This window comes from Platalea leucorodia, assembly GCF_965183815.1.
Source record: "Platalea leucorodia genome assembly, chromosome: 21".
Taxonomy (NCBI): domain Eukaryota; kingdom Metazoa; phylum Chordata; class Aves; order Pelecaniformes; family Threskiornithidae; genus Platalea; species Platalea leucorodia.
In genome coordinates, this window is record NC_138843.1 from 960,790 (window position 1) to 1,077,815 (window position 117,026).

General features: G+C 56.7%; 6 protein-coding genes across 12 annotated transcripts; 4 read left to right on the forward strand and 2 right to left on the reverse strand.

Annotated features, from left to right (window-relative positions):
- The first annotated feature begins 11,244 nt into the window (after positions 1-11,244).
- FSTL3 (follistatin like 3) lies at positions 11,245-20,934 on the forward strand. 2 transcript variants are annotated; one of them, XM_082331267.1, is made up of 5 exons: positions 11,245-11,334; positions 14,088-14,273; positions 17,184-17,399; positions 19,140-19,367; positions 19,483-20,934. In XM_082331267.1, the coding sequence occupies exons 1-5, from the start codon at positions 11,277-11,279 to the stop codon at positions 19,533-19,535; spliced, it is 741 nt and encodes a 246-aa protein (XP_082187393.1). In that variant the 5' UTR covers positions 11,245-11,276; the 3' UTR covers positions 19,536-20,934. The 2 variants fall into 2 exon arrangements, with proteins under 2 accessions (XP_082187393.1, XP_082187392.1); XM_082331266.1 differs by lacking the exon at positions 11,245-11,334 and having other exon boundaries at positions 11,817-14,273.
- A 3,120-nt stretch (positions 20,935-24,054) lies between these two features.
- Positions 24,055-25,927, reverse strand: PRSS57 (serine protease 57; the record flags this gene model as incomplete). The annotated part of the gene is made up of 5 exons (XM_082331274.1): positions 24,055-24,234; positions 24,319-24,579; positions 25,065-25,209; positions 25,428-25,581; positions 25,858-25,927. The coding sequence occupies 5 exons, from the start codon at positions 25,925-25,927 to the stop codon at positions 24,055-24,057; spliced, it is 810 nt and encodes a 269-aa protein (XP_082187400.1).
- A 1,260-nt stretch (positions 25,928-27,187) lies between these two features.
- On the forward strand, positions 27,188-47,302 carry PALM (paralemmin). Of its 2 annotated transcripts, none has more exons than XM_082331258.1 (9): positions 27,188-27,310; positions 37,006-37,054; positions 38,337-38,417; positions 38,521-38,651; positions 40,280-40,403; positions 40,833-40,854; positions 41,140-41,229; positions 42,282-42,413; positions 43,984-47,302. In XM_082331258.1, exons 1-9 carry the CDS (start codon positions 27,306-27,308, stop codon positions 44,568-44,570), a joined length of 1,221 nt encoding a protein of 406 aa, XP_082187384.1. In that variant the 5' UTR covers positions 27,188-27,305; the 3' UTR covers positions 44,571-47,302. The 2 variants fall into 2 exon arrangements, with proteins under 2 accessions (XP_082187384.1, XP_082187385.1); XM_082331259.1 differs by having other exon boundaries at positions 41,167-41,229.
- Positions 47,303-50,200: 2,898 nt separating this feature from the next.
- Positions 50,201-57,117, forward strand: MISP (mitotic spindle positioning). 2 transcript variants are annotated; one of them, XM_082331224.1, is made up of 6 exons: positions 50,211-50,321; positions 51,901-52,041; positions 52,530-54,698; positions 55,556-55,767; positions 56,194-56,232; positions 56,496-57,117. In XM_082331224.1, exons 3-6 carry the CDS (start codon positions 52,655-52,657, stop codon positions 56,580-56,582), a joined length of 2,382 nt encoding a protein of 793 aa, XP_082187350.1. In that variant the 5' UTR covers positions 50,211-50,321; positions 51,901-52,041; positions 52,530-52,654; the 3' UTR covers positions 56,583-57,117. The 2 variants fall into 2 exon arrangements, with proteins under 2 accessions (XP_082187349.1, XP_082187350.1); XM_082331223.1 differs by lacking the exon at positions 51,901-52,041 and having other exon boundaries at positions 50,201-50,321.
- Positions 57,118-60,489: 3,372 nt separating this feature from the next.
- LOC309599628 (uncharacterized protein KIAA1958-like) lies at positions 60,490-84,437 on the reverse strand. The gene is made up of 5 exons (XM_082331230.1): positions 84,366-84,437; positions 74,053-74,152; positions 66,570-66,658; positions 64,579-65,779; positions 60,490-61,405 (listed from the first exon to the last, which is right to left on the reverse strand). Exons 3-5 carry the CDS (start codon positions 66,570-66,572, stop codon positions 60,558-60,560), a joined length of 2,052 nt encoding a protein of 683 aa, XP_082187356.1. The 5' UTR covers positions 66,573-66,658; positions 74,053-74,152; positions 84,366-84,437; the 3' UTR covers positions 60,490-60,557.
- A 906-nt stretch (positions 84,438-85,343) lies between these two features.
- On the forward strand, positions 85,344-116,715 carry PTBP1 (polypyrimidine tract binding protein 1). Of its 4 annotated transcripts, none has more exons than XM_082331243.1 (15): positions 85,344-85,475; positions 89,619-89,649; positions 101,758-101,833; positions 102,680-102,852; positions 103,887-104,033; positions 105,276-105,446; positions 106,226-106,336; positions 106,720-106,894; positions 107,502-107,588; positions 108,910-109,058; positions 111,748-111,781; positions 112,281-112,373; positions 112,747-112,963; positions 113,214-113,291; positions 113,685-116,714. In XM_082331243.1, exons 1-15 carry the CDS (start codon positions 85,468-85,470, stop codon positions 113,815-113,817), a joined length of 1,683 nt encoding a protein of 560 aa, XP_082187369.1. In that variant the 5' UTR covers positions 85,344-85,467; the 3' UTR covers positions 113,818-116,714. The 4 variants fall into 4 exon arrangements, with proteins under 4 accessions (XP_082187369.1, XP_082187370.1, XP_082187371.1 ...); XM_082331244.1 differs by having other exon boundaries at positions 107,502-107,576; positions 113,685-116,712; XM_082331245.1 differs by lacking the exon at positions 89,619-89,649.
- Positions 116,716-117,026: the final 311 nt, after the last annotated feature.

A 117,026-nucleotide genomic window follows, 5' to 3' on the forward strand; every position in this document is an offset into this window, starting at 1 on the left:
GCCTGGTTAGAGCAGGCCTGTGGGGATGGGGAAGGCCGAGGGAGAAAGAGCGGGAAAGGGCCGCAGCTGCCTGAGTTCCTTGGGGCGGCTCAGAAACGAGGCGCGGGCTCGGGCTCAGGCTCAGCCCTGCTTGCTCGGAATCGTGCCCGAAATCCGCTACGGGGCTCGGCTCCAGCCCGGCCCGTTCCCGAGGCTGCGGCTTTTGGGGGAGCGCGGGGTCTGCGTGGGCCCCGCTGGGGTCCCTGGCGCTGGGGGCCGGCACTGCGGCTCCGCCGAGCTGGGGGCTGCGGGGTTTGGGGTTTTGGGGCTGTGGGGTTTTGGGGCTGTGGGGTTTTGGGGTCTCAGGGCTGCAGGGTTCGGGGTTTTGGGGCTGCGGGGTGCCCGCCGGCCCGTGGCACCAGACCCACTTCCAGCAGGTGGCATCTTCAGCCCAGGTTTTACTGCTCCGGCTTTTTTTTTTTTCGGGTGATGGAGCAGGCTGGGGAGGCGGTTTGTGAAGCAGCTCTGGAGTCCTGGAAAGCAAAGCCTGGGGACGCTCCCCCGAAGGCCTCTCCTGCCTGGATGGGGCGTAGCAGGCAGGGGCAAGATGCTGTAAACTGGGTGCTGGTGGGAAACGGCCGTGTAACGGCTCAGTAACCGGTCGGCAGCTTCTGGAAGGGTTTGGTCATTGTGTGGAAATTGCAACTGTGGGACAAATTTGGAAGGGTTTGGTCATTGTGTGGAAATTGCAACTGTGGGACAAATTTGCAGTCGTTTAGTTGCTGATTGATGATCCCAGCTGTTGATAAGACATGTTAGCAATTATTTACAACTGATGAGGAAACTGCTACTGAGTCCTGCAACTCCTTTATTCAGGAGGTGGGTCTAGACAGCCCGGCGTGGCCCAGCCCTGGAGCCAGACGGAGCCTGGCTGCCCGCAGAGCGGAGCCCGCGGCCCTGGACGGGGCATTTCACACCCCGGAGGGAAGTTCCCTTCCGTGCTGAGGACGTGGATGCATTTCTCCTTGCCCTGTTTCATGGTTGGAGGACAAGTTGCCACTTGATCAAATGGGTGCTGGGTGCCTGTGGGATGGGGAGGGAAGGATCCGTCTCCACTGACTTTGTCCCTCTGGAATTCCCTGACGCAGGAACTGCGGAAGCTGAACGTGGCAACACTCGTCGGGATGCAAATGGCAACAGATATTAATGCACGTGGAGATAAGGGCGGGCAGGGCGGCCCGCAGCCTGCGGCCCCAACGCCTCCAGCACCAGCAGTCGAGAAGAGCCCCCCTCCCCGAGCCCCTCAGCTGATCGGGATGTGTTTGCGCAGGGAGAGCGGCTCAGGGCGAGGACCCTCTGCTGCAGGACCACCTTGTCCCTGGGCTCGGGAGCCCGGGCAGGGGAAGAGCTCTGTGTTAGAGCTGCGGCTCCTCCAGCACTCTGCCCGTGACCTGCAGCCCCCGGGCTCGCGCAGGGTCCCCTGCCCAGACCTCGACCCTCCGCATCCCCGATGCTGAGCGTGGAGAGGGGATCCCACGCAAGAGCCCTTCCCCGGGGCTTGAAGTTCCCGCTGCCCCCGGGCAGCCCCGTGCCCTGCCTTCGGCCCCGGCCCCAGTCCCCCCCGCAGGGGACACGAGGGTGCCCGGGCAGACGCACCCCGTCTCTGCCGTCGCTCTGGCAGGGGCTGCGCACCCCGGGAGTTGGGTGTCTGGACTTGGCTGTCCCCCACCTGCCCTCTGAGGGAGCTGGGTCTGGTCGGGAGCGAATTTGAGTCACCCTGGGAAGCCAGCGGCCAGGAGGATTTTCCCACGGTGGAATAAGCAAACTGCACCCTCTTCCGCGAGGACTGACGAAGAGGTGACACCTCCCGAATTAGTATCGATTCATCGTTAGAGCCTGCTCCCGAAGCAGCCAGGCGGGCAAAGCAGCCATTCCCGCCTGGGGAAAGAGGGAGGGTTTTGGCCGAGGGCAGCGGAAAATATCCCGGGCCCATGGTTGTCCAAGGGGATGGGACGGGCTGGGAGGCTCCTCTGGCAGCTCCGAGTCGCGATCCCACCTGGACTACGCTGTGGAGGGACACATGCCCCTCCGCGATCCCTGCCTGGGCTCACGGGAGCCCACGGGTGCATCGGCCTCCGCCACAAAATCTGCGGGTGTTTGGGAGCAGAGGCGGCGTGGGGCTGCTGGTCCCCGCTGCCAGCCGGGGCTTGGCAAGAAAGGCGAAAAAACCCCGGCGCTGCTCTGGACCGTGCCGGTGTCAGGAGGCGGCGAGCGGCGGGTGCCACGTGGGAGCCACCCGAGGCCGCGGTGCCCTGTGCCATGGTGCCCTGCGCCGCGGTGCCCGCCGGCCCCGGGACAGGGAGCGTTCCCAGCGGCCCGTGCGGACGCTGCGGAGGTTAGTCAGGGCCCGCTCCCGCAGCACCCGGCGCTGCCACTCGCATTGCCCAGGCCGTGGGTGTTGGTGATGAGCTCACGTCCCGAGACATTACTTAATTCAGACAGTGCCACTGTGCCAGGCGCTGGCGGGGGGCGGCCGCGGGCTGCGGTGGTGCAGCCGCCGGCGGGCTCTGGCACAGGCGTGTGCGTGTGCGTGCACGCGCCCCGAGCGCGCAGTCTCGGCGGGAGCCAACGTGCCGTACGGCCAGGCTCGCCCCGTGGCTCCAGCCGGCTGTGTGGGCACCGCGCCAGCTGCGCAGGGTCCGGTTCCCATCGTGCCGCGGTGGTCAGCAGGCGGAGGAGCCCATCGCCGGGGCCGGCCCCACGCCGGCCTGTCCTGCAGGGAGCACCGAGGGCTCCGGGTAAATTCTGCCGGTTTGCTGACGTGGGATCTGCAGCGTTCGGATAAACCCAGACGTGCAGGTGTTGCCGCAGGCAGCCGCGGCATTGCACGGGCGTGTTGCCGATGGCGCTCCCCCTCCGTCGGCACCACGCTCGTCGTGCTCTGCTGAAGCCTGGGGTCTCTGGCTTGTCGTGTCTCCTGTCGACGAGCGTGGAGGGACGGATGGTGATGCTTAAAAAAGGACCTGGCTTCCCTCTCCAGCCCCACGCGCTCCTGCCTCGCGGGGCTGGGGGCAGCCAGCGCTTTCAGCAGATCCCGGCAGCGTTGGGTGCAGCTTCCATCTCTGCTGCCAACTCCCTGGTGACTCGGGCAAGTTGTTTTCTAAAAGGTCTTGGCCTCTGGGCCCCGTGCTTTAAATAAGGCGGTCACTGTGGCTAAAGCCCACTCGCTGCCTGGCCGTCTGGGCCCGGCCGTGCCGGGCGGGGGATCCGGGGGCAGCTCTGAGCACGGGCTCTGTCCCGGGCTCTGCCTCCAGCCCTTGAAAGCACAAGCACCTCCTGGAGCCGGAGCAGCTTTCCAGCACGGTTCCTGCCAAGTGAGAATAACTGGTGCAGCTGGTCTCCCCGCTCCCCTCCACCCCACATTATATATAATTGCCTATTTTAATTAATAAATTGGAGGCCACTCAAAGGAAAGCAGCAAGATTTGTTACAAACACTGCAGGGATTGTCTGCCAGCCCCGAGCCAGTCATGTCACGGCGGATTTGAATCGGTCTCGCTTTGAATTCACACACAGACAGATCAGGAGATTTACATCGCCCACCTCGTCTCCCCGAGCCTTGCACCTCCGGGCTGCAGGTCCGGATCCCGCCCTGGCAGTTATCTGGCAGCTCCTGATAACCCGCGAGCAGCGGGCGCAGGCTGAGCCCGGTCCTCGCCACCGCCGCGCCGACCGGCTGTGAGGTCTAAGGGATGCCGCGGCCTGCGGTCCCCGGCCGGCTGCCTGCACGGCTCTGATCTCCTGGACCCGGGATTTCACCAGCAGGCAGGGGCTGGCAGCCGCTGAGGCAGGGCAGCGGCGTGGCGACGCAGTGCCCGCATCTCGAGCCCACCTGCCTCCGGGAGCAGCGACGGCGCAGAGGCTCGGGGGAAGTTCAGCGTCTCAGGGGACTGCTTTTGGGCTCCACCAAAAATTTCCCTTTTCTTTTTCTTTTTTCTTTTTGGATTCTTTGCTTTTCTTATGCTTGATTTAAACCATTGTTTTTCAAGGGAAATTTTAATGTGAAAAACATGTTTTGTTTTTCTACTAACTGCAAGCCTGGGCTATGTAAGCAATCGAGCTTCTCCTCTGATGAGGGCTGTGGGGCGGATGGGGGTTCCGCGGGGGGACGTGCCCTGCAGCGCCTCTGCCCTTCGCTGGACGAACCTCTGGCTGCCAAGGGCCAGGGACCGGGGTCCTGCAGGGCCGCCAGGCTGGCGGGGCCCGGATGCCCCAGCCCGGCTCGGCTCAGCCTCGGCCCCAGCGGCTTTCGTCATCGCAGCTCGTAGCGGAAATCTCCTTCTCGCGGCGAGGGCCGGTGCTGCGAGGTCAGACTGTGGGAATGGTGTCAGCCCCCCGGCACCCGCGGGACCTGTGCAGGATCAGCCTCTCCAGTGGCTCTGTCGGATGGCTGGGCCCTGGGCAGGAGGGTTTCGATCAGCCCTCGCTCACCACGCAGCCTGCGCCCTGCTGTCCACTTGCCTTTGCTTTCCCAAACGCGCTGCCCTCATCCTGGGCAGTGCTGCCCCAGCCTCCTGCGGGAGCCCTGGGCCCATGCTCTGGTGTCCGTCAGCCCCTGCGCCCTCGTCCGTCGGACTGACAGCGAGATGTGGCTGCAGGGGCTGCATCTGGTGATGGGGTCAATGGGCAGAACGAGGCCGGCATCTCCCACCCCTTCCCGAGCCAAGCTCTGTCCATGATGAGTGCTGGGTTATGCTGGCGTGGGGCTCCAGGAGCACTCTGGAGAAGACCCCCTGGGCAGGAAGGTGGAAGAAATGTGCTTAGGTGCCAGCTGAGTCTGCATCCTCCACCTGGCCGGTATCGGAGGAGGGTGACCAGCAGCCCGGCTCTCCCATCCGGATAACCAGCACGTTGCTCCCGGACCAAAGATCAGCAGGGCAGACGCTGCCCTTCCTGGCGCTGCTCTGCCTCCGCCAGCAGCACCTCCCCACGGCCTCTCCGAGGAGCCAGAGAGGCTGTAATGACCCAGGAGGTTTTACCGACTCCAGCTCCTCTGGACCCAGTTCAGCCCCACACGATTTCATTACGTTTTACAGCGCTGCCAGCTCTTCCCTCGAGGCTCGGTTTGGTCCTTCCTTCCACCGCGGCAGAGGAAGCATTTACACTGGGGAAACCGCACGGCTGGCCCGGCCGCTGACTCACGGCTTGTTTACACGGCGTGCCCGTGAAAGTTACTCAGAGAAGTGTGTCACGCGTGGCGGAGCCCAGCCACGCGAGCCCGGAGACCCGGCAGCCGCTGCGGCTCCTGCAGGGACGGTTACCGAAAGCACGGCTGAGCGGGGGGTGGCCAGCTGCTCCCAGCGAGGCGCCGGGCACAGAGGTGATTCCTGCAGCCGCTTCCCCGCGGACGCTGGAAGCAGCACCGTCCTCTGCCCCGTGGGATGAAGGACCCGATTTGCTCACGGCGTTGTCCTCGCGCCACCTCCGGCTCCTGGAGGATGGAGGTGCACCACCGCTGTTCCCTCTGCATGCGTGTACACGGGTCGCTTTCCTGCATCACCTTCCTCGTGAAGGTGTTCCCGGCTTGGAAGCACTTGGTGCGGCGGGGAGCGGCCCTGGCAGCAGCACGGGGCTGAGCGGGGCTGAGCGGGGCTGAGCGGGGCTGAGCGGCAGCAGGGAAGCCCGCTCTCCCTCCCCGGGCAGAGCCATGGCCTGGGTGCAGCCAGCATCTTCCCGCTCTGCTCGCGGTGCGCCCGGCTCGGGCCGGACCCCGGCAGGTGACCTGTGGCTTGTGCAGGCGTTCGGGGCTGCCGACACGAGCCTCGCCGGCCATGGTGGAGCCCTGCCCACCCCTCACCCCGGCTCCCCCCGCGAGGCTCAGCCAGCCATGTGGGCAACAAGATCGTTCCGTAAGGAACTCATTAAGGCAGCTATAAATCTGTGTGTGCACAGACAGGAGAGATGAAAACCAGAGCCAACTGCAGGCCATAGACAAGAGACATCTGTTCTTTCACTGAGAGGGGAAACGCGCTTTGTCAGACCCGGCTCCTTCTCCTGGGCTGGGCAGCAGGGTCCTGCAGGATGGGACAGGATGGGACGGGACGGGAAGGGACGTCCCTGCGGCCTCCTGGCTCCGGCCGCTGCTTTCCCTCATCCCAGCCTTCCTGATCTCCGCTCCACACTGCTTGCACCTTTTGGCTCCATGCACCAGCATTTGCCCAGCAAAGACAGAGCCCAGAGCATCTTCCATCCAACGTGGGGCAGAGCTGGGGACACCAGAACCGAAGATGCTTGGAAGGGAAGAGGCATCGGGCGAGTGCGGCTCTTGCAGGGGGCAGCCAAAGCCCTGGAGAGCGGGAGGACGGTGCTGAGGAGGGGAGAGGGAGCAAACCCGCCCTGGGATGATGGTTCCTGCAGCTCTGGGCCCTGCAGCGCACAGGGCGATGCCGGGTGCCAGCAGCAGGAAGGGGCCTGGGTCTGTCCCCGGCAGCCCCCGAGGCCCGGCCAGGACCCACCACCCCAAGGGAGAGGCGTGGAGGGGGAGAGGGCCCCGAGCGGCGGCAGCAGCAGCAGCAAGGCCAAAACCAGAGAGCTGAGAGCCGCCCTGATGGACTCGCTGGCTGGGCGTGCGGAGGGGGTGCGGGCAGCAGAAGAGATCTGGGCTTTAATTAAGCCTTTGACACAGTGCCTCGTGAAATCTTACCCGAATAATTATATAATACCCGAATCCAATTGCCGGAGATATGAGGACTTTTACAATACACTGAAAACTGGCACGGGGATAATCAGCAAATGGCAGGGAGTCAGGCTGGGGGGGCTGCAGGGGGGCAGCGGGTGCCGTGTTGTTTAACCTCTTTCCTGCCGGCAGCCTGGAAGCGGAGGTAAGGGGTGTGCTAATTAACTGCCCGGTTGATGCTGCGTGAGGGGCCAAAGCCACGAGGGGAACGGCACGCTGCAAGAAGCCGTCTCGCAAGTCCCGCAGCCCACTCCTCAGTCCGGGCGTTCGCAGGGTGCAGCCGGGGTGGCAGAAAGGCTTTGGTGGGAGGGATCTCAGTTTGATCAGGAGTCAAACAGGCCGGGTGATCAGATTTGGAGGGGCAGGTCTTGGGAAGATATGCAAGCCTCCCGCCCCCCTGCCCTCCCCACACGCAAGCTCTCCCGCCCTGCCCTCCTTCATCTGCAGAAGTGGAAGTGCCCCAGGAACATGAAACGATTACTCGGCGAGGAGAATCCAGCTCAGCACTTCTTGGCATTTGTTCACGGCTTTTCATCTTCAAAGCTCCTTGCAAACATTAGCTAACTAATCCCTGCAACCTTCCTGTGAGATAGTGCAGGATCAAGCAGAGGAGCATTATCTCGCCGCAGCAGATGGGGAAACTGAGGCATGGAGCGGTGACGCTGCCGCCCCAGGGCACGGGGCGAAGCTACGTGTCAGCGCTGGGGGTGGAGTGTGGCTGGCTGGGCCATCGAGGTGCGGATCGTGCCGCTCCGCCACTCTCTCCCCAACGCTGGTGATGCAGCCATGAGCCATAAGCATCTCTCTCATTTACTCGGCTGCAGCCATGCGGGCACGGCGGAGAAAATCCAGCTCCAGGGTCAGAGCCGCCAGCAGCAGCTCCGCATCTCGAGGGGCAGCTCCCCGCCAGGGTGGAGGGGCCATGTGCTGCCAGGCTGCGGAGCCGGTGCTGCCGCAGCACCGGGGCTGTGCCTTCAGCTCACAGCTCGCACCGGCGACTCGCCGCGTGCTCTGAGGGATGCTCGTGGAGGGCGACACTGCGGCTCGGGCTGAGCTTCGCCTGCGCGCTGGGTCCTCGCTGCACTTTGGTGCCAACCCTCAGCAGATAACGAGCTGGCCCCGCTGCACAGAGCGCGGGTCCCATCCCCGGGGGTTTCTGGGTTCCGTGGCCCCATGCTACGCCTGAGCTCGGGCAGTGCCTTGGGCAGTAGGGACCCCCAGCCGGCAGCCCCGCTCCCCACGGGCGCTGCTGGGGCGTTTGGCAGCATCTCCGCTTGCGTGGGAGAAACCTGGGAGTCCCACTGCGACGGGGAGCGTAACAGGGCCAGGATCGCTTTGCTCCGACAGGCAAACAGGGACCTGCCCAGTGCCTGCCAGCAGATCCACGCCATCAATATGAAACCTCTGCTCTTTTGCCTGTGCCTTGACCCTGGGCTCTGAGAAACACTTCTCAATTGAATGTCTTGTTGCAAATTGCAGCTCTAATTGGTTTAGCAGGGTTTAATTAGCCTGAACTGATGAGAGAGGCGAGATTCCCTCCTTAAAGGAGCCCAGCAGTTCAGGAGGAAAAGGGAGCCGCCAGGGTTTGGGGGGGAGGATGCTTGGCTCTTGAACCTCAGCCTGAAATCTTGCTGCAGCCCAAACCATAGGGGGAAGCTGCCCAACCCAGCACAATACCAGCACCCAGACGGAAAGGTCAGATGTGAAGCTGCCATTCACTGTGGCTGCAAAGAGCTCCTTTGTCCCCGCTCCGGCTCCTCCCGCCGCCCCCAGCCCCCTGCCAGGCCCATGGGCTCCTTTGATTCTCCTTGGGTGCCGCTGCCGCGGCAGGGCTGGTTTCTCCGTGGTTCCCAGCCTGGCTCCTCTCCCCGCTGGCTCTGCGGGTGCTGCTGGGGCTCGGTTGCTGCCCGGGCCGTTCGTGGGAGCGGAGGGGAGCGGGGAGGCAGCATCGCCCCACGTGTGGCAGACTGGTCGGTGGAGTTTTGCTCCCAGCGTTGCTTGAGAACCAGCCTCGGCCCCGCCTGAGGCGTGACCGCGGGCAAGTCGCTTCCCTGCCCATGGCAGGACGGCGCTTCCCGGGGCTGCCGAGGCCAAAGGCAGGGCAGGGGGCAAGCGGAGCCCCTGGCACGGCTTTGCTGGGAGCAGGGTGGCCTCGGCGGGGCTCCGAGCCCCTGGGCACCGGCAGGCCTTCTCGAGGCAGCGCCGAGTTACGCCGGCTCAGGGGAAGGAGCCCGACCCGCTTCCCTCCCGGCCTCCAGGCTCCTCCTGCCCCACGTCAGGCGGAGCGGGAGCCCGGCTGCTCCCTTCCAGATGCGGCAGCGCCTGCCGCTCTGGAGCGAGGTCCGACCCCTTCCCTGCCAGAGCCGGCCGGTTGTGCAACGCTGCTCGCAGCCAGGGAAAATCCCTTCCTGGCCTCCGCAAGCTCCTCTTGCATCCTGGAGCATGTGAGTGAGTGCATCACCACCCGCTCGCTCATTGAAATCCAGCTCGGGAATTTGGCTCCCCAGCCCTCTGCCCTTACATGGGCAATTGCTCCGAGGCCGGCAGAGCGAGCCAGGGGTCACGCTGGCCGGGAACGGCGACGGGGACAGGGAAGGGAGCAGCGCTGCCCAGCCCCGGGCCAGCAGCACGCCAGGAGCCTGCGCAGCCGGGGGCTGCTGGCTCCGTCCTTCCTCCCCAGGACAGCCAACCCTTGGCTGTCCCTCGCGGCGGGGCTCCCTGCCCCATACGCTCGCTGTCTGGAGGTACCGTGGCACTGCAGGGCCCGAGGGCTCCTCCACCAAAGCCCTGCAGTTTACACCAATGCCACCTGGGGTAAAATCCCAGCCCTCCCCATTCCCATCCCCTCCCTGGGGGTGCAAGGGGCTGTATGGGGAGAAGAGGGGGAAGATCCGCCTCGGTGGAGGGCCAGCCTGCTGCCCTTCCCTGGGACGAGAGGGACGGGGTCGTGGTGGTGCCAGCGGACACAACCGCTCTGCCTGCGCTGGCTGCTGGCATCGCACCCTGCTCCCCCCCGGTCATGGGACCCGGGCTGCTCCGTGTCTCACCAGACCAAGGCTGCATCCAGCCCCATCCCGCCCCAAACCGAGCTGCTCACGCTGTGCTGGCACCGGCTCGGAGCGAGGAGGCTGCTGCCGGGCCAGAGGGGTGGTGCAAGGTCCCCGGGGCCCTCCGGCCGGGGCCCCTCTCCTGAAAGAGCCCGGCGCAGTTCTGCCGAAAACATGACCTCAGCTGAGGCCAGTGCAAAGGGTAAAACGTTCCTCAGCTGCACAGCCGGGAGACCGACACACAAGTTCACGGGGCTGGAGAAGGGCCCTGGGCTGCAGCAGGAGGAGCGGGGACAGGCAGAGAGCCCTGTGTCTGCCCGGGGAGCGGGGTGGCAGATGGGGGGCCCTGACTGTGCCCCGACCCCCCTTGCAGACGGGTGGGCGATCTCTGTGCGCTGGCACCGAGCAGGGAGCGAGGCCAGGCGATGTCAGGGAGCCAGACCCGCCTCGGCCTGGGCTCCCCGCAGCCCCCCTGCCCGCCCCCGTCCTGACGGGAACCCCCCGAAGCCTGGCAGCGCAGGCAGAGCCGCGGTTCCCCAGCCCAGGCCGGGCTGTGCAGGGTCCGGCACGCGTTCGCGAGCCGGGATGGAGCGGCCCTGGCGGCGATGGGGACCGGTGGGTAGGACGGTGACAGCGTGTGCCATGGGGGTGACGTCCCCCCAGCTCTTCTCCTTTCCCCCCTCCGCTTGCACGGCTTGCCCAGGCGAGGGCTCACAGGGCTCGTGGCAGCGGGACACAGCGATGCCTCAGTTTCCCTACCGGCGCAGTGTGGGTGATGCTGGGCTGCCAGCGGAGCTGCGCTGGGGTTTAGGGAGCGGAGATGAAAGGAGCCACATGACACAGACCTTACCGTAACTCCGCTGCCGGCCGGGGCTGCTGCGGGGAGGAGGAGGAGGGTGGGAGGAGGCAGACAGAGGGTTCATGCGAGGATGGGTTCGTGGGGAAGGAGTGGCGTGCGGGAGGGACAGGGTCGGGCAGGGGGGCTGCTCAGGGCGGCACCCAGGCCCCAGCGGACCCCGCGCCTCGGGGGCTCCCAGGCCGCGTCCCCGCGCCCTCTGCCCCGGCCCTCGCTCCGCTGCGGGGCTCCGCCACCGCACCCCAGCACGGGGGTCACCCCCAGACCTCCCCACCTCCATCCCGGCGCGGCCCGGCCGCGGGGTGCCGGCCCCCCGCTCGGTCTGGAGGACAGACGGACGCATCCCCGCCCCGGCACCCCCCCCTCGCCCACCCGGCACCCGCAGGCGGTGCCGACCAGACCCTCGCTGCCCCCCCCCCCCCGCTCCCACCGACACCCCCGCCCCCCCAATTTCCCCCCTCGCCCCCACCTCTCAGCACCCACCCCCTCGCCCCCCAGCTGCCGCCCCCGCCCGCTGCCCCCGCCCCCGGCCGCGGCCCCCCCGCCGCCGCCCCGCCCGGTGATTCACGCCGCCCCGCCGCTTTATAGCGCCGCCGGCCCCGCCGCCGCCTCACAGGCAACAGGTCGCCGGAGCGTCCCGGCCCCGTCCCGGCCCGGCCATGCCGCTGCGGCTGGCGCTCTGCCTGCTCGCCCTCTGCAGCCCCGCCGCCGCGCACGGTAAGTGCCGCCCGGGGCGGCGGGGGGTCCCGGCGGGGGGGGGGGCGCCGGGGCAGCCGGGGCCGCCCGCCCGCCCGCTCCGTCCGCCGCCCCGGGCCGTCGGTGCCGCCGCTCCCCGCCGGCAGGTGCTTGGGGCCGGGGTCCCGGCGCCGTTACCGGGCTGCGCCCCCCGCCCCGGCTGCCGCTGTCCCCCCCCGCCCCTCCCGGCAGCCGCCGCCCCGGGTGGGTGCGGGCTGCGGGGCTGGGCTCTCGGCGGCAGAACCCCGTGTTACCGGGAGGCGCTGGGGTGCCGGGCGGCGGCGGAGCGGTGCCCGGTGCCCGGCAGTGCCGCTCAGGTGGCCCCGTGCCCCGCTGTCCCTCCCCGCAGGCGGCCGCCTCCGTCGGGCTCGGCCCCGGGGCTGCCGCAGCGGGAGCCGGTGCCCGGGGTCCCGTATCGCGGCAGCGCTGGTGCCCGACCCCGGCATCCCGCGCCCCTGCGTGCCCTGGCACGGTGGCCACCGGGGCAACAGCCTGGCCGGCCCTGCCAGCCGCCCCGCATCGCTCCCGGGGCGGCTGCCTGCGAGGGGGTCCCTCTCCCCAGGCTGGGGCAGGAATGCTGCGCTCCGGCGCGTTGTGACCCGGGTTGGAAGAACGGGGAACGGCGGCCGGTTCGTGGTTTGGGTGTGGAGTTTGGAGCTCGAACCCCTCCCGGTTCGGCTGACGGTGCTGGCAGCGCTCGTGGGCGCTTGGGAGGCATCTGGGCTCTTTGGTAGCTGTTCCCTTGCAGGGAAGCCGTGCCGGCACCCAGGCCGGCCGGGACCCCAGTCTGCGGCTCCAGCAGCCCTTCCCAGCGCTGCGGAGCCGTGGCTGCTACTGCCAGCATCGGCTTTCCTGCAGCGGCACTGGAGTTTCCATCTTCCCCCTCACAGGGTCCCATTTGTCTCCCTGCCAGCGTGGGCAGGCACTGCGCTCCCCGGATAGCGGCGGGTCAGGATGCCCCGAAGGACGGGGGAGGCTCCTGTGAGGCCCCTTGTGCTGCTGCAGCCCCCGGGATCGAGTTTGACATTGTCCCGGCCCACGGGATTTCTGCTTGTTGCTTCGCAGGTCGAGTACAAGCGCTGGAAGGCCCCGGGCAGGGACGCGCTGTGTCCCCCCTGGCCAGAGCCTGGGTCCTCCAGCCACGCTGAGCGTGGGAGTGCTGCACCCTCGCAGCTGAGGCGCCGAGGATGGGGCATCCCGAGAGCCCCGCGCTGGCCGCCTCCGGCCCGCGGCTGCCTGGGTCCGCTCACGGGGCGGGTGGGCTCCGTCCCCTGTGCCTGATGCAGGGTCCCCGCGCCCTGGCGTGGCTCGGGGGGCGGCGGGTGGCCCACTGCCGCTGGCCAGGGGTGCGCCCCAGGCCGGGTGCGTGGATCTGTCCCGTTGCGGGTGGGATCGCTCTGCACGTGGCTGCGCCCATGGGCAGCGGTTGCGGGGCAAGCACGGTCCAAAGCCAGCACATGGCTCCTGGGGAGCTTGGTGCTGTGGGGGAATTGGCGTCACGGGGTGTTGTAAAAGAAAAATGGGCTTGAAAGAGCAATTAGGCAAATCCACGGGGGGATAAACCCACCGACGGCAGAGGTGTGTTGGCCTGGCTGATGCTTTGAGGTGTCCAGGCTGCTGGTTCCCGCAGCCCAAGGGTTTGGTCCGTTCACGGCCGCCCCGTGGAGCTGCTGCTGGCTGCAGCCAAACCAAAATCGGGTGCGGGGGGGGGGGCGATGACACGCATCTGGGGTCCGAGGCAGGTGCAGACTCTGCTTTGGAGCAGGGTGAATCCCTGCTTTGGAGGGGAGCGACTGCAGCCCGGCACTGGCAGGATCCGTCCCTTCCCCCATCCCTCCCTCACATCTTTAGCCGTTTAACAAACCTCAAACGCAGCTAATGAGAGCATAAACCCAAATAAGCGTCAGAAGAGGCTGGTTTGCAGAGGCGGAAATTGCAAAGGAATCACTCACAAAAAAAAAAAAATATAACTGATTCGCTCGTGGGGTTAAGGAACAAACAGGCTTTTGACTCAGAGGGATCCGATGCCGCTGGGCTGGCCCCGTCCCAAGGGCTGTGTCAAGTGCCCTGTTCTCCAGCCGGTGGCTTGGCTGCTCCTCGCAAAGGCCGTGGGCGTCGGGCCCCCGTGCCGCAGGGACGGTCCCCATCCCTCCGCGGGGCTGCTGGCGCACGCTGGGGACCCAGCCCTCGCAGCACGGGCGCCCGTCAGTCCCGCTTTGGGTGTCCCTGTGGGAGGTGGTGGGGGCTGGAGCCTCCCCTCCGTGGGGTCAGGCAAGAGTTAGGCAGCGATGCAGGCAGGGCGGGCAGGGCAAGGGGGTAAGCTGCAAGCCCACATCCTGGCTCGCTGGCTGGGCATCTCCCAGAGCATCAGTTGCGCATGCTGGGATAACTGATGCGCCTCTGCGGTCCCAGTGCTGGGTTTGAAGCCAGTTGCCAGAGGAGCCGGGCTGCTGGAATCCCGGGGCATTGGGACGGCAGCGCGGGCACAGAGCTGCCACACTGTGCCGGGGTCCCACGGGGATGCCTGTGCCGGGACAGCCCTTGTGCCACCGGAGAGGTGGGAGCCAGCGCGGAGCCTCTTTAGGTTCCCCAACTCGTCCCATGCTGACCCTTCCCGGGCACCGGTGCAGTCCCCATGCCTCTGCCCCACGGCGGCCTGGCCACGGCCAGGTTCTCGCTGCCCTTCGCACAGTGGCACAGCACAGCAGGACCCTCACCCTCTGACCTCTCTGCAGGTGGGATCTGCTGGCTGCAGCAGGGGAAGGAGGCCAAGTGCACCATGATCCTGAAGACGGGCGTGACGTGGGAGGAATGCTGTGCCAACGGCAACGTGGACGTGGCTTGGTCTAATTATACCTACCCAGGCAACAAGATCAGTCTGCTGGGCTTCCTGGGGCTGGTGACCTGCCACCCCTGCAAAGGTGAGCGCGGCTGCGGGGCGAGCGGGCTGTGGCAGGGCTGAGCTCTGCTCAGGGAGGATGCCCGGAGCCCACAGCTCCGGGTGAAGCAGCAGCAATGGGACTGGGCTGCCCCTCACCAGGCAGGGCTCTCCTGGGCCGTCTGGGACGGCACAGGGACGCCGGGGACCGCCAACCCCGTGCTGCTGCTGCTCCGGGATGGATGCTGCCATGGGGCCAGGGCTCGTGGGACAGCCTCTGTCCCCTGGCAGCTCTCACTTTGTGTGTATTTTTGTATCCCACTCTGTGGAGCGGGATGTGTGACCTGGGTTGTGGCTGGGCAAGCCTGAGTGCAAGGAGGCAAGCTGAGGCTCCCTGTTCCCAGGTTAACTCGGCTGGGGCTGGGGCCTCCCGCCCCTGCCCTTGGCAGGTCTGCTCAGAGGGAAACTTCTTAAGTTTTTTTTAAGGAAAAAAGATCTATTTCTTCCCCTCTGCTCCCCCTGCCTCCTCCCAGCGTGTGTGTGAAATGGCTTTATGTAACGGGCAGTTCCAGAAGTGGAAACTCTCCAGCTGTGAGTTCCAGCCCCGCCAGATGTTTTGGCGCGCACCAGAGGCGCGGATCCCCCAGTCGCACTTGCGTGGCCGTGTGAGAACATGCTCGAGGACCTGCTGACCGCAGTAGGCAGGAGCAGGTCTTTGGAAGGTCACGTTGTTATTTGCTTAAAGTGGGGGGAAAAGGCTCTTAACAAAAGCGCTTCTTCCAGCCCCTCTGCACCCCCTGGCGCCGCTGCCCTGGCTGCTCCTCAGCCCCATGCTGGCGAGGCTCGGGGTCGCACCCGGTGCCAGCTGAAGCCTGAGTGAGATCCTGGCCCTGGCTTTCTGCCCCATCTCCCACCACGGGCTCGGCCCCGCGGCGGCGGCCCTGCTCGGTGGGTGCTGGGAGCACCGGGACCCTCTCCAGGGGCTGGCCGGGGAGCGTGGCTCCCCTCGTGCCTGGGGCAGAGCACGGTGGGGACGGGCAGCCCTCGTCCCTGGGGTCTACCCTCACCTCTGCAGGGAGGCTGGGGGACACGAGGGGCTGCCGGTGGCCACAGACTGTAGCAGGGGCTGTGGCTCCTGAGGATCATCAGGGTCTGGGAGCAGAACCTTTGCTGAAACCGCCGGAGAGCCCGGCCGGCACGTACACCGCAACTCCCCACCCTTCAGAAAGCCCCTGCCTGTCCCATCCAGATGGAGCTGGTGCTGCTCCCCACCGGGCTCCAGTGAGCTGGAGGCCTTGGAAAAGGGCGGATGAGCTGAGCTGTGCTCCCACTCCCCGGGCTCACGGGGCCAGGAGAGGTTACTCCAGGATAAAGTGGGCTGCAGCCACCAGCCCTGCGCCAGCAGCCGGGGCGGCCGAGCCCCACGGGAAGGTGCTGGCTGGACCCCGGGGGCTCCACAATGGGCCTCCAGTGGGGAGGTGAAATTCCTGGCTCCAGCTGCTGGGGACACGGTGTCCCCTGCCGGGAACCCAGCGCAGGGGAGGAGAGCCAGGCTGTGGGGTCAGGGTCACGGGCGGATGGTCCCGCTGCCTCCCTCTCTTGCTGCGACAGTCCGGATGGCCGGACCCTGCCGTGCTGGTGGCAGCAAGGGTCCCGCTGGCTCCGGCGGCCCCGGGGTGCGGGTCGTGCCTCTCTGTCCCAGGGTCTCATCCCTGTGGCTTTCAGCAGAGATGCTGCCGGGGCTCAGCCTGCCACTCTCCCCTTCCCTTGGACAGGCCCCAGCTATGGAAATCGGGGAGCAAACCGGGAAACTGGCTGTCTCCCACCAGGGAATTTCCCCTGGGGAGAGCCAGGCCAAGCAGCCAGGGAATTTCCCCTTCCTCCTCCTTCCCCCCTGCTGCTGTCTCCCAAAGTGACCCGTCTCCTGCAGGGAAATCCCCCTCTGTACCTCCCAACAGCTCCCAGCACACGCCCTGTCTGCGGGAATCCCTCCTGCTTGGGGGCGAATCCCCGTCTCGGGAAGTTTCTGGGTCCTGCCCAGCCTTCCTCCCGTGGGTGCTGCTGATGGAGCTGCATCCCTGCATCCGGAGGCAGCCCTGCACCCCCAACTCACAGCATCGCCTGCGTCCCGGGGAGCTCAAGGGGCGAAGGGTCCCTTTGGGATGAGAGCTGTGTGTGCGCTTTGGGGGAGCGAGGAGCTTCCAGTCACCCCAGCCAGAAGCCCCCATCCCCGCCACGGGCTGGGCGCTGGCCCCTTTGCCTCTCCTCGCGGAGGCACCGGTGTCCGGGATGGGCCCCTGGTCGGAGCCGGCGGCCCCTCTCCATCCCCGCCAGCGTGGGCACGGCCCCGGGGCGGCGCTGGCAGGACCCTCTGAACCCGGCCCCCGTGCTGGCCGGGAGGCGACCTGGGGGACAAAGCAGCCGCCTGTCTGGGGATCTGCGCTCGCTGCTGCGTCCCGCTCTTGTGTTCAAGTCACGGAGGCCTGGAGCAAAACAGGGCTGGGTATTGTCTGGTGGAAGCAGAGTTCTTGATTGCCCAGACAACTTGCGAAGCCCAGTTCCTTCTGGAGGAGCTGGGGCCTTGCGGAGATAGATTTTCCATTGCACAAGAAAAAGAAATGTCTCCTTCCAAAAAATAAATACATAGAAATGAGTTAGCTGGTGCTGATGGAGGGCTGGGGCTGGATGATCGTGCGGAGCTCCAGCCAACGACCTGCTCCTTGGCGGAGCTGAGCAGATCCAGATGCTGCTCGGGGCAGCGCGGCGTCAGTATGCACGTTGTGACCCCGGGAGGGATTTGGGACCCCGAGGGCTGATGCTGGCCCCGTCCCGGTCGGTGCCACCCGGCGTGGCCGTGGGGCCGGGGTGCTGGCCAGCCCGGGCAGGACGGATCCTTCCCTTGTGGGTGGCAGCCCTTGCCGCTCCCTCACGTGCTGCTCCCCTCTGTCCCCAGAGAGCTGCGAGGGGGTGGTGTGCGGCCCCGACAAGGTCTGCAAGATGAAGCACGGGCGTCCCCAGTGCGCCTGCGCCCCCGACTGCTCCAGCCTGCCCCGCAAGCTGCAGGTCTGCGGCTCCGACGGCTACACCTACCGAGACGAGTGCGACCTGCTGACGGCCAAGTGCAGAGACCACCCTGACCTCGAAGTGATGTACCAGGGCAAATGCAAAAGTAGGTCCGGTCGTGCCCCCACCCTGTTTTGTTCCATCCCCGTCCTGTCCCATCCCTGTCCCCTGTGGCTCTCGTGCTCCCAGCTCTGCGTGGGACTGGTCTGAGCTGCGCCCGCATGGAAAGAGATGAACAGCAACGTGGGTCCCTGGGCCCACGCGCTCGCCGGCGCTCCTGGCACACTGCGAGCCGCTCTGGTGCGGAGAGGAAGGGTCACCCTGCTGTGTCGTGCTAGCAGGTCCGGGCACATCCTCCCCTCTCCCACCCGGGAAGCTGGGTCTCCCCCATTCTCCCCACCCCAGGGGCAGCGTGTCCTGGGGAGGAACCGTCCTGCCCCGAGCGCTGGCTGTTCCCGTTGCCCCCGAGGCCGGCGGCTCCACCAGCACGGCACGGAGGATTTGTAACCAGTGCCTGGCCCTGGCTGTGCCGGGGAGGGAAGGTCTGCCCCGGCGCAGGGCTTTGCCTGCGGCACGCGGGGCTCTGTGCCTGGTGAGGGGGCATCGCTCCGCAGCCAGCCCGGTGCTGATGGGCAGCAGCAGCCCCCAGCTCGCAGGGGAGTCGCGTCCCTCGGCATCACCCTCGCTGCGCTGCCCGCAGCCGGCTGGAGCAGCTCTGAGCTGGCACCCGCTGGCTGCCCAGGGCCCCGGCCCGGCCACCCCGGCGGGGACACGGCAGCAGAGCCGCCTGCAATGCCAACGCAGCCCGTCAGTGCGACGGGGGCTTAGCCTCGCCGCCGGCTGAGGAATAGCAGTCCGTAAAATGTCACTTACAAATATCAAGCCCCTTTTTTTGTTGTTTTGTTAAGAGAGCAGCAATCCTCCTTGCCCTGCCAAGAACTGTCAGAATTATTATGATTACTTTTGCCAGCCCTCCTCTCTGAAATGCTTTGCCTGTCAAGCTCTGGACTGCACAGGGAAATGTGGGGCAAGAAATGCGAGTTGCGAGCTGGGAGTTGCAGATGCCAAATCTCCCTCCAATCCAGCAGGAAAGAGAGGAAGGCGGAGGGACGGCGTTGCGAAGTGTTTACGGTGTCCGGGAGCGCTGCGGGTCCCGCCGTGCCCCCGCGGGGTTGTGCCGGGGCGGGGGTCCGTGGGGCTGGCAGGCTGCGCAGACCCCCGGGGTTTTGCTGCGGGATGGGGGGGTGCACGAGCCCCCCGCTCTGCGCCAGCCCGGCAGGGCCTGATCCTGTCCGCGCAGGCTCCTGCCGCCCCCGCGCGCCCTCGCTCGCAGGGCTGGGCTGGGTCCAGGGTGACCCTGCCCTTCACCTCTCGCCGGGGCGTGCAGCGCGGCGGCTGCCAGCCTGGCCGGAGCGGCTGCTGCTCCTCCTGCCAAGGCACCTGCGTGGGACCGCTTGCCCCAGCCAGGTCCCACTGGCCCAAGCCGGGCTCAGCCCCATGCGCTCAGGCTCTGCAGCCGGATGTCGGCTCTCCCCACGCGGCGAGGCTCCGGCCAGGGCCGTGCCCAAGGGCTGCGGGGCCATGCGGTCCCTTGCACCTGCGACATCGGCCCCTGCCAGCTCCTGTCCTCGGGAGCGGTGGTGATGGGGGAGCTTGGGACCCTCCGGCCCCTGGCTCCGCTCCAGCTCCTGGCAGCTAAAGGCGGGAGGGGGCCCGAGCTGCCTGGGCTTCCCTGGGACGATGCCCGCTGCCCGCCTGGGTTGGAGGAGCTGTGGGAGGAGGACGGCCGTCCCCAGCTCACCCCAGCCAGCGAGGCTCAGCTGCAGCCACGTGTGCTTCCCCGCAGAGTCCTGCTCCAGCGTGGTGTGCCCCGGCACCCACACCTGCGTGGTGGACCAGACAGGCAGCGCCCACTGCGTGATGTGCCGGACGGCTCCCTGCCCTGAGCCCACCAGCCTGGACCACGCTCTCTGTGGCAACAACAACGTCACCTACCCCTCAGCGTGCCACCTCCGGCGGGCCACCTGCCACCGCGGCCGCTCCATCGGCGTGCGCCACTACGGGAGCTGCTCAGGTGAGCGGGGCGTCCCGGGGGCGGGCGGCGGCGGGGAGTGGGCTCGGAGCCCCGGTGCCTGGCCGCCCCTCGCACCCCTCTCACCGCTTCTCCCCCTCTGCTGCTCCGTTTCCAGCTGCGGCCAAATTCTCCCCGGAGACGGACAACGCCGAAGAGAACTACGTGTGAATCCTCCCTCGCTGCGAGGCTGGACCCAGGAGACAGGGGCATTATGTGTATATTGTACAAACCATATACCTGATATTTATTAAGATAAAAAGATCCTTATTTATACCTGTGTATGTTATGCAGTCGCAGGGGGCCTGATTCTCGGTCCTGCTGGCTGGGGAGCAGGAGAGGGGGCTCCCAGCCCACGTGGCCGGCCGGAGCGATGCCGAGCCACCCTGAGGATGCTCCCGCGCCTGCCCGGTGCTGGCAGAGCTCTCCGCCGGCCAGCGCCCGCTCCCGGCGCTCGTACAGCCCTTCCTCGTGGCCGGCACGGCGCTGAGGGGGCGTCCGTGCTGCCGCGCCTTGGGCCCCCCCACGTGTCCTTGGCCGGCAGCCCTGGGCCTATTTATTTTTGGATTGAATTCTTGGTACTGTGCTGACGTTTCTGGCCGGGACCTCGAGGTCTAGAGGGAATCTGTGCTTTCGCCTTCCCCGGAGGGGCTCAGCCCCAGCTGCCAGCGGCAGGAAAGGCAGCACGGCACTGCATCAGATTGGAGACAGATAGATATTTTTATATATATCTCTCTCAATATATATATGTGTGTGTGCGTGTGTTATTTTCTCCTAAAGTTTTAGCATGTGTATGTTAAAACAGATTTTAGTTTAGGTTTTCCTGGGCCCGTTCAGACCAGGCTCCCACGCACCTTCGGAGGTGCCGCCGGCGCCCGGAGGGCTGGCGCAATGGCGGCCGGGCAGCGCTGCCCGCTGCGGGCCATGGCAGCCCCGACCGGGACGTGACCATCGCCCAGGCCTGCGGTGCCCACCGCTGCTGCAGGTGCCCCTGCCCAGAGCCCATCGCCCGGGGGCCAGCCCCCCCAGAGCCCCCTTCATCCCTGCCTTGTGCCAAAACCGCTTTGAAAGCAGCCCAGGCTGCTGGGGGAGAGGGGGCCCGGGGCCCCCGGAGGCGTTCCCAGGGCCGGCGCGGGGAGAAGCAGCCGTGCGGTGCCCCGGGACAGCGCTCGGCTTCCGACGCCGCTGCAGAGCCGCTGTGGGGGCGCGGGGCCGGGGTGGTCGCAGGGAGCGCGGCTGGGTGGAGGGGGGCAGGAGAGGGGCGCCGGCCCTGCCCCCCCGGGGACCCCCAGCCCCGCTCCCCCGGCTGCGCAGCCTGGCCCCCACCCCGACCCCCCGCACCCCCCGCTCTGGCGATGCCATCTGTATTTATTTTACTTCTTCTCTCGTTTTGTGTGTTGTCACCTGTGTAAATACCACCTCATCTCTGACACTGAGAAGCTACTGCCTTTATATAAATATCATATATATATAATATATATATATAAAAATACCCTATTTTCTATTTTTGTATGGTTGCGTTCTGATTCCTGAGGCAGACGCTATGGGAACATATACATTTCCTATTCCGTATTGTTAGGGGCATTTTACGGCTGTGTTACAATTTGGATTATAATTAAAAAAGAATAAACGGTGCTGCGGGTCCAGTTTTGTTCAGCAGGTTCTGGGGCCGCAGCTGCGTCCCCTGGGGCTGTGCTGCCTGCAGCGTGGCTGCTTGCCCCTCACCGGGGGTCCGGGGGTCGAGGCAGGCGTGGGCAGAGGGACGTGGGGGCACCTGGGGCGGGAGAGCCCCCGGCAGCGGGTGAGGAGCTCGGCCCCGCTCCCAGTTTGCATCTGCTTCAGCTTGGTGGTGGGGTTTTTCCAGCCCGGCCGAGGCTGCTCTCTGCAGCGGGAGGAAAGGGGGGAGCGGGAGGAGCAAACACCAGCCAGCAGCGCAGATAAATCTGTTCCCAATATTAGGCCGTGCCATGAGGGTTTGGTATTTCACAAAACAATTCCTGCCATTAATTGGGTCCTGATGCGCGATGCTTCCCCGGCGGCGGGAGCCCAGGCGGCAGCCTGCGGCTTGGCGCTCCCAGCCCAACAGGAGCCGCCGCCGGTTCCCCCTCGGCCACGTCCCCTGTGCCGGGGCAGGCACGGCGCAGCCCCCGGGCCCCTCCGAGCCTCGCGAGGGTCGAGCCCTCCCTGGCCTGTGCCCAGCTCAGGACCTGCCGCGGGGACGGGCTCCGGCACGGCCCTGATGGCAGCGGGGAGCTCCCAGGGCCAGGCTGAGGCTCCCCCGACACCCCCGGACCTGGGTGGGGGGGTTACATGGGGGAAACTGAGGCACCGTAAAGCAGTGATGGGGAACAAGACCTTCGCTCCTGGCCGGCACCCAGCACCCTCACCCCTCCCTGTGGTCTGGGAGGATGCTGAGCATCGCACAGAATCCGGCCCAGGCTGCAGCCTGGCTTGAACCCAGGCGACTCGTGCGCCCCAGAGCTGCGCTGAGCTGGGACGGGCACCGCTGCCGGGCAGCGGCATCTCAGCCTGGGGCGGGGGCTCTCCTGCAGCCCCTCACCACCCACCCAGCTCAGCAGCATCCCCCCCTGCTTTCGGGGATGGGCGTAAAGGAGCTGCCAAAATGCTGCCCAGGACTTTCCCTGGCGCCAACGTTTGCCACACGTGGTGGTGTGTGGCCCGGGTTTCTCTACAGCCCGCCCGCAGCGCCTTCCTCCCCGAGGCAGCTCACCTCCCGCTGCCTGCCCCGGCTGGAGGGTTTGGCCCCCGAAGCGCCTGGCGTGCGGCCCTGCGCCGAGCCCGCGGGCACAGGCTGCGGCGGCGACGTCAGCTCCCGCCGATGAGCGGGAGATTTCAGCTTCCAAAACACGGCCGTGAGTCAGGCACCTCCTTCCCGCTGGTTTTTGGGTGGTCTGGGACAAGCTGGGACAGGCGTTGGCTCTCCAGGCTTCCCGGCAGCACGCAGAAGCACCAAGGCTGGCAGCCCTGCCCCGGCATCCTGGGGGGGTCAGCCCCACGCCGCCGGCACCAGGAGCCCATGGGGATTTGGGGCTTCCTTGGAGGCTGGCAGCCTGGCAGGGGTCTGTCCTCTGCTGCGTGTCCCCCGCTGTCCCCAAGGCCACCAATGCCCATGGCTGTGTCCCCCTGACCCCGTGCAAAGCCCCGGAGGATTGTGACCGGAGGGGATGGGGCCGTGCGCCACAGGGAGGGGCAGCCAAAGCCCCTGGAGTCCCCAGCACAGGGACCATGGGGACCACAGAGGTGAGGGTGCCTTCTGGGGACCTCCTGGCATGCTGACCTAGCCCTGGCCTTCGTCCTCCCTGGCAGAGCCCCCGAGGGCGGCGAGGTGGCCCCGTGCCGGGTGCTGTAGTCGGCTGCAGCCGGCTGCAGCCTCCTGTGGGACCCCCTGGGTGGGGAGGGCGGCTGCGCCCCACGGCCACGGCGTGCCAGCAATTTGCAGATAAAACATGCCACCAGGAGCAGGGACTGTCTGGGTCTGTCCCCTGAGACAGCCACGATGCTGGGCAAAGTCACACGCCGTGTGTGTGTCTCAGCTGAGACCCAGCAGCAGCTCGGCACACGTCCCCCCAGCTGGCGTGGGCAGCTCCCGGCCCCTGCACCCGCAGCCGCCCAGCTCCCTCTGGGGCAAGCGCCCGTCTGCACGCCCGAGCGCGCCGGGGAGGCGGGCGAGGCTCTCGACGGGATCCCCACGGGCTCTGCCAGCGCAGCTGGGCGGCTGGGAGCCCATCTGCCCCCAGGAGGTGTCTGTGGTTCCCCTGTTTGGGGGGTCCCTTGGTGCGGTGGGGAGGGTGCGGTGTGGGATGGGACAAGATGAGACGGGATGGGATGAGACGGGGTGGGACGGGATGGGGTGCCCCACCCCGGCGGGAAGGCATCTCCAGCGCTGCTGGGGATGCTCCGTGGGGTGGCAGCGCCTGGATACGGATCCTGGCTCCTCCAGGGCCCCACCAAGCTGGGGCTCTGGCTGGGGACCAGAGCAGAAACGGGAGTAGCGGGACAGCCAGAGAGGGCTTGCAGTGTGGCAGCAAAAGGACAGGAGAGGGGAAAACTGGGAAAAACCAGCCCCCATTGAGATGGGCAGCAGCTGCCTGGGCAGTGTGGGGTTAAGGATTGGCCCCAATCAGCCCTCCCGGGCTCAGCTGCCCACCAGGAGATTAGAGAGGGCTAAAACCCGGCCCAGGTTGTGCCAGCTCCCAGGTGGGTCTTGGGCTTGGGCTTGGTCTCCCCATCGTGTCCCTGGGGCAGGATCAGGGTGGGCAGGGGCTGGTGGGGGTCACTGTCCCTGGGGCTCCTGCCTGTCCCAGAGCCGGGGGCTGTGGCCCCCCGTAAGGCGGGAGCAGGGTGGGTAGAGGGAAGGTGAATGGACAGAGGTCTGGGAACGAGGTTTTATTGAGGAAGGCAAACGCTGCCGCTGCAAGAGGCCGAGTGAGGTGCTGGGGCTTCTTGTGCAGCCTGGGGGGATGTGTCTCCCCTTGCCAAGAGGCAGAGTCGGCCTCCTGCCCTGCCCTGGGTCAAGGAGCCCTGAGCATCAGCTCCCAAACCCCCCCGGAGCTGGGAGGACCTGGGAGTCCTGGCCCTCTTCTCCCCTCCTGGGCGCTGCCAGACAGCCAAGACGCCCCGGCCCCTCTCCCTGCAGCCCCCCTGCCCCCAGGACCCCTACCAGCCCTGGCTAGGGCTTCGGCTGCCCCTTCTGATGGCCGTGCCCTTGCACGGTGCGATGCACCCAGTCGATGTAGTTGGAGATCTTGGTGTAGATGTCAGGGTACCGGCGGTCCCCACATCTCTCCCCAGAGAATGAGACGATGCCATAAACCTTTCCCTTGAAGGTCAGGGGTCCCCCGGAGTCACCCTGCAAAGCAAAGGGGTGGGAGGGAGATGAGCGGGTCTCCTGGAGGGGGATGGCCGGGGCGCACGGTGCCGGGAGCGCACTCACCGCGCACACGCCCTGCAGCGTGGTGTTGCGGCTGGCCCCGCACAGCATGTTGGCCGAGACCTTGCCCCTCCACAGCGTTCGGCAGATGCCCCGCTTGACGATGGTGGTGACGGTCTCCATCAGCTCGGTGGGCCGGTCGCCGTAGTTGGAGATGTCCCCCCAGCCCATCACGTAGCAGACGGTGCCGGGCTTCAGGTCAATGTACGGTGCGGGCAGGCGGATCCGCTTCACGTACTTGTTCAGCGTGGCCGATCTGTTCAGCTGGGCAGGGAGCCGGGGATGCAGGTGGCTTCGCTGCTGGGGCAGAGCCCCCCCCCCTCCTGCCTGGGGGCCCCGACCCCCCTGCACCCCATCACATGCCTGCCCCAGCTCCCCGCTTACGCTGACCCCCCCCGCCCTGCCCTTCCCTCTTCAGAGGCTGGCCCCCCCCGAAAGCCCCTCTGCACTGGTCCCAGTCTGCTCGAGAGACTGGATGCCCGGAGCGGAGGGACCCTCGACCCGGCCGGGGTTGGCACATCCTCGGCCTCCTCTGTCGCACCCCACGGCGCGGTCCCGCTTCTCCGGAGAAGCACTGACATCTAGTGTCGGCTCGGGCCCGCGTGGGTGCCTCCCTCCGGCGCCCCGCGAGCCGTGGGGCGCCCCGTTTCCCCCCTGCGCCCTGTGGGGCACGGGCACCCCACCGCCCGGCCAGCGGGTGCCCACGACCTCCCAGCGAGCCGTGACGGCCGGCGGCGCGCGGGGCTCACCCTGAGCAGGCGGATGTCGTTGTCCACCAGGCTGGGGTTGTAGCCCGGGTGGGCGATGGACTCCTCGACGCTGAAGACCTGCTGGGACTCCTCGGGCTCCTCCAGCCTGTGGGCGCCCAGCACCACGCGCACCGAGGGGCTGTGCCTGTGGCAGAGGGGCCCTGAGCGGGTGCTGCCGCGGCGGGGGGCGATCGGGGAGGGGGAGAAGGGGGCTGGCGAGGTGGGCTGGAGGGCAGCACGGGTGGGTGCGAGGAGGGGTTCTCCAGGACCGTGTAGCCCCCTGGGATGGGATCTGTTTGAAGGGGGCCGCGCCATGTCCCGGGGGGACGGGCGGTGCGTGCCCCACGCGGGAGCACGGCTCACCTGGGAATGAGGCAGTGGGCTGCTGTCATCACCCACTTGGGCCACACCAGGAAGCCCCCGCAGACGTGCTGCCCGTCCATCTGGATGGAGGCGATGAAGGGCCGGGAGTGGGGTGCCACCACCTTTCCCCCGATGATCCGGCTCCCCTGGGTGCCTGGTGGGTGGGTGGGTGCAGGCGGTCACGGGCTGCTGGGGAGCCTGGGCACGGCTGTCGCCTGTGCCTGTCCCGCTCCTGGCTGCGTGTCCCAAGCACCCCAGCACCACCCACGGGTGCTGGGGAGCGGCTGAACATCGCCTCTGGCCGAGGAGGGCTGAGTGTGGCACGGCAAAGCCTCCCCTGCACCGCGGTGCTCCAGCCCGGGGTCTCCATCTCCCGCCCTGGCCGCGGGGACCAGCCCTGCAGCCCTCTCAGCCCCAGCTCTCCCCTTACCTGCTGGGGCCAGTGCTGGGAGCAGGATGGAGCCTCCCAGGGTGAGGATGAACAGCCCAGCCGTGACCATGCTGGTGCAGAACAGGCCACTGCCACCTCCTCTGGGGCTGCTTGGGGTGGGGGTGCTTAAATAACTCTGAGGGCTGAGCCTCTGCCTGGGTGCCGGTGGGTATCTCCCTCCTGCTTCTTCCTCTCTGGGCGCTGCTGCCTTGTGCAACTGCTGCGGGGCGGGGGGCACCGGCAGCGCAATGCTGCGTCGGGGGGTAGATGCAGCGTTGCAGCTTTCCCCGGAGTGGCTGCTAGCTGTGGGGAGAGCGGATTGGGGAAGGAAGAGAGAAAGAAGAGCAGCTTCCCAACCCCGTCCTGGTTCCTCTTGTGCCTTGAGCTCATCAGGATGACACCCCTCTCCTCTTGGCAGAGCGGTGGGAGCAGCAGGGCCCCACCACATCCCAGGACACCTCCCAGGACGTGGCAGTGTCCCTGGGGCTGGCCGGCAGCCGGGCTGCCGTGGGTCGCGCAAGGACTGTGCTGTGCTCGGACCTGATGCATCTCCCGGCCTGTCCAGAGATCGCCTGGCTCTGGGATGGCGCAGAGGGGCAGTTTGCTCCCCCTGGTCTGCATCCCCCTGGGGTGCAAGAAGGGCTGCAGGGTGTGCCAGGGTGTGGGTGCACCGGCGTGGGGGACGGGAGCCCCGCTGCCGGGGCAACCCTCCCTGCAGAGCCGGGCTTGCTCCCGGATCAAGCACAGAGCTCTCGCCCTGGCAGCGGGCAGATTTCCTAACGGTGTCGCGGTCGGAGGCTGGCTCGGGTCTTCCTGTGTCAGTTTGCCAGCATTTGCCCAACGCGACCATCGCGTTGGGAAACGGAGGAGCGGCGAGGGGGGACGCGCAGCCCGGGCTCCCCCCTTCTCCATCCTCTCCCCGCTCACCCTTTGCACCGTCAGGGCTCCGGGCCGGGGTCGCGGGGGCCCTGGCGCTGCGGGAGGGGTGAGCGTGGCCTTTGGCCGGGGCAGTGCCCGGGGCGGGGACCCTCCTGGGGCGGCCGGAGCGGGGGGCCCCGTCCTGCCCGCGCTGCCCGGGGCCCCTCCAGCCTGCCCCGCTCCGGGTGCCGCGCAGCCGGGGCCCGCTCGGGGCCCCCCCGCACCCCAGGAGCGGCCGCAGCCCCGGGGCCGCCGGCAGCGGCGGGCGGGGAGCGCCGCGCCCCGAGGCCGGGTGAGGGGCGGCGGCAGTGGCGGGCCGCGCCCGGCAGACGGAGCTGTGCGGGCGGCGCGGGAGGCGGGAGCACCGGCGCGGCCCCGACATCCCTGCGCATCCCGCAGCCCCGCCGGGGATGCCGCCGCCCGCCGGGCCCTGAGCGCCGGGACGCCGGCGGCCGCCGGCCCCGCTCCGCCGCGCCTCGCCCCGCCGGACCCCGCCGGAGCCGCCGCCGGCCGCGCAGCCCGCCTGGAAAATGGAGTGAGTACCGGCTCCGGCCGCGCCGCCGCGGGACCCCGGCACCGGGCCGCGGCCCCCCCGTGCCGCCGGCTCAGCACCGCAGTACGGGGGGGTGGCCCCGGCTGCCGGCGCTCGGGACCCCCGCGCCGGGGCTGCGGGAACCCCACACCGCCGGCTCACGGAGCCCATACCGGGGGCTCGTATCCCCCAATGCCGGGGCTTGGGCCCCCAAACCTGGGGGCTCGCATCCCCCTGATCCTGGGGACTCAGGACCCCACTACCGGGGGCTTGCACCCCCCCGGTGCCAAGGCTTGGGCCCCCAAAGCCGGGGGCTCGCATCCCCCCGATGCCAGGGCTCGTGACCCCAAAACTGGGGGCTTGCATCCCCCCAGATGCTGGGGTTCGGGACCCCAATACCGGGGGCTCGCATCCCCCCAGTGCTGGGGCTCGGGACCCCAATACTGGGCTCTCGCGCCCCCCCCAATGCTGCTCAGCAGGTGCTGCCCCTCCCCGGGTCCCTGCCCTGCTGCGGGGTGCCGCGGCGCCGGATCGGGGTGCAGTGCTGGAGGCCCTGGAGCGGGCGCGGGGGCTGCGGGGGGCGAGTCCCTGCTGGCAGCGGTGCGGGAAGCGGGGAGTGGGAAGGGCGTTTATTTTTGTGTTTTGAACCTGTTGTTGCTGCTGCGTGCGGCTGGGGTGAGTGGGTGGCTGTGAGCCGCGGACCCCTCCCTGCGCACGCACCCCCAGCCCTCTGCCGAGGGACCCAGCTGCGACGGGGGACCCTCGGCGCCCGGTCACCGAACGGACGCTCTCCGGCCCCGGCCTTATCCTTTGTGTGCCGCGGCGGGGCCCTGCCCGGTCGGTCGGTGCCTGCAGGCGGGCTCGGAGCCGGGCGTGGGGCTTTGCGGGCGGATGGGGGAAGGAGGGAGCAGGTGGAGGCCGTTGGGAGGCCGGGAGCTGGGGACCATCCTGCCTGCGCACTGGTTTTGCCCCTCAGGGACTCCAGCAGCTCCCGCCTGCAGCGTGCTGGTGCCGGGAGGCCACGGGGCTGGTTGGCTGCTCAACGCGCCGAGCACCAGCAACAGCAGCTGGCTGGGGTGGCCCTGTCTCACCCAGGCCTTTCCTTCCCTCCCGTGGCTCTGGTCCCCACCATGGCAAACAAGGGTCCCCCAGCATCTCCTGGGTTTGGCACTGGGGGCATCCAGCCAGCCTGGGGTTAGCTACCCTCCGCTCCTCGCGGGCACCTCGCCTTGCACCGATTAACTGGCCGCCTGCTAGCGAGATGCTGGGTGCTCAACAGGTCCCGCTCGCCGCTGCCTGCCTCCCACCTGGGGAGCCCCGTGGAGCCGCGGCGCGCTGGCGAGGGACGGGATGGTGGTTTCCTGGGGTGGGGTGGGCTCTGGCTGGCGCAGGGCTGAGAGCAGCGCAGGAGGCACCGGCGGGGGCCTGGGGATGTTTCAGAGGCCGGGGCGCAGCGCCTGCGGGGCTGGGGAAGCAGAGCAGCTCCCCGTGTTGCTGGAGGAGCCGAAGGCTTTGTGGTGCGAGTGCTCGCCAAGGCAGGTCCGCAGCTTTGGGCAGCTCCTCGGTGCGTTGGTCCCTTCAGAAAAGTGCCTCTTTGGGGAGGAAAACGTGTGCATGATTTGCCAAAAGGCAGCGAGGGAAAGGGCAGAATGGAGGGGTGCGATGTGCCCTGGGGAGCGGGTGGAGGAGCTGCAGGGACCGGGTACGGGGTCTCCCGGGATGGAAGCGTTGAGGGCTGGGGTTGAAGTGGGGGACGGTGCCGGGCAGGATGGTGGCTCCTGCCCCCGGGCTCCACACACTGCCTTTCTCTCCACTCGGCTCTCCCCCAAGCTCCTTCGGCAGCCAAGGCTCCGGATGGACCCTCCCGGCGAGGGCCGAGGAGCCTGTGGAGGGGTGCGGGGGCTCCCCTCCTGCCAGCTCCGCACGCTGGAGCTGCCGACGGCTCTTCCTTTTCAGTGAAACCCTGTGAGTGACCCGGGGCGGGGGCTCGCCCCACCGAGCTGTGGGAGCAGTGTCTGCCCCACAGTCCTGTCTGCAGGCACGGGGCACAGCCGGAAAGCAAGACCGGGGTGCATGTGGCTGCTGCGTGGGCAGCACCAGGGCAGCCCCTCCAGCCGCTCAGCCGGCTGCGGCTCTTCGGGAGGAGGCTCCTGAGCTTTCAGGCCGGAATAAATGTGCAGAAGTCATTGGTGGTTAAAATGCCCAAACGTGCTCCGCCAGGTGGGTCCGGGTTTACGGGGGGACCTGCAGCTCTGGCACCCCTGCCTCGGGGCTCACCGGGTCAGTCCTGCTCCCTCAAATCCAGAGCCTGGTCACGGGGCCAGAGGTTTAGGAGAGTCCCAGGGCGGGTGGGGACAAAGCAAGGTGCCCCCCTGACGTTGGCCTGGCTCTGCGGCAGATAATGGGCGCTGGGGAGTGTGCTGCTGGCCTTGCTTTGGCTCCTGCTTTGCCTTGGCACTGGCAGCGGCTGGAGGAGGGTCCTGGCTGCCGCGAGCCGCTGGTGCCCAGGGAGGTTTGGCTGAAAGCTTCCAGCTCTTGTAAAGGCTGTGCTGGTCCCGTCGGGGCTGCTCGTCTGTCCTCTGCTCCCGCCGCCATTGACGCTCTTGAGTGGCTGGAGGTTTTGCATCTCCACGTCGGGCTGCTCCGGGCATTTGTCTCAGCAGGTCGCTGCTCTCCCCTCCGTGTCTGGGGTCTCCTCGGAGCAGGCGCTCTCCTGGTCCTGCCCTCCCCACCCTGCCCATCCCTGACCTGAAGCCAACGGTGGTGCTTGGGGGAAGGAGGGAGATGTCTGCCTGAGGAATAACCTGGGAACCCTTTGGGAAGGGACTCGGGACCCTGCTCTCCGCCTGCCTCCAGGGAGAAGCAAAACCCAGCCGCTGCTCCCCAGGCTGGACCATAGCTGCCTCCTGGCCGGCTGCAGGGAGCCGGAGGGCGTCGGGTCCGTCCCTGTCCCTGTGCGCAGCCGAGGGGATGGCACCATCGCCCTTCCCAGCTCTCCCGGAGGAAGCCATAAAGCTCCACCGCAGACGGCCACACAACGGCACCCCAGCCCTGCTCGGGGCTGGCGGATCTCGGGGTTCAGAGTTCAGCCACCGCCGTGGGACGGGGCCTCTCGGCCGGACCCGCGCAGCTGGGCAGGAACCGGAGCAGGTTTCCTGGGAAGCTGCTGGTGTTGGCGTTCCCGCTTCCTGGCGAGAAAGAGCCCCTTTCCTCACACGGGGCCGGTGGTTCGCGCGGTCTGCGCTGTGCCGGGAGCCGTGCCGGGGCTCAGCCGGGCTGTGGCGTGGGCCCGTCTCCAGCGGTGGAGGTGGTGGCAGCGAGGAAGGGCCGGGAGGAAAGCTGGGAGGCGACGTGCGCTGGGGCAGGGTCGGGCGGAGGCGCAGAGCTCGGGGCTGGAGGCAGAGGTGTGCGCAGGAGCCCAGTTTCCCGAGTCTGTCTTTGCTCCATCCAGAGGCAAGCGAGCCCCCAGGGCCCAGACAGAAGCCGCTCTCGGGGATGAGGATGAGCCCTGCAGCAGCCCGGGAGGAGAGAGAGGAGCCGGGGCGGATCCTGCCCCAGCCAGGTGTTTCCTGGTGGAGCATGGCTGGACGTGGGCTGAGCCCAGCCCCTTGGCTCGGCGCCGAGGACCGAGCTCCCCACGGGCTCACAGGGCTGACCCTGCCAGGGGTCCGGGCAGGAGCCACGCTGCTGCCGGCCCCTTGGAGCCTCGCGTGCGCTGGTGTTCGTGGCATTGGTGTGGGAAAGCTGTGCTGCCTCTTGTGAACGGGAACCCAGGGACTGAGTGACACGGCTGGGGCCACCCCGAGGTGGCGGGGAGCCGGGCGCCGTGTTCCGGGCCGGCGCTGGGGCTGCCCGTCCCAGCCGGTCGGTGCTCCCAGGTGTGGGGAGAGGCCGGCTCCACTCTCATTCATAAATCGTGGGGGAGTTTCCTGGTGGAGCCTTGCTCCTCTAACTGGAAGGGAGCTGGAAACCCAAGTGTTTGGAGGGCACTTGAACCATTGTTTGAAAGATCTGTAATTTTCCAATCAAACTCCCTCCCCAAGCCTCCGTTCATCAAATATTCATGGGATCCATTTTCTCCTGGCACTCCCAGCCCACGTCTCAGCCCGAAGAATCAATCAGGCAGCTCTGCTTGCTCTAATGCATCCTGCGTTTTCGGGAGCCTGGGGCTGCCATCTCCTCCTCCCGCCTCCCCCCATCTCTCCCGGTCCCCGTCTCCTCCCAGGGCAGCAGCGTTGGACGGGGCTGCGCAGGCAGCGGGAGCGTGGGGAAGGCACGGCTCACGGAGAGGGAAGGAGCAGGACTGAGGGCTGGGGCGATGTCGCCGGCTGCGGGGTGCAGGCAGCCAGCACCGTGGGGCAGGGCAGGAGCAGCCCCCACGTCACCAGGATCGGAGCAGGCGGTCGGACCCTGTGCCCAGCTGCCCCGGCACTCGGCTCCTCAGCTTTCTGGCCATCCTCGCCCGAGCTGTTGGCTGCTGATTTATTTGCCTTTGCGGTCGATGAGTGCCAGCCCCTGGCCTGCTGCGGCCCCCTCCCCTCCGCGCCTGCCGCCAACGAGGGCGTTCGATAGCGGCCCCGCTGCTAATGGCTTCGTGACGGAGGCTTTGCAGACTCTCCGCAGGCGCGCTCCCCGTGGCAGCGTCACTCCAGGCCAGGCCAAGGGGCCTGGCTCTCAGCACGGGAACGGTGGTGTAAATCAGCGCCGGTCCCTCGATTGCTGCCGGTGCTGCCGTTTACACAGGCTCTGGGCCCCACACCAGGGCCTGTCACCCCGGGGTTGTGGCTGGCCAGCATCGGTACGGGGGTCCGGGTGGTAGTGCCCCCAGGCAGGGCTCTCTCCCTGCCATCCCCATGGCTCGGAGCTGAGCGGGTGGAAAGGGAGTGGAGGTCAGGGGAGCGGAGGAGCAGCTTGAAGCGGCTCTTCGCACATTTGGATGAGCTAATGGGAAAAAACAGAGGAAGGCAAATAAACATTATTGTTTCATGTCAGGCGGGGAGGAGACAAAAGGTCACAGGCTTCCCTTGTGATGGTAGGAAACGGCAGCATCAGCAGGGCTGGAAAGAGCTGGAGAGCCAAGGGAGAGCGCGGGTGCGTGCACGGGGCGCGTGCGTGCTCACACGTGTGCGTGGATCCGTCCACGAGCCCAGGGACTGCTGCCTTTGTGGGTGGGAGCTCCCGGGGCGTCGTCCCCCGGTGCCTCCTGCGTCCCTGCTCCCGTCGACCTCCTCTCCTGCGCCACGGCCCGTGGCTCTCGCTGCCACGCGGTGCATGCGGAAACGGCTCGAGGAGCTACCCCGGGAGTGGCAGGGCTGGGACACGCACGCAGCGGACAGCGGGCGGAAAAGCATGAGCCTGTTAACCACAGCTCATGAGACCGGGTGAAATGAGGGGGGAGGAAGGGCTCGCTTTGGGTTTCTTTGCTGGGCTCGAGGTTCCTGAGGGGGTCGGTGGCCCTGGGCTTGGCGGCCCTGGGGTCGCCTTTCCGCCCCTCCCCGGCACCCGGGCCCAGGGAGCGGCCGCAGGGAGGGGAGCGGTGCCCCGGCCCGGGGGGGCCCTGGGCCCCTCCGCCCGCGCTGCGCATCCCCCCTCCCGCCGCTCGCCCCGTTGCCATGGCGCCGTTGCCATGGCGCCGTTGCCAGGGAACCGCCTCCCGGCTCGGCGGAGCCATCCCTCCCCGGGGCCGGCGGCTGCGGGGCCCCACCGGCACCGGCCCGGGGCTGCGGCTCCCGCCCCCGCGGCGAACGGCGGCTCGGAGGCCGCTCCGGGCTGGGCCGCGGCGTGGGGGGCGCCTGGGGCAGCTCCGGCCCCGCGGCGCCGCTTTCCTGCCCCAGCTGCGGGGTCCCGTCGAGCGTGCGGACCCCCAGGGACCCGGGGGCTGGCGGGGGGCGCGGGACCCCTCCGCCCGTCCTTCCACCTCGTCGCCCCGTCCCGGTGGGCAGGGACCTGGGGGTACCAGGGTTGTCCCCACTCTGCCCCCCTCTCACCGGGGTCTGAGGGCGATGGATGCGTCCCCCCGGCGGTGGCTCGGGCCGGGCCCCACAGCGGGGCCGGGGTGCGCAGGCTGCTGGGCCGGGGGGGCCGGGGCTGGGAGGGTGCAGCGAGGGGCATCCAGCCTGTTTTGCGTCTCTGCCTGGGCCAGGAAGATTCCTGGCGTTCAACCCGGGAATGTGGAGACTGTAGCAAATAATGGAAAATAAAGAGGATGGAGGAGGGAGGAAAAGCAGAACAGAACATTTCAGGAATGCTGTAAAAGTTTGGATCCATTGAACGGGGCAAGATCCAGGAGAGAAACAGGCCCTGGTCCAAAGCTTTCCGAGCTTGGGGTGCCAAGAGCTGGACTCGGGGGACCCCTGGCCCCAGAGCAGGAGGGTGCCCGTGGCGAAGGGCAGCCCCGGCACCGTGGGGCTGGTGCCAGCCTGGCCCCGCAGCCGCTCGGGCAGCCCCGGCTGAGGGCAGGGCGCGGGGGGGCGGCCGGTTCCTCCCTTCAACTTTTGCACATAAGCTGTCTCTGCAGAGAGCCCTCCCAGCTGCCCCCGGTCCCGGGGGGTTCCTCGCGGCTCTGGAGCTGCTTTGGGGGAGGAAGAGGAGATTTCACCCCTTGGACCGGAGCCCGGGGCAGGGTGTAGGGCCGTGATGCCGTGATGCCGATGCTGCTCCTAGCGCCCACTCCGTGCTCCCCCCGTCAGGGCCCTGCGTCCCCACAGCCCCCACACCCATGTGCTGGGGGTGTCTCGTGGGGGCCTGCCAGCTCCATCGCTGTCCTTGTCACAGCTCCATCTCTGAGTTGTGCAACTGCTTTCGGTCTGTCTTTCCTGAGAGAGAAAATTCCCCTGCGGCCGGGGCGGCGAGGCGAGACCCCGGGCACGGGGCTGGGGAAGGGCAGACCCCGCTCGCGGCCCCGGCGGGTCGGCAGAGGAGGATTCCCTCGGGAAACCTGCTGTCCCTGGCTCCCTGCAAGGGAAGGGCTCCCGCCGTGGCGGGGTTCGCAGGGTGCAGCTGGGATTCGGGACAGTCAGGAAGGGAGCAGGGCCGGCCCCTCATCCCCCTGCTTGTCCCTGTGCTGGGTACTGCGGCTCTCAGACCCCGCACAGCCGGGCAGGGAGCAGCAGCAGAGCGAGCGGCGATGGCAAAGGGATTCACAGACACTCCGACTCTCTTTGGGTTTGTAATTATTTAATTCCCGTCCGGGGCGCAGCGTCGGGCCGCAGGCTGCCAGGCGTGACACATGGGAGGCTGCGAGCGGCGGGTGTGCGCCTGCGTGTGCGAAACAGCCACAGCATCGCCACAAACAGCACAAAAATAACTGCTACAAAAGCGACACCTTCCCCGGTTTGGTTTTCTGGCCTGGATTTCACGCGGCGCCGGGATCCCAGGGTGTGGGGTGAGGGGAGGACGGACGGCTCTGAGCAGCTTTCGGTTAATCGCTGGCTTCGAGGAGGTGGCAGGCAGAGGCAGGGGGTCCTTTCACCCTGGCGGAGCCCATTCGATTTGCTGCAAAGCCCAGCTCTTGCACACGCGTGTGCTGTCCCCTCTGGTGGAGGACTTGTGCGAGGGCACACGCGTGTGCGAGGACACACGTGCTGGCACGTGCAGCCGGAGCCCAGCCCAGGGAGGTACCGTGTGTGGGGCGCAGCAGCCCGTGCCCACCCCGTGCGTAAAACCATCTTTGGAAAAAGCCCTTAATGGGAGCGCGGAGGAGATCTCCCGCCCACGCCGCCTCCAGCCCTGGGCCATCTGCAGAGCCCAGCCTGCATCCCCCCGGGGAGCAGAGGATGCAGCAGTGGGGAGAGGAGGGAGAAACCCGGGGAGCGAGGTCGGTGCCCCCCCGCCGGGGTGCCCGCAGCCTGCGGGTGCTGGGCAGCACCTCGGAGTCCATGTCGTCTTCCAAAATGGGCACCCGGAGCTGGGCTGGGGCTGCCGGGCCTCGGCTCGGCTCCCATTGTGGTTGGTGCCGTAGGAAGCCGGGGCTGGCTGCAGTGGGTCAGCGGGTCTGTGGCCCCCGAGCCGCCGGGTACCCCCAAGCGCAGCTGCGGCGAGGCCGGGTGGGACCGGGCTTCTGGCACTCGCTCCTTGCTAATGGCTTTTCCTGCTGTGCTGGGGACACGGCACTGCCTGTCCCTCCCTGTCCCCCCCTTGCCCCGAGCCACCCTGCGTGGGCTGGGACTGCCGGTGGCCCTGTGGCCGCGCCTCTCCCTCCCTCCCGCCTGCTGGGAAGGGACCGTCTGCCTCTTGCTTTAATTGTGCTTCCAAAGCCCTCGGGCCCAGCCAGGCGTGCGGGGACGGACCCGGGGGGACGCAGGTGCAGGGGCGTCCCACCGGCCCCCGCTCATCAGCCATCCCGGCTCCCCGTGCTCAGCCGGGGCAGGAGCTCCTGGGAGCTGCGAAAATGGATGTGCACTTAACCACCAGCATAAATTAAGTCCAAGAGCTCTCCCCTCCGCCGCCTCGGCCCCGGCATCCGCCAGCCAGGCCCCATTCTGGGCTGGGGAGTGCGGACCCCCCCTGGTTTCTTCCCTCCTGCTCGCCCAGGGCAGCAGCGCAGGCAGCCCCGGGTGCGAGGGAGCAGAAGGAGCAAGGGCTCGGCCGCGGGGACCGGAGCCCAGAGCAGTGTCTCCACGCCGGTGTCTCCTCCGGAGCGGCTGCCTGTGCAGCTGCCCCCTCGCAGGCTCTGCTGTCCCTTGCTCTGGGAAGTAAGTGGCAATGATCCATCGCCTGAGGATACCTCCATGCCTCCCACCCTAATTACTGTCACAGCTAAGCACTTCGTTAGCATCGTCTGGCAAGCAGCCAGCGGGCTCCCTGTGGCGCTGGAGCATCCCCAGTCCCAGCTGGGCCCCGGGCAGACGCCCTCAGCCCCGCTCTGCGGCTCCCGGCTGCTGAACCTGCACCTGGTGCTTTGCGGCGTGGGGGCTCTTGGTGGGCCCCGTGGGGCTGCGCTGCTGGTCGGGCTGGTCCGGGGCACTCGTGCCGCTGGGACACGGGAAGGCGGGCACGTGGCTGCGGGGGTCAAGGCACGCCCTCCTCGCAGCACCCCGGGACCCGGCTGCACCCGGGAGAGCTGCGTCGGGGCCAGCGAGGCGGCTGCTGCCAGCAGCATCCCCCGGCACGGCCGTGGCGGTTTGTGTTGTGGAGGTGGGTGCCGGGCCCAGGAGCACAAACCCCAGCTGGAGCGGAGCCTGTTGCAATGTGTGTGTCTGCGCGTGTCCATGTGTCTGTGCACGTGCGTCTGTGTGTCCCTGTGTGTCCGTGCACGTGTGTGCGCGTGTGCCTGTGTGCGCAGCCCGGAAAGGTCACTGTCTGGGAAAATCGTCAGCAGCCAAGAAAAGGGCTTGGAATGGAAAGTGTGAGCCAGGTTGAACCGCAGGGGTGGCCAGAACCATCCCACTCCAGCCCCTCCGTGGTCACCATTTCCACCTGTGCCGCGGCCACGGGAGGAGCAGGTCTGGCCGTGCTGGGTCACCCCCAGGTGCCTCTCCCGGGGGATTCGGGCAGGGCAGGGGGCCAAGGGGCGCCTGCAGGAGCTGTGCAGGCGAGGGGTGCCTGGCTCCAGGGGGGAAAGGGGAAGGGGAGAAAGCAGCCGGCGGAAGGGAAGAGTCCAGCCTTTGTCCGTGCGCTGTGTCCGGTTCGCTGGTGGCACAATGTCCCCATTCACCCGCCGCCTGTGCTCTTCACTGCTTCTCTCTGCTCTCTCGCAGGGTTGTGGAGGCCAGCACCCTTCAGCAGGAGAGGCTGCAGGCCATCGCGGTGAGTCCCCTGCACGCTGTGAGCGCAAGACGAGTGCACCGGACCTTGAGCCGGTGTCCCCATGTCACCGCGCCATCGCCTGCAGCATGTGGGGCGGACGCCAGTGGGGAGGAGAGTGCGGGCGCAGGGGCCGTGCCGGCGCAGGGGCTGTGCGGGCGCTGTCCCAGCCCCTGCCTCTGGCCCAGAAAGCTGCTCCGAGGCTGCAGGCAGGGGCAGGAGCCAGAGAGCCAGCGTGGGCACCCAGCCCCGGGCAGGGGGCCTCTAGCAGCCAAACAAGGACTCGTGGGAGCCCGTGCCAGGGCATCCTGCCCCGCGGCGGCTCTTCCCAGGGACATGCCGGGGTGCAGGATCCAGCAGGGCTTGGCTCTGCGTTGCTGAAAGAGAGACAGAGCGAGCGATGGGCGGCTGGGAGTTTTGATTAATGAAGCCACGCCTTGACGAGCCCAAATGAGAGGGAAATGAGTGATGATCCTGGTCTAACGAAAGGTGTCTCTGCCCGTGGCAGGGGCGCTGGAACCAGATGATCTTTAAGGTCCCTTCCAACCCAAACGTTCTATGATTCCCCCCTTGTCCTTTCCCAGGAAAGGGCTGAGGATCGTGCAGGATCTGGCCCTGCCTGCTGTGAGCACTGGTAATTATATTAGTTAGGGAGCAGTCGGGGGCCGCGCTGGGCAGCCCCTCCCCAGCCCAGAGCAGGGCACTGGGTTGGTTTTAAGCCCCGTCGCTGTCCCATGGCAGCTCCCTGCCCGCCGCAGGCTGCCAGCTTCCCCGTCCCAGCCCGCCACCAGCCAATCCCCGCTGCACAAAGGGCAAATTGTTCTGGGCCAGAGGAGAAAGAAAGCGGGTGACGCTTCCCAGGCTGGGACTGACTCTGCTGAAATGATCTGGACCAGCCCCAGGACGTGTGGCGAGGGGGGGCCGGGGAGAGGCCGCTGGGGCTGGTTCCCCCCGCGCTGGCCAGCTCGCTCAGCGGGGCCGGGTGAGGGGAAGGTGACGTTTGAGACTGAACAGACTCCAGGCTCTGCCCTGATTTCTCTGCACACTCCGTGCCTCAGTTTCCCCCAGTGAGGGCAGGGATGTGACACAGCTGGGGAGCTCCTGCCGGGCTGTCCCCAAGGCCAGTCTCGCAGCCCCAGGCACAGCTTGTGTCCCCATGTCAGACCCTCCAGGAGCCCCTGGCCCCCGCTCCCTGCTCCCCCCCGCTCCGGGGATGCTGCCCTGGCCGGGCGGGAGGTGCCCCCTCCCCACGCCGACCCCGGCTCTGCCGCTCTCCTCCCTCCAGGAGAAGCGGAAACGTCAGACGGAGATCGAGAACAAAAGGCGGCAGCTCGAGGACGACAGGCGGCAGCTGCAGCATCTCAAGGTGAGGATCCCCCAGGACCCCCGGGCTGCCTCTGCAGCGGGGACACGCCGGGGACCCCCCGGCTCTGGGGGTGGCAGGACCGTGACCCCCTTCTGCTCCCCAGTCCAAGGCTCTGCGGGAGAGATGGCTGCTGGAGGGGGCCCCGGCCTCAGCCTCCGAGGAGGACGAGGCCATGAAGAAGCAGATGCAGGAGGATGAAGTGAAGACCAAGGAGCTGGAGGAAACCATCCAGAGGTAACGGAGATGGCATGGGGGCCGGGGCATCGGGGTGTGCTCGGAGGGCGCCCGAGTCCCTCCAGCGACCTCCCAGCCTTCTCTCCGCCCGGGCAGATGGGAGGCTGAGATGCAGCTCAGTCCCACGTGCGGGGCACGAGGCATGGGGCTCACCGCTGTGCCATCGTGCTCGCTCGGGTTCAGCCGCGGCCACGCTCAGAGGAGAGCGTCTGCTCCGGAGCTCGGAGCTGACGGGAGCAGAGGTGCCTCTGCGGCGCTGCCAGGGCTCAGCCGCTCTTGCCGTGAACTGTCCGGCTGGGTTCTTGCGGGCATTTGTCTCGGGGCTGTGGCTGGTCCAGGAGCCCACCCGGCCCCGTGGCCCCTCTGAGCACGGACACCCCCAGCCACGCTCCTGCCCGGGGCTGTCCCCATGCCTGCCCCCACGGCTGGAGCTGTGCAGGGCGTCAGCGGGAGCCGTGGGGCTGGGGGCCAGGGCTGGGCTGGGGACTGGAGTCGCTGGGGCGGCTGCTCGGTGCCCAGCACCCGTGATCGTGGAGGCAGGGAAACGGGGGGCTGGTTCCCCATGGACGTCCGTCCCATTGTGGTGGCTCAGCCCCTGGGGAAGGGGCAGGGTGGGAGGTTAGGGGGGAGAAGCCTCAGCCCCTGCCCAGCTCCCTGGTGCTTGGGCTGCCGAAGGTGGGAGGTCGGGGGGCCCGGCACGGAGGTGTCCCGGCAGCCCGGCTGCTCTGCAAGAATGCAATCAGTCACGGCTGTGCCATTAATTACCGAGCATCGGTGCAGAGAGGGGTCAGGCACGAAGGGGCCTTTGTGTCCGTCTAATGGCGCGGTGCATTCCTCCGCCGGCGCCTTGCGGGGAGATGGGAGTTAAGGGGGGGGCTCTGGGGGGGGTGCTGCCACCGCACCGACAGAGGGGCCCTAATTTACATGGACACGAATCCATCGGGAATCCCCTGACCTCCACTGCATCCCGGTGGGGCCCTGCTGCCGGCAGAGCTCTTGGCCAGGCTTGGTGGCTGGGAATGGGCTGTTGCCCTCACGGGAAGCTCAAACAGGCTTTGGGCGACACTTGTGGGAGCAGAACGGTGATGGAGCGGCGTTGCTCTGTGCCACCGAGCAAGGGCACTGGCAAGTGTGTGGCAGGCTCGGTTCAGTCACTGCACGGGGACAGCGAGAGCCGGGGGCTACCCCATGGGGTCCATCCCGCTGCCCGCGGGCAGTTTCTTCCATCCGCTTGGGCCGAGCCCGTCGGCTGAGCAGCTGCCCCGGTTGCTCAGCCGCTGTGGGGCCATGGCTGTTGTCCTGAGCACCACTCGCCCCGCGGAGATGAGTGGAGGCACACAGCTGACGGGCACCCGGGTTAAGGGTGATGGCAGCACCCGCTGGGTGAAGCCCCTGGGTTTGTTCCAGCAAACACGTGCTTTTCCTCTGCAAAGAGATGGTGACGGCTGTGCCAGAGGTCTGTCTGTCTGTCTGTCCCTGCGCCTCGCGAGCCCGGGGGCTGATTTGTGCCTCCCCTCTCCCCTGCGCCGTGTCGCTGGCCCACGTTGGCAGGTCTGCTGTGGCTGCCTGCGCCGCGGCTGCCTGCGCCGCGGCTCCCCACGGCCTCTCAGCCCCGACTCTCCCCGCAGGCTGGAGAAGGAGCTGGAGACGCTGGAGAACGGCAGCTCAGCGGCTTCCACCAAGGAGAACCTGGCGGAGGCGGCGGCACCGGCCAAGGAGGAGAAGGCAGAGGCCGTCCCCAACACGCAGAAGGTGGGCATGGCCACGCTCTGCGGGCAGGGCTGCCTGCTGTGGGAGGGGTGAAGGGGGAGAGGGGGTGCCTGGCTGGTCAGCGCTTGCTCAGCCCCCGCCAAACCGGAGCTGGTTCTTGCTGCTGGTGCGGAGCAGGGAGCTGCTGGGGTGACGGCTCGGTGGCGGGCAAGTTGCACTGGCAGAGGGGCCGAGCGTGGGGAGCACCGGGGCACTGGCGTGGCTGCGGTGAGCCCCGGTCCCAGCCGAGCTGGGCGGATTGGCCACCCCACGTGTCCCTGTCGCCCTCGGAGCCCCTGCCCTGCCAATCCTGTGCCAGCGGGTCCGGGGGTCCCTTGCCCTGGCGGAGATGGGTGCATGGGCGGTGGGTGTGCGGGCAGCGGGTGCGCGGCAGCTCCCGGCAGCTCCTAACCTCTCCCTTCTGTTTTGCAGAGTCCCCTGGGCACAGTCAAGGGTAGGTGATCCCCGCCTCGGCTGCGGTTCCTGCTCTCGGGGGGCAGCGCCCGTCACCCCCTCGTGCTGCCCCGGCGCTGGGGCCAGATGGGTGGGGGGAGCCAGGGCAGCCCTGTCCCCACGTCCCCTGTCCCTGTCCCCACGTCCCCTGTCCCTGTCCCCTCCCGGGCAGCGGTGCCCTGCGATGGGGGAGCCCGTCCCAGGTGCCAGCCGTAGGGGGACACGCCACCCTCCCCGGGGCCCGTCCTGCGGGCACGTGGATGACCAGGCGATCGTTTTGGCTCAGGCGGGCGCCTCTCCTCTCCGTCTCCAGCCGAGAAGAAGGTCTTCAGCAGCCCCATGAAGGCGGTGGAAGGCACTGACATGATGAAGGCAGGTAGGTGCCCGCTTCCCCAGGAGGAGCGCTCCTTCCCGGTCGCTTCCCCCTTTCCCTCCCGCGCCGCCCCTCGGCTCATTGCCCGCCCCGCAGCCCCGCCACCGCCGCTCCCCACCGCTCGATGGCTTTCCAAGCCCAAGGCAGAGGACATCAGTTATTTGCAATCAGAGGGTTTGTTTTTGCTTCTACCCCACGGCTGGTTCGTGGTTCAGGGCCCCCCTCACCCCCATTCCATGTCTCTGCTCTGGTTTCATCCTTCACCTCCTGCTCTGTTTGCTGCTTCTCGGAGCACGGAAGAGGGAGCAGAGCATCAGCTGCCGGCATGGCTGACCCTGTGCCAGCGCTCACGGCCCCGTGGCTGGCTGCCGGCAGGGAGCTTGCAGGGGTGCGTGGGGCCAAGCTGCCCGCGCTGGGGGGGCTGCGGCCGGCTCCGCTGCTGGAGGGGTTTGCTCTGTTCTGGGGGATGGCTCAGACCAGGCTGCAGCACCGGCACTGGGCAGAGCCCATCTTGGGGTCCTCGGAGCAAAGCACCACCGGGCCAAGGCAGCCCTGGTGCCGGCAGGGACTGGCCGGGAGCTGAAGAAGAGATGCCGAGGATTGCCCATCCCACGGGGGCAGAGGGGCTGCCCCAGCACCAGCACCCTCATCAGGGGATGCTGCCTCCCGCAAGCATGAGCCTGGCTCCCAGCCCAGGCCCCCACGGCCAGCACCGCTCACCGGCTGGACAGACGGACGCAGCGCTGCCTGCCACGGTGCCTCCAGGGCCTGGCTGGGCCCCAGCCTGGGGGACGCAGAAGCCGTGGAGGTAAGGTGATGCTGGCAGTGCCAGGACGACAACAGCCCCATGGGTCCCAGTAGGAGGGCTGTGCCCGGGATGTCGCACCTGCCTCTGCTGTTCACCCTCCTCGCTGCCCCTGCTGCCTTGCTAACGCCGCTGAGCACCGCACCGCACCGCACCGCTGCCGCCATGTGCCTGCCCGCTGCTGGCCGCTGAGCAGGGGCTGGGGAGGGCCGGGGCCGCCATAACGCGTGCTGTCCTCTTTGTGTCCCAGCCATGTACTCGGTGGAGATTACAGTGGAGAAGGACAGAGTGACTGGGGAGACCAAGGTCCTGTCCAGCACCACCCTGCTCCCCCAGAACCACTGTCTGCAGGGGGTCAAAGTGTACGAGGATGAGCTGAAAGGTACGGCCCATCCCACACCGCTCGGAGGCGTCAGGAGCAAAGGGCAGGGGACGAGGGAGCGGCTGCCCGAGCATCCCAGCGGGCGCTGGGGCTTAGGAAGGGCTGGGGCCGCTCCCGGCCATCCTTGCCAGCTCTGCAGGGGAGATGGCTCAGGGCAACCCCTTGCCGGCCCCAATCCTGCGCCCTGGCCAGCCCGGCGTGGGATCCGTCCCGGCAGCATGGTGTAGACAGTCCTGACGGGCCAGCCCTGGTTTGCACATCGTGACCCTGTGCCGCTGGAGAGCGGAGAAGAGGATCTGCCATGTCCAAGGCTTGGGAGCCCATCCCGCAGGCGGGGAACGTGGCACTGGCACTGCATCAGCCCGATGCGCCCAGGCTGGCAGAGGGGAGCGTGGCCACCACACGCAGAGGAGGTGCAGCAATAGGGACTGGTCCCTGCTTTTGGGAACCTCTGGGAACCTGCTTTGAAGGGCCTGGTGACACCCGAGGGATGGCTGTGTCGGTGGCAAGGACTAGTCTCAGAGCTGGAGTGCGTTACTGGGGACTGTGGTGGCCGAATGGACGGACCGCCTCTCGAAGGAAACCGCGCTGCACCGGCAGCTGGCCCTGTTCAACACCCTCCCTGTGGCCGTGGCCGTGCCGGGCCACGCTGGCCTTCACCTCCACCCGCCGCCTGGCTCAGCCTCTCTGCTGCTCCAGGACCCCCAGCTCCAAGGATGGGCCGAGGAGCCGCCTCGGCAGCGATCGGCCCGGGGCAGCCGTGCGTTGGTCCCGGCCGAGCGGGCCCTGGCTGGGCTGGTTGTCATCCATCACTCCATCGACTGGCTGTTAGGCTGTTGCACTGATCATCGCATGATGCCCCAGGTCAAGTGGAAAATGCAACGAGCCGGAGGCCGCTCTCGCCGTGACGCACGTCTGCTGCCTCCAGTGCTGCAAGCAGCCGTGCAAAGCGTGCCGGTGGTGGAAGAGCCCCGTCCCCTCCTGGGCACGGGGACACCGGCTGCCACAGGCAGCAGGACACGGCGGGATGCGGCAGGAGGTGGTGGGACACGGCGGGGCAGCACCTGCCGAGCACTCACCGGGGTCTTACAGGTGGCAGCAGCGATCTGCCGCAGAGCATCGTGTCGGCCCCAGCCGAGCCCGGCGCCAGCCGGATGCCGTCCCGCCGCGGCGAGCGCGGCCAGCTTGGCAGGCTGTCTGCGACCTGGCAGACGGCCGCGGCTCCTGCAGGGCTTGCCGGGTCTGAGGCTTCGGAGGTGCCAAGGGCTGGGGACGGCTCCTCACGTTGTGCTTTTGTTTCAGCCTCCCCGTCTGCTGTCGGGCAGGGGCCAGGCGATGCTGGGGGGGTCTGGCAGCAGCTCCGGCCGAGGCGGGGGGATCGGGGTGCTGCTGGGGGGGTCCCGCCCTTGGTGCCAGGGCCTTTGGGGAGGGGAAGGTGCCGCTCCCCGGCCACACGGGAGCTGGGTCCGAGCGGGTCGCGCCAGCAGGAGCTTTTCCAGGTTGACTCGTGCCCCCAGCCCGAGCCCCCCGGCCCGAACCCCCCTCACCCTCCCTCCTCTTGTCCCCGCAGTGGTGCACGCAGTGAGCGCCGAGGACGGGGCCCTGCAGAATGGGGCCCACCCCCTCAGCTCCTCCGAGGTCGACGAGCTCCTGCACAAGGCAGATGAGGCCACGCTGAGCGAAGCCGCTGGGCGGGAGGCCCCGGCCAAGACCGGCGAGGAGGCCGGCAGCGCCCCAGCCAGCCAGAAGCCGACGCCACGGCGGGAGATCACGGGGCTGCAGGCCAAGCCACGGGAAAGCACCGTGGTGCTGCCGCCGGGCGAGGGGACGGAGCCGAGCCGGGAGCAGCCCGTCACCATGATCTTCATGGGCTACCAGAATGTGGAGGATGAGGACGAGACCAAGAAGGTGCTGGGGCTGGAGGGCACCATCAAGGCCGAGCTGGTGGTGATCGAGGATGCCGAGAGCAAGCCGGAGCCGGTGCGCAAGGACCACGCACCGCCCAATGGCACCGCGCTGGAGCCGGCGGCCGCCCAGCCGCCAGGGGAGGAGGGCCCAGGCGGGCAGAAGCCGGGCGCCAACGCCACAGACGCCAAGGAGGCTGAGCAGGAGACGGACGTGAAGAAGCAGCGCTGCAAGTGCTGCACGGTGATGTGAGCCCCGCGCCGCTGCCCGAGCAGGCTGCCCCCGCCGAGCCCCCTCCGCCCCGGCCCCCGCTAGCCAGGCCCGCCGCCCCGGCACGCCGGGCTCCCTCCCCCACCGGACACGGACCCTCTTTCTGCAGAGCCGGGGAGATCCAACATGGCACCTGCGAAGCCGCGGCAGGCAGCAGTGAACCGCAGCCGCGGCGCTGCTCGCCCCGTCTGCCCGACGCCCACCCCGCCACGCACCCCACCAGCGCTGCCTGTGATATTTATTAGAGACCCCCTTGCCCCACAGCGCGCCTGCCCCCACCCGTGGCCCAGCCTCGCCCCACGACGGTGCCCTCCCGACGCCAATGCCGGAGCCTTTCCCTCCTCTCACTGGCAACTTCCCACCTGCCGTCGGAGGACGGAGCCGGCCGGGCTGGGGGATTGGAGGCTGCTGCCACGTCTGTAGATGATTCCCGGGGAGTTGGTGGCCAGCGGGACCCATGCTTGGCTCAGCCCATGGAGGACATGGAGCCAGCCCCTCTCTCCGCACCTCCATCATCTGCTTCTCCCATGGGAAGAGGCCCTGGGCTGTCCCCTCCAGCTGCCTGTGGATGTCCCTGCTCCATCCCACGTCCTCATCCCCACGCCCCCGAGCTCCCCGAGCTGTGAGCCCCTCTGGGATGGAGCGTGTCCAGGCAAGGGAAGGGCGTCGAGGGCAGCATCCATCGTGCCAGGAGCTCACAGGGGGCTGTGTCACACGCGCGCAGGAGTCCTGCTCTTCCCCCCTGGGCTCGGCTCCCCGTGCAGGAGCTCCTCACCCTGGTGCTCACGGTGATGGCTGCCACTGTCCGGATGCCAATGCCACAGGCTCCTGCAGGGCCGTTCCTCCATCTCGCCTGCCACGCTGGCGTCACTGGGCTCTACCGGCTGAGGGGGCTGAGCGGTGCCGTGGCCAGGTGCCCGTGTCCTCCTGGGGCGACCTGGGTGGCAATGGCAGCAAGGGAAGGGCAGCTGGGGGGGCCCAGCCCCATGGGGATGGGAATGGGGCAGGAGCTCCCGTGCCTCCTCGCAGCAGCGGGAGGATGGCCCAGCACCATGTCCCCTCCTGCCCCTGCTGCCTGGCGGCGGCAGCTTTGCAGCATCGGCTCCCCCAGGCGCGCCGGGCAGCCCAGCTCACCCCAGGCACCGGGACGGGGAGCTGCCAGGGGTCCGGTGTCCCATGGAGGGCGTCCCCGGGATGCTGTGTCTGCGCCGGGACTGCGAGCAGCCTTCCCTGCTCCCCCCACCCTGCGCCCCAGCCCTTCAGCGGGGATTTCACCACCAGCACCAGCGTTTCCTCCCCACTGAGACCCGCTGGGGCAGGCGGGGAGGGCGGGGGCCCCCACGGCAGCACCCGTGGGTGCTGAGCCCTGCCCAAACCCTAGGCGCTTCTGCCGCAGCAGCTGACACATCTCGCGGGCGTTGGGCGCGTGGCTCCCGCTGAGCCCCTTCACCACCTCGCGGCTCCGGCAGGCCGGGGGCACGGTCCTGCCCTGCCCCGGCACGGGGGCTGCCACCGGGGCGTCCCGTCTCCTGCCAGCACTGTCCCAAACGCTCCATGGTTTGGACCCCTGTGCGCCGGCCCCGGGCTGGGGTTGCTTTCGGTGCCTGGTGCCTCACGTCAGCTGCCCCTGAGCCGGCTGCAGCTCTGCGGCGGGGATGGCGGTGCCCGGCCCCGCACCCCGGAGGCACAGGAGCTTTGGGCAGGGCGCAGGCGGCTGGGAGCGCGGCCCAGCTACCAGCCAGCGCGGCACAGGGGTCCTGGTCCGAGTGCGAGCGGGTCCCTGCTGCCGAGCGCGGCCGGGCGAGTCGCCCCCAGCGAAGCACGTGCAGAGCAGCCCTCGCGCTGCCCAGCCCACCGGGACGCGGGTGGCAGAGCAGCCAGGGATGGGGCTCAGCCCCCCAAGGCCTTCCCTCCCCCCCAGCCCCCTCGTGTGAGCAGTGCCCCCCTCCATGACATCCCAGTTGCCCCCCAGTTACCACCCAGGCTGCACTTTTCCCCTCAGTGGAGTCGGCAGGGATAGGGGAGGGGGCAGGGGCCTAGCTCGGGGGCTGTTGGGGGCTGCGGGGGGCTCACGGTGCTGCCATGCCAGTCCTCCCGCGGGGAGCCCACCCCCGAGCCCCGGCCGGGCACTGACAGCCTCTGGGAGAGGCAGAGCTGGGGAAGGGGGAGCCTCTGCTGCCTCTCCCGCAGACGGGCATCGCTGGAGCCCCGTTGCTGCAGTGATGCAGAGCAGGGTGCTGGGGCTGGCTGCCGTGGGGCATCTGCCCCACCGATCCTGGGGGTGGGTTAGGGCTGGGTCCCCAGCGGGGATGCACGTCACCTCCCGCCAGCCCCTCGCTGGGGACCAGCACCGCTCGCCCCATCCCACCCCGGGTCCCGCAATCCCCCCAACCCCAAGCTGGGGCCCCCTCCCACCCTCGGCACCCCCTGCCCCTCAGTTGGCTTCGGACCCAGCACCGGCCACCGGCCCCATCCTGCCCCTGCGGCGGCAAGGAGCGGGATCGGGCCCCCGGGGGCCGGGGCTGGCAGGGGCTGAGCAGCAGCAGGCGGAGGAGCACGGCCGTGCGCCCCAGCCCCGTCCCGGCCAGCCCCCGCCGTCCCCCGCCTGGCTCCGCTGAAGTGCACTTCCCGCGCTCCCGTGCTTTTCACTTGTGCCGAAGCCGTTTGAAGTTCCCCTCCCCGGCCCTCCCCGTTGTTTGTAAGACACCCGAACCGAGCAAATAAACTGTGTGAACAACCAGCCTGGCGCCTCCGCCCTCTGCATGGGGACCGGGGACGGCACCCAACGCTTGGCACCCGCGCTCGGCACCCCGGCGTGGGCACTGGGCACGGGCGGGTGGGAAGGGGCTGGGCTGGGAATGGGGATGCTGGGGATGAGGATGCTGGAGATGCTAGGGATGAGGATGCTGGCGATGCTGAGGATGAGGATGCTGGGGATGCTGGGGATGAGGATGATGGGGATGGGCCCTGCTGCCCCTGCACTGCCTGGGCTGTGGCTCCTCTCATCCCTGCCCAGAGGCTTCCCACAGCCTCACCGCTCCAACTGTTTCATGGGTGCAAGACCCACGTGCAGGGGCATTTGTGCTATTGCTGGGGGTGATGGAGCCCTTCCTCTGCTCGGCAGCTTTCCCGTGCTGCCCTGGCAGTGCCCCGCTGCCCCTTTGTCCCGACAGGGTTGTGCCCGGTGCTCAGGCCTCAGTGCCATCACCCACCCGTCGCCTGCGAGCCCCAGCAAAGCCGATGCCAGCCCAGCAGCACGGCAGGCAGCACATGGGGGATCTCCACCGCCTCCCTGCACTGCCCACACTCGCCTGCCACTGCCGGCACGGAGCACCCCATTCCCCCCCGGCAGCACCGGAGCCAACCGGCATGGGGCCGAGGCGGGAGCTGCCCAGCTGGCTGGGATCCAGCCCGGACAGGTCTCTCCCAGCAGAATAAATCCCCTCGGTTTCTCCCTCCTGCGGCTACCGGGGCCTGGCCATGGTGACAGCCAGCGGGGCACTGCGCTTTCACACCCCTGTGCGTCTCCGGCCCCTGACGCGGCCTCAGGGGTGTCTGTCCCCAGGCCGGCGGTGACACCAGGCAAGGGAGATGTTCAGGTGCACTGCGCCGTGGCAGGTCCTCTGCGCCAGCCCGGAGCCCAGGGCACAGGTAAGGGCAGCGCGGTTGGGACGCCATCCCAGCACCGCCGTGTTGCCAGCCCCGGCGCTGGGGTGATGGGCACGTGGCCGCGCCAGAGGAGCGGGTAGGAAGAGGCAGGTGGGAACCAGGATGCTGGGAGGAAAGGGATGCGGGCGTGATGCTGGTGGGCGTGCCCAGGTGAGGGGGACGCGGCAGCCCGGTTTCCTGCTTGTCCCGGGGGCAGCACTGGGGTCAGGCCCCCCCCAGGTCCCGTCACCGCGTGGCCGTGGGTCTCTGCCCCCCCCCAGCCTGGCCTGGGTCCCACTTCTGCCCGGGGCCGGGATGCCAGGACTCGTTCCCGGGGCGGTGGGACCCCGACTCTGCCCGGTGCCAGCCCAGCCAGCCGTGCACACACCCTGCCACGGGCGTGGTGTGCTCCCCGGCTCCCCGCCATCGCCTGTGGACTTTGTCTCAACCCTGCGGTAAAACAGGCTCCGCTTTCCCACCCGGAAACGCAGAGCCGCCTGGCAGCCGCACCGAAGCTGCCATCCCCAGGCCAGCCAGTGCCAGAGCCGGCAGCCCGGAGAGCGGGGCCGGGGGCACCAGGGGGCCAGGCAGGGGGTAAGTGGAACCTCCCGGGCACTCTGCAGCCCGGCAGAGGCAGCCGGGGCGAGCGGGGTCAGACCCCATCGCCCTGCTCGGGCCATCGCAGGCAGCAGCGGAGCCGGGAGGGGCTTTCTGGCAGGAGCGGGCTCCAGTGGGGAGCAGAGCTGTTGTGGCGGAGCAGAGAGGACGAGGACAGGGACCTCCTGCCCCAGGCACAGGCGCAGCGAAGGGCTGAGCATCCCGGCATAGCATTGCCCACTTGGCTGCGACACCCTGTGCCAGGAGGGAGGCTGGCTCTGGGTGCTGGGTGCCAGCGATGCCCCCCACTCTGCTGGGGTCCAGCAGCCATGGCCGCAGGCACCGAGGGCATCACAGCCGCCATGCCGCAGTCCTGCCCTTGTCCTGGTGGGCACAGGGTGCCCGAGGTTTCCCAGCCAGGCGCAGGGTCTTGTCCCCGCTGGGAGGGGGCTGCTTTCATCCCCAGGGAAGGAGGGAGCAGCCCCGCTGCGAGGGGCTGGAGGGGAGCAGGGGGCCAGGGAGGGCAGCGCCGGGCGGGCACCCATGGCCGCCGGGGTGGTGGGGCCAGCAGAGCCAGGGCTGCCATGGCAGCGAGGGCACCCGCCCCAGCCCTGCCTGCGCAAACACGGGGTTATCAGGTGGCGGGGCCAGGAGAGGCCCCGTGGTGTAAACAGGAGAGCGCAGGCTCCCGGCGCGGCTGCTCCCAGCATTCGCTCAGGCTCCTCCGCACGCTGCGCAGCAGGCACCACCGCGTCCCCGGGGCCGAGGGGCTGGGGCCCGGCTGTGCCCTGGGCTGCCGGGGTGGGCTCCTGGGGCTGAAGGATGCTGGTGGGAGACTGGCTGTGCACCCCAGGCTGCCTCCCTGCCCCGGCGCTGCCTGTCCTCCCGGAGCAGCGCAAGCTCTTCCCAGGGATGGCCGAGCCCATGTCTGTGCCCCTGCATGGGGAGAACGGGGTGGGGGACAGGCTGCGCCGGGGCGCAGGGTTGGGGAAGAGCCAGACACCCTGGCTGTCTTTGGAGTTTCAGATCTCCTCAGTGCTGTAGTCATGTCTGTGGAGGGGCAGAGCATGCTGCTGCACCGGTGCTCTGATGCACTGGCATGTTGGTGCGCTGGTGCATCGGCACATTGGCGTGTTTGTACATTGGCCCATTGGTGCATTGGCACGTCAGCGTGTTGGTGCGTGCCGCAGGCTGGGGGCCAAGGTCAGCCCTCCCGGCGTGGGAGCCAGCTGCAGCAGGGGTGACGGTGGCGTGGGGGGGTCGGGAACGGGTCATTGAACCGCGGCCAGCACTGAGCCTGGCTCGGTTCTTGGAATTCCCCACGGGCTCGGGCTGAGCTTATCAGGGCCCCGCAGCCCCGCCGGTCCCACCGGCCCCTGCGCCCCACCACCGCCCGCCCCAGCCACTCCCTGGCAGACACGGCTCAGCTGGGTGCCCCGCAGGCCTCCCTGGGGCATGGGGACCCCCGCCCCGAGGCTCCCCCGCACAGTAAGTGCAGCACATTCGGGGTGGGGGCGAGGGCAGCGCTGGGGTGCTCAGAGCGGCCGTCCTCTCCGGCCTCAGGTCGGGTCCTTGTGCAGAGTCCGGCCGCAGCGAGGGGGTGCGTGCACACGCCGGCTCTATCTGCGGTGGGCAGGCGGAGGGGCTGCCGGCGGCACGCCGGCACGCTCGTGCAGGTCTCTCACGTCAGCAGGTCTGGGAGCGCACGCAGCCATTTGCTCCGGGGCGGTGGGCACGCTGCAGGTCCGCAGCGCTCTGCAGGACCTCTGGGGCGGGGGGACCCTAGAAAACTCCTTAGGTGTCTCTTTATGGTGGGGGGCCCAGGCCAGGCTGGCAGGCGCTGCAACGCTGCCTGCTCTGCCCAGCATCTCCCCATGGCACATGGGTGGGCCGGGGGCAGCCTGGTACAGGGGGGACAAGCCCGGGACCCCCATGCTCCCACGTTCCTGCAGCGCCGGGCAGCTGGGGCAAGCCGAGACAGTTGGGTAGGTTTAGACGCTGCTTTGGGAGGGGCTGTGCCGCTCGGCGTGGTGCCGGCCGGGAGCCCCGATAACAGCCCTGCTGCTTCCTTGGCCCCGTTCCCCTCCTGCACTGGCCACCAGCGCTCCCCAGTGAGGAGTCCCCTCCCAGCAGGGACCTCTGACCCCTCCGAACACGATAAGAGGTGGGCAGATGGTTTTCACTATCCGGGTCATCAGGGGCTATAAAAGAGCAATAGTGAATTACAGGCAGGAACGTGAAGAGTTTATGGGAATTCCGCTGGGCACAGTGTCGGGAAGGGCAGTTCCCGGCAGATCCCAGCCCCATCCCTGCTGCAGGCAGCGAGGGTGAACCACCCGGGCTGGGCACGGGGCTGGGCAGCAGCAGCACGGTGCCGGGGCATCGCCCAGCTGCCCCTGACGAGCCCCAGGTGCTCCTGCCCCAGGAAAGGCTTAAATGGCTCCTCAGCTGCAGGGCCACCCCGTTTGCTCCACGGGAGGAAGGGCGCAGGCAGGACAGGCTGGGAGGTGAGCAAAGGAGCTCTGTCACCAGGGTCGCTGCAGGGAAGGAGGCACGTCCAGGGCACAGTGCATCCGTCCTGGGGACGAGCCGGGCTGCTCCGTCCAGGGGAGCCTCGCCCTGAGCTCGGTGCTCGCCGGTACCGCAGCACCCGGGCTTTGGGCTGCGCCTGTCATCGCTGTAGCCTGGCTCCCAGCTTCCCCGCGTGCTCACGGCAAGCTGCGAGCGCCTGGGGAGCGGTGCCCAGCGCTGACGCACCCTGACCCGCTCAGGCTCACGCGAGCCCAGCCAGGAGCAGTGATGGCAGGGTTGCGGCTACGCCTCGGCAAACAGAGGGAGAGGATGTGCTGCTCACCCGGGGCACACGTGTGTCTCGCTGTCTGGCACGGACCCACCCGTGCCGCCCCTCCCTCCCCCGGCACCCGCTGTCCCATCCAGCTCAGTTAGCGCAGGAGGACTGACACCAAGGTTGGGGCAGGTTACTCCCGCTTGGTGTGATACGGGGGTTAAAGTTCCCTCCTTTTTATGAGCCATGAAACTACTTTTATGATCCCCACCGTTTCAATAGCTTGGCTATTTGGAGCCTCCTTCCTGCAAATGCGCAAGGAGAAATTCCAGGCAGAGGTGGACCCAGCACTGCCAACGCCTTTCCCTGCCGAGAACTGATGCTCCCAGTGCCGCCATGGACCCTTCCCGCCCGGTGTGCACAGTAAGGCACGAGGGCGGCCGTGCTGGAGCAGGCAAGAGCTGCCCCAGGGCAGCGGCGGGCGCTGGTGCAGCCAAGTCGGCCGTCGCGTCGCCCAAAGCCCCGTGGCCGCGGCCTCGCGGCACCACTGCCCTCTTGGTGGCGCGGGCGATGCTGGCTGCCTGCGGCAGGTTTGGCTTTGCTCGCTTGCAGCTCGGCTCGGGACGCGGCCAGGCTGGGGGACAGAGGCGGGAGGGGGACATCAGCTTCAGGGCTCTTCCCGTCGGGAGCGGTGCTTCGTGCTCTGGCCGCTTCTGTCCGAGACCTGGCGTTTCTGGGTAAACGGAGCGAATGACTGCTGGGACGTGGCTGGCTTGTGTTAGCGGTGTCTGTCCCCTGGCACAGGTCTCTCTCGGTCACCACCCGAGCAAGGACAGCAGTACCAGGCTGGAGAGGGAGCTGTGCACCCCCGACCTCCGCTCTTAACGGCCGCTCTCCCCTCCTGCTTGCAGGGCCAGCCACGTCCCGCCCCTCATCCCCAAGCGAGCCGGGAGCCCGAGAGCGACCTCGAAGCTGAGCAGCGTCCCCGGCCCAGGGCGAGGCTGGCAGAGGGTTGAACGCTGACTCTTCCCAGGAGATGGACAGAGTCACCAGGCACCTGGTCTTCCAGCACCCGCAGACCTCGCACAAGCACGACTACAACGATGCTCACCAAGCCGGCTCATTTGCAGAGCAGAGGGCCGACAGTGACGACGATGTGTTTGGCTCCACTCAAAACAGCAGCCAGAGGGTGGAAAACGGCTACGGCTGGAAAACGAGGTTGAAGTCACCCTCATATGTCCTGGATGGTGGCAAAGATGCCTGGACCATGTCCCCGGACAGGGAGTCCAAGCTGGAGGTGGTGAGATTGGGAAGCCTGTACGACCTCAGGGCTTACAGAGGCGAGAGGAAACCCTCGAAGCTTTACGATGAGGATGAGCAGGAACAGAACCGTGTCCCTCCACCAAACATCTCACCTGAGAAAGCCAAGGAGCTTGAGGACGAGAGGAGGGAGATCATCCGGAGCCAGGTGGTGAGGAAGAGCTCCACCATGGCCGAGAGGTGGAGCTCCGTGGATGAGCTGAGCTCCATAAACACCGGCACGGGCAGCCAGGGTGAAGGCAGGCACGCGGGCAGCTTCACCACCAGCTTTGCCATTTGCTTTGACAAGCCTTCCTCGGGGAGGGCAGCAACGCCTGTTGACCCCGAAAATATCGACACGGAGCAGATCAACTTCTCTGCTGCTCGGCAACAGTTCCTGATGCTGGAGAAGACCAACCCGGGCTCTTTTTTCAGTCCAGGGCAACAGGCCATGTCTCCAAAGCCAGAGTCGATGACAAAAGTCTCTAGGCAAGAGTGTCATAGTCCTGAGATGGCCACGAAGGCTGCGAGAGGCTACGGTGATGCTGATGCATCCAGCCAGAGCGGGACGGACAAGACCGTTTACCAGGTTTATAGTGTGTCCTACAAGACACCTGTGAAGGAGGAGGTTTGCGTTCCCAGAAGGGCTGATACTGAAAGGTCATATCCCACTGGGAAAACATCCAGCTTGACTAAGGCATCTTCCAGAGACGACCTGGACTCCAGCTTGGGCGAGATGTGTAACGAAGCCAATGCAAGCTACACCAGCGACGGCAGCGCATCCAACGAGGTCTTCAATGGCCTTGTGGATCTGAGGGCCGGCAGCAATGGCCTGGATAAGGAGACAAAGATCAGCAACGAGACGCCCATCGAGCGGGAGATCCGCATGGCGATGGAGAGGGAGGAGAACCTCTGGAAGGAGAGGGGGATCCAGCGGCTGACCTCCAGCAGCGAGCTGGTGGAGATCCAGACCAAGCCTATTCTCTCCATGCACGCCTCTCCCGGCCCAGGCAGGAAAGGGAAGGACAAAGGCCGCGCTTCCCTTTACGTCCAGAGGGAAATCGAGCAGGAAACCAAGCGCGAGGAAGATCTGAAGAAGCAAGGGAGGCTGCTGGGGACGTACGACAGGGGGACGCCGCAGGAGCTGGACGAGCGCAGGAGGGTGTTCGAGCAGGAGGAAGCCCCCCCGCAGAAGCCCACCCCCACGAGGAAAGCAGACGAGCGGAGGAGCTGGGTTAATGAGTTTGCGGCGGAGCAGCCCACGAGCCGTGGCCCCTGCCCTGCAGAAGACACCAGGGGTGAGCGAAGTCTTCCGAGCTCTGCAGTGAGCATCACGCGCTTCCAGGAGTCCCAGCTGCGCTTCGTTGCCAGCGAGAAGAGCCAGGACCAGCCCCTGGCGTCCCAGTGCGTTTCCACCAGCAGCAGCAAATCGGGGAGCAAGGATTCCTGTGAAGGAAGGCTTCCCGGCTCCACCCCGAGCCCTGCCGGCACGGCTGTCCTGCCCAAAGAGTACTTCTCCTTCTGGAAGCCCAAGCTCTCCTTCGTGGACGACATGGGGACGCAGAGCCCGCTGCGGAGGGAGGACAGCCGGGAGGAGCAGTACAAGCTGAGGACCTGGAAGCCCCAGACGTTGGCGCTGATCGAGAAGGAGATCTGGAGCGACTTGCAGAGGGAAGAAGAGCTGCAGGAGCAGCGGCGGCGGCGGCAGCTGATAGATGGCTACTCCCAGATCGGCAGCGACGACTTTCCCCAGGAGGGCTCCCACTCACGGCACAGCTCCGGTAAGGGGAGGGGAGGAACGGATGGGACAGGGCAGGGGTCAAACCCTGGGGCAGAGCTACCATGGGCATCACTCATCACTGCTGCCCTCCCGTCCCCTGTGCTCTGAGCCCCAGCGGGAGCCGTCAGGGCGGGCAGGAGCGGCCCCGTGGGGTGCCCGTCCCAAGGGACCTTCCTGTGCAGGCAGCAAACCCGTACGGCGCCCGCAGCCCGCACGAGACGCCTCTGGCGGGCCGCAGCCAGGGTGACCCGGGGTCTCTGCGAGAGCAAGAGCGGCCGCGGCAGGGACAGAGTTATGGGTGGAAAGCATCAAGTCCCCGCCTGGGAGGGCCTGGCTGTGGGTGAGCGGTCTGAGCTCCCCCCTGCAAGGATTTGCTGCGATGCCCGTAAGGACCCCTGCGTGTTGGCAGCAAGTTGTCCTGGGAGAAATAATTCTCCTTGGACACAGATTCTGTGGCCAGCAAGCAGAAGTGCTTGATGCGAGGCCCCTGGAGCCAGCCGGGCCAGCCCAGCGTGCCGGGGGAGCAGACGTAGGGAACTGCTGCTGCTGCTGAGGGACGGGCTCCACGAGAGCGGCTCGGCTTTTGAGCCTAGAGCTGCTCGGATATTGATGACTCTGTGTCGTACTATCACAGCAAACAGCGCGGGGAGGGCCCAGCAGTGCCCAGCTCGTGCGTTTCCCCTCCCTTGCTCCTGACAATCCCCGGCTGGCACCCAGCCACGGGGTCCCAGCCACGACCAGAGCCGCTGGGCCTGCCGAGGAGGCTGCTCTGGGGCAGGAGCCCCGCTCTCCTGCGGGTACCCCAGCCCCGGCCGTGGTCCTGGTGTCCCTCACCCCCAGCATCTCTTTCTCTTGAAGCTGCCTCAGGTGCCAGCGGCAGCTACTCGGTGTCCGGGTCTCCCGTCTCCGCTCCTGCCTCGCACCAGGTGGGGGTCCTGGGGCTGGCGTCGTCCTTCACCCCGCTGAGAGTGGCCGGTCCCTCCCCGGGCAGCACGGAGACCCTCGCCCCCAACTCGGCTCATTCCAGCCCCTTCGAGGAGCAGAGGAGGAGGGTGAAGGAGGACGGAAAGGTGACTGCGCCGGGCAGCACGCGGCTGGGGGGCTGGAGCCCGGGAGAAGGCTGGTGGCTCTGGGACCGAAGGCGGCCGTGCCCGGCTCCCACCCGGAGCTGGAGGTCCAGCTGCTCGCTGCGGTGGGGGACCCGGCGGTGGTGGCACCGGCAAGGGGCTGTGCCGAGCCCCCGGGGCAGCGCCCCACAGCCCAGGGCTACCAGTGCTGGGGGGGACTGGGGGGGAGCAGCGGCGCTCTCCGGGGGGGTCCTGGCCTGGGCCTGGTCCCCCGGCTCCAGGGAGGGCGCGAGGGCATGGCTGCAGACGCTATCTCACCTCGCCGCTCCCCTGCCCGGCAGCCTGACCCCCATGCCCCGTACCCGGCCGCCTCTGCATATTTCCCTGCGAGGCTGCTGTTCTCTGAACCCTCTTTCCCCCTTTTCACAGTACGCAGGCATTGAACCCGTCGACAAGATCAACACGGAGGTACAATCCTTTACGTACTCGCGGGCTCTGCTTGTGCCGCCCTGGCGTCTCGCTCCCCTCGCCCCCGGCCCTGGGGGCTGACGGGACGGACGGGGGTCTCGGCTCCCGCAGGGCCACGGGCCCCGCGCGGGTGGGCATCGCGCTGGGGGGAACGCGTCGTGGCCGCTGCCGGGGGGGCTTCTGGCTGGGAGGGCAAGTCGTGCAAGAGCGCTTATAAAAATGCCTTCTCTATAAAAAGATAGTGTGCCTTCTGGGTTCTTTAGGTTGTGGAAAGCACCAGAGTGATTCGTCACAAGAGCGCCATGGCCCAGCGCTGGGAGGCAGGGCAGTACGTCCGGGACGACGACTGAGGGAGCCCACGGGGCCACCGGACTTCGCCGTGTACTTGCCCTGCTTGGGATCACCTGATGCACGATTGAAATACCTGATCAGTTCAGCTCCTGGCTATCACGAGAATCAGAGACTTGTACCCTGCAAATCGCGTCCGTTTTTAATATAACAGATGATCCTCCCAATGCGTTAGATGTGCTCGTTCGTTCCCCCTTCCCTTTCAGGCGAGGTAATGCTTTTTTTCTTAAGAGGGGGAAAAATTGGATCACTTTCTTTTAATCACTTCTGCAAGGAGACGGCAAGATGAAATCATACGGTAATTTAACTTCTTTCTCACTGGAAGCTGTGTCTCTGGCTTACAAAAAAGCTATTTTATCTCTCAGTGGGTTTAGGTTTTGAGTACCACAACACCAGGCATCACCGAGGAGGGTGCCGGACTGATGGTACCTTGGGCTCCATATCAGCGTCAAACCGGGAGATCGACGTTTCTGCTTCACTCACGTCATCTGCTGAGATGCGGCAATATAATATAATATAATATATACATAAATGCTGTTTATTTTGCTAATTTATTAAAGAGCCATTGCTCTCCCTCTTTCTTCCCGGCCCCCTCTGTCCGCTCGCCCCGGGGCTTTCGCAGCGGGCGCTCGGAAGGAGGCGGCGGGGCCGGGGCCGGGGCCGGGGCCGGGGCCGGGGCCGGGGCCGGAGCGGGGCCTTCTGCTCCGCCCGCGGGAGCACGGACCGGCCCCGCTGCCCGCCCGCTGCCCGCACCTGGCCGTCGCTAGGTGGCCCCCGGCGAGCGCGCAGGCAGCGCGAGCCCCGAGCGCCCACGGGCGAGCGTGGGGCCGGGCGACCCCGCGGCTGAGGGCGCCCGGGCAAGGAAGGCCGAGCTCGGGGGGGCCGGGGCCGGGGGGAGTCGGAGCTGGGGGGGCCGGGGCCGCGCCGCTGGGCTCCGGCGGAGCCGGTTGCCGCCGCGGTCGCCGGGCGCGGCGCGTTCCCTGCTGCTGCTTCCCCTCCGGTCCCTGAACTGGCGGGGGGGGGCGGGGGGGGGCGAAACCTCCCTGCAAAAAAAGAGGAAAAGAAATTGGTTTTGCAGAAGGCTCCGGGCGTTGCCTTCTCTTGCAAAGCACCGCAGGGCTAGTCCCGCTCTGCTGATGGTAGCCCGGGGGTGCAGACCCCCTGCAGGGCCTGCTCCATCGCGGACCGGCTCCAGCTGCGCAGCGGGAGGAGCGGGGCAAGGTCCGCATCTCCCCTCCACCGAGCCACCGAGCCACCGCGGCCACTGAGCCACCGTGGCCACCGCAGCGCGGCTCCTGCCCGGGGAGCGGGCCGGGAGGGCCGGAGACGGGCCTGGGGTCTCTGCCCTTCGTCTCATCCGCGGCCTCGATCAAATCCCTGTGCGTTGTACCTCGGTCTCCGCCCTAATTAATGGTCTTTCTCCGGATGCGAAGATGAAAAGCGCGTGCGTAACCCTCGCGGTGCCCAGCGCTTCGCCGTGAGCCGCGGAGCGCGGGGACGGGCGAGCCGCGAGGGCTGGAGCGGGATCACGGCAGCCCCCGTCCCCCAGGGAGCCCCTCCGGCCGCCCAGGGCACCCAGGCGCGGGAGCGTCCCGAGGGCGTCCCGCTGGCCAGCCGAGAGCGTTCGGTCTCGCTTCCCGCAGAAAAAGATGTTCCTAGAAATATCCTTTTCCACCACATATATACACAAATGCATTTAATTAAAAAATAAACTTTTACAAGTATTTTCATCCCAACTTCAGGCACAAACATTCAATTCTAAGCTCGCCCATTGAATCTTCCGGCTGGTAAAGCGAGTCTGGTTTAACTGGGCATCGTTAACACGCAGCGGAGACGGAGACTGGGACACCGCCTTCCTCCCGTCCTGTTTGCAGTGTAAAAGCGTGCTCCAAGTCCTCCCACCGCGATCTTTGCAAAGCCTTTTTTGCCGCGGACGCTGTTCCCGGCAGCAGCCTGCTATGGGTAATTTCCTAATCTTCGGAAGCGAGGTTTGTGCTCCGGGCGCTAAGACATGCCCTGGGACAGTTACCCGGAATTTCCCATGCCGCTACGTCCTTGCTCTTACGGAGCGAAGCAGCTCCCGGTGATCTCTGGTGAGCAGCAGTTAAAGCCTCGATGAGGTCTAAGGTAGCGCATTAGAGGATGCTCCGCATTTGTGTGCGGTGCCATTAACTGGAAGTTTAGCTGAAGAGCACTGTAAGACCCAAGTCAGTGGGATCGGCAGATCTCCTCTGCAGAAGGAGGCAGTGACTTCCCCCGGCAGCGGCGGGAGGGCGGCTCTCCCTCCCCGGGCTCTCCTGCACGGCCGGCCGGCGCGCACAGCGCTCCCCAACCCCGTCCCCCTTTCCCGTCCCGGCCGCCGCCGCCCCGCTCGCGGCTCAGCCCTGTAATCCCAGCCCAAGGTCTGGGGCCGGGGATCCCGGTGTCGCCGGGTGATCTGCTCCCGGGTGGCTGGCTTCCCACCGCCGCGGCAGCCGTTCGCTGTCCCCGTGTTCGCTGTTCTCTCCTGCAGCCAGAGAACCCGGAGGTGCCCATGTGCTCGGGACGGGATTAAGCGAACGCTGCTGGCTAATTGTGCCACCTGATTTTTAAGGCAGCAGCCTTTCATTAACGAGCTTTGGGGTGTGACTAAATAGATCAGCTCAGAGGAAAGAAAAGCCTGATCCGGCCGGTGCTTTTCCCCCGCGTGAGCAGAGCCCAGCCCTGCGGGAAGGGGCTGCTCTGGCTGCGGCTGGGCCTGGCCTGGGCGCTGACGGGTCCTGCAGCGGGGGCCGTGCCGTCATCGTGCCGTCATCGTGCCGTCATCGTGCCGTCATCGTGCCGTCATCGTGCCGTCTGTGTTTGGCAGCACGAGGAAAGCTGGGAGACGCCTTCCAAGCATTCGAGTGAGTTTGTCTTTTTTTATGGCTCTTTAAACACCTGTAAGTTATTTGGTGATATTAAACGTTGCTTGAACAGGACCAATTCTGGCAAAGGGTTTGGCCACAAAGACCTCGTTAAGAAACCACGAGCGTGGGCTCTGTGGGATTTCAAAGAGCCCGAATCCTCCTCGGGGTCAGCTCTGTAACGCTGAATAGCGACGGGCTCGGAGCGGGAGAAACCCCAGCAGCAGAAGCCAACGCGCTGGCATCCGGGGAACCGTGACCTGCTAGTTTGGGTTTACTGGCTCCATCTCTGTAGAACAGACAAGCAGAGCAGCCAAACGGGGCTGAGTGAAACCTGCTTTTATTAGGTGATGTCAACAGTTCAACCCAACAACTCAACTGACAATACGCTGACTGAGTGGTACTTGAACAGCTGGAAAAAAGTTGACTACGTGTACCGACGTGTGTTTGTGTAGCTATATTTAGCACTTTGGGGAAAACACCATAAAACCTTTCAACGCTGTCAGCCATTTTAAATAACTTTTTAAAACACAGTCACAACTTCGTAAATCTACAAATCTCTCACTAAGAAAAATGACATAAACCTTGCTGAAAGCATTCCCAGGAGACACGGATTAGCAGTTGGCAAACATGGCATTTCATCCTCCTCCTTCCGCCCCAGAGCTCACGCGCGTTACTGATCTTCCTACAACAGGCTCACACCGCAGGCTGCGCGCTGCTCCCAGGCGTCAGCTCCCCTACGCTCCTAGCCAAGCTACTCGGCTACCGAGCCCTCTCCTTGCTAACGTTAGCGTTTTATCGTGTCATTAATCATACGGTAGAATATTAACTTGTTTTACAAATGTGAAACCTAAGATTCTCGTAGCTATTTAACTTGCTGAATTATCAATTCCATTAATAAAGAGCAACAGAAGTTCTTCGCTTAGCCTGAAGGCTAAGGTGATGCACAGCTGTAGGTGACTCGTGTTGGAAGGTGAAACTGAAGGATGTTCTCCTTGACCTATACTAAATATTACCACTTAAACCTTTCAAAGCCTACTTTGAAACGTGCCCCTATCAAAAAGCGGCACAGCAGAAACTAAATGGATACCTTTATTTCTTGGACTTCTTTACAGTTCCTTTGACTTGCTGGATAATAGCTTTCAAGATCTTTTCCATTTTGCCTTTTGTCAGTGACTTCCTGCAGAACCAGGTTTGGTCCCATATGGAGCAGAGAGGCTTGGGCGCCAGGTAGAGTGGATCGTAGTCGTGAAGCATGTCCGGCGGCCTCCTCTTAGCGTACTCCTTGTAATCTGCGACCGGACAGTTATCTGGGTTGTCGGGCTTGGCAAAGAGACGTGGGCCCAGTTCCCTTGTATCTACCTCTGCGCTCAGATCATCGTTCCACTCCAAGTACTCCAGCTCTCCCTCGTTCCTTTTTAGCACAAGCTGGCCCCAGTACAGATTATGGCTCTGACTGTGTGTACTTGCCCCAAAGCCCCTAATGATATTTGTGAACATGAGGTGCAAAAAGCCCTGAGGGTGCGTCTTACTTAAAAGCCCCTTCTTACGAAGACCGTCCACCTCTTCATCTGTCAGGTTCTCCAAAATACTCCACTCTCCCTCTCTCTCTTTCTGAGATAGGTGCTGGTGCTTTAGTTTCAAGGCTTCCTGAGATGCTCGGAATTCCAGCCCTTTAACCACGCTGTACTTGTAGTTGTGATCCTTGAGGTATCTCTCTATGCTGCTCTGATAGAAGTGCAAAGAACTGGCGGAAAAATCCGTGCCGTTCTGTCTCTTTGCAGAACTGTAGAACGAGGCCAGGTAATTATCGAGGTCTTCGGGTGGCAGCTTATAGATCTCGCGCGTTTCAGAAGGGCAATGTAAAACCAGCCAGTCTTTGAAAATTTTTATATCGCTAGCGTTACGGTTTCTCTTTTTCTCCCAGTTCTTCAACTCATCTGAAAGATAAGACACAGCTTTGAGGACAGCAAGAACTTACAAGGAGATCAGTGAAATATAAGGAGATGCAGAATAATGTTCGCCTTCCTTCTAAAAGTAATTCAGAGATTATGGGACTTTTGCAACCCCCCTCCTTTAACGCTTCGGTTTAGACCTGTCCCCTCAGCGAGCCGGCCAGCACCCCCCGACAGCACCAGCCCAGACGGGGAGAGGATTGCCGCCCGCCTTGTTCTTTCTCACCTGGCTGCTCGATCTGCGCACCACCATGTAGACACACTTAAGACATTCTTTCTTTTTGAATTATGTTTAAACGGGAGAGAATGAGTTCCTAGGGAGATTTAATCGCTGAGCGTCACTGTGGGGTGCGCGTGTGGAAGGCATTGGTGCGAGTTCTATGGGCCTTCTCGGACAGCAATGGGGGACCGGAGCCCGGGCCTGTCGCGGGTGGCTTGGCTTGACATTGAACTTCGCCCTGGCCGATTTTGGAGTTGACGCGGAGCATGCTCGTAGGACCGCGCTCGTGGGACCAGCCACGCAACCAGCGGCCGCAGTCCTGAGCCTGCAGCGCTGGCTACGAAGCCCAAGCAACCCCAAACGGACTTGATATACTTTCATCGATTTGCGGCTGCTCTGGCGTGTATTTCGTGGTGACTGCGGGGGCCAAACTCTGCTCTCTTAAAAGAGATGGGAGCTGGCCTGTACGTGGATCTTGTGAGCTGCCTCAGGACTAAGCAGCACCCATTTCATATGTTCAAAGTGTTGTACAACATAGTTTGCATTATGCAAAATATATTCAAAGCATTCTTCTTTACAAAAATCTCTTTGGGCAGGAGAACTCTCATTGTGAAATAAAAGCATTAACCAAAAGTTAGGGGTAGGTAGTGAGGGAGAACAAAAAGATGAGTAAAAGTATACTATTTTTTTTTAAAAAAGGAGTGCCAGGATTCCAGTTGGGTTCGCTCTCAAGTTGCTATGGCAATCCCACATCTACCTAGTTCGATGTAGCATGAGAAATTAATTCTTTGGATTGCTGAAAAGCTCCATCTGCTCGCCTGTGACTTTTCCAGGGCTGAAGAGGGGTAGGTTGAAAAGGATTCTAGAGCCAACATCTAGAGACTCCCCTTCTTGCACCGAGTTGTTTTATACACGCTTAGTTGTTACCTTAAAATGCTGTGGCTGGACTGAGGTGGATTCTACTGATCCCCGTGCTGCTGGTTTGGGTTTTCTGCTTGTTTTGTTACTGACTGCTCTATGTGAAGAGACGAATGGCTCGTAAATCAATACATGCAGCGGCCTCGCTTGAGCCATAAGCCATTTATCTTGGCAGAAACGGCTACTACACAGACATTCCCAGATGAATTCCCAGTCCCTTCTGCTGATATATGTTGTCAGTTACAAAAAATACTCAAATAATGTTCACAAAAAATAACTGGGCCAGTTTGTACGGTTAGGGCTCCATAAGGAACACGAATGTCTGTGACCCTGAGCCTATTCAGGAATACTAACGGTGCTTTGAGTGTACACCCACTGTGTTACAGATAAACCCCAAAATACTATTTCAGTAATCTCTTCTTTCGAAGGGCACTGTCCAGTCCCCTGCGCTGCAGGAACCTGCAGCAGGCTGCTGCTCGTTAATGTTACGGCCAGCTGAGATGGGTATAAATGTCTGGCGCAGTGGGACAGGCGTTGGGGGTGGGTTGGGGCAGCGTAGGTACAGCCCTGCCCTGCAGCTGGGGAGGAGTCCGGAGATGCGGTCGGTCGGGAGGCATCCTGCGTGGCCGCAGGGCAGTGCCGCAGCAGCTCTGCCAGGCTGGGCGCCCGGCGTGCCGCGGACGAGGCCACGGGGCTGGATGGCAACCGCGGGAAGAGAGCAGGCTTCGGGGAATATGCAACAGGATTCTCATACTGAGCGTGTGGAAGGCAGACGCGCTGTTGGGGGCTGCTTCTCAGTTAGATGGAGCCAAGGCAGTAAGCCTTGGATGGAAAACATACACTCTTACTCTGAAATATATTTTCAAAATCTGCCTCAATGTGTACACCTAGATACTAGCAGACAGAGCCATAAAACTGACTAGCCAGCAGTTTACTTGGTATTGATGTGAAATAGCACCTGCAGGCACCCAAATCATTATAGATGCAAATTTTGTGGCTTTACTATAACATCTTTAAAAACCTGGACATTTGCATTTTATTTGAGGTGTTTAATCATTAGGTTAAATAATATATATGTACCTGGCATTAAGGCCCCAGTATATTATAAACATCTATCCTAAAACATGATCATTTATTAAATGAATTAAAGCGATTTCATTGATGGCTTCCCCACTACCTGCAAAAGACTAGCATAATTCTGATAACGTCCACACGCTGTGTGTCAGCAGTTCCTTCTTGTGTGGACGGTGTCTGTTTTACAGCCGCAAGCTAGGCTTCTAAAATCTGTGTCAAACAGCATATTCTCGTGATATTGAATCATTTAAATACGCTCTGTACGTGGCTTAACCTTGGTGTCAAAAGTTCCCTAGTAAGCAGTGTATCGTGCAAGTTAATGTTTGAGCAATTATAACTCTCCCCACTCCAGCAGGATTCCAAGGACAGTGTGCATGAAAATCTTAAAATTCTTAAAAGTACTAAAACAATTTGTTTAGCTCATATAATTTAATATGCAGAACTGAAACTTTGCTCCTATTGCAATCTCTGGGATTTTTGCCATTGACTTTGGTACAGCCAGAGTTTCAGCCACAATTTCTCTGTTTCACTGCTTTAAAAGTTACTTCCTCTTGTTTTCTTCTCTTGAGACCCGAGTTCCCACCTCCGGCTCCAGTTTCTCACAGGGACTCTCTCTTAAGTACAGCCAACATATAGTATGTGGTGATACGGAGTAAAATCAAAGACCAGAGTATTCAAACTGGGTAGTTAAGGCTGGGCCGCAGCCAAGTACACATCTGGGTACCTCAGCGAACGGCATTATCTATTGAAGTGCCAATTGCTTAAGGTAGGAACCTTTTTCATCCCTTTTAGAAGAAACAGAGTGCCCCAAATCAGAGGCATTTACTTAGATGCTACAATACAGATTTTGGCAGCTATACAAACTGACCCTCCTTTAATATTTTGGGAAAGCAATGAATAGAACGCACCCGTAAACCCCTCAAGGAATAAAACTCCAGACTCTTACTTTTGTGTGAAGGTGCGGGTGGACGGTCTGCGTTCTTGCTCTCTGGGCTCAACGAGGCTGAAAGATGAGGTGCGTGCCCGGATCCTGACGGTTCACCCTCCTCGAGAGGGTTTTCAGTAATGCTCCCGCTTAAGCCTATTCCTGGTATGCCATGCTCGGGAGGGCTCAGCTGGAGCTGCTGCTGGACATCTACAGTGGCTTCAAACTCAAAGAATGTCACAGAGGCGGGTGACTCAAGTTGGGCCTTTGCTTCAATGTTGGAGACAGGAACAGATTTTAAATGTTCTTTTGGTATTGCTGACCCAGAGGAATTTCTTGCTCTAGCAGTTTCAGTTACGGACCTTGCAGGATTAAGAGGACCTAACCTCAAGAAGCTGCTGTCCAGGCTCTCTTGGTTGCTGACGGGGGACTTTAGAATGCAGGCAAGAGTTAGGGGTGGCTTTCCCGTGGGGGCAAAGCCAGACGTTTGGGCAGTTGTCGGCTTGTTAAATGCCATCTTCTGATTGCGATGCATCTGCAGATCTACCTCAGCAGTTATACCTTTGATTGGCGATTCTGACAGAATATTCTGGTTGATTCTGTCTCCGTGGTCGTCTTTGTCCAATATACACTGTTCTTCATCAGAGATGATTTGTAGATCTTCATTGCTTTCTAGCTTCACCTTACGTCTGTCAGTTTTGACCTCGCCACCAGATATTGACAAATGCTGCTCTGCTGCAAAGCACGATTTCATGGATTTGCTATTTTTTTGATTTTCTCTGGGTGATGGTTCATCGTGTATTATGTAGACCGTGTCGTCTTTCTGCTGAGTGACCCCTGGAGATCTGCTACACGGCCCTGTGCTAACAGCATCTGCTTTAGCCCTCTCAAAAGATGGGGTCATCCTGAACCTCTTTTCATCTAAATTAGCTTCCCTTGATGAAGCCTCAGAAGATACTAACCTCTTTCTCTTTTCTGTGGCTTCATTCTCTTCTCTGCCTCTGATGTATAATTTTCCACACTGCCAGTGATACGCATGTCCAACTCCGCATATCCAGAGAACGGAATTGTCCTTGCTAGGATGACCCGTGTTCTGCACAATTTCCAGGGCTGGGATTTGATTGCATATGGTCCCATGAGTGTGTGCCCAGGTCACAAGATTGGAGAGATCCATGCGAAGTGAACTGGCATCGCTGCATCTTCCATCACCGACACTCTCGTTCTGTAAAAATGTGTTGGAGGTAACGTAAGTGAAAGAGGATGTACATAAAATAGCAGTCCTGGGGCCTGTTTCTAGCCCCGTCTAATAGAGCAGTAACTGCAGATCAGGGATTCCTCTAATGATTCTTTTAAAAAAATCAATTTGTTCATTCTTTACAACAAATAAATAAATTTGTCCACTTTGAAGACCTGGGGGGTAGTTCGTGGGCATGGTCCTGGAATGATGACTTTATTATAATTTATGCGTACCTATGGGCTCTGAGTCCTGATCAGGTAGCTCAGCTTAAGAACTTATCACACCTCAGCTGAGACAGAGCGGCTGTTCACATGCGTGTTCTAAATCCACGGCGTAACTGGGATTAACGCTCCCACTGAGCCGCCCCAGCAGCGACCACAGCTCAGCTAACGGAAGGGTAACTTGCTGAAGTGTAGTGCTCTGTTTGCAACTGAGTCCTGTGATCCAAGCAAGCTTGGACCCACGGCCAGTTCTGTACTCGCTATGGAAGATAACAAGGGAGAGCGTCAGGAATCAGCTTCTCAGTCTCCGCCTCCCCGTGGCCAACGGGGCTCCTACTTCTCTCATCTGTCACGACGGTAGGGCTACTTGCATCAAAGGGAAATTGGCTATATGCAGAAGTCGTTTGTGGGATGCTTTTCGGAAACTAAAAAATGGACCTTGCATCCACATATCTAAAACTTGTTTTTTAAAATTCTACAATTTTTAATGCTATAATGGATTCTGTTAGAAACAATCGTCTGTGGTATCATTTATGCTATAAAAGAATACTTACCATGTTGCTGTTTTCTATCTGACTGAGCCTTCTCTCAGGTGGAGATCAGTAAGCGACTGTTTGAATATTCTTTCTTTCTCTCTCAGAACCTAAAATAATCATCATACGCGTGTGTGTACATACATATATATTTAAAAAAAAAATCTGGCTAGCAGATGCAACTAAATTTTTCAATGCTCAGTCCAAAATAAATGCTACTGCAGAACATGTGCCTTCATTAAGGTGAGCTCCCATTGAGCTCGAATGAACTATATATAGAAAGCTTGACTTGTGTAAATATTTGCAGGATTAGCCTCTACAGCGTACCAATCAAAGCTGAAACAAAATATAAATATTGAAAATAGCATTTTAAAAGCCAGACTCTGCGATATGTTCCTTTCAGCCCTGGCACTTTGAACGCAGGCCGTACTTAGCAATCTTTACTTCTCCAAACGGAGCGAACTGCAGAGACAGAAGTACCAGAAATAGCGAAGCTAGTTCTGATTCTGACATTATCTGACTTTTTGAATAGTAAAAAGAAGAGGAAGTTTCCTAACTAAAGATTATTTGCATATGTAACTCGTATTTACTAGAGACTAAATCTGAAATTCTCCCATCTGTTCTGAAACATTCTATGTAGTCGTCTAGAAAGTCGTCATCACTTCTGTGTAACAGGTTAGAGAAGAACAATCGGTCACATAACTTACCGTCATCATACATATTGCAAGAGTCAAGAAGCCTTACGATGCTATGTGACTGATACCGCATGCATTTACAGTTCATAATGGCAGTCTTTGCTCCAGGCATCTTAGTCTATTATTAATTAAAAGCTTTGCATTTAGTGGTGGCAAGAGATGCCAGACTGAAAACACTGGACGCAGGAATCTCGTCTAAACTGGTTCTCTGAGCAGCTCTGGCCTAAATGTGACGTGGCTTCCCGGTGAGAACAGGCCCTTGCTGGCTTTGAAGGTGAGCACGCACGTGCGGACAGCCCAGCACACCGCGAGTGCACGTCCTCACCGGGTGCGTGAGCTCGAGCCTCCGGGTCTCCTGCTCTGCACGCTCCTATTCTCCGGGCAAGCTGCGGAAGACAGAAGCCCATCCCAGCTGACAGATGCAGGGCTGCTCTGTAATCCGTGAATGCGGTGTTTGTCTGCAGGGATTTATTTCATGAGTATGCTAGTTAAACTGTGGGAAAGCCTGCCAGCGCCCAGGCAGGAAACCGCAGCTCTGCAGACGCCCCGTTGTGCAGCAGCAGCCGAGGCAGAGGCTGTGCCCAGCGCCCTTTGCTGCCCTACCTCCACCGGCCGTGCTCAGCGGCTCCGCGCGAGGCGGCAGGGCGAGGAGGGACCCGGGTGAGGCTGAGGAGCCCTGCCTGGAGGAAGGGATGTAAGAGTGTGACTGGCCGGGCCGCCCGGGGCGGCCGCCAGCCCCGTGTGCAGGGCGAGGCGTGGTGGCTGCTGCAGGGCTTGGCCAGCATCAGTGACATGAGGTGGGGATGTGGAAACCATGCGGTGGAAGGCCCTTACCCTCTCCCTCTCCAGCCTGGCCCCAGGACGGGGTCACCCGGGGCTCCCCAAGGCCACCTGCCCTAGCCCAAACCCCCTCACCGCCAGCAGGGCCGGCCTGAGGGGGCCCGGGGCACCCAAAGGCGCCTGGCGGGGGGGGGCAGCTGCCTTCCCCCTTCCCATACCCCCATCCTCCCCAGCCAGCAGCGGGGGCCTCCAGAGCAGGGTTGAGACCAACCAAACCAAACGAAACCCAGTGACGTGCAACTGCCTCTCGGCCACGCTCCCGCACCGCGGAGGAGCCCCCTGGACCGGTGCTCGCAGGGCCCTGCTCCGGCAGTGCCACGCTTGCAGGAATGATGGGCAGCAGAGCAACAGGCTGCCGAGCGCCAAGGCTGCAGCTGGCCGGGCGCTTACCCACCTGCTTAATTTTAAGTGAATGCTTTGATCCACTGGTGCCAAAGCTAAACGTGCTTTGCTGGATGCGACGCCCAAGTGAGTAAGCATGCAAAACCTGCGGGCAAAAGTTTAATTGGCCCAAGCAGGAAAGGGGGGGGGGGGGGAAAGCCATGAAAGTGGCGTGGGCTTCCACGCTGCCCAGCGCGAGGGAGCCTGTCTGCTGCCTGAGCGAGGCCGGGTAACGACTACGATGACAAAACCCATCGAACAATTAACGAGCGTTCAGTAGTTAGGCAAAGCTCAACCCTAAGAGAAAAGGAGACAAACAGAAGCAAAGCATACAAGAGCCCTCTCTAACCTCAGGAGACAGGGCAGGGAACGAAACGTCCCTGTCAAAGAGAAAAGCGCAGGTCAAATCTCTGGCAGAGTGTTGGCTATGCTTCCCGATGGGGGATGAACCGCTCCCGTTCGGGGGTGAAACCGCTGCACGGCAGCGCAGCTCTGGGAGGCCCTTCTGCACTTACGCTAGTATCAATCCATGTGGTCCTTCTTATGGCTTTCTAATTATAGTACAGATAATTTTAGCCTAGAACGCTTTGCCGTTTGCATATGCTAGCTTGTGAAACATGCAGAGCTAGGATTTTCAAAGAATTTTCTAACTGAAATCCGCTGCTTGCTTTAAACAAAAAACAGACCCAAACCCCCTGGTTTAAAGCAGCAAATGCACTTTGAGCTCTCTACCTCTGTTAATCTAGGTGTTGTGTAGGATCTACTGTCACCGTGATCTCACTCCTAATGAATCACAGAAAACAGGGTTGGAAGTCACCTCAAATGGCCATCTCCTCAGAGAAAAGTGAGCTCTGCCCAAACTCCTCCTGAGGGCTGTTCGTCTGACCTGTCTTCAAACCTTCCAAGGACCGGGAATTCCCAGCCTATCCCTGGGCCTCAGAAAGCTGAGCGTAAACTTGTGGGAGAACCGTTTTTCCCCCTCTGAAGCCAAAGAGTTTTATCTTCAAGTTCAACCTGTGTAATTCCTCCGTAAAGGGCGGAGCTGCTTGGACAAACCAAAAGGAACTTTCATGCCAATAAGCTGCTGCTTAGAGTTCGTGTGGGAAAAGGTAACGGGAACGGAAGCTCTGCGTGGTCATAAGGCCGTGATATTACTGATTTGGCAGACGAACATCTTGATTTCTATCACGGGCGTCTTTAAATGGAATGCTTTTATCTGTCCTTATCTCCAAGCACATGTCTTCCTTTTCCTGATCTCTTTGAAAAAAAGCCTTTTTTCTCTTGATATTTAGTTCCAAATAAAGACTCTGGTAATGAACTAAGGATACTTCTTCACCCCACTGCTGCTCTCATATTTACATCAGTTGACAGTACCTCCAAAGAAACTGTCGAGCAGAATGAGTCTGAATTTACAGTTACAACTGAGCGGAAAAAAATTAAATATGTATTTACCCACAAAGGCTGAACTGACACACTTCTCATCTCTTCAATTAATAAAAATTCATCCTGAACACTGCCACGCTTTCTACCTGCTTCCAACAAGGCCAGGATCCCTATGGGGGAGGGTGCTGGGGTCAGGGTTTGGGGGTTGCGTTTTGTTTTGAAACCTTGTGTCTGGTTCCGTATCCGCATGGCTCTGAGCGACACGGCGTTTTAATTATCTTTCCAGGAGAGGCTCCCATCTGATAATGGACACTGTGTATGCGGGACCCACACCTTTGTGCAGAAAAACAGGACATTCCAGAGCTGTACGGTAAATGTTTTCTTCTATTTTTTTTTTAACCCATAGGGAATTTAGCGCACTGATATAACCTATAGTTAAGTGAATTCATGCTCACTAGAGGAAAAAAGTTTAAAAAATGGACAAGGTTTTGCTTTCTCGTGCATCTGATCGACATAGTAAGCTTTCAAGACGTCAGCAGAGTATATGCTTATTTTACCTCTGTATTCAAGAAAATGTGGCCAAGTAATTTCAAAGAAGTCTACAGCAGTTCAGTGGAGCTCTTAAAACTCAAGGCGGACTAAAAGCATTGAAATACTTATTTCCTTTTAAGACTTTTCTGTGTCTAGTTTGAGCCCTGGGGGGGGGGAAACACGTACTCGGCACTTTCTGAAAATGATTCTCTCGTAAGGTCTGTCAAACACAGATACCTGGAATCACCTGAGAACGTAAACATCTGAATCTTGCTGTTTTACGTGGCAGTGGACTCTGCGCAGCATTATGGTATGCTGAAGGTTCTCTGAAACCCTCTCTGACATACGCAGGCTTATGCAAGCAGGATAACTAAATAAAGAAACTAATTGTATAGGCACCGAAAGCCCTTTAACCACTTTGTTCCTGTCCCTCCACCCTGTGAAAGTCCTAGCTATGTTTTTCTTAAGTCCTCTAACATCTATTTCACAGATTAGAAATCCGAGGCACGCACAAAACAAGTAAATATGAGAGCTTTGGCTTTTCAGCTCCAGATAAGACAGTGCAGGAAACTGCAACAATCCCGGTAGGAAAACAACAGGATACAGAGCAGCAGTTCTTAAACTTGACTCCCGCCCCCTTCCCCCGGCACGGATTGCGTGCTCCCGCTCACTTGAGAAACGCTTACTGGAGGTGGAGGGACAGGGGACAGCCGTAAAATACACATATCGGAGGGGGCGTGCTGCCCGAGCGGAGCGAAGGACGCTGGCGGGGGACCTGGTGTCTGGGGCAGGGGTGGGACGAAGCTGTACTTCAACACATCTGGTTGCAAGACGGGAGTTGAGAGCGGAGCAGAAGTAGCTCATGGCTGCCAAAAATCATTGAGCTTGTCCCACCACTTCTTAGCAAGGGCCTTTGGGGTGGATTAATCATTTCCCAGCACATCGTTTTTCCTGTTCTCTGCAATGTTTGTTTCTCTCCTCCCCCTCCCCTGAACAAGAGCCTTCTCAGCACCTCTTCAGCTCTTTTCCTGCTGCACCACGTCCTTCCACCGCTACCTCCTGCCCTACTTGCAGAAATACAATTCCCAAGATACGTTCTGTACTTGCTACAGGGCAGCGTTCCTCCATTTTGAGAGATGCTCCCAGAAAATAACATCCAGTATGTCTGATGGAGGGCAGGGTCTAATTGCATGCACCAGCCCTCAGCGAGGGAAGAGAGACTGCTGTTAAATATTAGCCTACAGCACCACATTCCTTAAACAAGAGCGTTTTTGTTCAGAGAATCGGACACAATTTTTCTCATGAGTCCTAATTATCTCTTCTCTTGAGGGTCTGCGTTACAGAGCTGCTGTCCATGTAACATAACTCTGAGCTCTAAATCAAGTCTTCTTAAAAGAGCTAATAAAAGCCGCAGCCAGCTGGCAAAGGATCACCTGGTCCAACAAACAGTAATCAACCACTAAAACCAGCTGTAGTAAAGGAAAAAATTAATTTAAAACCATGAACTTCTATAAATAGGTCCTAATATTTCATTTCCCCAGGAAGAGGTGGGAAAGCTGAAATTAGTGAAGGGCAAATCTGTGACTTGGGCAGAAAAGGCTACGACATCAATAATGATTGCGCTGGTTACCCTGTTAACGCTGCCGTTTGTGAGCAGCTTCGCGCCTGGGGTTAGTGCCGCCGCGGAGAGCGGTCCGATCTCTTCCCTAACAATTCGACATGCAGGCTGTTGTACTTTTCCTGGGATTTTTTTATTTTCAGTCCTGGGCTGCGGATGAGTAAATTGTATCAGCATAGAACTGACTGTGGGAACTTACTTTGTTCCCCAGCAGCTATTTGTATTAAAATGATCTTCTTTCACTTAATTAATGGAAGATGATGTCTGTTGGCAAGAAGGCGTTCGTAGGAGCGTTTGCTACTCTCTTAATTGCTTCTCTCAGTTTGTGGTATTTTTCATAAAGCACAAGCTTCGCCAGTCACGGGATAACATCACATCTCCCCCTGTTAGCACCACCTTTAATCCTCGCTTTGCTGGCGTTTGACTGCAACAGGCGCAAAACCAAGACGGGAACGGTGCAAAACTGGGATCCTGCTCCGTCTCCTTTCCCGAGGCGGCGGCCCGGGGCTGGAGCTCGGCGCTCGGGCGGTCGGGGCCCGCCGCTCGGCCGCTGCCCGGCAGAGGGTGCTCGGCCGCCGGCCCGGCCCTGCCGCCCCGCCCGGGGCCCGCCGGCCCCGCAGCGCTCGGCCCCGGCCCCGCAGCGCCCGGCCCCGCAGCGCCCGGCCCCGGCCCCGCAGCGCCCGGCCCCGCAGCGCCCGGCCCCGGCCCCGGGCTGCAGGAGCGCCGCGGTTCGCGCCGGGGCCGAGGTCCCCCGGGTCTGTGCGGGGGGCGAAGCGCCCTCCCCGGCAGCGAGCCTCTGCACCCGGGGCTCCGCGGAAAGAAAACAGCGAAAACTGAGGGCTGACCTCTCAGCCTGCCAACTTCATGGGAAACTTGCTATCTTACGGCTAAAAATACGGCATGAAACCGCTGACCGGTAGCGTGGCCCTAGCCAAGCGCTGAACCTTCTCCGTTCGCAGCCCTCGGAGCAGGGATGAGGGTGTCACGGTACCTCGGCTGCTTTCGATTCCTCCTCTGTCGGTGCAATTTCTTTTATATCAAACGGCAAAAATTAACATCCCGTTTGGGACTTTGCTACGGGGAAGTTGCAAATCTTATTCGTTTAATTTTATTGTCAAAGTGTTTATTGCCATTTTAAACTTCGGAGCAGCCTTTTAAAGTTTAACTAAAATCTTAGTGTGGCACACACCATTCTTTATACCACCTGCTCAACTCAACTGAAATAACCCGGGCCGTAAGCTGGAGGACACGGCATCCAAAGTTTCAAACGCTGGGGCCTAACATCCATTCCTCTCTGTTTGATCTTTCCTTCTGTCCCGCATCACGCGTTACCTATCTGCAAACCAGAGGTAATGTGTTCCTTCAGGACGCGCTCTGGATGAAGTACGGTAGAAATTTGTTATTAAATACCATTTGTGGTGAATCTGTGACTTGTAATTAGGCATAATTGTTCACAATGAGATGGAGTAACCTAGTTTTTTACAATACAGAACAATTTTAACAACTACACCTCAACTCTTTCCCAGGCTGAGGATTTCACCTTTTCAGAAGCACTTCAAACCCGTGGTGACTCACTCTGGGGGTGTACGGAGAAGTCAGGCTCGCTAGCAACAGGCAAAGAGCTGGCTCTCATTTTTACATCTCAAGTGTTTATGGAGGTTTGCTGAGGATGTGATGGTAAATGGCTGCTGGAGGTAGAAGAAATAACTTTGTTGGTAAATAAAGAGGAGGGAATGTCCCCTCTGTGTGGGATTGCTTTTTACAGTCTCTGCTGGGGTCTCTCGGGCAGATGCAGATGCCTGCAGCTGGCACGGGGAGAGCACAGGGAAACGCAGGGTGCGATGCCCGTGGAAAGGAAAGGTGCTTGTCCCTCACAAAACACATCTCACCAAGCAGCACCCAAGCTTTCTGGTCGCAGGCAAATTCATTAGTTCATGGTATCTGGCTGTGCTGCTAGGACATGTGGGGGCCTTGCAGGCTTCCCACCTTTGGAGCCTTTGCTCCTATGTAATTTTCTACTACCGTCCTTGTTTTGAAGTGCCGCTCTCTCCCTTACCTCCTCCAAGGTCAGGCCAGACGCTTCGGGAAGCCTCCCATGGAGCACTGCAGTCTGTCGAAGGACAAGAACCTCACTGGTGCCTAGAGGACAGGGAAGCCTAGGAAATAAGGGGGAGAGAAGGTATTAGTTATTTAGAAAAGTGATCTTAAAGCAACCTGAAGATCCTTTGTGTGGGATGGAAGCAATAAGCAAAAGGCTTTGCCCTGAGCGCCGAGTCTGCACTCAATTTTTATAGGTTCTGAATGGCATGCTTGAGGCAGGAGCTGGGGTCGGCAGTATCTGGGGAGGCACCAGTAAGAGGCAGTGGCTCCCAGTTTCAGTCTCCCACTTCAAGTGCTGCATTCAGCAGGAGCTGAGAGCCTCACAGATGAAAAATACCACAGATGGATGGCATCTTGCCTCTTGGAGAGGCAGCAAAACCCAGCATTGGCACACCTAGCTGCTGCTTTGGAAAAGAAAAATACACTCTGGCATAGTATCCGTAAGGGGTTGCCAACCCTAGTCCTACAGGAGCGATAACACACGGTCCAAAGTGTGAGCAAGAGCAAACAATTAGGCCCACTCTACAGATTCAAGCAAAACTTGAGCCAACGGTGGGTTTGGATCTGGAGTTCTCTGCTGAAATTGCCCCGAGTGCACAAAAGGCACTTCTGAAAACACACTTCGGAAACTTTCTCCAAGCCTGCGCCACAAACCCAGCTGTCTCGTACTGGAGCTGCCAGCAGACGCTCTCAGATGACCAAGGCATCAGTGAATGCTTCTTAGAAAATCACCTAGGCTGCTGGATCCCTGAAGCCTAAACGGGTACCTCAAAACAGCTACCGTGCGTGGCCGCGCTCTCTGGAACGCAGGCCCGGCTGTTGGAGGACTGGGCCACAGCCGCAGCCGTGCCGCTCTGTTTACCTAAAATCCTTTTTGTTCCTTTGGTGACCACACGTGTTCTGAAGTCCTCATGACAAAACTTAAGAGGGAAGAATCTTGCCAGCTGACATCTAGTTGTTGCAGAAGCAACTGGTCAACTCGCAGTATGAAATTAAGTATTTTCCCAATAAACGAAGTATCACTTACATATTTTTTTAAGCCCTGACCTTAAAGCAAGAAAATGTAGCTGGAGACGCCCCTCTGAATTAAACTTAGCTCTGTAAGACGACTGTTCCAGTTCATGAAAATCACCCTCTTGGCTTTAGGTGCGTGCAGAACATGAACAGCAGGGAGTGAGTCAGCGACAGATCTCCAGCATTTAAGATGTGCCGCTGGTTCTTCCCTTTCTAACTAGCCCAGTCGTCAGGAGTCTCTTTTGTACAATGTTGATGCTGTGTGTTTAACAAGAACGCATATGAATTAAATTGCATGGCGCTTAGAAAATGCATGGTGTGCTGCAGACCAGGTAGCTGCGCATAAAATCGACAGTTCTGCAAATAAGGAGCCTTTTGTGCCTCGGCGTTTCGGCTGCCCATGAAGGCCCCGAGCACCCCTCGCACGGTGCTCGCTGTCATCGCCCTCTGCAGTCGCTGCCCCAGTATCGGAGCATCTTACCAAATTAAATATTAAACATTCTAAAGGATATTGTGTTTCTTTTGTTCCTTTGGCAACTGAGATCTCGAATGCTCTCAATTCTCCCTGACTTCACATTTTGCAGGTTCATGTCTTAATGTTCTTTTAATGCTTAATTTAATACTCTGGAGTTCTTACTACACGCTCACGTCTGTTACACAGAAAATTCGGTGTCCTAGACAAGGAGATAGCTATTTAATGAGCAGACGTTTCTCATCAGCATCCAGACCCCAGCCTACAGAGATGAGCAGTGCTGTGGGAGGAGGTGGACGGGCTGCACGGTGGTGGCTGGCCAGACAAGGAGCCCCGTTTATCCGTAGCACCAAGGGTCGCACCAAACCCTGCCGCTGATCCCAGTGACAGCTCCTTGCGTTAGCCAAGGGGAGCGCTCGATGGCAGAGGCCAGCTCTAACTATATAAATAATAGTTAAAAGTGGTCAGTCTCCGTATTAAAACACTGGTTCTAGGATACTGGATGCAGGCCGCTGTTTCTTCTCATACACTTCCATCTAGTTTGATCAAATAAGAGCAACTCCATTTTCAAGTCTGAAATCAGAACGTGAGATTTCGTAACGTTTTCACCACCCAAAACGCAAGCAAGTCTTCATACCGCAAAAGCAAAAACCCCTTAGCTCCGGGAGCAAGGCTTGCCTGCGCCGTTTCCATTGCATAACGTCCTTCAGGAACATATGGGCCAGCAAACAGAAGACGTCCGCTGCATAATTATGGCACTGACAAACCAATTGAACCTCAGCAGCTGCCACTGGGGAGATTTCATTCATTCCCACTATTGCCTTTTAAACTTAAGTGGCACTGGAACAAACACATCTTTGATCCAAGTAGGAAATCATTTGGAGCTTTGTGTTTAATAGAGCTGAAGCCCTGGGAAAATGATGTCTTTATTAGCCTGTACGACAATGCGGGCCTCATGGCAGGCACACAGCGGTTTGGTGTGGCAGTCCTCTTACTTTCTCAGATGTATTTGGACATATTTGTTCTTGAATCCATGTGGAAACAAGGGCTTTAATTCAGCTGCACTGCTGAAGCGCCTATAAACTGCATGCATGACACTGAAAAGAAGTATTCGGGAGGGGGAAGAGGGAGCACAATTTTGCCAGTTCCAGAATCGAGCCGGTATGTCTCTGCGTTTCTGTCCTTGTGCTACGTCCTGCCCTTTTTGGGGTCGCTTGTTTCTCCCTTATCTCCAGGGGAATGACTGCACGCATCAGGGCGTTGCATCCTCAAATGCAGAGGGAGGTGCACGGCCAATGCAGTGCTATACACGCCTAAGTACCGGGGTGCGCCTCTGGGTGCGCGTATCCCGTTAGAGAGCAGGACACCTCTTCACGTGTTGCTGAAATTTCTACCAGTACATTCGCTGATATAATTTAATGAAAAACACTAAAAAGCCATCTGAAGAATCTGGTAAGGACACATTTTGGCGTGCTCCAGGCATGCATAGTATAACCTGCAAGATGAGAATAAACCCTGCTCTGAATGGAAGCCCAGGGAGGAGGAGGGGGTGGTATCTTGCCAGCTGCATGGTCCATGTGAGGTTTTTCTCTCCCACTAGGTATTAGTTGTGATGCTGCCGTACGAGGTAATCGGCGCGAGGCCTAATTGTAATCATGCTCCTCTTCCTGAGTAGAGCAATGTCCATTTAGACCCGAGTACATACCAGGCCACGTTACGGGGATAGTCTTAAAAGGACATCAACCCTTCGTTGTGCATCACAGGAAAGAAAAAGATTGATACCTTATACTGAGGCGAAAGTAAATATATCTTTGCAAACTTTGCAACAGCAAGCTTACTAAGAAAGCAGCAAGATCTATAAAATATTCAGTAATGATTCATGGAAAGTAGTCACTAAAAATTCCTAATTCATTCACTTGCAGTAGTTCGTTGACCTTGGTTTGGCAATGTCGTTAAAGAAGCTGTCTGTATTTTCTTCCTAAAAAGATAGTGTTGGGACTGTATTCTAAAATATCACTTTGCTGTTCTTTTTTAAAAAAGCATTCCCCTGGATCCTTCAGAAACAACTTAAATGCTTCATTTCTTAGAAGGTTGCTTTAGAAAGGCAAATAAGAGCGTTCCCAACAAAACCACTTTATCTTATTCGCTGGTGGAGGTAATTGTAAACATTATAAATCTAAATATTACTCTTAGCTACAAACAATTACATGAACTGAGAAATGGAGGCTGGCTCGCACACAGCAAAATCTGACGTGGGTACAGTAAGAGAGCAAGCAGCTTGCAGATACACTCATCGAATGGAGAATTTCTAGATGCTCTGCCAGTGTATCTCTATCTCTCTTAGGGCCCCTTTTTTCATTTAAATGAACTGTGCTCAGACGATGAAATTCCCCTGTCTGGAGTCATCTAGCATCTGTGTAATATCCATTTAAATGGCAGATGCAATGGGAGACAACCTGAGGACAGAGGACATAGGTGAGGAGCTAGCATTTCAGGGAACAATACCTCAGCCTGACAGCTGAGGGATGGAGAAGCTTTAGCAATAATGCATGAGCTTCAGGCTCCCCTCCACATGAGTCTGCTCACCTGGAACCTGCCGTTTCACGTACCTTGATCTCGCCTACCATGTCAGCTGTGCTGCTGGAAGAGTTAGCGTAAGGCAGCAGCCCGAAAACGGACTTGGGAAAACCAGGTTACTGGTGTGCTTTTGGGAGCAAGAGGCACCAGGGCTTTCCGGTTCTGCGAGTTATGCAGAGCCCTCAAGGTGCCAGCGTGAGCCAGACCTCTTTGAAAACCTGCTTGCTGAGCCATCAAGACCCCCTAAGTGGTTCGTCAGGAAACTGGCACCATCATTAGAGGGTAATAAAATAAAATCATTGTAAGGAAATGAAAGAGCATTCCAGTCCATTTCTGAGCAGATTTGAAGCACGGGAAAGCGACTGAACTGCACTAATCTTTCATCGCAAAAAATGCCCCTGAATAAAGAAAAAAGAAATGTAGAAGTGCAGCTCCAGAAGAGAACAGAAATTATGTTTATTTCCCTGCCCTAGGATAGCAGGGGGAGATGTGCTTGCAAGGACGGTTGTTTGTATAAATAAATGTTCATTCTTGGCAGTGGAATGCAAACTATGCTGAAGGGCTGGAAACAGACCACTTTGTAAAGCTGAGGCCAGAGTAAGGGAAAGATGAAGCGAGGTTGTGGGGAGGAAATTCACATTCATTTTTAGCAACTTGGAGAGTTTCTCAAGCATGTTTGACATTTTTAATTATGCTGATGTAGAGCCTATTCCAAGGACAAAAGAAGTCAGGATTACAGGATAAACAATTAGGAAATTTCATACCAGCCGGCTAGGGGTAGTGTTGCCTGTGGGCCTGCAGACTTTGCTGAAACACAGAATCATCCTTCATACTTCCTAGACAGATGGAATTTGAATGCCTTGCAAAATCTTCACCTAGGTCAGGAGACTCAGGTCGTGGTCTTGCAAGCTTTTACCAAAGGCGTATTTTTTGATAGCCCACATTAGACAGGAAAGAGATTAGTCTGAACTGCTGCTATTTGGCCAGGCTTTCCTGCAAGGTTTCCTGAGAGGGCAGGCAGCAATCCTGCTATGTTTGTATCAATTGTCTCGTCTCAGAATCCGTAACTTTACAATGGAAATAAAACTGAAATGCCTCGTGGAGAAGAAGATCAGCTCTACGGTATCAAATCCCAGAGTCATGGCCTGTTTGCCTGTTTTCCATGCTGAGAACATCCTGCATCGTGACCGCAGCATCTCGCTTTACGTGTGTACCAGTGGAGAAGAGCTTAACGTGCTTGCTCGCCCACCTTCCTTTCCGAAGAATTTGCAAAGAAGCGCACCTGCATTGTAGCTTCTGTGTCAAGGGTGACACAGATGGCATTGGAATGGCAGGAGTTTCCCATTTGCTGTTGAGCAGAAATGGTTCGGAAGCATCAGAGGGGAGTGGTTTCTAACGCACGCGGCTCTGTTTGCCTCAGACACCCCGCTTCGCGGGCCCACGCAGGGGCTGCTGCTGGCGCTCCGAAGACGAGCACGGTTGAAGAGGAACTTGCATTCTCTGTGAGATAATGGAAAGTCACAGAGGAGGTATCCAGCTTTTGAGCATGAATAAATCATTAAGGGTATGAATTATTCAGTGATCATCCCTACAACATGTGCTACATTCAGACTCAAGAGGCAGTATCCCTATTGTGCGGGTTTTCTTCCCAAACATTACGGATGTATGACAGGCTAATGAATCTAAATACTCAAATGAAATGATGGGAAATAAGATTAAGAGAATAATTTTTAAAATAGCAGTAAAAAGCTGCTCGAAAGAGTTGCGATACCTCAGGGTGGCATTACAACGCCCAGACAATTTTTAACTCGGCGGCGGCGTTGAAGCAAGCTGTCCGCAACAGTTAGAGTCATAATGTGAAGTATGAATAAAGAGTGGCTCAGGAAATTGGAAACACAGGTTGGAGGCAAGAGCTGGAATTATGGGCACGGAATCAATACAGAAACCGACCCAGTCTTCTAGTAACCTGTGTCTAACAAAAAAACCAGTAGGGGCATTACCTGGATTTCTCAAATGCCAATATGCAATCTTGGTAGCACTTACTAGGTAATTCAGAATTTCTGGGCTTAGATACGTGTTGTGAGCTCAGTATCTTTGCCCTATGGTGCTTTTGGTAACATTCCCTTTATTATGAAAAGAATTGGGTTGCAATGACTGGAAGGATGGCACTGTTAAATCTGTATGGCTGTAATTATTTTAATTCCACACCCCAAAATCACAGAGCCGATGGCCCAGGAAGCGGAGGCAAGCCACGATCCCTAAGCAACACGTGCTGACAGTTTATCGTCTAGAAGGCTGCAGTGAAGAGTTGCAGTTCTGGTGGAAGTTGCAGGGGGGGTATAATCAAACCATAGCTTAATCCGCACCACTCCAACACAGACTGGAAGAAAAAAAAAAAAGTCCTGTGCTGAATAGCCAGGAAATGGCTGGTTCATCCTTCACAGGAAATGAGTCACCCAAAAGCATCCGGGAGGAGCGGCGAAGACAGGGAAGTTCTGAAATAACATGGACTGATAACAACAGAATAACCACACAGATCGGTCTCTCGTTTTGTCACGGATTAGAAAGGAGGGAAGAAACGTAAAATGTGAGCTTCTGTGATTATACTTAGAATTTCAAGTTGATATAACTACTTGCAGCACAAAAAATACCTGTAGATAGTCTGGCAGTCCTGTCAAAAGGTGAAATCAGACCGTGCAATGGCAACGCTAATGAAAGTTCCGCGTGCAGATATACTTGCTTGCAAAGTGTTTTTCAACTTTGTCCCTGGAAGGGAGGCCTCAAATCGCTGTGTCAAAAATCCAGTTCAGGGAACTTGTAAGCTGGTTAGAACCATTTACTTCTATTTAATACTGAAAGTATATTAAGCTCAATTCCAAACCAATTTATTTATCAATTACTGATTGGTACGCTTTTTGATAATACTTCATGCTGCCAAACTCTTAGGATCAGTGGAAAAAATACTCCCCTTGCTAATGATGTGTACTGCTTGAAAAGCCACAGATCCGCAGTTCAGAAATGAACTCCTCCCCAGCACTGGAGCTAACGTAGCCAGCTCGCCAGCGATCCTCCCTGTACCCACACCTCTTCCTCCAACAGCCCCAGCTTTCTGCCTGTGTGGCTTATGACTTCTGCCCGGGATAATTCCGGTCCCTCTCCTTTCCCTTCCCTTGGGTATGAGCTGAGTGAGACGATGCCTGCGCTCTCAGCAGTTTTGAGCCACGTGTGAACTGACTGGCCCATCGGAAGCCCCGTGCCTCTTTTTGTTGGAGCGATCAATGCAGCAGTGAGTTTGCTCCTTCTCTGCTAGCTTTAGACTAACCATTTCCAGAGCTGTGATGTGGCATCGTGAATGATGCACACAAGAATGTTCTGGCATCCTAAGATGTTGCTAAAGCTGCAAATACTCTTTTAAACAAAACAGCTATGTTAATTGAAAGGGGTTTAAAATAAATACAAGCAACAAAAAGAAGCAAAAGTATTTGAAACACCCCCCCGCCCTCCAAGTTTCCTTGGGACTATACTAGTAGCAAAGTTATATATGAAAGAGTTTCCTGGTTTAGGACCTTGCAGGGTGCTGTGAATAATGGGGGAGGAGGGGAACTCGCAGGAAAACAATTGTCATTAAAAACAGTACCTAAGGATATACCACTGTGCACAGTAGTTCGGGTTCCTGAGCAGAGACCGTATTTTAGGTATTTTAGAAGGGTTCTTATTTTCAAGTCACTGATAGAAACGTTGGGTGGAAGAGGAAGGAGAAGGGAAAAAACTTTGCTAGTTTGCAAAGGAACGTGGTTATGCAGAGAAGTGTCCTGTGAATGTAGTACAGCCTTCAGAGCTATTTTAAAAATACAAAGGAAAAAAGGCAGGAAGAGGGTCTTTTTTGTTTCAGAGGGTTTTTCTTCCCTGCATAGTAACTTAAATTCAAAGAGATAACAGAAGCAGGAAGGGCTTAAAAAGAGAAAAACCTGGGTGTGTCGCGCCAAGGCCTCTCTAGCGAGTGAGTAACCGGAGCCCGGGGGAGGGTGGGACCATTTTGCTGGATTGCACAAAAGAAGCTGATGCGTATTTTTCCCTTCTCCCTCCTCTTTTTTTTTCACATGGCCATTTTCATGGGGGTTTCTTTTTCAAAACAAACACAAAGATATACAGAGGCAGGTCTTTCTCCCAGCTGCTTCTGTGTATAAAGTATTATTTTGTTCTTAAATGCATTTTCCTGTTTGGCCCAGAGAAAGACTGTGCATTACACAATAATGCCGTTAGTCAGTTTGCTACCATAGTATCTGAAAAGACGCTGTCTAAAAAATTCTGTTAGTATTACAGGAAAATGTCTGATAAAATGTTGCATAATCAGCATTTCTGCTGGAACTATGGAAAATCTAAGTGAGCTTGCATGAACCTTAAAAGAGTCTCTTAAGTTAGACCACGACTGCACAGGAGAGGTCTTTGAAAAGTAATAATTCTTCAGTGGCATCCACCTGTGTTTGCTTTTCCAAAGATATCTGAAAAGCAGCTGCGTTACCTGCACGTGCAATAAACTAATGTCAACAGCCACTAGAAAATCAGATATTTTTCTTACTAGTGATCAGTATCTAGCATTAATGATTTTTTTCCAAAGTCTTTGTGTCATGTTCAGGCTACCCTTCTTTAGAGTACACTTCTTTACAAGCGGTCTGAAATATCCCATATTAAAAACAAAGGAGTGATTCTGTCTCCATACCGTCCTCTACTATGGAGGGATTTCTTACCTACAGTATATAAAACAGATTATTCTGAAGGGAAGATGAAGTGAAACACCTCCACAGGAAATATAGTTTAAAATAGGCACAGTTCAAGAAAGTGCATTGTGGCTCGTGAGATGGGAGTTAAATTCCTGCTCTGCTTTGATCAAATCACTTTATCTCTCTGGCTCTCAGCTCAGCAACTCTAAAGTGGATCGATCGCATAATCCCATCGTTTTCCCATTCTTTGCCTCATCTAAGTTGTAAATCTCTTATCTGTGGCAGAAGCTGAGCCTTTCATATGCAGTGCCTAGTAAAGTAACTCTGGTTTCAGGTGAGGCCTTTAGGTGAGGCCTGTAGCAATGGGTAAGTACATACTTTTTCTCCACTTTAAAACTTCACTGCTGAAACGAGGGCCGCATGGCCGGGGAGCCCAATACACCAGAGACACGGAAATTAGCGTTACCAGCTCTTGGTAAGATCCAAGCTCAATGGAAGCTCTTGCCTTTCACAAATGGTGACAGGAGCGAGGCAGTAAGTTCATGTCTGGTCCTGGCCACCAAAATATCTGAGCATTGCCTCACTCTTTGAGAAAAGGCGGCATCTGGCCATAGGAACCAACACAGTAATACGTGTTTGGGAGAAAATAATAAGACGGTTTCACTTTTTTTTTTTCTTTCCATATTCATGTGTCTAGCGTACGCTTCAGAAAGAAATGAGAATATAAAATGCATGTCTGTACCTGTCAAAGTTACCTGACATTAAGCAGAAACACTGCCCAAGGATAAGACTCTGAATTTCATTTGCACTATATTTTTTAAATCTTTTTCTGAACCTTCACATAAGTACCACTGACACGGCTGTGTTACAGCTCAGGTGCCTCCATCAGTGGCACCGATCTAGATTAGTGCTTTGCTGTTTACCACCGACAATAGAGGCGGATTGGCAGAATTGTACAAACGTTTTCACAAAAATGTCACAAGTGGGTGTGCTGGTGAGGTACGAAGGATCCTTTCTACAGTAAGACCAGTATTATGTTGCCTAGAAACTCTCCAAACAGGGTTGCAGCTAATGAAGCCAAGATCAATGTGGACTGGACATTTGATATTTGATTCAATGCTACACAAGGGACTTGTAGCGAGGTCTGGGACAATTAATTCTTGCGCTGCAGTCAACGGATAGGATTATGACAAGTGAGGCAAAGAAAATGAGTAATTGCTAGTAGAATTCCCAGTGAGCAAATATTGTCTATATTTAAACAGAGACAGGCAGCATTTCATCTATGGAAGCAAACTGCTTTACAGAACGACGTTAGCGGAGAGGAACCAGCAGTGTCCTGGTGGAAAGGAGGATGATCCTGGAAAGGAGGATGATCCTAAGATGGCTCAGGCTCCATCAGGATCCTGGTCCTCGTGTGCCTGTTCCTGCACGGGGACAAAGTAAAGGCACCGGCACGCCCAGGGCAGGAACCAGACGGACACTCACCTCTCCCTTGGTTTTTTTAGGGGCCTTCATCGTGTGGCACATGAACAAGCTCAACGATCATTTTTAAGGGAGCCACAGAAAGTATCTGACGCAACTAAGTCCGTTGTAGTAGGCTTAAATTTACTATAGACGGCCCAGCACCTGCAAAGGAAATCTTCTAGAGGTTTGAAATCCCCAAAGACAGGAAATCCATGGATTTTACCTGCATCCCTGCAGAAGTAAGACCTACAGGCAATGGCACGCATTAAGAGTGAAACACGCTTATCTAATTAACCACTGAGGTCCACCTCAGACCGGAAAAAGAGCTGTTTTGGTCAGCAAACGGTGTCAGGACTGTAACTTAGGAAAAACATTATCCTGACGCCTGAGCAGAGCAGGTAGGTGTTATGTCTTACCTCACAAGTTCTCTCTCTCTCTCTCTCACCCACTGGGTAATCTTTATCCTTAAGACATTAACTGCAATTCAACAGACTTTATCCTGTATCTTAAATAAAACTCCTAAGTGCTGTCTAGCGCCATGAAAAGTCCCCAGACTGGCAGTGCTAAATAATTAACCTAATTTCGGCGAGGCGCCCGCTCTCCCTTACTCGAGATGGCAACGGACGGGAACGCGCGGCTTCCCTGCCCGTAGCCAACATGGCGGCGGCGGTTGGGCCGCTCCCGCGGGCGACAACACAATGTGCACGTTGGGGCCCTTGCCCGCACTCAAGATGGCGCCCAACGCGGTTATCCCATGCCCTGCCCCCAATCAAGATGGCGGGTTCGTGTGGCGTTTCGGCATCCTTCCCGCTCTCAAGATGGCTCCTCCCAGCCATCTCCCTTCGCCTACCGAATCGCGCCGCGCACCGGCGCTTTGCTCCGCCCCTCGCCCCGCCTGCAGCCAATAGGCTTCGCGAGGGGCGCCAGGGCGCCAACCCTCGGAGGCGGGCGATCCCCGCCCCTGCTATCACGATGACATCTCCGGTAGCCAATGGGGCGTTGGCGCGGGTGAGGCGGGCCGGGCGGCGCCGCCATTTTGTGAGTCTATAACACGGAGCGGTTGGGTCCGTTCCTGCTATTCCGCCGCCTCCACTCCGTTCCCGACGGGTCTCCTCCCTGTGCAATGGACGGGTGAGTCCCCGCCGGCCCGGGCCTCGGCTCGGGCGGTACCGCGCCGGGGGCCGCGGAGCAGCGCTGCCGGACCTTGCCCGGGGTGCGGAGGAGGGGGAGAAGGCGGCCGAGGTTCGGGACCCGCGCCGGGGGCTGGGGCGTTACCTGAGGGGGGGCGCCGCGGGAGCGGCCGGGCCGCCCGGCGGAGGCGAGGCGGGAAGGGGAGGGGGCGGGCGCCGGCGGTGCGGGAGCGGGGGGCGGGGGTGGTCGGGTCTCCTGCGCGGGCCGCCCTCCCGGAGCCCCTCGCCGCGGGGGGGGGGGGGGAGCGGGGGCGGCCCCTGCTCCGCGGCCGCCGCCCCGACGCGGCGCCTCGTGCTCCCGCTCGGTGCCGGGGGTCCCGCCCGGGGGGGGGGGAGGGTCGGGGTCCCGGCGACCCCCGCCAGGGGCCCGGGCGGCGGCGAGCGCCGCGTGGGCGTGCGGCTGCGGGGGCCGGGCCGAGCACGGCGCGACTCGCCCGGGCTGGGCGGCGGGGCGGCCCCGCGGGGGCGGGGGGCGGCGGGAGCGGGCGCACCTGGCGGGGGGGGCGCGCCCGGGGCCGGCAGCTGATTCACGCCGGGGCCTCGCTCCTATTGTCTGGCGGTCTGGCAGGCGGGGCGGGGGGTCTGCCCGGGTGCTCTTTTGTGAGCGGGTTCTCGGTCCGCACAACTTCTGCGTCCGTTCCCGAGGAGCGGTAGCGCTGCGGGGGCCGCATCGCGGCGCGACCCCAGCCCCGCAGGTGGGGCTGCAGCGGCGGCGCGGGGCTGCTCCGCTCGCCCCCGTCCCGCTCCGCTCGCCCCCCAGGTGCAGCTTCCCTCCGCGACGCCGTGGCTCGGGGGGGGCTTTTCTAGAGCGGCGCGGATTTCTCCTCGGTCGCCAACTCGCCCGGCGCCTCGCTTCGGAAGCCTTCGCTTTAAACCTGACCGCTTTTTCACGGCAGCTCTGTCAGACATGAGGTCTCCATGTTTCTCCGGTGTCGTATGGCGTAGCTTTTTAGCGATCCGATCTTTGTTTCTTCTCGAGCGCGGTAGTTAAAACACTTCTGAAGGCCTCCGAGTAAGCGGTTTGTTTTCCCAGAGCCTTAAGTACGGGAAGCCCAAATTAGTGCCTCCTTGCTTCTTGCCTCGGCACACTGGTCTGGTGAGAATTAGGCGTAGTCACATGTCTGGTTTCTTTACACGATGGAAAGGTGGCGTCTCAGTGTTGTTTTCATCTAAAAAAAAAAAAAAAATCGCGTATCTTATTAATTTGTACAGATCAGGGTGCAGTTCAGGTTGCTCTGCTTCTTTTAACAAGTTGCTCATCATGTTGAATGATATTTAAGAAAAATCTTCAGCGTGTGAGATCATACATTCTAATGACAAAAATGGATTTATCAGCTGTCTTCATCGTAGTTCCTAGGAAAGCTGATTTGCTGTGTATGTTAAAATAGTTGTTGTTTTACTGTAGAAATTTTAGTATAAGATACGAGTCTTAATTATCCATTATCTTTCGAAGATCTTGGTGCACGTTGTTTACCCTGTGAAAGCTGTCTCCTGTTGAAACTTCAAGAGCTGCTCTGGAAATGGTTTTACGTTTTTGCCTAGCTGGCAGTGAGCGGCCTCTCTGGCCACAGGCTTCTGTCTGCTTCTCCGGCCTAAACCGATACCTAGCTGTGCTTTTCAAATGATCCCGTTTGAATAAGTTTCTTTGTCAGTACGTGAGGAGTTCATATGGGAAATGATGCTTTGGAAAATTGCCTAGAGGTTATACTGCTGCTGCTTAATTTTTCCCCTTATTGCATAGGAATGATCCCATTCCATGTAAAAAGTAATTTTTATAAAAGGCTTTATTGCCTGTTCTTTCAGAAATGAGAAAAGTTTTAATCCCCTACTTAAGGTTGACATAGGGCAAGCGAATGAAACTTAAGATACGATAATGTATTGAGGGGGTGTGTGTGAGAACTGGAAATATATTGCACATTCCTTGAATAAAAGTTCTTAAATACCGTTGGTGCTTGTTTCATGTGGTATTTGTTATCAAACGAGTTACAACAATATTCCGGGAATCGATAATTCTTGGCAAATAAAGCAGCTCTTCCTCTTGGATAACTTTAAATGCTATCCCCTGTTAAGGCTACTTTATGTAAAACATTTCCTGTGAGTGAGGCCCACGAGAGGAACAGGAAGCCAGAGAAGTTGCTCGGGGGTAAGTTCGAGAGTTTGGGAAACTTGGGAGATTCCCTGTTCTTATTATGCTTTGCTGGAAATAATTTTTTTTAAGGTTATGCAAATCACTGGGTTAATGTATGTATTTTAACTGAAGAAGTGTGTACTCGTAATTAGTAATTCTAATAGAGTGATTAGAATTCTTTGAACTAATATGTGCAGATGGGTTTAATTAGTTCATTACTGCTGGCCCTCGAAGTTCAGCAAAACCCATCTGTCTTCGTTGGTGACCAGACACCGGGGGATTGCGAAGCCCGGCGGTCTCGCACAGAGCGTCCTTTAAGTAGTTCACTTGGAGAAAAGAAACTATCGCGTGGCTTCCTGGCAGCAGCCGTTGGATCAGACTGTAACTCCAGCTGTAAATTGCTGGGTTATGATGACATGGCAGGTTGGTTTTGAAGAGGAAGTATGAGGAGCTGAGCTGGCCTGTGCTTGTGTTACGGCTTATTTGTGAAGCTGGTGAAACGTGAATGACTTAATAAGATCGAGCAGTATTTAATTCCCTGAAAAGCTATGAATTGTTGCAGGAGGGTAGGGAACGAAGAACTAGTAAAGGCAAGTTCTCTGGCATTAAATCCCTGTAGAGTTGTTCTTGAGTACTTCAGGTTTCGTATTGCTGTTTTAAGAACGACTGCCCTGCCTTCTGCTTCTCTGCCATGTTTCCTTAAAGTTGCTGCAGGCCTGGTGGCCACTTTTGGATCCTTTACTCTGAAATGATGGTCAGCTGTTTGAAAGATAGGAGTTGAAACAGGCGGTACTGCATAGCTCTCAATCTAAAATGATCATTTCTGCTCTCAGTTTTACGTTGCTGCTTTACAGTAGTTTGGAGTTCATAAAAAAAGATATAATCTTCAGTGCGAGGGTATAACTGAAATCCTTAGACTGCCTTGAGCACTCCCGCAAGAGAGAGTAACATGTAGGTACTGTAATTCTCTGGAAGGGACCCAGGTAGAATAAGCCAAGTCGTAGACAAGTCGTTCTGATTCCATCAATGAAAGAAGTTGCTGTGAGTAGATGTATGCTGTGATATATAAGGTTTGCTGCTGCTGAGAGCTAGCACGAGTTGCTTGAGGTACAGCTAACACTGTTTTTCATGCTAGTTAATCAGGAAGTCTCATTTTAGGAGGTTTAAGCACATATGGTAGAGTTTAATAACTTTTTTCCTTCAGATCTGTGTTAAGAAAAGAAATAGTATTTTTCCCGAAGTAGAAAAGAATTGCCAGAGGAATCTTGTGTACAGGCATACCCCAGCCGGGGAGCCGCCTGGACCTCTCCACCGCCGTTTCTGATCGCGCTGTCGGCCTGGCGCTGGCCTGGCCGCAGGGGCGTTCGCGTGGCCGGAGGGCTGCCGCAAGCCTGCCGCGGGCTCTCGGCCTGGCCGAGAGCACAGCCCCAGCTCGGCCTGGCATGTGCCTGTCTGTGGCGCCGCTGGAGCTCTAGCGTTAGTCGTCTCCACCAGTGCCTCGATTTCCCTAGAGATAGCCTCTTTACAGCCTACGGGGGTTACTCCTCTGGATAGAAGGTTGCGAAGAATTGCGGAGGTGAATATTGGTGGTGGAGTTGACTCCTGACCCCTTTGCCCTTGGTTTAGGCGGAGGTGGTGGTCTGCTCGCATCGCTTTCCTGTGAAGGTCGCTAGGCCGCGTTAACTGCGGGTTGTGGTCCCAGTCCCCTGCGGTACCCTGGCAGAAGGAGCAAGCTCCGCTGTAGGAAGTGGGAGAGCTGCAGTTTTCTGGCACTGCTGGGTCTTGGGTCTCCACCATCACCATCTAATAATTTTCCTTTGTGTAAACTGTCCTTGGCTCACTTGCAGAGACAACTGTGCACTTTGACTTGCTTTTTTCTTACTACTGTAAACTATGCTGGATATTTGTGGCAAACCTATCTAACTTTTTTAATCCTTTTCTTTCTTTTTTCTACAGCATTGTCCAAGATATAACAGTTGGTACAAAGGTAGGCACTTCTCACTTTTTCTCTCTTTTTACACTGCTCAGCATCTGACCTAGTTTTAGCCTCACCAAATGTAGATCTTCGGCTTTAAAGGGTTATTTCTGGTACCACGTAAATTGGTTTTAACCAGAAGGTAATACAGTTTGATGTGCATTTAAAATTTTTATTATGGCTCAGCATTTAGCTCTTGGCATTTGGACATTGATTATCAACTGTCAGAAAAGAACTTTATTGCATTTAGAAACAGCCCTTTCCCCTGCTAAAATGTCAAGCCATGCTTGTTATTTGTGTGCTAGACAGTGCTTCTCAATGGAGAAATTGGTCCTTTTTCTTTTTAGAACTTTATTTCCTTTGTTCATGTGAATTCCTGTTCAGTTATATGTCAAAGATCCTTCTGCCACAAAAAAATTGAGTGTTTAGCTGTTGATTTTTCTCTTGTGAGTACAGTAAATATGACCTTTACCCTTCTAGTCTCAGGTTTTGAAAGTGCAGACTTAGCCCTGAAACTCAAAGTGCTGACAGGAGCCTCCTTATCTGCCGCGCGTGGTAATAGGCTGTTGTGTTCACAGGATAAAAGCTCATTCCTGTGAAATGTTAAACTGGAATGTGCAGGGTAGACTGGCACTCCTTCATGTATTAAAGGTTTTTTATTTTACTTTGTGAACACTGTAGCTAATGCTTTGGGATCAGGATTACAGTAAGTTCAGCTCTGCGAGTTCTTTTTATTAGATAGTGTGTGTGTGAATGTTGGCCCTCGGTAGTAATCTGACAGCTTTTTTAATGGCCTGAATTGTGTGTTGTTAGCGTCTTCATTATTAACGAAGAAATAGAGTTGCGTGTGGCAACTTGAATAGGCTGGTGAAGTGATGCAGCGTGTGATAGGACTAATTTGAAGTAGAGCTGAGCTTGTGTAGCGTGACCTCTGTTAGGCCTGCATAAGTGAAGTAGGAGCGTTAGAGAGAATTTGGTCCTAGACAGCAAATAGCTTTTTGTATTGGAAGTACAAAATTAGACGTGGCTGCTGTTGACCACAGGCATGTTCGTTAGTGCTTTAGGGTTTCTGAGAAGCATTGAACGTGTGAAGAGGCTCTGTTTAATGGCTGTAGGGCAAAGGTCACTCTAACTTTTCCTCGTATGAGAATCTGAAATTTTAATTAATCGTAGTGCCATGATAGTGTCTGGTTCTGGTTGAGAACGCTGTCTACTTGCAAGGATTTCAGTTTGCCATCAGAGGAGGAGGAAGAGGAAAGGCTTGAGCTGGGACAATAAGGTTGGTTAATGGTTCATAGCCATTATAAAAGGTGGACTAAGTCATCCCTTGACCTCTGTAGAGCAGTTTGATACAGCATCTTCTAGTAAACTGATTAATCTAGGTAAAAGTCCCCTCAGTTGGTTTTAACAATGTGTAATTTGTAGCTTTAGCTTCCTGCAGCTTTAAGAAGTGGTTTTAGATAACTAAACTTGACCAGGAAGCTTCTGAAACTGTAATTGTAGTCCTCGGTGAATCTCGAAAAGCTTCAGGATGTGGTATTGCGTGCCTCATCGCTCCCGTCTGTGGGGGCGATTTCAGCCCCTAGTGCAGTGCAGTCAGAGGTCTGAAACGAGGGCTGGGAGAAAACCCATCCAAGCGCTTTCCCTCCTCGCCCAGGACAGAGCTGTAACCGCGATCGTGCCAGTCGTACAGTGGGGTGGGAGTGGTGAGGCAAAGTGTGCATCAAAAATGAGGTTTCTCGTCAAGTCAGACGAGGCAGGTTTTGAGAAAGTTGAATCAAAATTTAGAGTGTGGCAGAAGCAAAAAGGAAAGTCGAATCATCTTTATAAAGGTAAGTTTTTAAAATTATTTTTGACATAGCTACGTTATCTGATTATGTTTAAATAAGACATTGAATATGCCAGTGTAGATCACGTAATAGAAGTATATTCTTTAATGTTGTTGTGTAACATGTTATACATGTCGTGGATTTGCTTAGGTAAGTTAGAATCCTGTTTGCGCAGGGCTAGGAGCAAAGTGAAGGCTTCTCTTACGGCCGCGTCCTCTACGTGGCTGTGTGCAGGTCAGCTACGTCCAGACAGCGTCCCCATACTCTGCTGCTTCTGTACTGCTTAAGATCCTCTGACTGCAGGACTCCTGCACAGAGAGGGGTGCAGGCATCTCTGTTTGAAAATGCTGTGTAATCAAATCATGTATCAATTGCTTCTTAAAAGTACTTACCTGCGTGGTGAGTGTAAAACCTCGTTGGCTGCGGCTCTTCGGAAATTTTGCTGTTGCTTTTGTGTGTTGCTTCCACTTCAGTCTGCCCTCCTTTGGTTTGCCCATAAGCAGTTTGAAGGGAGTGCAGAAGGTTTCTGTAATATCACAGAAGCATTTCAGTGTTGTCTTTACTGAAATAACTACAATGATAGAGCTCTGTTCATCCATCAGCATTTGTTTGATCCCTGGGGCATCACTGAAATCACTTCAAGGATTAACTGATTTTCCCCCCTTCAGAAGCAGATGTTCTTTATGATTGCTTGATAACTTAAAATAATGCTGCGGAACTGTATTTTTGTGATGTACTGACTTTCATAGAAATGAGATTCAGGTGGAGATAGAACTGCTTTGTTAGTGTCTGTTTTTAGAGCTGTGCTCACAAGACAGCTTGCTGGCTGCGCTTCTAAATTAGACATGAAAATTTGAGCTGGAAAACTGTTTTTAATCTGAGGTGTAAACTTATTAATTCTTGCCATGTATGTACAAAGAAGGTAGCAACAGCACTGCATCCAGTTTGTTAACCTATTGGAAGATTACAGTCCCCAAAAGCTGGCAGCTCTTGTCGTACTTTAGGCAGTGCGTTACTGAGACACCAGTAGACCTTTTCAATGTTCTGTTGTTGACTGGAATGCCCCGAAGTTGGAGAATTCTCAGGCAAGTAGGAAAAGTGCCTCTAACTTAAAACTCTGTTGAGCAAATCGTCAAAGATAACTTAGAGCGGCCTCTTGGTTGTCTTCCCGCTGTAAGTGTTCCTGGTTGCTAAGTCTGACTTTGAAATTGAGGACTTTGTGAAAGTATGTATCAGTTTGCTCTCCGTTATGATTTTAAAAGGCAGGGTGCTGGCACCTTTTTTTTAGGATTTTCTCACATCCTTAATTTACATATTAAGGGTATTCACACCCGCTTCTATTAATTGTTCTGAGGTCTTTGTTATATTTAGGTTCTGTAACTTAAGACTCGTAGAATCATTGAATCATAGAATGGTTTGGGTTGGAAGAAACCTTTAAGATCATCTAGGTCCAACCTCCCTGCCATGGGCAGGGGAAAAAAGAAAAAAGTAGTCCCCAGGTGTTCTCATGGCTTGCTGCTTGAGCACTGTACTGCCTGATGGTCCTGCTTTTGATCAGGACGGTAACTGTAGTAGCCGTTCGGGGCTACGCGTTTACCCAATGCGCAGGCTCTTCGGTTTAAAGTGTGTGAATTTGTTCAGGAAGCTCATTACAGTTCTGGTGTGGGGCTCTTGATGCACAGCCTTCTGGAATGTCCTGCAGATTAGAAACACATGATTTAAGACTTATTTCTTCCCATAATTTCATTGCTGTCTGAAAAGGAAGTATGGCCTTAAGATGGAGGCACTGTGTTTGAACTCTGAGGTACTGGGCCTGACCCCTGCAGTTGCCTCTTCTAAGTAAATTGATCAAGATCACTCTCTGTATCTCCTTTCCCTTTCTTTAATTTGCCTGGATACCACTGTCTCTTCGGGCTGTAATGGTTTCTGAGCAGGACCGACTTATTAGAAAGAGTATGAACTACGATATGTCATTATGCTTTAAGTGAAGTTGCATTTCAGTGATTGAAAAAGTCTCAGAATAGTTTAGGTGTTGAATAATCTCGTAGTTTCTTGGTTAAGTTGGGCTCTTTTTGAAATATGATGCTTCCAGAAAAAAGTACACTTCTGTGGCATTTGAGAAGTTAATTTTTAAAACGGGGTTTGCTAGAGTGTGATACAGGCTGACTGCATAGAAGTGATTTGTGATCAAGCCAGGATCTTTGCCATGGGAACAGTAATTATGGCTTCAGGCAGCAGGCCAAGAATGTTGTGAGGAAATTCCAGTCCCCTCCTATGGCTTTAGTTAGAGGCTGCAACAAGCTGGCTCTTGTGGCCGCTCTAACAGGCATGATCACGCATGTGAGCCACATGTCGGCGGCAAGGTACATGGATGTCTTCTGGCAAGCATCGTGTCAGCCGCATTCGGTAAATAGCTTGGTCTAATCTGTGTTAGTGTTGCACACGGGTTTTATGCACCTGTGTCTTCAATTTACAGATAACCGTCCTTCGCAGGGCAATTGGTAAGCCCTCTGGTTGGGTTATGGAAACTGTTTAAGTCTGTATTAAGTTTAACAGGAATTTAAGCTATTGGTTGAAGCACAGATGCTAATCAAGATAGCTACTGCAGGCTTATCAGCTATTAGATCTGTTTAAAGCAGTTTCTCCATCACATCTAAACCAATTTTTTTTGTGGAAGCTAGCTCAAATTACTTGCACTTGGAAAGGAAACAAGCTGTGGCTCGTGTTCTAGATGAAAATGAAATTGTGTGAGACTTCCTAGAAAATGACCAGTTAATAAAATGGTTGTAGAAAATATTCTTTTTTAACCTCAGGCCTACTTTGCCCTCAATCTGTGCTGATTTTAAAAAAGAGCAAAATATTGAACACATGAATTTATTCAACGTTATCTTTTTAATCCCACAAGCGTAGGGATAGGCTCTGGTCTCTGAGTCACTGCCATCTGTCTCAGGTATTGTCAAACTGGAAAAGGTACATGTGCTGGTGCCATGTTTCTTCTCTCTCACACTAGCAGGAAAAGTAAGCATTATTTAATTTCAAATTCTGTGTGCTTCTGGTATAGCTGTCTTTCAGGCTTCATATGAAAACTTGTTGAACACTGTGCTTAGTTCAGCAAGTGCGTTTTGGTAATCCCAGTGTAATGATTGCTCGGCGTTTGCCAAAGCAGATTGTAGTTATTACACAACTGCAATTTAGGTGAGATTGAATTAGCGTAGAGTTCCTTCTAAACCTGCGTGTTCAATGTGCCATTTTACAGATTGGGTCACAAAATGTTCTCCGTAGGTTCCATTTTCCCAGAGTGACTCATCCAGCAGTATTTCTTTCTGATCGTGTTTGTGTTAAGCTGTACCAAGGACCTGTCTGCCCCACTGCAATGATTTAAAAAGCTCAAGGTTGACTACTAGTTAAGTTTCAACTTGGGAACAGTATATCATAAAGCTTGGGTGTGTGCTACCCTACAAAGCCAGAATGACTGCATTACGGCAGTACTTGGAGTTTAGGAATTTTGGGCTATTTAAAATGGCCCCACCTTTTATTTGCTCAAAGGGCAGGTTTGTTTCGCAGGGTGTCTCCATAGTAGCAAAGACTGAGAAAGTCAGGGAGGGGCTGATGAGATGAGTGGGTTGAGGATCCGGCTTCGCTCTAAAGCCAGCGTGAGCTCGTAATGCATCTTATTGCAAAATATCACGTCGAGTTGTGTGAGCAATTGCTTTAATGCAGTGCTTAAGTTTCTAGTGTCTCTTAGGAACTCAAAAATCTATCTGTATCCTACAGAAATGGCACCAGCTATTGTGGCAGTGTGTATGGTAGGAAAATAATTTTCCAATGCCCTAAATTCTTTGCAATGCTCTGACCAACTAACCTAGTTCCAAAGATGCTGAAAATGTGTGTGTGTATCCAGTATGCTATTGTGAATCTTAGTGGGAAGTTTACTATGCTGGCTCTTTTGTAAAGGTATTAGACTAAACCTTGTCCAGACAAGAGTGAGGTTATAACAACTTAAAAAGCCGTAAGGGATAGGTGACAAGTGGTTGCTGGCCCCAACTGAAGAGAGCGTAGTTTAAAAAAAAAAAGTATGTACTCTAAGCCTGCCAGATAGGCTAATGCCTCCACCACAGGTTCGTTATGTCGGTGTAATATGCTGACTGCTGGGTTGGATTTAATTTGATAAATGATAGAGGGGTGCAGTGAGCAATTGGGCGAACTAAAAGGATTTCTCCCCCACCTCCTGCTCTTGGTTCTGACGGGATTGCGAATTGCCTGTCTCAAACAGGGCGCAGCGGAGGGGCGAGCGACACGGCACTGAGCTGTAGCTGCGGCGTACGGGCCGGTGGGACGGCAGCGTCACGCTGCGCTTAGCAGCCGCCTCGGAGGCTGCAGTCTTCAGCATCTTGAAGTTATTTTGTGTTGCTCTTAACTTTCCGATTTTACCAGGACTGAAGGAGGACGCAGTTGTGTTCTTCAGAGACGTTTTCACAAAAAAAGTCGACTCACACTTTCTGTTTGTGACCCAAGTTGGAATGTTTTTCACACTGCTCTACCTTTAAATGACTAAAGAGTGTTGGAGGCAGGAGGGGGGATAAGAGGGACATGTGGGGGTAACATAAGGGAGCCTTGCTGGAAGTGAGTCTCCTTTGGAAGACAAGGAAAATTGGCATCCTTCTTCCTAGTAGTTTAAATTTAGTTCCATTCCTAGCTCTTGAATCTCTCGGCAAAAAATGCTGGAATGCAATATGAGTGTGAATGATGATGTCATCAGGCTGGATTTCTCTTACTAGTTTCTTCACAAAGCGATCCGAGCTGCAGACCCAAGTATCAAAGTACATTCTTCCATTCCTCTGGGGCTGAACTCGTACGGAGCCCCTGAAGCATACTGCAGAGACGCTCAGTTCTTCCTGTGCTCCAGGAATTTTTTTTGCTTCTTTCATCAGAGCAAAGGGTTTGTGTGAGCTTATCAATGATTTTTGTGTCATTTTGTGTGTAAAATATTATGGTCGTCTTTTACTGGGTCCAAAATCTTTTTACAAACGTAGGGAAAGTGAAATAGAAGACCGATGCTTGCATGCTCTGGCCAGGCAGAGTTACAAGACTTGTGACAGAGTGGTTTTTTTATCTGAACTTAAGAAAAGCAGACCAAGGACTTACAACAGTACAGATTTTTCTTGGTTTATTTTCAGAGAGGGGTTTTCCAGGTGCGGTTGTTACCTGCTTTGCTTTTTGTAAGTGCGTGTTAGGTGATGGCCTGTATGCCTCCTAAATCTCTCTCTTCCTCGCAAGGAGGGATACTGCTAGCCTTCATCTGTTTAAATCGTCAGAGCAGCGTGAGGGGCTCCATGTCCAAAGGCAGAGTGCTGTTGCTGTGTGGGATCTCCTTAGGGAGCCAGGGAAAGAAAGAGTTTTTCATAGATCTTGGGCTTGGCAAGCCTGTAGCTTGCTGGCCTTTCTGGTCGTTGTCCTCTTCCTTACCATATGCCCTGTCTTTTTGCCATTGCTTTAACTTCGCTTTCTGCCTGTAGCTTGTTGCTTTCTGAAAGTTGATTAATATCACCTGTTTGTCTTGAAATTAGTATTTTCATGGTGGTTTAGTTTCTATTTGTTTCTAGCCTTTTGCACAGGCAGAATGCAGTTGATTTATTGTAATCCATTTGAAATAAGTGACTGGATCTTAAGTAGATAAAGGATTTTATGAGGTAGCTGAGAATTTCTGTAGTACTTCTGGGTGTGCTGGTAGAAGCTGAGACAATCTCTGGCTTCATTCCAAACTATGGTAAAGTTTAGGTACAATCCTAGTGAAAATGAGACCATTTATAGTTTTCATATGAATTACAAGTTGCTTTTTAAGCTGTGAAAGCCCAGACTAATTCAAAATTCTTAGAACTTTTTTGTTAAAACTTTAAAGCAACAAAAGGCTTAGAGTTTGGGGGGTGGTCAAAAAGATAACTTGGAAAAAAATATGAGATATTAGAATTCTACCTTGCAGCAGACTCCCTTTCTCTAATGCAGAAGAGGGAACTAAAGAAGTATTTATAGCAAGACTACACGGAATATGGGTGTTTTATTAAATTAATGCAGCTTGAGCAATAGACCTTTTGTAGCCACGAGTGCCTCGGACAAAAGGAGGCTGCGGTCATAGAAATGATCCCAGGCAGTGTTTTACCTGGTACCGGTGACTTTGGTGGTAGGAACAGCCTTACCCCGGTCTAGGTAAGATCTGGTGGTGTAACTTCAAAAGTGGTATTTGTTTTCTATAAACAGAAAGAGGAGATTTGTTAGTTCAAATGAAGAATTGTATGTAGAGCAGTGTAACTGCTAGCACACTGTTGCTTCTGTTAATCTTGTCATAAAAATACCAGCTGCAAAAGAATTAGCTAAACAGAAATGTCAACAGAAACTAATGCCTCTTGTGAGCAGGGATGTGAACTTCAGAGTCTGAAGAGCTGCCTCTCGAGCGAAGCACTGCGCAGCCGGGCCTCCCTATGGTAGTCGGGGAATAAAAAAAAGGTAGAAAAGTAGTGTTGTGGGTTGATGCTGGCAAGCAGCCGAGCACCTGTGCAGCCGTTTGCTCACCTCCTCCCCTTCTCTGGGTTTGCATAGTTTTAAATTTAAATAAAACCATACACTACTTCAGAATCAATAGCTTTTGTACTGGCTTTTCCAATATAATTCAAAATACCCAATGGATAGGTTGTTTGTGAGAAACTCTCCTAAACCTTATAAAACAGCCAGGCTCACTTCAGTTCCTCTGGCTCTACTGAATTAGGATGCTTGGTGTGGAGCATTTGAATTTATAACATGGTTTTAAAGCTGCTTCATGGCTTCTAACACGGACAGAAAGAAAAGACGTTAGAGTCTGGAAGGAGATGATGGCAGTCACTGCAGGTGTAAAGATGGGCGATTGGTACGGGCTCCTGCTGGAGTTCCCAGTACGAGTGCAGGTTCATGGAGCGCTTGTTTCCAGTTTGCCTCAGGTTAGGTCATTCCCAAAAGCAACCGTCAGTGGAGATTTCTTGTGGCTATCCGAGATCAGCTCCAGCAGTACCGGAGGAAGAACAAGCGCTGATGAAAAGCCGTAGTCGATGCGACTGCTGTCTGCTGTGGGCAGCTTGGCCGCGCCGTCCGTACCCGTGTGCGATGGCAGCGCCGCGTAACCAGCGTAGCTCCTCGGAGCCTTGGGCGCGCTCCTCTTGGGTTTGCGCTTTGAAAGCCATTCTTTTAAAGGGCGTCTGCCTGGAATGATTTTGGTATAACTGTACGGTACTGTGTGTGTGCTGCCTGTAAACTTCCTTGTGTAGAGAAAGGACCTTGGAATAATTACAGTTTTCCAACTGCTGCAGTGTTCCCTTTTCGTTTGCATGCACTTCCAGCTGGGAAGCTTACAAATTGACTGCTGCTTCTTTTGATGTCGAACAATCATCCCCCTCTGCCTCCTGGCTCTGGTCACAGTGGGCAGCGTAGACCGTCTCCAAGATAACAGGGGAGTGGATTTGAAATTGCGCTTTCATTAAAGAAACAGCGACATGTGGAAACCAGCAGCAACGAGCATTCCTTGTCAGAGTGCCCTGCAAGTCAATTTTCAAATGTGTGAGAAAATGTTTATTTTAAACAAGCCATTAGGAAAGTTAAATTCAGGAAATTTAAATTCTTTCCATAATAGTATAAATGTTTGGTTTTCCAGTTTATAGTTTCCTAGTGTTGCCTCCATGAGAGCCAAATATGCGGCTTGTTCTCCTGGCGTTTCCATGATGGGTCGCAAGGCTGCCCGAGCGTGCTTGCACAGACCCATTGATTCATCCTGGGAGTGCTGGAGTTCCCTGTGTTCAGAAATGTACAAGTTGTCATTTAGGGACATTTCTTTACAAGTTCAAGGCCAAGTAGGGCCTGGTGCAGGGGGTTGCATGAGGCCAATAAACACTTGTCTGCATTGGTAGGGCTTCTGTTTGCTGGTGGCTGGTTCTTGTAAGTAGCTGCCAGCGGTAGCCCAGGCCGCCGAAGGTAAAGCCATACCTGTCGTGGTTGCAGTGGTTCAGGCACAAGAGCCTTTCTACAGTAAACTGGTGGATTTTTTTTAGCCTTGGAATTATGCATTAATTTGAGTCATCAAAAGGATGGGATCACAGTCTAATAGCTTCCCCGACTAGACTAGCTTGCCTCTTGCTGTACTCAGGAATCCAAGTGCTAATTAGAACAGCTGTTAAAAGGCCAATTCCGAATTACTACGCCCTGTTAGAAGGAGGCGACCTCGCTGGGTGCCCGTAGCCTTTGTGGAACCTGGTCAGCGCTTGCAGGTGACCAGCAGCAGCACAGGGACCGCGGTTTTGGAACCTGGCCTAATTTCTTGTATTCAGGACATCAAAGTCCTCGCGCCTGTCTTTGAAGAGCTAGCAGTGAGCAGTCAGACAAGAAATTCAAGATTTGAGGGGGAAAGAAAAAAACCCAAGCCCTGTGTCTGTAATTCGGCGTTCTGGGGCTTCTGGTGTGACCTACTTTTCCAACCTGTTTGCTGGGAGGCTGAGCAGAGCGCTTTTGTTGTCCTGCAGATATTGTTACTGCAGGTGCCACCGGAGACAGGGCATGGTGGGAGGTAGCCTTTCTGGTGGCCACCGTGCGAAGCGGGGTATGTTTCCATCGGAGGGGTGGGAGCTGGCCAAGGCAGGGATGAGCTCTGTTCTCTTTTCCTGGGGATGAAAGCCTTTGAGTGTGGCCTTGCTGTGTGAGAGTAATGTAGAAAATGATGAGAAAATGCTTTTATACGTTGGATTTATATTGCCATGCTTGCTCACAGTTTACAATGGGATTTGAAGTCTTCTATGCAACTTGTTTGAAATGAAGCCATACTGATTTTAAGCTGTATTATGTATATAAGTATAGATTGTGCTAAGAAGTAATTTGTAGTCTTGTTTGCTTTTGTCTTGGTAGTGTTTTTCATACCTCCTACTTGGGTTAGAGTAGTCTTGGTCAGTTGAGGCAATTTGGGTGACTTTACAGGGAATGCTGTAATGAATTGAACCACATGCATTGCGTACGGTAATCTGTTCCATAAATCTGTTTGGCTTTATTTGCAGAGAACGGAGGAGAAGTGCCAGGCTCCTGCAATTCAATAACTTTGTGCGAATAGATGGAATTACACCTACAGCTACTAAAAAGCCTAGAATAAATACATTTGTGTCATTCTGCAATACCACTTTGCTTAGGTAGTCTAATTCTAGTAGGAATAGCTTGTTATAGAATTTTTTGTCAAATATTTTATTCCTCCATAGAGTTGGAATGCACAGTGCTGCAGTAAGAAAAAGCAAAGAATCAAGATGTTGGGATACGCTGTGCTACTCACAGCTTTTTGTTTTGCTGGCTTTAACGTAGAACAGCCCCTAGGGGGAAAGGCGATAGAGGATGGGATTACAGAGATTTTGTACCTGTGGTACTTGGGTTTCTCCCCTTCAGGATGCTAGTCTGTATTTTGACTTAAATGCACTTACTGAGACTTTGTGGTACTGTTGTCCTAGAAGTTGTTGCTGCTTTTCTGGGGACTGTGGCTAGAAATCAACAAACCAGTGATCAGACTATTTTGTACTAGAATCCCAATTATTATGTGTGGACCTATTTCTGCTGTAAAATTTGACAAGTAGCTTTTTGCTAGTAGCTTTACTTTCCTGATCTGCCCGTTTTTGGGATAGGGAGGGGAAGAGCTTCATTTCTTTCAGGTCTCAGTTTCTCCAAGTTGCATATTCTGCTTGTAACTGGAAAATACACATCTTTGGTCCATAATTGCCAGGTCACACGCTGACAGTTTTGGCCAGCTTCTGATAACCTGGCTTTTGCTTAAGACTTCCTTATTCCTGGTAACCCACAGTTAAATAATCTCTGTCCTCTGAGTGCCAGGAGGCCTATCTGTTTTGCTGTTCCTGATCAACTACAGTGTTATAGCTTAACCCAAAAGAATGAAAATCTTGTCTGATACGAGTAGTCAGAAATCTGCTTTGTTAGGTACAACAGGAGAATGTGAATATCAATGCACAATGCTGCATTTAGTGGCTTCAATTCAGCAGCGCTTCAGCTCCTAAGATTCCTAATGCGCAGCTGAAAAGAGATATTGGATAGTGCTACTCAGTTACTAAACTGGATCGTACTTATATTTAATTTATCATGGAGGTGAGGTTCACTGCCCACTGTCAGTGTATTTTCACTTAACTTCTGTGCAGCTTCTCTACACCTTAATCTCAGTTCTGCTTTAGGAGTACCTGAATAGAATTTAGTAAAAATGCTGTCAGTTTACCTTTCGTCTTTTCTTTTCCAGCGGGGATCTGACGAGCTTTTCTCTGCTTGTGTTACTAACGGACCCTTTATCATGAGCAGCAACTCTTCTTCTGCAGGTAATATTGCCTATAAAAAAGAACAGCAATCAATAAGTATTGCAAATACTATGATGAGGTCTGGTTTTTCCCCACTTAATTTTAAAACCTCTTCCGTTTTGCTGTAAACTGTTATACTTAAAGCACAATTGAATTTCATGTAGGGTTATTTTGGCCGCATGTAGTAGTTGGCTGCTATTTGGGAGTCTTACACCATCTAGAGGTTAGCAGTCCCACCCAAGACAGTATCCTTGGGTACGCAGTCCAGAATTTTGCCCTCTGTGCTTGTCAGTGCCTTGAATGGTCTTACTTTGAGCTACCGTTGTCTTTTGAGTCCCTTCATGCTCTGCCTGTGGCCTCCCTGCCAGACTGCACCACTCGTGTCTGGTGGTGTGCTGCTGATGGTCTTTACCATATGTATAATCCAGCTGATCTAAACCTACGGTTTGGTTCATATCTGTTTTAATATCACTTGCTTTTAAGACGTCCTCATCAAACGGCTTCATTGCCAAGAATACCAGTCAAAGTGAAAAGGAATAAAATGGCAATCTAGAATTAGTGGCCTAGACCTACACAAAGCACCAGTGTGGGTGGGTGTGTACCATAAACAAGCTGTAAAACGGCCACTGGGGAGTTGATTCCATTGCAGTGGCGTTCAGCTATGTCACTCGCATCGTGTAAGTTGGGGAAAAAAAGGGGGGGGGGAAGCCATGTGTCTTCAGACTCTTGTTAAATTAAACTATGGAATTTCTCTGTGAGAGAGAGTGATAACTGGATGGGGAGCACAAACTGCATGTCAAAAGTGGTTAAGTGTGTGCATATTCTTTCAAGCCCACTCTAATAAGCAGTAACTCTTGCTTTTTACAGCTAATGGAAACGACAGCAAAAAATTCAAAGGTGATAGTAGAAGTGCTGGGGTCCCATCCCGAGTAATCCACGTCCGTAAACTCCCCAGTGATGTCACGGAGGCAGAGGTCATTTCTTTGGGCTTACCTTTCGGCAAGGTCACCAATCTTCTAATGTTGAAAGGAAAAAATCAGGTATTGTCTGTATAATTGAAAGCAGGGATTGTGTCAAAGACTTCATGAGTTTGTCATCAGTAGACCAGATCCAAGTTGTTTAAACAACTGTCATGTATTAGGAGTCAATAACTTCTGCGTAGTATTATTTTACTTCTCCATGATTATCCCATGAGCTGTAGAAAATACTATTTTCAGACTGTACAAGGAGCTAAGTCCATAATTATAGGTTGTCACTTATAATTAGCATTACGCCTGGTTTTTAAATTACAGGCCAGGTAAATTATTTGGACAGCAGTGACATGAGCTGGCCTTTTTCACTCAAGCCAGCTTGACAGTTGAGTAATGACCAGTGTAACTTTGCATATTAAGGACACCTTTACAGATACAATAAATTAGCTGGGTAAAGCTAAAACACTCTTGGGTAACGCAGAAGGTGTGCGCTAATTTGGTAACTAAAATTGTCTTACAAATTAAGGAGTAAAAAAGCAAGCCAACTTTAATCATCGCTTAAAATACTATGTTTTTAATCTTAATTATGAAAATGTGCCTCTGGTACGTTGCATGGTGTGATTATGTATAAGTGCTTAATGTAATGACTTGCTCCAATCCCTTACGTTTTTGTTTTGAAGTAGAGAAGACCATTAAGGTATGGAACAGTGAGTGGGCTTACTGCTCTGTAGAGAAATACGGAAAGTTGCTTAATATAAGTGTTTAGAATCTGGATTATTGCTGTGTTCTTGCAGACGCTTCTGTCGCTGCCGGTTTCCTAAATATGTGTTGCACGGAGATCTTAGGAGGAGACTGAAACATTACCTACATTAAGTCAGTCTGGACAGCGAAGATCCTCATTTGTTCTACGTACAGTTGGTTCTTAAACAATTCTGTGTACAAAAACTTGCATGTAAATGCAGTTGTGAAAATCAGATGCAGTTACGTTTCAACTGGAAGTTCCTCCTTAGGTTATCATCGTGCAGTGCTGTCAAGTGTTAATGCCGTCTCCTAGCGTGAGCCACTTTTTTAATATTTCACTGTTGGATTTGACTTCTGCGCAGGCTTTCATAGAAATGAATACCGAGGAGGCAGCCAACACCATGGTAAACTACTACACCACAGTCACTCCAGTCCTTCGAAGCCAGCCCATCTATATTCAGTTCTCCAACCACAAGGAGCTTAAGACAGACAACTCTCCAAACCAAGCAGTTAGTTTTTGTTCTTTACGTTGTCATGCTGGTGGGAGGGACAGACAGTTCTCTGCTACTGTTTTGATTTGTGCTGCTGGGGTAGGCCTGGGAGGGTTTTGAGGTTCGGTTTAACTATCAAAGTGCTAAACAGAGCATACGAGCTTCTAGCGTATGGAATAAGGACTCCTGTGATAGCTTCTATCCAAAGTCTCGGCAGGCTGTTAAATGAGCTGCTAAAACTGCCTTGGTGTCAGGGGAAGAAAACGCATGGTGAACGTGAGAGCATGAGAAGCGGTGGTTTAGCATTCTTTAGTTGAACTGAATACCTATCTTAAAGACTTGATTACTAGTCCTTTAGGGCGTTTGTTTCTCATATTTGAAAGATTTATATAAAACGAAGCTCTGATGGGGCAAAACTTGTGTCTGCAGTAGAGCACAATGTGTTGCTGGTAAGTGCTAGCTTTGAGGCAGGCAGCACCTAAACACAGCAGTTGTTAAGGCTGTGGGCTGTCTAGAGTTTCTGTGCAGGATACGCTCTGCATAGGGTAAAAAGTTCCCTTTTTCAGCTCAACTCCTCTTGGCAATCTTTCAGGACAGGAACACTGGAAAGAAGGTCAAGTTACTTGTGCCTCCTTATCAGGGATGGCTGCTGAGTACACCCAGCTTGCCTCCTCTCACTTTTCAGGCTGACTTTCATCAGGATCAGAGCATCTACTGCTGTGCAGATGAAATGCTACTATTCGGTGCATTTAACAAAGCCAGAATCTGATGCACAACAGTGAGCACATCAGTGTTATATGCGTGAGGGGGACTCCGCAGGAAAACTCCAAGTCAGTTTTCACTCCTGGATCCCTATAGCAGATGTGCATTAATCTTTTGGTCTTGTCAGCTTCTGTAGTATTCTGGAGATGTGTTCCACCCCAGGAGAGCCTAGTTTTTCCTTTTTTCTAAACAATGGAATAATTTTGCTGCATCGGTAGATGCTGAGCAAGGTTCCAGCAGTAGCATAAGTCCTTCATATTTTATTTAGTTTGTATTTTTGCATTGCCCTTACTGATTGGGGTGCTCTGTATTGTATTGTCCGTGTTTAAAATGTGCTAAAGTCATTGCATCCCCAGCGTTAGGAACAGTAAATTGCTTTCTGTTGTTCTGCTAACTGTTGAGTTCTGCTAGTAGTTTGCAGATAGGAAGCTCGAGAAAAGCTGAATGTGTATTTTTGCAAGCAGAAGTGTTGGTCTAACAGAGTGTTTGGTTCTGCAGCGTGCCCAAGCAGCTCTGCAAGCAGTGAATTCTGTTCAGTCTGGAAACCTAGCGCTGTCAGCCTCTGCTGCAGCAGTAGATGCAGGAATGGCAATGGCTGGCCAGAGCCCCGTCCTGAGGATCATTGTTGAGAATCTCTTCTATCCTGTCACTCTAGATGTTCTGCATCAGGTAAAACATGTCACCGCAACGTCTTGGAGGTTGTCCTGGAGGAAGGGGTAGCAACAAATAGTGAATTGTTGTATTTGCAATGTCTGTGTTCCAACAGCATGTGTGTTTTATCTGTATAATTCAAGTTCTGAACATAGCTGTCAAACTTCTACTTTCTGGAGACCCTGACACCTACACAAGATTCTTCTATTTTTGGTCCCAATCTGGCCAGGCTTTCAGAGATTTGATTGCTGGTCCATTTTAATTGGATTACAGTCTGGTACAGTGCAAGGGACAAATATTTATGTTTTCAAGACAACTCTTCAAGTTCTGTTTAGGGTCTAGCAGAAGTAGCTGCTGCATGTCCTTCTGCAAGGGTAGGGGAAACAAATACAGTGTCCGGGAGTTATTTAGGCAGTAGCCGACTCGGAAAGTTCCTGCTGCCTGCTGTGCTTGCTTAACTTAATCTTCATGTTTAAAATGCAAGCTTGACTGCATTTAAGAATCCCTGAAATTCTTGGAAAAGTTCCATTTTGTGAAGGTGTATGTGAATCTTCCTGGGTAAGAATTCATAACGAGAACTTTATTAAGGGGGCAGTTCAGTCACCCTGACGTTTTTCTAGGCTGATGCCACGATGCAAGTTGAACAACGCCCACGGTGTAGTTTAGAACCCTAAATTTTTCAGTTGGGAAGCTAACAAGGTGAAAGGATAACTTTTGTTTCTGCTCCTAGTAATGGAGATCAATATGAAATTAACTTACTGGAAATGAGATAACGATATGTAAATATTATCTTGCAGATTTTTTCCAAATTTGGTACAGTCTTGAAGATAATTACATTCACGAAGAACAACCAATTTCAGGCCCTGTTACAATATGCTGACCCAGTGAGCGCTCAGCATGCCAAGCTGGTGAGTAGTATGCTTGCAGCGCTAAACACCTGAGTTACCTTAACTTTTTAGGCTTGCTTTTGTTAATCTAAGATCGATGTTAGAAACTAGCATTTGGGAGTATTTGGTGGTCGTATCAGGTTTACGCAAGCGTTGCCCTAATGGCAGATCACGCGTGCGAGTGGGAGGGAGTTTCCCCGCCAAGAGCAGCACGGCTAACTTGGGTGAATACAGGGAAGGGATAAAATGAAGCGGTGCTTTCTCCACACAAAGCAAGATACCTGCTCCGCCTGAAGATGCACACTGGTACCTGGGATGATGTAAAACCCTCTCTCTCCAGAAATTTGTTGCTGTGATCTTAGTATAAATGCATCTTGGATGAAGAATGGTTTGTTTCCTTGCAGTCTTTAGATGGACAGAATATCTACAATGCCTGTTGCACGCTGCGCATAGATTTCTCAAAGCTCACAAGTCTCAATGTAAAGTACAATAACGATAAGAGCAGAGATTATACGCGACCAGACCTACCTTCTGGGGATAACCAGCCCTCTCTTGATCAGACCATGGCAGCTGCTTTTGGTGAGAACTCTTGAAGTGGGAGCAGGACAAATGTAGCTGATACGTATGTCATTGGGGAAGGGGAGGGGATGCAATCCTAGTGTATCTGCTCATAGAAAATTTTGAATACAGTGTGACTAACGAGGAAAATTGGGGAACCACTGAATCAGACTGGTGCAAAATACTGGTAGGAGCATAGGGCTGTGGGTGTGTGCTGTGCTTTGAAAGCCCTTCTCCATTTGGGTGCGGGCTGTTGGAGGCTTTCCAGCCGCCTGGGCTTCTGGTGCCATCTGCTGTTCCACCTGCAGCATGGGCTCGGCGATAACGGGGGCGTTTAACCCAGGCTTTGAAACCGTTGGGGTTGAACAGGTACAGGAGCTGCTAGCTCGTGCTCTGGCCAGCACCGATGGTCTGATAGCTGTTTCGGAACAGCAGAGTTGGAGGAATAGTTCTTGTAATTTCTTGAAGTTCAGTGTTACATTAGAGGCATTTTTGAGTTAACTGTTTATGTTTTGGGGTTTAGCTTTTAACTAAATGGTTATGTTGAAGGACACATCAAGACATTCCAGCAAAGTGTAGAGTTTTCTTGCTGTTGCGTGTCTCTGTATAATGTGTATATCTTTCCCAGGTGCCCCAGGAATAATTTCCGCTCCGTATGCGGGAGCTGGCTTTCCTCCTGCCTTTGCAATTCCTCAGGCTGCAGGTACTGTATTTCGTAAGTTGAAATTTTATATAGGTTTTCTATTGCTGAAGCATCTTGATGATTTAAAGCTAAGTAGCGATTATTTTTGTTGGGGTTAGTCATGTAAATTCTAAATGCTGGCATTCAGGCACAGAAGGGAAGGGTATTTCAGTAGATAATTTCAACTAGGAATGCGAGTGTGCAGCTGCAGCACCTCTGGCTAGGCCATATCCCAGTGCCAAGAGGAAAATAGGAGTAGCAGGATGGGAGAGACAGTAAAGGCAGTATTTGAAATAATTGGGGAAGATGGGGAGGAGACCAAATTTTTTTGTATTTCAAATTTCCTTGTGGTTGCAGAGGTTGGGAACTCACCTTGACAGCTGTAAATGTGGACAAAAGCAAGGAATCTTTGTCCATTTTCCCTAAATATTTTGAGTAAAGCTAGTATTTAAACATGACCCTAATTAGATACAGTTACAGTTGCACTGTGAAGTTTACAACTCAAGTTGCAGGTAACAAATTATTGCTACTTATAGAAGTAGCCAATTGTCTGAGATCAAAGGCTTAGGGTTTAGGTGCTAAATACACTCGTTAGAGTGCTAGACTAAACAATTTTTGCTTTGTTTTTCATAGCGTACCAAGCTATGTTGACTTTCTTGTAACTTGATGGAATTTCCTTGCTTATGAGAAACAAGTGCAGATGGAACTGGTCAACCCTTAATGTTTTGTTAATATTCTGTCCTGCTGGGGAAATAGACAATGCCAGTTTGAGGAGTAATTTCATTTAATCGATTACTAGCAATTCTTTCTTGAACTCTAAAGTCTTCCCTTCGGGGGGCTAATGCAGTGAAGTGCCAGATGTTACTGTGAGCAACCTAGAAATGCTTATAAATAAAACTTAACTGTTTCTCCATTCAAGGAGAGATTAGCTGATGGTAGCATACGATATCTGAGTGTTATATGCATGGTTATAGAACAAAGCATTTTTGGCATGCACTGGTTGGAAAGACCCTTACAAATGCACTGTTTGTGATACCTTTCCTGCACCGACAGAGCCGAGGCTTTGTGCTGATTCCGCTTCTTGTGAAACACGCAAAATATTGTAGTCAACAAGATAGTGCTGAGAGGCACCTGTTAAGCACCAGGCACTGCAAGAGCAAATACTATTAGAAATTAAAACATTTCCTGCAGCACCAGAATTGGAGGCTCCTGTTGCTCTTAAAATATACGGTCGCTGTGTTTTGAATGGTTACCTGCATGTTACAGAAGGCATGCTGTTCTCCCTTCTGGTGCAGCAATACACTAGAGTACGTGCTGTTAATCTCTTTACTGGTTAATATTCTTTAATTTCCAGGCCTGACAGTTCCAAATGTTCCTGGAGCACTAGCTCCTTTGGCTATCCCATCAGCAGCAGCTGCAGCGGCTGCAGCAGGACGGATTGCCATTCCCGGCCTCGCTGGGGCCGGGAACTCTGTTCTGCTGGTTAGCAATCTGAATCCTGAGGTTAGTGGAGTCCTAACTTTACTTTTTTTCTCCTTCCTGTTACCTCTGCTTTCACTTTCTGAACACAGATTGTGCTGAAACTCATTGAAAGTGAAATCCTACTGTATCCTAAAGGAAAGAAACGGCAAAACTAGAAAAGCGGCTGACGTGCTCTGCCAGCTCTAAAACTCAAAGCAGATCAGTACTCTAGTTGCTGAAGGGAAATGAGAGTGTCCACCTCAAATTAAAATCTTGCTCCTCTTTGGTTCAAAGCCAAGGATGCTGCCTGCCTGCTCTTGTCCCATAAAGACTACAATGCCTGTCCCCTGCTCCCTCTTTTATTTGGAGTCTCCCTGCCATTTCCATGGAATAGTGTCATTTGGGTCACAGAATAGTCATGTCCATTCTTCCTTTTCCTTAGCATGTTCTAGTTTTTAATACATTAATTCAGAACTACAGAGAGAGTTCATTTGGACCTTTGCTCTTTCTGTGTAGTGTCTGGACCCCTGCCAGCTTGACTTTGTACCTGTGCAGTGTTTCCTCTGCCATGTGCTTGCACATTTTCCCTTTCCAAAATTCCTGGAAGTTTTTCCTTAGCTAAACCCCTTAACAGCTCACAGTTTACATTTTCAATTCCACTTAACTTACTGTTGAACTATTTGGGTTTCTTTAAAAATAAAGCAAGTAATATTTGAACAAAAACCTTCTTTAATGAGAGAGTATTCATGGGAGGATTTGATACGGGTATCTTGGGGTTTTTTCAGTCAGTTTTTGGCTCTTTGTTGGATTGAAAGTGTAGAATCTTCTAGCGTGTGCAGTAGAGTATGATGAGTCTCTGCTGAAAAGCACTTTAACTGGTGGGACTGTGCACACAAGTTTAATACCACTTGGCAAAGCTATAAAACTTACCGGTGATGTCAGAGTAACCACAAAACCTCTTTTGCATCAAAGGGGAAGCCTGGATGTGATGAATGATCAAAATGGTTAACTCTCGATGAGATGAACCAATTGAATCAGTATTTCGGACTACCCTTTATCTGTCATTACTGTTTTCTCCAGGGCATGAAATAATGGCAGGAACTGTGACACAGCTTTGGTTTGGATGAGTTGCTCTTTCTGCCTAGGAACTCCTCCGCCATTCCGGGAACTGCCGTCTCGGGCTGGGTCCCCATGGCTTGCTGTTCAAACAAAAGTCTTAAGCATTAAGAGCTGCCGTCATTATTCTCGACCAGTGCGATACTGTCAAGCGTGTGTTTCTTGGGACGATGTTGCGTTGCCTGGATGGCAGCGGCAGGACAGAGGGCTGTGCCGTACCTCTCTAACTTGCACGTGCTCACAGCTCTGAGCAGTGTCTGAACGGTGTGCACAGTTCTTGTTTAAGTAGGAGCGAGCAGTTATTTCATGCCTTGTATTTTTTGATGAGCTCTTCACTATCCATCCAGCTTATCTTTGGGCTAGAGAGACTTTGATACTTGTACTGAAGCTGTGAACTAACAGACCTGAAACTTTTTCCATTGCCTGTATAATCAGTGTTGTAGAAACTTACCTGTGCCACAACCAGTTAGCTAAGAGACAGTATTTCTCTGGAGTGACTGCGCTGCGATCCATAACGCATAAGGTTTTTTCTGAATCGGAATCATGGGACCTGAAACTACTCCGTTTTTCCTTTCCGTGATGAGTGGAAGAAGTCCATGTGTCTCAGCTTGCATTGACTCTTACTTTGAATGCAGACTCTTGCCTGCATGCAAAGTTGTCACTGGGAGCAGAGATGCTTTTCCTGCCTTCCTGGCCGAGTTTTGGGTTTCTGCACGGTGAGGTGAAGCCACGGAGATGGAAGGGAATAGACTTCTGTTGCAAATGAGGTACCCGGTTCCTTTATAGCAAGCACTTCTAGCAGACCTTTGAGGGGTTTTTGTAGCGGCACAGCTGCTCATCTGGATAACCTTTTGCTTTAAAGGCAGCGATTGGTATCTAAATGGGACTTTCCCTGTTCTGTTACAGCTAGGTATTGCAATATGGACTGGTCCTAAAGCAGCACGTACAGCTGTGGTTTTGGCTTGATACATGAAGTCATTTCTTAGAAATTCTTGTAATCGGAGAAAATGTTTTTAGTCAAATTTTAGGGAATACCATTGCAATTTAATTCAGTATTACAGCCTGTAGAAGTCACTCTGTTGTGATACTGTCTCTTACTTCTTTGTATATCTTAAGTAAAAATGCCTTTTCTTTATCATTGTGTTCCACTAGGTAAAACCTATTAACTGTTTCTGTAAACAAGTTATTGTATGTAGAATTCTATAAATCTGACTGATGGAACACTACATATTTCCTTATGTATTTACTGACCTGTGTTTTTTGCTACTTTTTTCTTTTCTCCCCATCCCTGAATTTTTTTTCTTCCCCTGATCCGGAATTTCTTTGCCAACTGACTGCACGGTACTTCTGCTTCCTGTTGTTGCTTGAAACAAAAAATAAAAACATTCCCCTTCCAAAAAAAAAAAAAAAAAAAAAAAAACCCTGCTCTTCGGAAACCAACCTGCCCTTCAATATTAACCATCTTGAAAACTTCATCATCCATCAACCAATTTCGCCATTTCCTGCGGGGACTCTGCCCTTCCTCGTTGTGGACGATTTGTGCAACCTCGCTCTCCCCTTCGATTCCTTACCTCTTCCCTGTCCCTCCGCTGCCTTGCTCTGCTGTTCTCTAAAGAGAGTTACACCCCAATGCCTCTTTATTCTTTTCGGTATGTTATTATTCACACTTTTTATTACCTTGTTTTTCATTTATTTGAGATTACTTTTTTGATACTTCAAAAATGTACAGTTTGCAGTTTGCCATTTTTTGAATGCATAATTTCATTTTTACATTGTTTACTTAGTTTGCTATTTAATTTAGTTTGCCTTTATTTTATGTTCAGTTATGCATGGTTTATTGCTTTGCATGTCTTTTATAAGAGTTTTAAATTGTGATAGCATGCTAAATTGTCCAGTCTTCTGGCAGTAAGATTTTTGCTTTTTGCTGAAACCCAGTATCTTTTCTTTAATGTATTGTTCCATTATTATTCTGCTATATAAGAGTTTTCCTTAATTAGAGCAGAATAAGTAACCGTGGTTGGAATGAGATCAGTTCTGGTTGTGAATGAATGTTTTTGCTGTTGGATTGATTAGCTAATATTAAGTTGAATGAGACTTCATTTTTTTCCCCCCTACCTAAGACTGTTCTTGTTTCCTCACTTTTTGAAGGAGTCTATGGTGATGTGCAGAGGGTGAAGATTTTATTTAATAAGAAAGAGAATGCCCTAGTTCAGATGGCTGATGGAAACCAGGCCCAGCTTGGTAAGCAAGCTTCAAAGTATCAGACCGTTAGCATTAAGAGACCTAATGGGTCATTAAAGCTTTACTATCGGTACTTTCTTCTCTTGCAAAAAAACACCCAAAACCTGAATGTGTCCATGCACCTAATTGCTTGCCTGCGTATGTAGTATGGATTTGGGGCAGCTCTGGAAAAGGTACGGTTTGTGCAAGATAATCTAGAGGGAAAATAGAGCAAACACCACCATGAGGTGGAGTAACAGTGCCTCTCCTGCAGTTCCTGGAGGATGTTGTATCTGCGTAGGGAAGAACCAGAATGAAATTCCACCTTGGGTTTAAATGTCTGAACAAAACTGTGAACGACCGTTGTAGTCAGTGCTGTCTCTAACTGTTGCAGCCATGAGCCATTTAAATGGTCAGAAGCTCCATGGGAAGCCAATCCGTATAACGTTGTCCAAGCATCAGACAGTACAGCTTCCCCGCGAGGGACAGGAAGACCAAGGTCTGACTAAGGATTATGGAAATTCTCCCCTACATCGCTTCAAGAAACCAGGCTCCAAAAATTTCCAAAACATCTTTCCCCCTTCTGCCACTCTTCATCTGTCCAATATTCCGTAAGTACCTGCGTGGAGAGTTCCTATATGACTGAGTACACAAATGTTTGCAAATTTAGTGTGAGAGTAAATATGGTCAGCTTTTTGCTGCTAGCAGGAGGAAAGCTTGCCTGTCTTCCTGTTGTTCCTCGTAGCCTTTCCAGTCCAAGAAGCTACCGGTAGAGAATTTAGAAAAGGCTCTGAGAATTGTTTTTTAGAGATTAATTTGGTCTGTCAATGTTCATTTGACTGGAAAAACTGTTTGTTTCAGACCTTCAATAACCGAAGACGACCTTAAGATGTTATTTTCAAACAATGGTGGGATGGTCAAAGGATTCAAATTCTTCCAGTAAGTGTTTTCTCTTATGTCCTGTCCTTACACTGGGCTTTTCAGTACGAGAAGGGTAGAAGCACTTAGTTCTGATCGAATTCCAACTCTGGCTAAGTGAGAGGTGAGCAGAATCATCACTAATGTAGTATTTGACTCTGAATAAAGAATTCCAGAGTAACCCTGGATTGAGTATGTGGTGAGTATGGGTTAATGGAGAAAGGGTGAGAAGGTTGGGTATGCGTATTTATCACCTAGATGTAGTCTTCCATATAAAAAGAAAGTATATCGCAATTACCCGGGTAGTTAATTTTCTGCTGGCCTTATTGAGTGCTAGGTAAGAAAACTTGCATCGAGTTAGGCAAACTCTGCATACGGTCGTACTGAATGTGACTTAAACTTCTGTCTTGTCAGGAAGGACCGTAAAATGGCTCTGATCCAGATGGGCTCGGTGGAAGAAGCCATTCAATCACTCATTGACCTCCATAATCATGACCTGGGTGAGAATCATCACCTGCGTGTGTCCTTCTCGAAGTCCACCATTTAAAGCTTTGGAAGGTGTGGGACAAAATGGACTTGACTTAAAACCTCTTGGGTTCAGCCTTGACCTTAAAAGGCTGAACACTAGGGTTTCAACTTCCATCATTCCAGAAAAAAAGCCACTTTAAAAATGCAGCTGAAGTGACCTTAAAAGACCAGAGATTTTATTTTTTTAAAGAGAAATCAGTTTACCGGTTTTTAAAAAAAAAAAAAATTAAGTCTAATTCATATTGCTAACCTTGCGGTGATGGGTAACAATCTTGACTGTTCAAATAAAAAAAATCACAAGTTAAAGTTTACACTTTGGAACCTGCTCTGGGAAATTCCCCTCCCCTCCTGCTCCTTCTCCCCCGAAAAGCAGATCCTAACAAGTTTATCAGGTTTCACATTGATGCCTTTTTTATTTTCTTTACCCATCCATGCCTTGAAAGACCTAAAACCACTGTGTAAATTCACTTTAGCGCCTTTGAGTCAGGATTTTGCAAAATGCGTGGTGTATAGGAGCTCCCAACTCGCCCAGCACAAAATAAGTTGCATTGATCCTACCTTAACTGTGCATCTGCTATCCTGTGCCTTAAACCTCTTACTTCTTTGGGGAAAACATCTGAACCGTAGGGAGTGGATCGGGAGAGCTGAGGGGAATGAGTGAGCTCTGGCTTGTAGCGAAGGACAAGTGAAGCTGGCAAAGTGGATAAAGAAAATATTGGGCTTCGACTCTTGAGGCAGTTGTATCCCACTGTCCGTGAAATGTCTCGATCTGCATAGTATCATGTGTCTTCATGCCACTTTCCAATCTGCTTGTGGTTTATCGCCATCGCAAACCTTCAAGTGGGAGTTATTAAGATCCCTTGTCCGTAACATTCAGACTGAGCGGAACGGTCTGGGTGGGGAAGCGTTCCCGAGACCAAATTACATTCCATTGTCCATAGCGAGTCAGCAGGCTCTGCTTCACAAGAGCGTTGATCAAGAGACAAAATGAACCACTGTTGGACACTTGTGAAGACGAATCATTACGAGTTTGTTGAAATTGTGTGTGTGTATATATATATCTAAATACTTGGCTAGGATTTGAAGAATTATCGGATATCCCACATTTAGAAAGGTGTTCATGTGAGTCACCTTCGTGCCCCTGATTTGAGATTAACAAGACCAATGTAGCTCTGCCATCATTCTTATAGCATGTCTTCAGCATTTGAGCTTTTTGTTTTAATTCTTGTATTATACTTTTTGATGCCGTCGCTGTCATCTGTGCCTAGCAATATTTCCAGTTGACCAAATATTCTAATCTCTTTATATGCAAAAGAAATAGTTTAAGTACCTTTTTATAGAATGATAAGATGGTATAAACGTAATCTAAATTTACTCCTTTGTGGTATTACCCTTGTATACTGTACTTTTTTTTTTGTAATTGAAACTGTAGGGCAGGAATTTAGTTATCAGGCTGAGGTCATGACTGAGGATGAGTAATGTAACGAAATCGATACAACATGTTAAGCAAAGCAGATTTTTAAAGCAAAGCGTTTGAGATAACAAGCACAAATAGCTTGTGAATTTAAGTAAAAAGACCCAGGCTAAAGTTTTTACCCTTTTAACCTATAAGCCCAGATCTTTTAAGTTATAGGAAGGGAATTTATTAAAAGTAGAATGCAGCAGATCGTTTTTTCCCAGTGATAAAACCAATTTTTTTTTTCTGGCTTACAACTCTTTCCCGGGCCATTCTGCCTTCTATTTCGTGTAATCCGATGTTGCCTTACATTTCCCTCTAACCTGCAACCTGTTCGGATGCAAAAATAACAAGAATCTTGTACTTTTTTTCAGGGTTTTTCTGCAAATTGTGGACCAAAGTTTGTTTTTTAATTGTCTTAGTGTTGCAAGTTATGATTTCCTCGCTTAGTGTGGGAGCTCTTGACTTGCCTAGCACTGAGTGTTTGGAAAAGTCTTAACTTTTCTTAGTTCCTCCCTGAACTCTTGAGGATGTGAATTACGCTGGAGAAGCGTGTGAAGTCCGAGTGAGGGTTCAGCTTGGGTTGCTGGCACGAGATCGCTAATCCTCGTCCGCCTTAGTCTTCGGCTTGCGGCTGAGGAGCGTGAAACCATCTTCAACGCAAGCGTTGCCCCAGTGGAGCTGAGGAAAGGCTCAGCTGATGAGTAGATGCTGGTTTCAGTTACCTCTAAATCTGAGTAAGCCTGTTAACGAAGCCTTGTGATCTGCCGCTCCGGAAAGCTCCGTGTTTCCTTGCCAGCATCTCGCGTTCAGGAGGGCGAATTCAGGTGTCTTGGTAGTTGCTGTCAGAGTTAATTTGCTCATCTCCCTTCCTCCCCAAGTGAAAAATCCCTTCCTCCTGCGGCCGGGGAGCACCGGCGGCTGGGCCGGCGCTCCCCAGCGCGCCCCAGGCAGCGCTCTGCCCTGTGAGGATCCGTGCGCAACCCAAGCGGAACAGCTGTGGTTTAGCCTTGAGATGCATTCGATCGACCTCGCCCAGGACGCTGGGAAGAGGCTTACTGGAGCGAAACCTGTCTGGTGGCCTTTAACGTGGATTCGGTCGACCCACAGGCTCCGTGTATTTTGCAGAATGCAAGCAAATGAGTTGAGGTAACCCCGGAACCCAGGCAATTGTGGGTTTTTCCTTCGGATCCCTGTGTTTGCATGTAAAGAATGTGAGTAACAAAAGGGTGTACATATTTATAATTTTTTATACCTGTTGTAAGACATGAGGGGGCAGCAAAACCCAGTTTTTTATGGTGAACAGATGTATTGTATATTTTGATAACAGCTATTACAGGTTCAGTATTGTGGAAGGTGGGGTGGGGAGGGTAAGCATACACAACATCAGAATTCCATTGCCTCTTTCAAAGAATGTTTGTAATGCAAAAAGAAATGAAATTAAAACTATTTTATAACAACCTTTGTACCTTTCTGTAGCTCCATTATTTACTGTTCAGATTGTAGAAAGCAGTTATTGGCCAGTCTGTACTTGTGCTTTCAATAAATTTCTTCTGTATTCTTTGCTTCTGATTTTCCTATCTTTTTATTGTGCCTATTTTGCTTCTGATTTTTCCTTCTAATGTAATTCCAGCTGCCTCATTTTACATAACTTTGACTCTTCCCGTGCTCTGGGCTGGCAGAGTGTTTGTCCCTGTTAGCGTCTCTGCGGAGCGAGGGGGGACGAGCCCAGGCCGGGCCCGGCGGTGACGGGTCCCCTCCGCCTGCTCCGG

Coding starts and splice junctions, on each gene's coding strand:
- FSTL3 (XM_082331266.1), top strand. CDS start 13,988: ATGCCTCTGCCCCACGGCGGCCTGGCCACGGCCAGGTTCTCGCTGCCC. Junction 14,274..17,183: donor GACCTGCCACCCCTGCAAAG/GTGAGCGCGGCT, acceptor CTCTGTCCCCAG/AGAGCTGCGAGGGGGTGGTG. Junction 17,400..19,139: donor GTACCAGGGCAAATGCAAAA/GTAGGTCCGGTC, acceptor GCTTCCCCGCAG/AGTCCTGCTCCAGCGTGGTG.
- PALM (XM_082331258.1), top strand. Junction 38,652..40,279: donor CTGGAGGAAACCATCCAGAG/GTAACGGAGATG, acceptor CTCTCCCCGCAG/GCTGGAGAAGGAGCTGGAGA. Junction 42,414..43,983: donor GTACGAGGATGAGCTGAAAG/GTACGGCCCATC, acceptor TTGTCCCCGCAG/TGGTGCACGCAGTGAGCGCC.
- MISP (XM_082331223.1), top strand. CDS start 52,655: ATGGACAGAGTCACCAGGCACCTGGTCTTCCAGCACCCGCAGACCTCG. Junction 55,768..56,193: donor GGGTGAAGGAGGACGGAAAG/GTGACTGCGCCG, acceptor CCCTTTTCACAG/TACGCAGGCATTGAACCCGT. Junction 56,233..56,495: donor TCGACAAGATCAACACGGAG/GTACAATCCTTT, acceptor TGGGTTCTTTAG/GTTGTGGAAAGCACCAGAGT.
- LOC309599628 (XM_082331230.1), bottom strand. Junction 61,406..64,578: donor ACCCGCACCTTCACACAAAA/GTAAGAGTCTGG, acceptor CTTATCTTTCAG/ATGAGTTGAAGAACTGGGAG.
- PTBP1 (XM_082331243.1), top strand. Junction 111,782..112,280: donor ATGCCTCTTTATTCTTTTCG/GTATGTTATTAT, acceptor CACTTTTTGAAG/GAGTCTATGGTGATGTGCAG. Junction 112,964..113,213: donor CTTCATCTGTCCAATATTCC/GTAAGTACCTGC, acceptor TGTTTGTTTCAG/ACCTTCAATAACCGAAGACG.